Source organism: Miscanthus floridulus, chromosome 4 (genome assembly GCF_019320115.1).
Source record: "Miscanthus floridulus cultivar M001 chromosome 4, ASM1932011v1, whole genome shotgun sequence".
Classification (NCBI taxonomy): Eukaryota; Viridiplantae; Streptophyta; class Magnoliopsida; order Poales; family Poaceae; genus Miscanthus; species Miscanthus floridulus.
This window is the reverse complement of record NC_089583.1, coordinates 95,235,860-95,380,038: the sequence shown is the minus strand read 5'-3', so window position 1 is coordinate 95,380,038 and position 144,179 is coordinate 95,235,860. Positions and strand designations below refer to the sequence as shown.

At 46.5% G+C, this 144,179-nt stretch overlaps 4 protein-coding genes, 1 long non-coding RNA gene, 1 other non-coding gene and 3 pseudogenes across 8 annotated transcripts; 7 read left to right on the top strand and 2 right to left on the bottom strand.

Moving 5' to 3' along the window:
- The first annotated feature begins 38,814 nt into the window (after positions 1 to 38,814).
- LOC136553095 (small nucleolar RNA Z247) lies at positions 38,815 to 38,953 on the top strand. Its single transcript, XR_010783003.1, has one exon. It is a non-coding gene; the product is annotated as a small nucleolar RNA Z247 (small nucleolar RNA).
- An 8,799-nt stretch (positions 38,954 to 47,752) lies between these two features.
- On the top strand, positions 47,753 to 56,629 carry LOC136550066 (lon protease homolog 2, peroxisomal-like). The gene is made up of 17 exons (XM_066541518.1): positions 47,753 to 48,024; positions 48,632 to 48,741; positions 48,842 to 48,950; positions 49,587 to 49,756; positions 50,021 to 50,112; positions 51,125 to 51,304; positions 51,413 to 51,496; positions 51,676 to 51,803; positions 51,885 to 52,086; positions 52,185 to 52,391; positions 52,658 to 52,788; positions 53,106 to 53,319; positions 54,166 to 54,459; positions 54,557 to 54,751; positions 55,399 to 55,644; positions 55,769 to 55,870; positions 56,094 to 56,629. The coding sequence occupies exons 1-17, from the start codon at positions 47,915 to 47,917 to the stop codon at positions 56,175 to 56,177; spliced, it is 2,658 nt and encodes an 885-aa protein (XP_066397615.1). The 5' UTR covers positions 47,753 to 47,914; the 3' UTR covers positions 56,178 to 56,629.
- Positions 56,630 to 59,973: 3,344 nt separating this feature from the next.
- Positions 59,974 to 60,689, top strand: LOC136550065 (histone H2A-like). Its single transcript, XM_066541517.1, has one exon. The coding sequence runs from the start codon at positions 60,059 to 60,061 to the stop codon at positions 60,530 to 60,532; it is 474 nt and encodes a 157-aa protein (XP_066397614.1). The 5' UTR covers positions 59,974 to 60,058; the 3' UTR covers positions 60,533 to 60,689.
- Positions 60,690 to 61,116: 427 nt separating this feature from the next.
- LOC136548850 (uncharacterized) lies at positions 61,117 to 62,816 on the top strand. The gene is made up of 2 exons (XM_066540229.1): positions 61,117 to 62,464; positions 62,704 to 62,816. Exons 1-2 carry the CDS (start codon positions 61,117 to 61,119, stop codon positions 62,736 to 62,738), a joined length of 1,383 nt encoding a protein of 460 aa, XP_066396326.1. The 3' UTR covers positions 62,739 to 62,816.
- A 535-nt stretch (positions 62,817 to 63,351) lies between these two features.
- Positions 63,352 to 68,379, top strand: LOC136548849 (uncharacterized; annotated as a pseudogene).
- A 496-nt stretch (positions 68,380 to 68,875) lies between these two features.
- On the bottom strand, positions 68,876 to 72,225 carry LOC136552187 (probable inactive purple acid phosphatase 29; annotated as a pseudogene).
- A 6,840-nt stretch (positions 72,226 to 79,065) lies between these two features.
- LOC136552186 (uncharacterized) lies at positions 79,066 to 81,202 on the top strand. Its single transcript, XR_010782769.1, has 3 exons — positions 79,066 to 79,145; positions 79,696 to 79,827; positions 81,000 to 81,202. It is a non-coding gene; the product is annotated as an uncharacterized lncRNA (long non-coding RNA).
- An 8,298-nt stretch (positions 81,203 to 89,500) lies between these two features.
- On the top strand, positions 89,501 to 91,420 carry LOC136550064 (glucan endo-1,3-beta-glucosidase-like; annotated as a pseudogene).
- A 127-nt stretch (positions 91,421 to 91,547) lies between these two features.
- LOC136550063 (pantothenate kinase 2-like) lies at positions 91,548 to 111,034 on the bottom strand. Of its 3 annotated transcripts, none has more exons than XM_066541513.1 (23): positions 110,494 to 111,033; positions 109,420 to 109,632; positions 109,193 to 109,248; positions 108,731 to 108,847; positions 108,437 to 108,556; positions 108,266 to 108,360; positions 108,093 to 108,186; positions 107,563 to 107,694; positions 102,366 to 102,478; positions 102,035 to 102,227; positions 101,459 to 101,670; positions 101,049 to 101,090; positions 100,928 to 100,976; positions 94,570 to 94,652; positions 94,385 to 94,501; positions 94,246 to 94,309; positions 93,768 to 93,914; positions 93,492 to 93,644; positions 93,028 to 93,111; positions 92,741 to 92,935; positions 92,568 to 92,639; positions 92,044 to 92,140; positions 91,548 to 91,970 (listed from the first exon to the last, which is right to left on the bottom strand). In XM_066541513.1, the coding sequence occupies exons 1-22, from the start codon at positions 110,759 to 110,761 to the stop codon at positions 92,051 to 92,053; spliced, it is 2,709 nt and encodes a 902-aa protein (XP_066397610.1). In that variant the 5' UTR covers positions 110,762 to 111,033; the 3' UTR covers positions 91,548 to 91,970; positions 92,044 to 92,050. The 3 variants fall into 3 exon arrangements, with proteins under 3 accessions (XP_066397610.1, XP_066397611.1, XP_066397613.1); XM_066541514.1 differs by having other exon boundaries at positions 91,548 to 91,954; XM_066541516.1 differs by lacking the exon at positions 107,563 to 107,694 and having other exon boundaries at positions 110,494 to 111,034.
- Between the last annotated feature and the right edge of the window lie 33,145 nt (positions 111,035 to 144,179).

The following is a 144,179-nucleotide window of genomic DNA, read 5'->3' as shown; positions in this document are numbered from 1 at the left end:
GTGAGTTGTACATCATGGAGCTGTTGTATGACTACAAAATGATTGATAGCTGTTCAGTAGTGGAACAAGCTCAAGAGAAACAGTCACCGGCTAAGGAACTCGAGCAGTTTCTATGTGTGTTGCCCGATAAGTTTATGGCCGGCGCTACTAACGCTAAGCTACCACCTTCTTAGAGGGATTTTGGTACCTCTCTAAAGCACAAGAGACAATAGTTTAGCGTCACTGAGATAATTGGGTCTCTTGATGTTGAGGAGAGGGCAAGAGCAAAACACAACCGTGGAAAAGGAGTTGAGACTTCTACGGCCAATATGGTACAAAGGAAAACAACAATGCATCTCGTAATAAGAAGAAGAAGAACAAGCAAGAGAACAACTCAAAGCCAAATCAAATTGAAAGTATCTAGGCCCCTAGTTTGGTTTCGGTGATTAATGACGATACAAGATTACTGTAACTAATGTGTGTTTTACAGAGGCAACTTAAGTTAGGTCATGGTAATGGTGATTGATTGGGCAATTATGGTTTTCATGCCCCTGTTAATGGAAATCGTTTTGGTTTTCAAAGGATGGACGACAAGGTTAAGAACAGACTAGTTCTAAGTGTTGTTTGACGTTGGAGAGACACTTAGAGTAGTTTAGGACTTTGTTTTTCCTTTGGCCATACTATTAAGGGGGTATGAACTAGTAGCTTGACCTAGGTGAATCTAATGGTTTAGGTATGGTGCACACTTGTCAAACTTAGCACTAGGTAGCTCAAGGACAACCCATAGATCAGTTGAAGTCGATGCCATTCACAAAGTTGATAGAATTTGAGGTGAATGAAGACTTGGATGACGACTAGACGCTAGACCGAATGCACAAGTGCCACGTCTGGTCAGTGTTAGCTCGCGCAACTAGGGCTTGCTCATCGATCGGATGCTGGCTCCTAGTCAGGATTTGATGCACAGGTGTGCACAACTATAGAGCAAGCAGCACTCATGAAGGACCAGACACTATGACCTGACACACTAGAGGCCATGTCTGGTCAACAACAGTAAACACCCAGAGAAGGAAATTGCTGACCGAACGCGTTAGATGAGTAGTGATCGAACGCTGGTCAGAGTCTGGTCTCTGATGACTATGCTAGCATCATGTAGCCATTGGCTACTGACCAGACATGTCTGGTCACTTTGACCTGAGCATCCGGTCACCTCGAAATGTGCTGAGTTGGACCCCAACGGGTATGTTTTGAAGTGGGGAGTATAAATACTTCCCCACTCGTCCAACTTAGCTCTCTTGTCTATTTGTTCAGCTGAGAAACACCTTTAGAGTGCAAGGGAGAGCAAGAGCCTAGTGGGGTGATTGAGATTTGATAATCTAAGATTAAGGACCTTATTAGTGCATAGGGAGTAGCAAGTGTGCATCCACCTTTCTCATTAGGCTTATCTTGGTCAAGTGAGAGTTTGTGCTTGTTACTCTTGGTGATCGCCATCACCTAGACGGCTCGGTGATGATTAGAAGCTTGGTGATCATCTAGCGGAGCTTATGGATGACCCCAAGTCATGTTGTGAGCGGTTGTGGGTGATTCACCACGATGGAGTGTTGAAGAATCAACCCATAGAGAGCATTTGATCCTTGTGCGGATCAAGGAGGAGCTACACCCTTGTGCAGGTGCTCCAACGAGGACTAGTGGGAAGTGATGACTCTCCGATACCTCGAAAAAACATCACCGCGTTCCTCTCCTTCTCTTTACTTTAAGCATTTACATTTGAGCAATTCAATCCATGTCTTTACATTCTTAAAATTGCCAAGCTAGAGTAGAATTGGAACCTAGTGTGCAAAACTTTTGTGCGATAGAATAATAGAAATACTTCTAGATATAAGAGGGTGAAATGGGCTAAGTGTAGGGTTTAATTATTACAAAAAATTAGAATAAGCCCAATTCACCTCTCCCTCTCTTGGGCATATTGATCCTTTCAATTGGTATTAGAGCCTCGTGCTCCTTGAATTAGGCTTAACCGCCTAGAGCAAGATGTCCCATGGGGATGGACCCCTCCCGTCTTTGAGGGAGATGACTTTCCTTATTAGAAAATTCGTATGGAGGTGTACCTAGAGGCTCTAGATGTTTGAGTGCTTAAAGCCACCTCACAAGGTTTCCTAACACCTAGGGATCCTGCTAACCTTCAAGGTGATGAGATTCACTACGAGAAGTGGAATGTAAAAGCTAGAAACACTCTTTTTAGAGCCATTTGCAAGGATGTATTTAACCATGTGTAGAACCATAAAGACGCCCATCAACTATGGTTGGACATTTGTGCGCTCCATAAGGGAACCAAGAGTGAGCGTGAGGAATGCTATCACCTCGTGATGAAGAAGCTTAATTCATTTGAAATGCTTCCTAGTGAAAGTGCTAATGAAATGTATTCACGCTTGAATGTTCTTGTAGAGGAGGTCAATGGGCTTGGACTCACTCAAATGCAACCATCTGATGTTGTGAGAAAGATCTTGAGTGCCCTCCCCATTAACAAGTATGTGCATATTGTGACGGTGCTTCATCAAGGTGATCTTTTCACCGCTACGCCAACTCCAATATTGGGGAAGATCAATGCACATGAGATGTACATACACATCACTCCACAAGATGGCTCTTCTTCCACCAAGAAGAAAGATTTGGCATTCAAGGCTTGTTAAGAGAAGAGGAGCAAAGCAAAAGTTGATCATGATACCTCAAGTGATGATGAGATTGATGATGCAAGCCTTGCTCTCATGGTGAGAAGAACTGCCAAATGCTCAAGAATCTAAAAAAGAATGGTGTCAAGTTTGATGGCAAGAAAAAGAAATTCTTCACTAGTAGTAGAAGGAAGCCCATCTCCAAAAGATCTTGGTCATCTAGCTCATCAATGCCCCAAACCCAAGAAATACAAGTATAAGAAAAAGTACAAGAGCAAGAAAGATAACTCAAGTGATGATGATGTTGAGAAGAAGAAGAACAAGCCATACAAGAAGGATGGCAAGAAGAAGAGGAATGGCAAGGCCTATATTGTTGGTGATTGGCTCACGGACATTGAATCATCAAGTGGCTCATCCGATGATGAAAGTGAAAATGAGAAGGAGAAGGAGAAGGTGGCCGCTCTTGTGATTGGGTCTTCACTACCTTCACCAACACCGTCGTCATCATCTTCTACACACCTATGCCTCATGGCCAAGGGGGAACAAAAGGTACAAAATGATGATGGTAGTGGTGGTGATGACAATGCTAGTGATGATGAGAATGGCAGTGATAGTGATGAAGAATTTGAATCACCTTCTTATGATGATCTTGTGAAATTGTTAAACCAATATACTAAAATCATTATAAAGACAAGAGCTAAAAATGAGAAGCTAGAACTTGTGAATGACTCACTCTTAGCAAAGTATGACATAGCCAAAAAGCTAATGATGAGCTTAGAGAAGAGAACAAAATTGTGTCATCCAAACTCAAAGAACTCAAAACCTCTAAAAGGGAGCTTAGAGAAAAACATGATAAACTTGAGGAGAAACACAATGAGCTCATCACTAGTTACAACTTGCTAAAAGAAGAGTACACTAATCTCAAGGTTAATCATGATAATCTTGTTCTTTCTCATGAGTTATTGCCAAATGAGCCACATGATGCTACTAACATTGTTGTTAAGATTGATATAGCCACATCATGTGATGACTTGATTGTTGAGAGCATTGAGCAAGGTTCTAGTAGCAAAGGCAAGAAAGTGGTTGAATTCAACAACTATGATGATTATGTTAAGCTCAAGAATGAAAATGAAAAGGTCAATAAGGATCTTGAAAAGCTATCAATCACCAACACAATTGTAATAGAGAATCTTGACAATAATCATGATATGGCACTTGAGAATGAGATGCTTAGAGAAGAGAACAAGAAACTCAAGATGGAGAAGAACCATGATGAACTTAGAGAAGAAAACAAGAAACTTAAGTTGGAGAAAGGGCATCTCAAGACCGGTTTGAGCAAGTTCACAAGAGGCCAATTTCTCCAAAGTGAGCTACCTATGAACACCACGATGAAGATGGATAGAAGTGGCATTGGTTTCTTAGCAAATCAAGAGAAGAAAGCTCAAGTTCAACATCAACAATAATACAAGTCAAAGCCTAAGCCAAAGAGATACTTTGAGTGTGGAAAAGAAGGTCACTTTGCTCATGAGTGTGAACCTCCACCACCACAACACTTGCCCAAGCATGCTAGACCCTTTGCCTTCAATGCTCACTACATGCTTAGAAAATATTCTAGTGGAAAGATGAAAGTCAAGTACTTGGGTCCACCCAACAAGAATAGGCCTAAGCAAATCTAGGTTGCTAAGTCACTAGTTGAGAAAGTCAAGGGCCCTCATCAAGATTGGGTCCCTAAACATCAAGTTTGATCTCTTGTGTGTGTATGTGAACTACAAGACTGGTGAAAGTCATTGGGCTATTGATAGTGGTTGTACTCAACATATGACCGGTGATCGTTGTATGTTCACCTCACTAGATGAAGAAGTAGATGGTCAAGAAAGGATTACATTTGGTAACAATTCAAAGGGCAAAGTACAAGGGTTGGGCAAAGTTGCAATATCAAATGATCACTCAATATCAAATGTGCTATATGTTGCTTCATTGAGCTTCAACTTGCTATCTATTGGTTAATTGTGTGATCTTGGTTTTCAACATTTGTTCACCGAGAAGGAAGTGGTTGTGTCAAAGAAAGTTGATGATCAAGTTATATTCAAGGGCTTTAGATACAACAACCTATATCTAGTGGATTTCACCTCCAAATATGCAAACTTGAAGATATGCTTATTCACTAAAACATCACTTGGGTGGCTTTGGCATAGAAGACTTGCATATGTTGGGATGAGCTCACTCAAGAAGTTAATGAAAAATGAGTTGGTGAGAGGTTTTAAGGATGTGAAATTTGAAAAGGACAAGCTTTGTAGTGCATGTCATGCCGGCAAGTAAGTTGCAAACACTCATCCAACCAAAGCTTACATGTCAACAAGAGTGCTAGAGCTTCTCCACATGGATCTATTTGGACCAACAACTTATAAGAGTTTGGAAGGCAATCTCTGTTGTCTTATGATAGTTGATGACTACTCTAGATACACTTGGGTGTTCTTCCTTCATGACAAGACTAAAGTGGTCGCATGTTTCAAGAAGTTTGTCAAGAGAGCACAAAATGAATTTAAAGTGAAGCTTAAGAAGATAAGAAGTGACAATAGAAAAGAGTTTGACAATACAAACATTGAAGCATATTGTGATGAAGTTGGGATTAAGCATAAGGTCTCTGCAACCTACACTCCTCAACAAAATGGTGTAGTAGAGAGAAAGAACCAGACACTAATCACCCTTGCAAGAATAATGCTTGATGAGTACAATATGCCACAAGATCTATGGGCAGAAGCTATCAACACCGCATGCTATGCATCTAATTGCCTATTTCTCCAAAAGTTTCTTAGCAAGACCCCTTATGAGTTGCTCAATGAGAAGAAGCCAGACATCTTATTCTTTTGGGTGTTTGGTTGCAAATGCTACATCTACAAGAAACGGTAACACCTAGGAAAGTTCTAAAGACATTGTGATATTGGTTTTCTTGTTGATTACTCATCAAAGTCCAAAGCATATCGAGTATTTAATCATGCTATTGGCTTGGTTGAAGAAACATATGATATGGAATTTGATGAATCTAATGGCTCCCAAGGAGCACATGAGAATCTTGATGATGTAGGTGATGAACCATTGAGAGAGGCCATGAAGAACATTTTGGTTAGAGACATCAAGCCCAAAGATGATGAAGATGATGTACAACTGATTGATACACCCTCTTCATCAAATGTGCCACAAGATGATGATAAAGATAAGAGAGTAGAAAATGAAGATACTCATGTCTCCCATGATCAAATGGTGGCACAAGCTTAAGATGTTGATGCTCCATAACCTCTTCCTCAAGTGGTTGATAGAAGAAATTCACCCCTACTACAAGCACATCCATAAGATCTTATCATAGGGAATCCTTCAAAGGGTGTAATGACCCGCTCTCAAAAACTTGCTTCATTTATGGAATATCACTCGTTTGTTTCTTGTATTAAGCCTAAGAATATAGAAGAAGCTCTTCAAGATCTAGATTGGATAAATGCTATGCATGAAGAATTGAACAACTTCACCCGCAATGAAGTTTGGACACTTGAAGAGTAACCACGAGATGCAAGAGTCATTGGAACAAAGTGGGTGCTCCGCAACAAGCAAAATGATCAAGGCATCGTTGTGAGTAACAAGGCAAGGCTAGTTGCAAAGGGGTTCTTTCAAGTTGAAGGGTTGGATTTTGGAGAGACTTTTGCACCGGTTACAAGACTTGAAGCCATTCGTATCCTTCTTGCATATGCATCTCATCATGAAATGAAATTATATCAAATGGATGTTAAAAGTGCTTTTTTAAATGGCTTCATAAATGAACTAGTCTATGTTGATCAACCTTCCATGTTCAAAGACTCTAGATATCCTAATTATGTTTATAGGTTGTCCAAGGCACTATATGGGCCAAAGCAAGCCCCAAGAGCTTGATATGAGCGTCTTCAGAATTTTCTAATTGAGAAGGGCTTCACCATTGGGAAGCCCCCTTTTTGGTAATTGATGACAACCCTTACACAAAGATATGAATTGAAATTCAATTGAATCCATGTTGCTTGCCCAAGCATATTTACCATGTGTAAAAGGATATGGACAAGTTTCATGAACCCTAAATGGTAGCAATTGCTCCCCTATATATGTGCTAAGAGTTTCGATTGTAGCTTGCACAAATGCTTAGATATAAAATATAGGAGACATGTCTACCAAATGATGCTAAGGTATAAGAGATGGACCTTTGAAGCGTGATACCAATCAGAGTGCACCAATATACCATCCTTAGCACCATGGTTAGTTCGATACCACTTGGAAATGAAAACACTAGATAACATATGCATGCTAGTTTTTCATTTCATCATTCAAACCTACAACTAGCATACACCACACAAGCATGGATATTGAAATTTAAAACTTGTGCCATGCAAGCAAACATATGAAATGAACATTCAAATGCACCATACAAGTTCATGAGCTTGCTCCCCCTACTTGTGTGCTCAAAATTTTAATTGATCCCTTTCCTTTATCATATCTCTCTCCCTATGTCAAATTCTCCCCCTTTATTGTCTTTTCACTATCTTAGTACACTAATATCTTTGTTTTTCTCCCCATCGTACTAATACCACTAATATCTTTGTTTTTCTCCCCCTTTATCATCAATGACCACAAAGGTTCAAAATATGGATAGGTTGAGATTTATCAATGTCAATCAATGGGGTGAGGATCAATTTCCTAAATTTGGTCCAATCTAGATCATTTTCCAAAGATATTTAACTCGGTTTGATCTAAGGACAAGCTTCTTCACACCTCCAAATAAGGGTTATCTTGTACCATGTTGAGTTAAACACTTAGAGCTTATTTTCTAGATTAAACACTAGGTTTACAAGCCCACAAACATGTCATATGCTACCACTAGATCAAAATAAGCATAGAAGCAATAGTGGTACCACACAATCATCAAAATCATTTGTGTCGGTGCAGAAAGTGATCAACTAGTGAATATTTGTAGTTTTGACGTACGTTGTGATCGGAGGTGGCCTAGCACTCAATGACACAGGATTTATAATGGTTCAGGCAATGTGCCCTATGTCTAGTTTGGGTCGGTCAGTGACTTTATTCCTGAGCCCAGGTGCTCAAAGTTTGTAGTGGGGTTACAAACGAGAAGGAGAAAGAAGGGGTGTACAGGAGGTCCGGTCGGCTCCGGTCAAAAGGGCCAAGAGTGACAGGAGCTACGCTATGAGCTAAGTGTTCAAGCGTGTGCTTGGAGTCCGAACCCAACGGTTCTGTGGTCGTGAGCTAGTGAACTTGATCGGTACTTGTTATCTTCAAGAAGGGCTCTCCTTTTTGTTGGCGGGGGCGTGTCCCCTTTTATAGATAAAGGGGGTGGCTTTACAAGTAAGAGGGTGGGGGTACATATGCTACCAAGCCTTATTGCCCACGCCTACCGAGCCTTGTTGCCCACACCGGCGGGTATAAGATAATGGTAGACGCCTACGACACTGTTGATGTCACTGTAGAATGTCAGATGCATATGAGAGGTCGTGCTGCCTTTTTCAGGGATGATGGATGTCGGTACCTGCAAATACTGTTTGATGCCTAGAGGCATATGAGGAGTCTCGCTATGTTCACCCGGTACGGTAAATCCTGGTGCTCATACCGCTATCGATGCCCTAAGGCACGTGGGGGGCCTTACCGTATGGGAGTTTTAGCGGCCCCTACAATACTATAGAGGGAGATGTCAGCGCCTACAATATTGTTTATGTTAGGGTGGCTATAGAGTACTATTCCATGTAGGATATGGTCCCTGGTACAGTGGTTTTGACTTGAGCCTTGCCTTGCTTTTCTCCGCACGTCTTCTAGTTCCTACCAAGCGGGCGTCCCCGATCGGATGGCTCCAGTCGGCTCTGAGTGCGCCGATCGGAGAAGAGCGGTGAGCAGGGTTCCTATGATCCCTGGTCGGAGATGTAGGGTTGAAGTCGGAAGTAGTGTTTTGGGCTAGGCCGTCCGGTGGTGGCTGGAGTCGAAGCGAACGCTCCAGTCGGAGAGGTGGGCCGAAGCAGCCGACGAGAGGGCATTGTTCCTCTTCAGCCAGACCTTCTGGTTGGTGACTGGGCCACCCTTCCAGCCTATTGTTTTAGACTCTTGGGCTGGTCCATGAGTTATGTGCTGTCTGCTCGGGCCAAGCCTTGGCGTGGAAGTCGGTCCCCGAGAGACCCCGAGTTTATGAACCCGATAGGAGCCCCCGAGCCCCCGAGTGATTCGGGTAGAATCGTCCAGGGGATTTTTGTCTTGTTGGCGGGTGCGTGCGAGCGCACCCATGGGTGTAGTTCTCGAGCCCTTAGGTGGTTCGGGCAGAACCGTCTAGGGGGTTTCCTGTGTTATCCATGGGGGAGTTTTTATTTTGAGATGGAGTTTTGTTGCCCAAGGCGTCGTTGTGTAGCCGAGGTGGGTTTTTAGTTTGTTTTGAGAGATTAGGTGAGTGGGAGCTTGTGGATCCTAGCATCGGTGCGCGACGTGGGATCGAGCGAGTGAGTTAGTCAAGGGTTTTGGATGAGACGGGGCTCACTGATCCTGGCATCGATGCACACCATGGGATCGGGTGAGGTAGTTAGTTTTGGTTGAGACAGAGCTCATTGATCCTAGCGTCGATGAGTGCTATGGGATCAGGTGAGGCAGTTAGTTTTGGACGAGACAGAGCTCACTGATCTTGGCGTTGATGCACGCCATGGGATCGAGCGAGTCGGAGTCATGTTTTGGACAAGATAGAGCTCACTGATCCTAGCGTTGATGCACGTCATGGGATCGAGCGAGGGAGTTAGTCTTGGATGAGATAGAGCTCACTGATGCTGGTGTCGATGTGCGATGTGGGATCAAGCGAGTCGGAGTCATGTTTTGGATGAGATAGAGCTCACTAATCCTGGCGTTGATGCGTGCCATGGGATCGAGCAAGGGAGTCAGTCTTGGACGAGATACAGCTCACTGATGCTAGCATCGATGCGCACCGTGGGATCGAGCGAGGGAGTTAGTCTTGGATGAGACAGAGCTCACTGATCCTAGCGTCGATGCATGCCATGGGATCGAGCAAATTGGAGTCATGTTTTGGATGAGACAGAGCTCATTGATCCTAGCGTCGATGCATGCCATGGGATCGAGCAAGTTAGAGTTGTGGGGCGAGATCGGGGTCGCAGACCTGGATGTTTGGAGCACAGTCGGAAGCATAGCTAGATGGGGCGAGATCGGGGTCGCAAACCTAGGTGTCAACAGAATATCATCAGTAGCCCACCGAGGGGTATTCCGTGATGGTAGATTTTTCTGTGGGGGTGCGTGTAATTAGGAACCGAATGGTGACACAAGGCGTAGAGACAGCGATTTAGACAGGTTTGGGCCATTTGATTGACATAATACCCTACGTCCCATGTCTTTGGTGTATTGTATTGAGATGTAATAGATAGATCCATCCACTAGGGGACCCCTGTCTCTCCTTATATAGTCTGGAGGGGTAGGGTTACAAGGTAAGTATCCTATTTGGTACTATACAATGTCTTGCGGTGCACGCCGAGCAGCGTTGTGCATGCCTTGATCTTGTGGGTTGGGCCACCTCTGATGGTGTGGCCCATGTCTTGTCTTATAGATATCGAGGTCCATACCCCCATAGCTAGTCTCCGAGCCTGACAGTAGGTCACGTAGTCGTGTGGTGCCAGGGTCAGAAAGTAGAAGACCAGCTGAGCAAGCAGCCAATCCCCGGGCATAGCATCGAGATGAAAATAAGCACATTCACCGCAAGGTGAAGTGTGCCCATTTAGTCCCTGAGCCTACTGGAAGATGAAGAATGAATCTTATAGCAGGGTTAAAGAAAAAGAAGTCTAAAAGGTTGTTGACGTCATCTGATATGCGCGTATCAAGACCCTAGACATGCTGCCCAAGATCAGCACCCTGATCCAAATAGCATGGAGCAGCTTGATAGCACATCGACGAGATGTAGCAAGATCCAACCACCAAGGGAGCACTGAGGAGTCCCCGGTGTCACTGGTGATGACCGAGCACTGAGGAGCGGGGAGTCCCCAACATCGCTGGCGATGTTCGAGCACCAAGGAGCAAGGAGTCCCCGGCGTCGCTGGTGATGTCCAAGCACCGAGGAGCGAGGAGTCCTCGATGTTGCTGGCGATGTCCGAGCACTAAGGAGCAAGGAGTCCCCGGCGTCACTGGCGATGACTGAGCACCGAGGAGCGAGGAGCCCCTGGCGTCACTGGCGATGACTGAGCACCAAGGAGCGGGGAGTCCTCAGCGTCGCTGGCGATGTCCGAGCATCGAGGAGCGAGGAGTCCCCAGCGTCACTGGCGATGATCGAGCACCGAGGAGCAGGGAGTCCCCGGTAGCGCTGGCGATGACCAAGCACCAAGGAGTGAGGAGTCCCTAGCGTCGCTAGTGATGTCCGAGTACCGAGGAGCGAGGAGTCCCCGGTGTTGCTAGCGATGGCATCACTGGCGATGACCGAGCACCGAGGAGTGAGGAGTCTTCAGCGTCGCTGGCGATGACCGAGCACCGAGGAGTCCCCGATGTCGCTGGTGATGTCCGAGCACCGAGGAGCGAGGAGTCCCCGGCGTCACTAGCGATGTTCGAGCACCGAGGAGTCCCTGGCATAGGCGGTGATGTCTAAGCACTGAGGAACGAGGAGTCCCCGGCGTCGCTGGCGATGACCGAGCACCGTGGAGCAAGGAGTCCCGGTATCGTTGACGATGACCGAACACCAAGGAGCGAGGAGTCCCCAGCGTCGCTGACGATGACTGAGCACCGAGGAGCGAGGAGTCCCCGGCGTCACTAGCGATGACTGAGCACCGAGGAGCGAGGAGTCCCCGGCGTCACTGGCGATGTCCGAGCACCGAGGAACAAGGAGTCCCCAGTGTTGCTAGCGATGACCAAGCATTGAGGAGCGAGGAGTCCCCGGCATCGCTGGCGATGACCGAGCACTGAGGAGCGAGGAGTCCCCAGCATCGCTGGCGATGACCGAGCACCAAGGAGTCCTCGGTGAAGCTGGCGAGGTTCGAGCATCGAGGAGTCCCCGGTGTAGCTAGCGATGTCCAAGCACTGAGGAGTCCCTGGCATAGCTGGTGATGTCTGTGCGGTGAAGTGTGCCCACTTAGTCCTCGAGCATGAAGAATCCGAGCACCGAGGAGTAACCGGTGTAGCCAGCAATGAAGCACGAGCAACGAACAGTCTGGTCAACTGGTCGGCGGCGAAGTGAGCATTGAGTAGAAGCGACCGGCAAACAGTCTGATCAACTGGTCGGTGACGGAGTCCATGAACCAAGCAGTCCTACCAGTTGATCAGTGGAGAAGTCTGAGCACCAGGTGGTCCGATCACCTAGACGATGACCCTACAATACAAACATATAGAAAGGGTAGTACATGATGTAAAAATATATGAACTCCAGAGAAAAATCAGCAATGGCGATGAAATAGCGTAAATAGCTCGGCGATTAGTTGGTGTGAAGATTTATTTATGTTTAATATAAACCGCCCGAACAGTTAGTGTGTAGCTGAGTCTCTAGCCCTAGCTAGCCTATTAACCATAACGTCGAGCACAGAGCCTGTGCATGTGTAGGAGGAATAGGCGTGACCAAGGAACCATAGCTGACCACCCATAATGCAGAGCGTGGAGCCCGTAGCACATGTAGGGAGGAGCTAGAGATAGGGCCATCTTTGGAGGCATCCGAGCATCAACATAACTGTTCGGGAGTTCGGAAAATCATTTGGAGAGCAAATATGGAGAAAACAGTTCGGAGAAACATTATGGCGATTAATGAAGATTGGAGAATATTTAAAAGAATATTAAAGCGTGACTTAGCTTTAGACAGAATGTCTGGTCGGCGTTGACGGCGAGCACCTAGCGAGCGGTGAGTTGTTGATGAAGACGACCTCAGAGGTGGTTCTGAGATTGGATCTGCTATCGCAGGGGCTGGTGTAGCCAGCGATGAATCATCATCGTGGACCGGCATGGATCTCCATGAGATTGATGACGAGAACGCACTGTTGATTTGAGGTCCATCTGGCTCACCATGGATCAAGCGCACGCCCCTACCCGGCGTGCCAACTGTCAACCGAATATCATTGGTAGTCCACTGAGGGGTATCCCACGATGGTAGATTTGTCGATGGAGGTGCGCATAATCAGGAACTGGATGGTGACATAAGGCATAGAGACAGCGATTTAGATAGGTTCGGGCTGTCTGATTGACGTAATACCCTACATCCTATGTCTTTGGTGTATTGTATTGAGATGTAGTAGATAGATCCATCCACTAGGGGACCCCTACCTCTCCTTATATAGTCTGGAGGGGTAGGGTTACAAGGTAAGTATCCTATTTGGTACTATATAATGTCTTACGATGTACGCCGAGCAGTGCTGTGCACGCCTTGATCTTGTGGGCTAAGCCACCTCTGATGGTGTGGCCCATGTCTTGTCTTGTAGATACTGGGGGCCATACCCCCACACCAAGTTTTTTTAGAGCACAATCAGAAGCGTAGCCGGATGGGGCGAGATTGGGGTCGCAAACCCAGGTTTTTTGGAGCACAGTCGGAAGGGGCGAGTTCGGGGTCACTGTCCTAGGCTTTTTGTCTTGAGCCCCCGAGCCTTGTTGGGCCTTAGTAGGGTTCAGTGTGAGTTGTGTGCGTTACCCCATCCTCGGTTCCTCACAGCCAGAGGGGCTATGTTTTGTCGCTTGTCCTGATCGCTCGGGCTCGAGTGACGTGCTCAGTGAGTTTGCTAATGGGTGTGATCGAGTGGAATCTGGGTCCATCATTCATGATGAAGTCAGCATAGCCCTCTTGTGACATTCCACTACTCCTTTACCTAGAACCCGACAGATGCCTGGGTCATTCCGGAGACCGACCTGGGTGGCCTAACGGCCTCCCCTTGATGGAGATTCTATGGGTTTAGCAAGAGGTTCAGGATCAAACGAGAAGACTGAGATGACCCGGTCTACCTGACTGGGCAAGGGCTGCATAGGGCTCATCTACGTTTTTCCCCTGGCTCTATTGGTTGCTCATGTCAAATGAGGCAACTGCCGCTTCGTGATGCAACACGGAACGTTATGATGCATTTTGCTGCACGTGCGATGCTTAGTTCCTAAGCCCCTGGGCGGTTCAGGGCCTGAATCATCTAGGAGGTTCAGGCGTATGGAATGAATGCACATATGGATGTATGAAATGATTGTAAGGAAATAGAGGGGGTTGGTAGTGCTCACCTTGATGGCTTTGAGTGACGGGGTTCGGAGAGCTTTAGTCAGAAATGTCTAACCAGGACCTGTGCTCGTCAATTGTGGGTGAGCCCTTGTGTGAACAGTTTTTGTATTAATGAACACATGCTCACCTTGATGGCCTGAGTGATAGGGTTTGGAGAGCTTCAGTCAGAAATGGCCAATCAGAACCCGCGCTCGTCGTTCATGGGTGAACCCCTATGTGAACAGTTTTTGTATTCATGAACACATGCTCACCTTGAGGGCCTGAGTGACAGGGTTTGGAGAGCTTTAGTCAGAAATGGCCGATCGGGACCCGCGCTCATCGTTCATGGGTGAGCCCTTGTGTGAACAGTTTTTGTATTAATGAACACATTAGTCCTATTCTCTGTGACAGGATCGCTTTCTATTCCTTGTTTTATCCTAGCGTAACTATTATTTTTTTCCTTTCTTTTTCGCACCTGCCCGTTAGTTCCGTAGGTTGTAGCTTTTTTTTAGAGCCTAGGCATGGCCCATGGGGCTCGACTGCTCGTAGCCATAGGTCGTGGCAGGGTGCGTTCGGTTAGGAGTGAGAACAAAGTTACGTAGGACATTTAAAGGAAAGGAAAAGTGCTTCCATTTGGGGGAAATTTTGTTTACCACGTGATAATAAAAACAGAGGTAATATTCGGTATTATGCCCTTATGTAGCCCCCAAGTGACCTGGGCTTAAACTATTTGGGCCAGGGCGCTTTTCAGGAGTAAGTGTTGACTAAAAAAGCGGTAATACCAAATTTTAGGGGGAAATGACGTAGCTGTTCAATGTTCCAAGTGTTGGTGATAGCGTTGCTGTTGTCGTCCTCCAGTCGGTAGGTGCTCGGTCGGATTACTTCAGTCACCGTATAGGGACCTTCCCATGATGGAGAGAGTTTGTGTTTTTCCTTTTTTGATTGGGTCCTCTAGAGTACGAGGTCACCGACTTCGAGGATTCTCCCCCTGATCTTTCTTTTGTGGTACCTACGGAGAGTTTGCTGATAGCGAGCGGAGCGGATGATAGTTGTCTCGTGGGCTTCCTCGAGCAGGTCGACTGCGTCTTGCTGAGCCTCCATGGCTAGGTCGCGATCAAAAGCCTTCACTCTTGGGGCGTCGTGGTCAAGGTCAGAGGGTAGCACTGCCTCAGCTCCGTAAGCCAGGAAGAAAGGCGTGAACCCTATGGATCGGTTTGGGGTTGTTCTTAGGCTCCAGAGGATTGCTGGGACCTCTGCCACCCATCATCCAGTGTATTTGTTGAGTCTATCGAAGATGTGTGACTTGAGTCCTTGGAGGACATGCCATTGGCGCGCTCGACCTGACCGTTGGTTCGTGGATGTCCGATCGAGGCCCAGTTGATCCTGATGCCATATCTATTACTGAAGTCTAGGAACTTATTTTCGATAAAGTTGGTTCCGTGGTCAGTGATGATACAGTTAGGAACGCCGAACTAGTAGATAATGTCGAGGAAGAATTTGACCGCCTCTTCCGAGTGGAGGTTTGTGATGGGCTTGGCCTCTATCCACTTGGTGAATTTGTTGACTGCTATGAGTAGGTGAGTGAAACTACCTGGGCCACCATGTCGAGGCCCTAGACCACGAATGGCTAGGTGATGGGGATAGTTTGGAGTTCCTATGTGTAACAGAACCGACCAATTATATGAAATTAAGTAAGAAAATCATCTGCTAGAGCAGACGATTTAGCAAACTTAAGCCCGTATAACCCGGTAGTCCGTAAAATCACGAAGGATTTCAAACCAACTCACATACCAGCCAAGATCATAATAAGTTTAGTGGTCACCATCACATATTACATAAGAGTTCGCATCACCGGTACATCAGAGTTTAAACATAGTTATTACAAAACGAGTTCGAATAAAAGTAGCGGAAGCCATTTGTTCAAAACCACACACTCACACGGAGTTCAAATACAGTGCCAGCTAATGATCATCTCTAATAAAAGTATTAGGCGAGACATAAGGAATGACCATGCCCATGGTCCTAAGCATCACCCATCGTAGGATAAAGGCAGTTGATATAGTAACCGTAATACATCTGCCCATCTGCAACAAGTGGGAATAAAACCCTGAGTACGAGAAGGTACTCAGCTAGACTTACCCGACATAACCAAAAATAAAGTGACACCAAGGATTATGAAGGGCTTTATAGTAGGGTAGTTGACTCATTTGTAAAAAGAGGCATTTTTAGTATTTCAAGAACCTTTCCAAAAGCATTATTGTCAAGTTAATTATTATTAACCTGTCGACTACATTTGCACCTATACTAGAGCAAGCATGTGATTAAGCAAATAATGATAACCAATGATCATTAACAACTTCCATAATGTCATATTCATTATAACTATCCAAGTGTTCCATCAACATTACTATGATGAAGTTACTCAAGTCAAGTGCTCACTATCCAGGAGCGATGGCGATTCGAATCGATTCCTAACCAGCTGGTGATTTATTCCTTACACAAACCTCACTCACCTGCTAAAGTGAGGTATCGGTCACCGAGTCAACTATCCAGGAAAAATCTCGAGTTTGCCAGGAACCACATGTACCTGGGGGCCGACCGACTGCCTTTCAGTCTTACCATCGTGCCCCCGTGTCCTACCACACCTGCTCCGGTACAGTGCGCTGCGGGCAATCTACTCGGCCCAAATAATCTCCTAGCTTCGTGGTCGAAAGGTACTTTATTCGGCCAGCTAAATGTAAGGCATGCGTTCAACATGACTCGAGGCCCAACAATGGTCGGTCCTTAATCGACACAGACAGAAAGCACTACAGTCCAAAACCTTGTAAGTCTCCATCCGGTCTCAACTTCAAGTTAATACTTAGTTATACCATGACTACATAGTTATCCAAGTAGATCCAGGTAACCACCTATAGCTCGCAGGTGATCGGAAATCGCCCGACTTCTACCGGTCTAAGCCAGCTAAGCATTGACTTGACTGCGGATACCAGGGTAACAAGGATATAGTATAACAAAGGTAGACAAGGTATAATACAGCAACGGTTGCAAACAACTCCTGAACGTAATGCATCAATTAAAGTAAAGCATTTAATTAATAATTGCAAACTAGGGAGAAAAATGCTTCGGGGCTTGCCTCTCTCGAAGGAGCTCAGGCGATGATCGGGTCACTCCGGAAGTTCCTCAACGTCCTCCTCGTCTGCTTCGATCACTTCCTGTGGCTGCACCTCGAGCTGCTCCTCGGGCTCCTTGGGTATGACGACCGAACTCTCGGTTTGTGATCCTGTATGATGCAGGTGCGTAAGTGCTTATGCAAAAGGTGCATCGGATGAAATGAACACAATGAATATGCTTGAATGCAAGGTAGTCAACATCATCCAAGAACATGTACTACAAGCACATGTCATCTACTGCATTCTCTTCTACTACTAATACGCTAAGTCAACACATTTCATTAATTGCTTCAAAGATACACCAAAGCTTCACTAATTTCTTAATCATACACAAAGCAACATTTGATTAAACCCTAATTAATAATAGGTTTGAATAGCAACATCTATTTTTATAGCATAGAAAAATCTTTAAAAATTATCATAGCATAGTACTATCCTAAGTAGTCTACCATTAAATTTTTATGATATTTGAATAAGTGGAGTAGCCTACACAAAAATGACATGCTATGGCATAATTATGAACATGAAAATACTTTGTATTATGAAAAGTGTCAAACAACAGATGTAATATTTTTCCTATGTTTTACACAGTAAATAATCACTGCACAAAAATTATCACATGCATGTTTTATACAAATTTTGCTCTCTAGCAAAAAATAACAAAAATCAGCCATTAAAGGCACTTGAACTATACCTCACAATTTTTCTATAGGACATGCATGGAATATATTTTTCCTAGAAAGTACATTACACAAGAAGAGTAACAAACTTGGAATCATATTTTTCTGATACATATAGAATTTACTAAATATTTTACAAGATATCAGCAATATCAACAATTAAATAAAGCTCTACATTAAAGTATCTCAAAAATGACTTGCAATATTTTTATCATGTAGATCTGGTGACAAGGAACACAACAAAATTTGTTTTAATAAATTTGGAGCCATTTTGAGCAAGTTATAAATTCCCAAAGCATTTAAATAGAAATCTAAAAATCATTTCTTAAATACTTTCAAAAATCAGCCGATGAAAATGCTGGGTGCACCCGGTGCTGTGCACCCAGACCCAAGTTAGGGCACTGACGAGCAGGCCCCCATGGTCAATGGCCCCCACCTGTCGGTCAGACCGAGACAGGGGCGGAGCTGACCGGCTAGCTCTCGCCGACGGTGAGCTAGCCGGCGGCGCGGTCACCACCAGCATCTCACCCACGACGAGGCGGACACGGTGCACCAAGAGAAGGCACAGGAGGAGCTTAGAATGGAACTCGATGGCACGCATGGTGGAGCAGAGGCACAGCTCATCGGCGATACGCCAACTCTGGCCACGATAGGGCGAGGGGAGGCACGCAAGAGTTTTGCGACAACAAGGCGGTGCTCATGCGCTCGAAAGGAAGGAGAAAGGTGGAGTGGAGAGGGGGTGCCCACGGGAACGGAGCTCTCTGGTGAGCTCGGCCGTGCTCCGGCGAGCAATAGCGGCCAGCTTGAGCCTTACCACATCGAATGGAGACGAGCATAGGCTGCGTGATGTGGAGGCGGAGCTGTGGGCGAGATGGAGGGGTCAACGGTGAGCTGAGATGGCTAGGCGAACAAGTTCTGGCTAGGCACGGCGTGCGGTGGCGAAGGCGGGCGTGCGCTGCTGCTGTTGCTACTGCTAAGCGAGCGAGAGAGAAAATGAGATGGAGGAGGGGAGGCAGACGCTGCTTGGCAGATGTAGGCACGCGCGTGGAGGGCGAGGCAGGCCGGCTACGACACGCGGCGAGCTTCGCTGGCGCATGGCGGCCACGCGGCAAGCTTCGCCGGCGCATGGCGGCCACGCGACATGCATGCTCTGTCACCGGTCGGGCGTGGCGCGGGCGAGCCAGCGAGCGAGCGAGTGGGCCAGCGCAGAGGCAGGCTGGGCCGGCATCGCGAACTGGGCCGAAAGCGAGGCGGCGGCCCATAAAGTGAAAATGTGATTTTTTTTCAAATAAATTTCTATTCCTATTTCATTCAATGCAAATTTTGAGCAATTTCAAGGCAGTTTCAAACTTTGGCCCAAAAATAAAAGTTGCTCAAAAATTTATTCTCTACAACTTTGCTTTTATGACCAAAGTCAAATTCCATATAGATTTTAAACTATAGATTTAAAGTAAATTGAATCCCAAAACCCTAATTTTTAAGAATTATTTTAAAGCATAATTTTGGCAAAAGTTTGAATATAAACTTTGCTCCAAATTGCATCCTAAATATTTCCACGTTAATTTAGTGATCAAAACAAGTAATCATGGCATCCAAACATGAGCATGGCATTTCATAGTGTTTTAAACATAATGAATTCCAATCAACTTAAGCACCACATGAAATGATACTTCATTTCTTTCGAAATGAAATGCATGAATGATGCTTATGCAATGAGGTGATGATGATTATGCTCATGGGATGAAATGGTAATGCATGCTTAACACCGAGGTGTTACACTATGCCGACAGATGTGTTTGCCAAGCGTAGAACTGGCAACCTTCACACTTGCGAACAACCTCCTCTCCATCTCGTAGCGCTGTGGGCCACTAAAAACCTTAGCGAAAGGCTTTTTTGACCAGCGACCATGAGGCCACATGATGTCCACAAATTCCAGCATGGACCTCGAGGAGGAGCTGCCTCCACTGGTTGGTGGGGATACACTTCATGAGTACCCCTAACGGACTCTGTTTGTAGAGCTCATCACCGAGCGTGACGAAGGTCTTGGCGCATTGAGCGATCCATTGGGCTTTGGTTCTTTTGGGTGGGAGAACCTCCTTAAGGAGGTAGGCGAGTAGCGGTACTCACCAGTCGGTTTGATCGAGTGCCAATACGGCGATGTTCGTGGGTGACGTCGTCATAGAGGTATTGAGATCAGAGCCCCCGAGCGTCAGAAGGGCATCGGGGTGTTTCTAGATCAAACTTTCTAGGATGTAGGTGGATGACTTGTGGATGTCATTGATGAAGACCCTGCTCGGGGATGGATCCCGTCTGGTGGCCAATTTTGCAAGGAAATCAGCAGCAGCGTTGTCCCTTTGAGGGACATGATGCAGTTCGATCCCCTAGAATTTGTCATCAAGCTTGCGGGCCTTTTGGTAGTATGCTGTCATGAGGGGGCTTTTGTAGGAGGACTCCTTCATGACCTAATCCATGACCAGTTCTGAGTCATCACGAACATAGAGTCACGTAGCACCAAGCTCGATGGCGATGCACAGTCCATTGATATGGGCCTCGTATTCTGCAGCATTGTTTGAGGCTTAAAAATGGAGGCGGATGGCGTAGTGGAGCCTACTCCTGTTCGAGGAGATCAGAACCACTCCAGCCCCCGAGCTAGGCACCATTACAGACCTATCAAAGTACATTGTCTAGTACTCATGGGTGATGTTTGGGGTCGGTAGCTGGACCTTCACCTATTCGGCGATAAAATCCATGAGGGCCTAAGACTTAATAGCGGTGCGAGGGGTATATCTGATGTCATAGCCCATGAGTTTGAGCGCCCACTTGGAGATTTGTCCTGCGGTGTCATGGTTGCGGATGATGTCTCTAAGTGGGTATGAAGTGATGACCGCAACTTCGTGGTCGGTGAAGTAGTGTAGGAGCTTCCTGGTCGCCATTAGCACGGCGTACAGGAGTTTCTGCACCTAGGGGTAACGGACCTTTGGGTCGGTGAGTACCTCCCCAATGAAGTATACGGGTCGCTAAACTTTGAGCTGGTGTCCTAGTTCCTCTCTTTCGACGACCAGGGTGGCACTCATGACATGGTTGCTTGCCGCGATGTACAGGAGTAGGGGTTCTCCCCGTTTGGGAGCGACAAGGATTGGGGCCAATGTTAGGAACACTTTGAGGCTTTCTAGAGCCTACTAGGCTTCCTCAGTCCAGATAAAGGTGTTCGTCTTTTTGAGGAGCTTGTAGAGCGGCATCCCTCGTTCACCGAGCCAAGAGATGAAGTGGCTCAAGGCAGCCAGACAGCCGGTGAGCCTTTGTACACCCTTGACGTTGCGTATGGGGCCCATGTTGGAAATGGCCATGATCTTTTTGGGGTTGGCCTCGATGCCGTGTTTGGACACGATGTATTCGAGTAGCTTCCCCTTCGGAACCCCAAAAACACATTTCTCGAGGTTCAGCTTGATGTTGAACCTTCAGAGGTTCGCGAACGTCATGGCTAGGTCTACGATCAGGTCACAAGCTTCAGCTGTTTTGACCACTATGTCATCAACATAGATGACAATTGTTGGTTTCGATCACTCGACTTGATCAGGCTGATCGAGTGGGTCGATTTGGTCGGTGAAGCATTGTTGCATACACCTTTGGTAGGTGGCGCTAGTGTTCTTTAGGCCGAAAGGCATGGTTACATAATAGTACAAACCATATGGGGTGATGAACAAGGTTGTGAGCTGATTGGATTCTTTCATCGTGATCTGGTGATAGCCTGAGTAGGCATCCAGAAAGGAGAGGATCCCATAACCCAAGGTGGAGTCAACTATCTGGTCTATGTGCGGCAAAGGAAAGTGATCCTTTGGGCATGCCTTGTTGAGCCTAGTATAATCAACACACATCCTCACTTCCTGGTCTTCTTTTTGATAAGAACAGGATTAGCGAGCCAGTCAAAGTGGAATACCTCTCTAATGAATCCTGCTGCTAGGAATACCTGCTCTCGGGATTACCCCATGAAAGGGGGAGCCCACTAGGCGGAGCTCCGATCGGGGGATGCGCATGGCATCAAGGGTATCGACATATAGGATGTTGAGGCCGCTGCCTCTGTCCATCAGCACCTTGGTAAGGCACTTCTTATGGATGATGGGGTCGATGACGAGCAGGTAGCGTCCCAGTCTCACGACATGGGGGGATGGTCCCTCTGATCGAAGGTGATCGGAGATTCCAACCAGCTGAGGAAGGAGGGGATGGCCGTCTCGGTGGTGCATGCCTCTCTATAGCAAACCTTGTGCTGTCGCTTGGACCAGACGACGTTGGACCCACTAAAGATCATGATGCATTCGTTTGGGTTGAGGAAAATGTCCCCATCCTTGCCTGACGTGCCTCCTTTCTTAGCTGCCGCCTCCTTGCCATCTCCCTCCTTTGGCCCATCGGTCTGTTGGAGGAAACGTTTGAGGAGCTCATAGTCCTTGTAGAGGTGTTTGATAGGGTAGGCATGGTTGGTGTACGGGCTATCCATGAGTTTGTTGAAGTGGTCAGGCAGCCCTTGTTGGGGCTGCTTGCCCGTGCGATCAGCCGTGGCTACCATCATGGTGTTGTCCAATCGGCGTCGATCCTTTTTGTTCTTCTTGCCCCTCTGTGTGAAGGGGCCCTCGTCTAGGTCCATGCGCTTGGCCTTGCCTTTGTCCTAGCCTCCACCGAAGACTACTCCGACCACCTCCTCGCCAAAGGCGTGGTTAGTGGCAATGTCGAGTAGGTCGTGGGTGGTAGGGGCTTCAGGCAGCCAAGCTTGTGGATCAAGGACTCGCAGTTCATCCCAGAGAGGAATGCGCTGATGACATCTGCGTCGATGACATTAGGGAGGGAGTTGCATCATTGGGAGAACCTGTGGATGTAATAGTCATCATCCACTCCTCCGGCCTAACAGGTGAGTCAGAAGTCTTCGAGCCAAATGCCTAGGTTTGTCTCTCGGTGTATTTGGCTATGTTGGTGGGTGGCTGAAATCGCTGTGGGAATGGTGCTCTTTGGATACACCGGCTGAAGGCCCGTGGTCTCAAGCCCTCAGGGTTGGGGCTCTGATCATCTAGCCGACAACCATGCCTAGGGCGCATTTCACCGCTCCCCTCAAGGGTTTGGTCGAGATCTATGCCGCCTGCCGCCATACGATGGACGTCATGATTGTGTCGGGCCCGATGTTGGTTGCTGACAATGCTACGAGTGTCCTGGTGCAGATCGGGCCACTTGGGTACTGGCGGTCAGTGTGGGGTAGGCGCCAGGCTAGACCGTGGTAGGGCTATCACCCCTCGAGCCACGCCTGATGGCTGTAGCGACGAGCGAATAGAGCGATCTGTCTAACACATCCCTGTTCCCCCGGTGGGGAGAGAGGGTGGGGAGAGAGGGTGTGGGCCTATTGGATGGCGGCGACTTCTACTAGAACCTAGAGGTTTTGGTGGACTACGCGCTCCCAGGGGTCGACGGGCTCAGGAATGCTGCGCATAAGCATTGCCGCAGCAGCGATGTTCTAGCCCGCTCGAGCGAATTGGGGGAGATCGTTCCCCTCGTTCATGATGTCGTGTTGGACCTGACGGGCGTGACCACAAATGCCACCCGCCAGGCCACGCGCATGGGGTGCAACATGCTATACCGACTGCGTCGACGCAGGCGGTGGCTGGCTCTACCGTCATTGTCGTAATTCCTTGGCATGCGCTTGCGTAGACGCAAGGGCCCCCGCATGTGGGTCCAGAGGGGTGTGAGTCTACGTGGACTCCACAACCATCGGTGGCTGTCCCAGAGCGTCCGCCATAGCGCACTCCTAGGATGGATGGTGGCGGGGTGCCACGTCGCCGATGCTGGAACCATCGCTCTCGCCCTCGCCATCCGGGAGTTTGGCAGGAGCGTAGCCTACCATTCCCATGAATTCAGATGCGAGGGGGGATGATGCCAGCATCCCTCAGAGCCCTCGAGTGTACGCATCCATGGAGGATGCAAGGCCATAGGGGAATTGATCGTACAATGTTTTGTGGTGTGGGTGATATAGTCTCTCTAGGTGATCAGTGGGAGACAATAAGCAAAGAGTAAATAACAGTATGCATATTGCTTATAGCAGGGTTTGAGGAGAGAGTTTGCTCGAAAAGAAGTGCAGATGCTGCGTCGTCGAAGTCGTGTGTCCCGAAGTCAATGGAGGGCAACCCTCCGACAGGTTTCGGGACGTGAGGCTCCTCGTGGAGGTGTAGCACGCCAAGCCAGTCGGCGATGAAGTCTAGGCTTCTAAAGAGGAAGGCCTGGGATGGCTCGAAGACGGGTGGAACCCGCATCTCAGTGGGTGGGAGTGTGGGAAACTCTAGCAAGCCAAAGTGAATCGTATCGCCCAAGCCCACCATGGTGAGGGTGGCGGAAAAGTGGGCCATCCGATGACCAAAAAAGTGTTGAACGCACAGCGTCTTCCCCACGGACAACGCCAACTATCGATGTAGAAAGTGACCAACTAGTGAATATTTGTAGTTTTGCCATACGTTGTGATCAGAGGTGGCCTAGCACTCAATGACATAGGATTTATACTGGTTTAGGCAATGTATCGTACGTCCAGTTTGGGTCAGTCAGTGACTTTATTCCTAAGCCTAGGTGCTCGAAGTTTGTAGTGGGGTTACAAATAAGAAGGAGGAAGAAGGGGTGTATAGGAGGTCCGGTCGGCTCTAGTCGGAAGGGCCAAGAGCGACGGGAGCTATGCTATGAGCTAAATGTTCAAGCATGTGCTTGGAGTCCGAACCCGATGGTTCTGTGGTCGTGAGCTAGTGAACTTGATCAGTGCTTGTTATCTTCAAGAAGGGCTCTCCTTTTTGTTGGAGGGGGCGCGTCCCCTTTTATAGATAAAGGGGATAGCTTTACAAGTGAGAGGGTGATGGTACGTATGCTACCGAGCCTTATTGCCCACGCCTACCAAGCCTTGTTGCCCACACCAGCGGGTACAAGATTATGGTAGGCGCCTACAACACTATTGATATCATTGTAGAATATTAGATGCATACGGGAGGTCGTGCTGCCTTTTTCAGGGATGATGGATGTCAGTACCTGCAAATACTGTTTGATGCCTAGAGCCATGTTAGGAGTCTCGCTATGTTCACCTGGTATGGTAAATCCTAGCGCCCATACCGCTATCGATGCCCAGAGGCACATGGGGGCCTTACCGTATGGGAGTTTTAGCGGCCCTTACAATACTGCAGAGGGAGATGTCGGCGCCTACAATACTATTTGTATTAGGGTGGCTATAGAGTACTGTTCCATGTAGGGTATGGTCCCTAGTATAGTGGTTTTGACTTGAGCCTTGCCTTGCTTTTCTCTGCACGTCTTCTGGTTCCTACCGAGCGGGTGTCCCCGGTCAGATGGCTCCAGTCGGCTCTGAGTGCGCCGGTCAGAGAAGAGTGGTGAGCAGGGTTCCTATGATCCCAAGTTAGAGATGCGGGGTCAGAGTCGAAAGTAGTGTTTTGGGCCAGGCCTTCTGATCGGAGAGGCCATCCGGTGGTGGCTGGAGTCAAAGCGAACGCTCCAGTCAGAGAGGTGGGACGAATCAGTAGATGAGAGGGCACTGTTCCTCTTCGGCCAGACCTTCCAGTCGGTGACTGGGCCGCCCTTCCAGCATATCATTTTAGACTCTTGGGCCAGCCCATGAGTTACATGTTGTCTGCTTAGGCTGAGCCTTGGCATGGAAGTCGGTCCCCGATTGACCTCGGGTTTATGAACCCGACAATTTGATTTTTCATGAATGAGCCTATTTAATGTGAGAGATGACTAGATGCACTAAACATGTCCATAGCAAGGATGTATGCCATGTCAATCAACTTTTACCTTGGATTGCTCGAAGGAGGGGCATGTCATATAAGTGAGGGGTGCATCAACATATATTTGAGAAATCTAATATGTTCAACTCATTCCTTAGCTTGCAAAACCTTTTCTCATCCAATGTCTTGGTGAATATATCGACAAGTTGATCTTCGGTCCCTACACTTTTAATGCAAATGTCTCCTTTTTGTTGGTGGTCTCTTATGAAATGGTAGCGGACATCAATGTGCTTTATTCTTGCATGTTGAACCAGATTGTTGGTCAACTTGATTGCACTCTCATTGTCATATAGCAATGGCACTTTCTTGAACTTGATTCCAAAGTCACTCAACATGGCCTTCATCCAAAGTATTTGTGCACAACAACTACTAGCGGATATATATTCAGCTTCGGTGGTTGATAATGCAACACTATTTTACTTCTTTGATGACCATGAAACAAGTGATCTTCCCAACAATTGATATGTGCTCGAGGTGCTCTTCCTTTCAACCTTACATCCCACATAATTCAAGTCGAAGTAACCAACTAGCTCAAACTTTGCTCCTTTGGGATACCACAAACCAACATTTTGCGTATGCTTCAAGTACCTTAATATTCTCTTTGTAGCCTTCAAATGACTTTCTCTTAGTGAGGATTAAAATCTTGCACACATGCATACACTAAACATGACATCCGGCCTTGATGCGGTCACATTGAGTAGGTTTCCAATCATAGATCAATATAACTTTTGATCCACCATATTTCCACTTGCATCACTATCCAAGTTGCCATTTATTCCCATTGGTGTACTAATAGCTTTGCTATCACTCATGCCAAACTTCTTGATCATGTCCTTGATATACTTGCCTTAACTCACAAAAGTATCATTCTTCAATTGCTTGATTTGAAGACCAAGGAAGTAACTCAACTCTCCAATCATGGACATCTCAAACTCATTAACCATCATCTTTCCAAACTCATCACAAAAGTCTTGATTGGTTGATCCAAATATGATGTCATCAACATAGATTTGTAACACAAATAAATCTTTTCCAATCTTTTTGATGAAAAGAGTGGTGTCAACCTTACCCATTATGAACCCTTTAGAGAGTAGGAAGTACCTCAATCTCTCATACCATGCTCTAGGTGCTTGCTTCAAGCCATACAATGCCTTCTTCAACTTGTACACATGGTCGGGCTTCTTGTCATCTTCAAAACTGGGAGGTTGCTCAACATATACTTTTTCATTGATGTAACCATTAAGAAATGCACTCTTAACATTTATTTGATAGAGCTTGATGTTGTGGGCACAAGCATAGGCTAGCAAGATTCTAATTGCTTCCAATCTAGCAATCGGGGCATATGTTTCTCCAAAGTCAAGACCTTCAACTTGTGTATAGCCTTGTGCTACCAATCTTGCTTTGTTCCTTACTACTATCCCATCTTGATCTTGCTTGTTTCTAAAGACTCATTTGGTTCCAATTATATTGTGTCCCTTTGGTCTCTCTACTAATTCCTACACTTGATTTCTTGTGAAGTTATTCAATTCCTCATGCATAGCATTCACCCAATCAACATCCTTTAATGCTTCATATATCTTCTTTGGTTCAATGGATGACACAAATGAGAAGTGCTCACAAAATGAAGTCAATCTTGATCTAGTTTACACGCCACTTGAAATATCACTAATGATAGTGTCCAATGGATGATCTCTTGCAATATTGGTTGGTTGGAGGATTTGAAATTGATTGCTTGCACTTGCTTGATCATTGGGTTGAGATAATGTACTAGCCACTTGATCTTGTTCATTATCATGAGAGCCACTTGTACTAGCTTAATTTGTATCATCTTGCACATTTGAGTTAGAGAGCACTCGCACTTGATCATCTTCATCATCATTCACTTGCCTAGGTCTCAATTCACAAACATCCATATTCTTCATGGCATTTGAAAGTTGAATGCCTCTAACATCTTCAAAGTTCTCATTTTCTTCTTATGAACCCTTAGTTTCATCAAATTCAACATCATAAACTTCCTTAAGAGTACCACTATCCAAATTCCAAACTCTATATGCTTTGCTTATAGTGGAATAACCAAGTAGGAATCTTTCATCACATTTATTATCAAACTTATCCAATCTAGTGCCTTTCTTCAAGATATAGCATTTGCAATCAAAGACCCAAAAATATGCAATGTTGGGCTTTCTACCATTCAAGAGCTTATATGGTGTTTTTTCTTTCAATGGGTGATAATAGAGGCGATTGCTACAATAGCAAGCCGTATTGATAGCTTCAGCCCAAAAAGATTGACTCACATTGTACTCACTAAGCATAGACCTTGTCATATCAATGAATGTTCTATTCTTTCTCTCAACAAGTCCATTTGATTCTGGAGTGTACTTGGCCGAGAATTGATGTCTAATTCTAAATTCATCACACAACTCATCAATTCTAGTGTTCTTGAACTCACTATCATTGTCACTTCTAACTCTCTTGATGGTTGTTTCAAACTCATTATGAATGCCCTTAACAAATGATTTGAATGTTGCAAACATATCACTTTTGTCCACTAGAAAGAATACCTAAGTGTATCTAGTATAATCATCCACTATCACAAAGCCATATTTGTTTCCACCGATGCTAGTGTATTGTGTTGGCCTAAACAAATTCATGTGCAATAACTCAAATACTTTACTAGTGCTCATTATGCTTTTCTTAGGATGGGTGCTTCCAACTTATTTACCGGCTTGGCAAGAGCTACAAAGCTTATCCTTCTCAAACACAACATCTTTCAAGCCTCTAACCAAGTCATGCTTAACCAATCTATTTAATTGTTTTATTCCAACATGACCAAGCCTTCTATGCCATAACCAACCCATGCTAGTCTTAGTGAACAAACATATAGATAATTTAGCTTCACTAGCATTAAAATCAACTAAGTATAGATTCTCATATCTAAAGCCCTTGAAGATCAAGTTAGAGCCATCTACACTTATAATCTCTACATCATCTACCCCAAATATGCATTTAAATCAAAGATCATAGAATTGAGCCACAGATAGCAAATTGAAGTTCAAGCTCTCTACTAGCAACACATTGAAAATGCTCATGTCATTAGATATTACAATCTTACCAAGCCCTTTGACCTTGCCTTTGCCATTGTCACCAAATGTGATACTATCATAACCATCATTGCCATTGGTGTTGATTGAGTTGAATATTCTTGCATCACCGGTCATGTGTTGAGTGCACCCACTATCAAGAACGCAATGCCTTCCTCTGGCTTTGTAATTGACCTACAAAAGAAAAAAAGTGGTTGCTTTGTTTGTAGGAGCGATGAGCACTGGGCAAGTGCATGCCTAGACCTCAAATTCAAGCAAAAAGAGAAAGCTGCAAACATGGTTGTTATCAAGGCTAAAGGAGGAACATCTAGGTATGAAAATTGTTTACCCACTGTTCTTTTAGTCTGTCATTCGCCTGAGTGGTGGATGGATACTGGGGCTAACATAAATGTATGTGTTGATGCTTCTTTGTTTTCTTCTTATCAGACCGGCAGGACTGGAGCCTTGCTGATGGGAAACAGGTCCCATGCGCGTGTTCTTGGTGTTGGTACAGTCATTCAGAAGTTCACTTCGGGATAGATGGTGTTATTGAAGAACGTGCAGCATGTCCCCTCCATCAAAAAGAATCTAATTAGCGGCTCTCAATTGTGTCAAGATGGTTATAAAATTGTCTTTGAGTCAAATAAATGTGTGCTGTCAAAGTATGAGACATTTGTTGGTAAAGGTTATGATTGTGGATGCTTGTTCCGCTTATCTTTGTATGATGATGTGTGTAATAAGGTTGTGAATAATGCTATTATCCCTGATGAGTCAAATATTTAGCATTCATGGCTTTATCATGTTAATTTTGGTTGTCTATCGTGGCTAGCAAATTTGAATTTAATCTCAAATTTTAATTTACTCAAAGGTTCTAACTGCCATGTATGTGTGCAATCTAAGCAACCTCGCAAGCCTCACAAGGCCGTGTAGGCGAGGAACTTGGTGCCATTATAACTAGTTCATTCCGATCTATGCGAGATGAATGGTGAATTGACTAAAGGTGACAAAAGATACTTCATGACATTTATAGATGATTATACTAGGTTTTGCTATGTGTACTTGCTAAAATCAAAAGATGAAGCCTTGTATTATTTTAAGACCTATAAAGATGAAGTAGAAAATCAACTTGAGAGGAAAATTAAACGGTTAAGGTCTGATCGTGGTGGAGAATACTTTTCGAGTGAGTTTTCTAAATTCTGCGTAGAACATGAAATTATTCATGAGAGGACACCGCCATATTCACCGCAATGCAATGGGATTGCTAAAAGAAAGAACCGCACTCTAACTAAGTTGGTTAACACCATGTTAGAGACAACGGGACTATCTAAAGAATGGTGGGGGTGAGGCTATTTTGATAGCGTGTTATGTCCTGAATAGAGTTTATACAAAGAATAAAAAAATCATATCATTCGAGGAATGTGAAAAGAAAAGATTGAATCTCTCTTATTTGCGCACTTGGGGTTGTTTGGCCAAGGTGAATGTGCCAATTAACAAGAAGCACAAACTTGGACCTAAAACTGTTAACTATGCATTCCTTGGTTATGCTATTCACATCATTGGATATAAGTTCTTAATTATAAATTCTAGAGTACCTGACATGCTTGTTGGTACTATAATGGAGTCCAGAGATGCTACATTTTTAAAAGTGAATTTTCTATGAAAAATGCACATAGCACATCTAGTCATGAACCTATAATTCCCCATGAGCAATTTATTTTGATAGAACATTTTGAGGAACCCTCTATGCAAAATCCTAAGGAGGATGACATTGTAGTCACTCGAAAGAGTAAGAGGAAAAGGACTGCAAAGTCTTTTGGTGATGACTACATTATATACCTTGTGGATGACACACCAAGAACCATTAAAGAGGCATATTCCTCTCCTAATGCTGACCTATGGAAGAAAGCAGTACGGAGTGAGATAGATTCAATTATGTGTAATGGAACTTGAAAAGTTGTTGAATGTCCTTATGGGTGTAAACCTATAGGATACAAACGGGTGTTCAAGAAAAAGCTTAGGTCTGATGGTACAATTGAGAGGTACAAGGTAAGGCTTGTGGCCAAGGGTTATACCCAGAAAGGAGAAGATTTCTTCGATGCTTATTCACTTGTTGCTCGATTGACTACAATTCAAGTGTTACTTTCCCTAGTAGCCTCACATGGTCTTCTCGTTCATTAGATGGCCGTTAAGATAGCTTTCCTAAATGGAGAGTTAGAGGAGGAGATCTATATGGGTTAGCCAGATAGATTTATAGCAAATGGTCAAGAAGGCATGGTGTGTAAATTATTTAAGTCCTTATATGGCCTGAAACAAGCTCCTAAGCAATGGCATGAGAAGTTCGACAGAACGTTGACATCTACCGGTTTTGTTGTGAATGAAGCTGATAAATGTGTGTACTATCGGTATGGTGGGGGTGAAGGTGTGATCTTGTATTTGTACGTTGACGACATACTGATCTTTGGAACCAGTCTTGATGTGATCAAGGGGGTTAAAGAATTTTTGTGCAATAATTTTGAGATGAAAGATTTGGAAGAGGCTGATGTTATTCTTAATATCAAGCTATTAAGAGAATGTAATGGTGGGGTTACACTTCTATAATCTCACTATGTGGAAAAAGTTTTAAGTCACTTTGGGTTTAGTGACTGTCAACCTGCTCCTACGCCTTATGACCCTAGTGTGTTATTGAGGAAAAATCAGAGAATGGCAAGGGATTAATTGAGATACTCCCAAATCATTGGTTCACTTATGTATCTCGCTAGCGCTACAAGGCCTGATATCTCGTTTGCTGTGAGCAAACTAAGCTGGTTTGTGTCAAATCCGAGAAATAATCATTGGCGTGCTCTTGAGAGAGTTATGCGCTACCTGAAAGGTACTGTGAGCTATGACATTCACTATACTAGGTACCCAAAGGTACTAGAGGGTTATTGTGATGCGAACTGGATATCTGATGCTGATGAGGTTCACGCCACAAGTAGGAGCTTATTTCTTAGAAGTGATGCTTGCAAGACTTCTAAGAAACAGCGTCACCTCCAAGCAGACCATCTTAACGAGATCAACCATGGAAGAAGAACTCGCAGCATTAGACACCGCTGGCGTTGAGACCGAGTGGCTTCGTGAACTCCTTATGGATTTACCAGTAGTAGAAAAACCTATACCGGCTATTTCTATGAACTGTGATAACCAAACTGTGATAATCAAGGTAAACAGTTCTAAGGATAACTAAAGTCCACAAGGTATGTTAAGCGGCGGCTAAAATCTGTCAGAAAATTAAGAATCTCCAGAGTGATAGCGTTGGACTATGTCCATACGTCTAAAAATCTGGCAGATCAATTCACTAAGGGACTATCACGTAATATGATAGATAGTGCATCGAGTGAGATGGGCCTGAGACCCACATGAAGTCTACCATGGTGGTAACCTGTTCTATGTGATCGGAGATCCTGTGAAGTAGGATGATGAAACAAGCTAGGGATAGACTATGAGGAAAGACCCTTAATTAAGCTCCTGTCAGATGCATGTCTTTCCTTTGCTATAAGGCAGGTTGGTTTTTACCTTAATGTATTTTAAGTGGCTTGCTTAAGCAAAGATGTTGTCCTATAGAGCATCTTTTGAGGAATACACCTATATGAGTTCGACTGCTAGTCACAGTCTATGAGATTTGGGTGACCTCTAGATACCCATGAAAGGTCCAGGAGTATGACTTATATGCTTCAACCAAAGGGGATGCTTTAGGCAACCTAGTATCAGTAAAGGACTTAGGTGAAACTTATTTCGTACAAAACTATCAATTTAAGGCATAGTCTATTGTTCAGTTGTGAAGAAGTGTAACCTCTGCGTCTAAATAGATGTTCAACTTAACAGTCTCCATCGAAATACTGGTATATTAAACATCAGAGAATTGAGAGCATTTCATATGCGCCATAGAATTTGGTGAGGATTGTTAGATTTAATGTGTGTATGACCCATATTTTATTTAATAATTAAATCAAATAAATTCTAAGGCCATATTAAATGCTAGGTGCAATAAAATGGTAGACTGAATGTAGTTGATGCGGTCATAGTTATGGCTGCGGTTACCAATAACTCCCATGGTTCTGGTTGTAATTACTAGTAAATCTCATGTTTATGGCAGATGTTACTAGTAATTGATGGACGCTTCATGACGCTTCATGTCGTCCAGGTTTATCCTCTACACTTCATTTTCTACCTTTCGTGCTTATAAACAAGAGCGCTTGCCTTCAGCAGCGCAGACGAGACACAACACATCCAACACCATTTTTTCTGTTGAGTTGCTCCTGAGTTTCCCCGTCCCAATTCTCTGCGCGCATAGAGAGTTGGGAGAGTAGGCCTCCGAAATCGCCGTTAGCATCTGCGACACCTGCTCGGGTGTGCGGGCGATCAGGTTTTTGGGGAGAGTCTCCGCGACTGCTCGCTAACTTCCTCAGGTCATCTTCGTCTTCTTCCTCCACCTCGGGTCGTCTTCTTCCTGGTGGTCGTTCGAGGGACGTCATTGCGAACCTCATCCTGCATTGACTAGTGCTCGTGGAGCTGTCGATGCCTTGAACATGGGTCCCTCCGCTGGGTATACTTCTAATCTTACTGTCTCTATGTTCGGTAGGGTTTTTGTGCTCTTAAACATGATCGGTATGTTCGTCATAGTTGCCACTAGTAGTTCACACATGCATATATTTATTGTCATAAATTTACCGCTATTTTTCTAAATTAAATTAAACATAAAAGTGCCTAAATTCCTAACAAAAATCACCCTAAAAGAAATTATAAAAATGGACCAAACAACGACCTCCTTTATCATCTTTTGTTTCTCTGAAGGGGATCGCTTTCTACCGTACAAACTCGGAATCTATCCACCGAAAAGGCCTAGCAACCTCACATGCCCTAAGGCCTAAGTTTTGTCTCGTTCTTCCTTTTTCAAGGTTTGGTTTGGCTATTTCTCACGTTCTGAATTGATCCCTCGAAGGTTTGTGTGCTTTCAGCTCTTGCAAGCTCCAGCGTTTCAGGACTCCACGTGCCGTGAGCCCGTGAAGCCTTGAAGGTGAGGAGAGGCTCCGGCACCAGGACAGGACAGATAACGACCCATCACCAATGGAGAATGAACGAATGGGCGGGACCGTACCTAGAGGCAGAGAAATGAATCGGATGCATTCAACCATGCTTTAAACATGATGATGCGTTTTGCTGCCGGTTTTATCCCATAATAATCGTGGCTGTCGCATCACTTTATTAATTACGCCGTCGATGAACTTAGCTTTCTGGCCAATCAAGTGGCATGAACGACAGCACCCGGTTGCGGAACTCTCTCCGTTCATACAAACATACAATTCTAGTAAGATATCATGTTTTAGTATCTTCAATTTGATTAATTATAGATAAAAAATATCTATATTTATAATATTAAATAAATATCTTTAGATTAATTATAAAATATATTTTTATAATAAATTGATTTGAAGCCATAAATATAAATATTATTCACTATAAACCTAACGTGAACTGCTTTTTTTTTTTGGCACGCAACCCATTATTTACGTGTTTTCGTTGATAGAGGGAGTACTGTCGTCTCCACGTCAGATCCGATCCATCATCCATCGCATGTGCCAAACCAATGTGTGTTGTTCTTGTTGTGTGGCCATACACTCGATCAAATCCAATCATTGCTACGTGTTCTACTTCTGAATTCCCTATGGAATTTCCCTGTGCGGAGGCGACGACGGTGGCCGTCTGGTCTGAACTCTGAAGTCTTTGATTCTGCCACCTAGAGTATCATTTTGGATCTGAGTTGTCGTATCCTGAGTCCTGACCATACCCGGGCCCATGGATAATCAGGATTGAACAATGATTGTGCCACAGTGGATACACTCTCCGTCAGGCGTGGACTTGCTCGGGTCGTCGTGCGCTCATGAAGCTCGTGCTGTAATATTTTAGAGCGGCCGGTCAGGTAAAGTCTGCGTCGCGTCGACATGCACATGCACTTACTCTCTCCACGAAAACATGCAGAGTTACGTGCCCAAAAAAAAGTAGCTTATATTTAGCCAACTAGTAAATAGTGTTCGTATTTATGGCTCTAAATTAATTTATTATGAAAGTATATTTCATAATTAATCTAATGATATTTATTTAATATCATAAATATTGATATTTTTTTATCCACTTAATATACTAAAATGTGACACTGTGTTACAATTGTTAGAATCGCATGTTTTCGTGGGTGCGTAGCTATCGACGATAGACACATCGGCCCTGTTCGACTTATCTCATATTTAGCTTGTTCGACTTCTTTTTTTCAGCCGAAACAGTGTTTTTGTCTCACAATAATTCAGCCATAACAGTATTTTTTAGCCGGTTTCACCCAAATTTCAAACCAGCATACTGGGCCATCATATCCTACGAGTAGTATCTTATTGCTGCCCATGTCTGAACAATGCCAAAACTTTCTTGCCAGTTCGCTGCTTGTGATTACTTGATTGGGCGTGTGATCTGGTGCAGGCTGACGTGTCCCAGTTGCGAGCCTTTGTCCGATCCTGTGCCGAATACAGATCCACTTCTTCTGCGTACGGTTATGCCCTTGCGCGTGCGTGTGAATACTGGATGCGTAGGGACTAAGGGTCCAACGACTCTGGTTGGGTTTAGATTCAGTCTGCGAAGTGCTGCTCTACACGGCACGTTGAGGGGTTTTAATTTGCTTTTGGTCAGATGGTTGCGATGAGCTAGAGAGATACTATTATACATGTTTTAATTTGCTTTTGGTCAGATGGTTGCGATGAGCTAGAGAGATACTATTATACATCGACTCTTTATTACTAAAAACATTTCCTCTCAAAGGCCTTGTTTATTTGGCGATTTTTTTTAGAAAATGGTACTGTAGTACTTTCGTTGTTATTTGGCAATTAATGTCCAATCATAGTCTAATTAGGCTTAAAAGATTCGTCTCGTGAATTTCGTCTAAACTGTGTAATTAGTTTTATTTTTTATTTATATTTAATGCTTCATGCATGCGTCCAAAGATTCGATGTGACGGGAAATCTTGAAAAAATTTGCAAAATTTTGGAAACTAAATAGGCACAAAGATAGGAATCCCCACTCCAGCAATTAATCATTCTTGGTTTGCTGGGAGCTTTTTTTTAGATAATGGTTTGCTGGGAGATATCGGTGCAGAATAATGTAAGAGTTTTCTAGTGAAACAAATGAGCGCCATGTCCCAAGCCAAAAAAAGTAAACACAAAACATGATATATCGGTGGAGAATAATGTTCTATCGCCGAAGCTAATATTCCCACAAAAATTTATAGGGGAAGCACGAGGGTCACGCAACGCCAGACCAAATTTTCCGGGGACATACTCTATGGAGTAGTTTGGAAACTCCCATCTTCTTGGGACCTTGGATTTTTCATGAGATAGTCAATCAATGGACATGCCATTTTAATTAGCTACTGAATTAGTTTTCTACAGGGACTTTTCATCTCTGAGTTTGCCTCCTCCTTCGTTCCAAGTTAGATTTTTTTTTGATGAAACAGGGTAGGAGCCCCTACTGGAATTTTATTAAAAATGAAAAAGACGGGTCCCCAAACAAGTGTTCAAGAAACAAAAAAGTAATGAAAAAATAAACAAGATTACACAAAGGCTTCTAGCCATAAATCTATAGAAGGGTGAAACTTACTTTTTGCTCTTAGAATAACTAGAGCAAACTCTTTGAAGACTTGCTTGCAACGATGCACCAAGGGAGAATGTTGAAAATTGCATCATTACACATCGTCCAAATTGCCCAACACATTGTGACAATTATCTCCATGAAGAAGGGAAGCTGAAGCTGAGATCTGAAGCTCAAGAGGATGGATTCCACTTCTTTGGTGTTAGGGACCATCAAGTTCAGCGTGTACCAACAACTAGTGGCGAACGAGCAATGGAAGAAAAGATGAAAGAGGTCTTCCTCCATGCCCAGGCTGCAAAAAACACAATTGTAGTCTTCGAGAAACATATTATTTCTCTTGAGGAGGGCCCTGGTACTTAACCTATCTTTAAGTAAGAGCCAGAAGAAAATTTTCCTCTTGTTTTGGCAACTAGATTTCCATAACCAGCCATAGCCCTGATGAACTTGTTGTTGTCCCATGAGTTGCTTGTAAGCTCTGTTGGCGATGAATATAGAAGAGTCCCAGATATAGGTCCAAGAATCATTGGTGAGCTATAACTGAAGGTTTTGAATGACCAAAGAAAACTGCAGGTATTGAGCAAAAGCTTCTGGTGACAGGGGAAGGTGAAACAAAATCGTGGAATTGAGGAGCATGTGCAGCCGACTGAATGGTAATGGTTGTATTCTTGCAGAAAGAAAAAAACTCAGGGTATGTCTCATTCCAAAGATCAAGCCAAAGAAAGCAAGTTGCACCATTGGCCAAAGTTACATAAGACATACCCTTAAACTGTTGCTGAAGCTTTAAGACATCTCGCCACCAGAAAGAACCATGTTGGTGACAATGTAAGGTTGGTAAACGATTACCTGAATAATGTTTGCACCAAACAAGTCTGACCCAAATTAGATATATTAGGCCAATTAACCCGATGGTGCTAGACATATCATTGGTAGACTAGATCGAGCCTTAGTTGATGTTGAATGGATCCAAAACTTCATGCTACGTCTCAGGTTATAGACTTATAGTGATCATGTATACGTCCAACCTGTCCCACGCAACCTGACTCTCGAATACAAGCCAGACGACTCATACATGCACCAATCACCTCCTAGGTGTATAATTAAGTTATACGAATTCATGCAACAATTCAATGAAACTATTGCTTTTGGTTCTGTTTCTGAATGGTTCATAATTCATAAAGGAGAAGATTGTTAATTTGTTATGCACACAATAAAAATACATCTGATGATCTAATATCCAAAATTCTAAAATAAATGATGTCACCAGCAGGAAAATTAGAGAGAAACAACGTGTGGTGCACTATTGAACACAAAACCGACGGCTCTAATAGTCTGATGTAGCATACAGCCTATACCGTTAGCCCACCATTATGGTAGCCTGAGCTAAACGAGAATGAACATGTACCATACACTGCGCTGACAGGCTCCTCCTACTAAACCATTTGGCTCCAGAGGAACCAAAGCGGCAGCCAAAGAGGAGCCCTACCCGGATGGCTCCTAAAGTAGTTTGAATAATTAAAGGAGAAATTAATTGTCATGCTTCTTGGTAGCTTCAGGGCACTCCAAACTCGAGCTACAGGAGAAACAAATTGAGCAGAGAACGCCATAGAATACGACTACTCGTTGTCAGAGTTAACATCGAACTCGACAAAAAAGTCAAACCGCAATCATCCATACCTAATAATCCATGATTAATAGCAACATGCCACTTTGGTCTGCTAATTGTAATATGTACACTATCAATAGTGCCTTGAAGATAGACCATTGCTATTTTCACTATTCCACTCCATTCTATCACCTTCATTCCTGACTCCACTCCTTGATGTTAAACGGTGATGTTTATCCTTCTATAAGTCTGTTAGTGTCTAGGTACATTGAGCATCTAGATACATTGGCGCATAGAGTAGATGTTGTTACCCTAAGTTTGTTGTATCTCCGATCTTGTTGTACATGCCACCATGGGGGTTGTTCCCATGCTATTTAACATGGAGCCGAGACCCCTAACAGGGCAACTCATTCACCTAATTTTACATGGTATCCAGAGCCCTACTCCTAACAGAGACTTTCCATGGTGTTCCCTCATCTTGCATCTTCCTCCGCTGTTTCTGCTGCTCCATCCTTCGGCTACTCCATGACCGAGAAGCTAGCCCACAACAACCACCCTCTATGAAAGATGCAAGTCCTCTCAGCCCTCAAGGGCACGCAAGTCACATCCTACATCAGCCCTACCGCGCAGCTGCCGGCTCCATTCTTGGAACCGGTGAAAGGAGAAGACAAGAAGGAGGAACCCAAGCCAAACCCTGACTATGAGTCATGGGTTGCGAAGGACCAGTCGGTCCTTAGCTTCCTCCTCTCCTCGCTGTCCAGGGAGATCCTTGGGCAGATCCCTACCACGGTGGTGTCCGTGAAGGAGGCGTGGGCTGCTATCGAAGCAATGTTCGTGTCCCTATCCTGTACTCGCATTATCAGCACGAGGATGGCACTGGCAATGGCGTCTAAGGGGACGTCCACGATCAATGAGTACTTCATGAAGATGAAAGGCTTGGCTGATGAGATGGCTTCAGCCGGGCGCAAGCTGGAGGATGAGGAGCTAGTCTCCTACATCCTCACCAGGTTGGATGTTGACTTTGATCCAGTCATGTCGGCGGTGGCTACACACGTCAAACCGATCTTAGTTGGGGAGCTTTACACCCAACTGGTGAGCTTTGAGCAGAGGATGGAGATGTGTGGCGACGACAGCCATCAGTCGTCAGCAAACGTGGCGGCGAAAGGAGGCCGCAACAACAATTCTCACGGTGGTGGTTGCGGTGGCTTTGGCCATGGCTCCAGTGGCGGTCGCTCCCAAGGAGGGTTCCTCTCTGGCGTCACTAGCTAACTGTGTGGAAAGAAAGGCCATATGGTCGTCCGATGCTTCAAAAGGTTCGATACTTCGTTCACAGGTCCACCACAGAAATTTGCCTCCTCTACGACTACTTCATATGGAGTTGATACAAACTGGTACATGGACACTAGTGCAACCGACCACATCACAAGTGAGCTGGAGAAGCTGACTGCTCGGGACAAGTATCATGGTGGCGATCAAGTCCACGCCACAAATGGATCTGGTATGGAGATCACTCATATTGGTCATAGTACTTTATGATCCCCATCTAGCAACATTCATCTTAAAAATATTTTTTGTGTTCCTAGAGCTAGTAAGAGTCTAGTTTCTGTTCATCATCTTACACATGATAAAAATGCCTTTGTTGAGTTTCATCCGAATCATTTTCTTATAAAGGAACGGGTGACGAAGAAAACCGTCCTTCAAGGCAGATGTGAAGGAGGACTTGACCCCTTAGTATCATCTTCTAGTAGGTCATCATCATCGAATAAAGAAGTCCACGATGCCTTCAAGCCATCAGCGTCCTTGTGGCACCATAGGCTAGGGTGTGCCTCTACACCCGTAGTTCAGCAGGTGCTTAGCTGCCACAAGCTTTCCTTTGTCAAAGAGTCGAACAATAATGTGTGTAATGCATGTCGGCAAGGCAAAAGTCATCAATTGCCTTACCTGCGTTCTACCAGTGTTTCGACCAGTCCTATGGACTTAATATTTTTAGATGTTTGGGATCCAGTGCCAAATTCTATTGGCCGTCATAATTATTATGTGAGTTTTATTGATGACCATAGCAATTTCACGTGGATTTATCTCTTGTGCCACAAATTTGAAGTGTTCCAATGTTTTTGTGATTTCCAACAACTTGCTGAACGACAATTTAATCATAAAATACTAGCCATCCAAACCAATTGGGGAGGAGAGTATCAAGCCCTTAATTCCTTTTTCAAACATGTTGGCATTTCTCATTATGTTTCTTGCCCACATGCGCATCAACAGAATGGGTCTGTCGAGCACAAACACTGACACATTGTAGAGGTTGGGCTTTCACTTCTTGCACAAGCTTCTATGCCTCTCAAGTTTTGGGAAGAGGCCTTTCTCATGGTTGTTTTATTGATCAATTATGGTAGAACCACTCGAAATAGCACACTTCTAGAGGCGCTCGTCTTCCACTAGACACTAAGCACCCCGAAAGTAAGCTACATCGGACGGTTCCATCGAGCACACCCCAAGGAAGAACTCGAATAATCCATGTTTTTCCTCTAGGATCCAATAATGAGAATGCGTTTACAATACTTAGTCCATTTCATACAACAGGAGTTCTTAGAAATATATTATTACAATACCAAGTTCAGAGTGTGGAATTTAAACAGCGGAATTACAATAAACATTTAACAATAAGATATAAGGACCCATCTGTACCCACCAGAAGAATCCTCTACACAACAGCTACTCGTCAAGCTACACCTGCAATAGGGGTAAACAAACCCTGAGTACATAATGTACTCGTAAGACTTACTCGACTAGTGGGAATAATTTTCTGACTCCAAAGGATATGATAGACTTTATGGTTTGCTGGTTTTCTTTTTACGAAAAGCAATACTAGTAGTGAATCCTTATGTATGTTTCTTATTAGCAGTCATGATTAGTTTATTATCTAACCATTCTATGTAAGCACATGTTCTACTTTCAAGCAAGAGTTGAGCAATCAGATATATTTCACCATCTTTCATCTTCTAGTTCTTGCTACGGTGCTAGATCGTAGACAAGTCATTTCGTATTACCCAGCGATTCATGAACCAATATAGCCCAACTGGGTACCCTGAAACACATGCCCTGCTTGTACTCCAAGCACAAGCAGGACCAACCCACCACTCTCCTGTTAAGGGGTCCAGGTCCCTGTCCAAACTTGGACTCCAACCCTCCACACCTGAGTCCCAGACTCAGTGTGGTGCTTAGACTTCCACCATCTCCGTCTCCAATCAGTCGGTTTAGACAGAGCCAAAACCCATGATAAGAGAGCAACGAGCATTCCCTGCTCCTATAAACAAGTATGTGCTCAGGATAATAAATCTGTGACCTGACTAGAATCCAACGCAACGGCTGGTCCTTAACCGACATAGACAGGGAAAATAGTGCAACCAAGCTATGCCCTGTTGGCCGTAGGACAAAACCTCTTACACCCACCAATACCCGTACCATATCCTTACCCGGTCTTCATTTCCTTTCACCATTTTATTAAGGGAGTGATAATAATAATCACCTATTGCGAGTAACGGCAGGTTACTCACGCTACCGATAGCCTAAGCATAGCAGCTACTCGACTTATGCTAGTAGAACTCATAGGCAGGTTTATCTATGTATGTAGTTTCAATATAAATCCTGTAACATAAATGCACATCACATATATATATCATGTGATTATTCAAAATAAGGGTTATGCACCGAGGCTTGCCTTGGGAAGGCGTGGTGTCAGCTCAGTCAATCAGTGGTGGCTCTGGGACCTCCTCCTACACGAGGATCTCCTTCTCGTACTCCTCGATCACCTCCTCGAACTTGTGATCTCCGATTGTCATGATCTTTGCCAATTCGTTCTCTACATGCATGCAATGATGATGCAACACTTAGCATTTTGGCAACAACAACTCTTAAAATAAAAATACACATGCTAAGCTACTAAGCTAGCTCAAATGACTAAGATACTAAGCTAACTATCATTTCCACAAAAACAGGTATGAATTCATCTAACGGATATTAACTTAGCAACTAAAATGTAATCTTACTCTTATTAGTGATTTAACTTATATTACAACAAGGAGCACCTGACTACGCTAGTACTTAGCCTATTCTAAGGCTACAAAAATTACAGTGAGCACATAATAATACCATGAAGCTACTGCAAAATTTTCAAAGCTAAAGCTATGACCATTTTGCCATAAAAATTCCTACAATGTTTAACCTAATAATATTAAACACTCTCAAATAATTTAATAGCTCCTAGTATCAACAAGCACATATATGAAATAAATACACTAACAGATAGAAAACAATTTTAGGAACTTAACAAAATTTGTTTCATAATTTTTGGATACCTACATGATTTTATATGATTTACCAAAGATCAGCTCAGAAATACAAATGCAAAGTTATTTCTATTCTCCACGAAAAAGGTAAACCACTTTTGGCCCAACATGGCCCACGCGGGGCAACACGCGCACACGCGTGAGCGCACGGTGGCCCATGTGAGGCTGGCTTGCAACGCAAGGCGGCCCGCGACGGGGAATCCCACGCGTGTTGGCACATTAGCAAAAATGTCCCTGGACTTTGAGCAAAACAACCTGCAGTCCACGTTATTATTTCTATAGACATTGACTTTGTAATGAAACCCTCAGACCTTTCTCCTCTTTATAATGGCAAGGCCCCCAGCCCTCCCCGCGCGCTCTGGCTCAGCAAGCGGTGGCACTAGCGCTTGCACCGACCACACGGGACCCACGCTGACCTATCTATGAGGCCGACGCTCACCTAGGGTTCAATGCGAGATGATGGGCGGCGGTTGCATGAGCCAGAACGTCATAGAAGGATCTCTCCACGATGGCGGGCACCCTACGGCAATGGCGACGGCATTCAGGTGAGCCGTAGCAACAACAAGGCGGTAGGGGTAACAGGTGAGCAATGATAACTCACTAGTGACCATACCGAGAAGTCGGCTTAGCCAGAGACGACCCAAGCGAGGCTGGCCACGTGCGCGCTACGAGGTGGACAGCGGACCGCAAAGGCACGGCCATGGCAGCGGCGAGGAGGGGGCGCTAGAGCTGTGACTAGTGTGCACACAATGAAGAGGGAGCCAAGGTGAGCTAGTGGTGCAGTGGAATTGGCGTAGGGTAAAGTGGTGGAGGTTGACCATGGCGTGGGCGGTGACGGGCCTTAACGTCACGGTGGCGGGCAAAGCTCCAAAATTGGAGCTCAGCGTGACACGAGTCAAGGCAGGGTGGGGTCGGCTAGAGAGGGGACATGAAGGCAGAGACGCGAGCATGAGGAATTGATGAGAGGCGCTCGCTCTCTAGCTTCATCATGACACGACGTGCCGGTGGCGGAAAACAAAGGGAGAAAGAGGGAAAGAGAGAGAGAGACGGCGCGGCACATGAGCGGCGAGCTCGAGAGGCCCACATGCCAGCGCTATAGACAACGTGTGCCCACGTCCAACCAGTGTGGCCCACGCGTCGTAGTGCCATAAATGGCATGTCGACCAACTAGTCCGAAATCGATAACGCGCACGAATTTTAAAGCACTCAACATGACCAAACAGTTGCTCCTAAACCTAAACTGTCTTCACCATGTCAAGATGGCACATGAGACTACCAAATCAAGCAATAACACTACACCACTCCTTAACCCAATCTCTCACCATAAATTGCTAAACATAGCAGTGTCTCACAGTCGGCAGACTTGAAAATTTCTAAGTTTTAGAGCTGAATTTGATTTCCATTTGCGAATTCTAAGCTAGTGGAAATATTAGCTAGTAATATCATTTTTCGACCACAAGTATTTCACTATCATCTACAAAGTTTGTACTTCCAATTTTATTAATGTGACACATATATGTTCTATAGCATTTTTGCTTAATAAAAATTAGTTTTAAACCCTAAGTGATATAACATGACTATAGAATCAACTTTTGTTTCGCATTTTAGTTGATCATTTTGAGTTACGGAAATTGATCTACACACTTTATTAGATGCATTAACACATAAACATGATGCTTATGACATGTTTTAGCAAGTGATTTATGGTGTAACACCGAGGGTGTTACATCAATCGCCTTCCCTCTAAGGTAATAGATCATGACAGTCCTTTTAGTCGCCTCCTTGGTCAGCAACCTGACTATACTTTCCTCTGTGTGTTTGGTTGTGCCTGCTGGCCCAACTTACGTCCATATAATTCCAAGAAGTTAGAGTTTAGATCTAAACAATGTGTCTTTCTCGGTTATAGCAATCTACACAAGGGGTACAAATGTCTAGATCCAACTCAAGGGCGCATTTACATTTCATGTGATGTGGTGTTTGATGAAACAATATTCCCTTTTGCTTCCATGCATCCAAATGCTGGCGCTCGGTTAAGGGTAGAACTTAGTGTTTTGCCTGATATTCTCCTTAATCCATCTGCTAATTTTGGGGACGTAAATGTGCATGATCAATCCTTGAGTTCTCCTGTTACAACTAATGCTACACAAAGTTCTGGTGGTAGTTCTGTGCTTGTAGAAAAAAAATTCGGAGGCAACAACTGCAAAATCTGGTGGAAATCTCGTCTCCAACGCACCATATTTCATGTGTGCCCCCATCGGGAATAGCGCTGGATCCAAGGCTGATTCCCCTATGTCTGCCGCCATATCCTCCCCGGGATTCGTCCCTCCTCACCAACAAACTCCACGTAACCGCAAAGAGCGGTCCTCGGGCGTGGGATCTTCTACGGCTTCCTTCGGCTCTCCTCCCTCTAGATCGGTGCATGTGTCTACACACAAAGATCCGAGCGATGGGGGCAGGGGCAACCAGCTTCACCGACTCCACCATTCGAGGTGGATCTACCTGCTGGATCTGGTGTGCTAGCCTTCGGATCCAGTGTGCCTAAACCTGGTATAGCTACTCCTGTTGCTGAATCTTCGACGCCTTGGCATCATCATGCCACTCGCCTCCAACAGGGAATTAGCAAACCAAAAGTCTTTACTGACGGTACTGTCAGATGGTGTATGCACTCTACCACCGAACCTGAGGAGCCTATGACTATTGAGGAAGCACTTGGAGACAAGAATTGGGTTTCAGCGATGGATACTGAACATCAAGCTTTACTCTGAAACAACACTTGGCATCTGGTGCCGCCTCCCAAAGGCAAAAATGCCATCGGTTGCAAGTGGGTATACAAGGTAAAAAGGAGAGCTGACGGCTCCATTGATAGGTACAAGGTGCGGTTGGTGGCCTAAGGTTCCAAACATCGTTATGGTATTGACTACGAGGACACCTTTAGTCCTATAGTCAAGGCAGCAACCATACGACTTGTTCTTTCAATTGCTATCTCAAGGGGCTAGTCGCTTCGTCTGCTAGATGTTCAAAATGCCTTTCTCCATGGTGTGTTGGAAGAAGAGGTTTACATGCATCAACCTCTGGGATATGTAAATAGATCATGTCCAAATTATGTGTGCAAGTTGGATAAAGCAATTTATGGATTGAAATAGGCTCCACATGCATGGTATGCAAGGCTATGTGGGAAGCTTCAGCCTCTGGGATTTATCCCATCTAAAGCTGATACGTCCCTCTTTTACTATAACAAAGGGGGACACAGTCTGTTTGTATTGATTTATGTGGATGATATCATTGTGGCAAGTTCATCTCAGGAAGCTACAGATGCATTACTTCGTGACTTGAAGCATGATTTTGCACTGAAGGACTTAGGAGATCTCCACTATTTTCTGGGAATTGAAGTGAAACAAAGACAGGGTGGATTAGTTCTTTCTCAAGAACGGTATGCAGTAGACATTCTTAAGCGTTTAGGAATGGACAAGTGTAAACCAGTTGATACACCCTTGTCTAGTACAGAGAAGCTCAGTATAGAAGGAGGTGATAAGCTTGGGCCAATGGATTCTACTCGGTATAGGAGTTTAGTTGGTGCATTGCAGTACCTAACATTGACACAGCTAGATATATCTTTCGCTGTCAATAAGGTATGACAATTTCTGCGTGCCCCAGCCTCTATTCACTGGAGCGCTGTTAAACAGATCATACGGTACGTACATGGAACCATTGGTCTTGGACTAGAGATTGGACCATCAAAGACTATGCTAGTTAGTGCATTCTCAGATGCAGATTGGGTGGACTGTGTCGATGATCGACGGTCTTCAGGTGGCTTTGCAGTTTTCCTTGGCGATAACTTGATCTCGTGGAGTGCCAGGAAGCAAGCAACCGTGTCAAGGTCAAGCACAAAGGCTGGGTAGCTAATGCAATAGCTGGGATGACGTGGGTTCAATTTTTTTAGCAGAGTTGCATGTTCATCCTCCTCCTATGGCCCGATTATGGTGTGACAATCTTGGTGCAAAGTATCTCTCTGTAAACCTGTATTTCATGCAAGAACTAAACACATCGAGATCGATTTTCATTTTGTCAGGGAGAGGGTTGCACAAAAATTGTTAGACATTCGGTTCATCAACTCAGGTGATCAAGTTGCAGATGGGTTCACCAAAGCTCTCCCGGTTTTCAAGCTTCAGCAGTTTAGGTGCAATCTCAACCTTATTAGTGGCTGAGATTGAGGGGGAGTGTTAAACGGTGATGTTTATCCTTTTGTAAGTCTGTTAGTGTCTAGATACATTGAGCGTCTAGATACATTGGCGCATAGAGTAGATGTTGTTATCCTGAGTTTGTTGTATCTCCGATCTTGTTGTACAAGTCACCATGGGGGCTATTCTCATGCTTTAACATGAAGCCGAGACCCCTAATAGGGCAACTCGTTCACCTAATTTTACACTTGAGTCTTAGAACTAACGGTCCAAGACTTTGGTCTAACCATCAAGAAAAACAATACTCCTCCGCCTCCATATTCTATATGTGATTTGGACTCGCCACATTCTCACATAGGTTAGAACAACTTAGTCTAACAATCATATAAATTTCAATTTCAGGATCGTATTGGTCTTGTTGCGGAGTACGTTTGCTAGTCTATTCCAATTAAAAACTCTTTTGACCATGCAAAGGTCATATTCGTTTGTCTTATGAGTCGTACTATTTTAGCGAACGAACAATGTTTTTCTCTCACAACAAATCAACGAACCGTATTTTCAGCCATGACTTTTCAGCAAAGCGAACAGGGCCGAAGCATCGACGTGGTGCCCTGTGAAGCTTTCATTTCTTTCGAGCAATCACCGATTCCATGAACCGAACTCTGTTTCATCGAACTGTGTCAGTGACCGGAGCTGCCCTAAAAGAAAGAGGGTCGGAGCTGCCCGAAAAGAAAGAGGGAAGAATCCATCTAGTGATCTACTACTATGACACGATGCAACTACCCCCTCAAAGACTTCCTGATGAGCTTGTCGGTGAGGCTCAAATTAGCAGCCGATCCATCCATATGGCCCAAATGGCACCAAGAAATCTCCACGTGCACGCTTCGCAGATCTGCGTCGTCCGTCAGTTCGAACCCCACAAAACCGATGGCCCCGATCTACTATACGGACCGTGCCGTTCCCCACCGTTACGACGATCTGAATGAACCAATGCCACACGCCGCGGCGAGACGACGACGTGGCCTGTTCCGGCTTTAATACCAGTCGAACACATCATATCTCCGTAGAGCTCCACGTCGACACCATTCACCGACACCTGAGCCCCGCTACAACCCGGTCTGGTCTAAACTACGGGAGTGTTCGGCTAGACTAATTTTTTTACTGTTTATACTGAAAACACTGTTTATACTGAAAACACTGTTTATACTGTAATATTGGAAGAAAAAAAAACCCTACTCCAGCTAAAAAAATTAGCCGAACACGTCAGAATTTAGTGCAGCCAATCACTCCACTCACCCGGAGAGTTCCGTACCCGCCGGCCGGCCCCACTACCCGCACTCGCAAAGCAAACCCTCGACTCCGCCTGTTGAGCTCGACACGGCTCTCATAAATATCGTCACCGTCTTCCACCTCTCGCCTTCTTTACTCTCCAAATTTTCTTCCCTTTTTTTTCCCTTTTTTTTATTCTGCTTTGCCGTACGCTGGTGCGCCTCCCCTCCCCCTCCCCACCTCGGCATCGACGCGATTTGCGTGCCCGACATGGCGGACTCGCCGGTGGAGCTGCCGAGCCGGCTCGCCATACTGCCCTTCCGCAACAAGGTGCTGCTCCCTGGCGCCATCGTGCGGATCCGCTGCACAAACCCCAGTAGGTGAGCGCCCCGCACCTGCACCTGCACCTGCACCTGCACCAACCGTCGAGAGCTTGTAGCGCCCCCTGATCATCGGCGTGGGTTTCGATTTTGGTTTTGGGGATTAATTTGGTGCGCTGTCGCCGTATCGGCCTCAGGGTTTTCAGTTCTGGGAGTTTATTTTCTTTATATAGGTTTTCTCCCCATCGGAAATGGTTAGTAGACACGTGGTTTGTGTTTTCTAATTACCCCTACTTGCTACGAAATTGCGACTCCTTGCGCTTCAATTTTGGAGCAGTTTGCGAATTAAGTAAATTTAGCTATCTCGCTTCAGACAGGAATTTTTGAAATTTCTTCTCAATTTGATGCGTTCGTTGAATTTGGTGTTTTCAATGGGCTGTTGCTTTAGAGGGCCGACAGATTCCGCGTCCGTTTCCCACCTTTCCGTTAGTGTCCGACTTTTCTACGCGCAGTTTGGTCCCTTGTGTGGTTGAGCTCCCTTCGGAGGCGGCTTATTGTGATGTATATGTATATGTATATTGACTATGTCGGAGGAAAACAAATTTGCAGATTGTTTTGATATTTACTTGGTTTGTGACTTGGTCGGTGTGATTGGTTGCCTCTTCAGTGTGAAGCTGGTGGAGCAAGAGCTCTGGCAGAAGGAAGAGAGAGGCCTGATCGGGGTACTTCCTGTGCGGGACTCAGAGGCAACAGCTGTTGGCTCTTTGCTGTCTCCTGGTGAGATAAAGACTGTGGATTCGAATTTTTGCTGTATGAGCAAAATTGCTGGCCATTGTGGACATGCATTTACTTCCTGCAGTTGTTATCGCTCTTGTAGGTGTGGGCAGTGATTCAGGTGAAGGAGGCAGTAAGGCTGGCGGTTCTGCAGGAGAGTCATCAAGGCAGGACACAAAAAATGGGAAGGAGCCCATTCACTGGCACAGCAAGTGTGTGACATCACTATCTTTGCTCATCTAATGCTTGTATTTTATTCATGAACAAGGTTATAGAGATAAACACATTCAGGTGTGGGAGTTGACTGTTGGTGGTTATAGCAATGGGGTTTATACTGCATTCTATTCTACAAACATGAATAATAGATGGAGGCAAATGTGTGCCTTTTTATTTATTTTACCCTGTGTACGCCATGTGAGCACACAAGTGCAACGTTCATTAGCCTACAGTTGTCTGAGATAAAACATGGCTGATATAGATAGACAATGAGCTGATATTTTTTCACACAGTAATCTGCCCAAGGGACTTTTCACACAGTTTCGATTAATAAGCTTAGCTAGAGGAGGGTGCATTGTAAGCATGCACAGTTTTTCATATTTTAACATCATGTGTGCTTAACCTACTTCTTCCTACGAAAGATTTGCTGAGCTATGAATATTTGTATTTATTATTTCCAGCTATAACTTAATCTATATTGAACCTATGGGCACATACACTGACGAAATATGGTGGGATTATAGATAATTTACGTTACACATTTTTTTATGCAATTATGATATTGCAGGCAATCTTTCACTACCTTATGCATTTTTTTTAACTTTTCCTTAACTTTGTTTTTCCATGTGCAGGGGAGTTGCTGCCAGAGCTTTACACCTTTCCAGAGGGGTGGAGAAGCCAAGTGGAAGGGTTACATACATTGTTGTTCTTGAAGGTCTATGTAGGTTCAACGTTCAGGAACTAAGTGCAAGAGGACCATACCATGTTGCCCGTGTTTCACGCCTTGACATGACAAAGACTGGTAAAGTTTTGAATAAAAGAAACTTGTTTTGTTCTGTCTGTTTACCTGATCATTGTAGTCCTAAGTTTATGGCTTTTATAGCATAGTACATAAGTACAGTTTCTTCTCATGCAATACCTTATACCTTAAAGGTTAATGTATCTTAAAGACATCCTTTCCTAAAGGATGATGCAATTATCCATCTGTTATTTCTTCTTCTTTGAAGTCACTTGTTCTAAAACAGACTTTTACATCATTATTACTAATATGTCTCTAAATTTTTAGAATTGGAGCAGGCAGAGCAAGACCCAGATCTTATCGCTCTTTCTAGGCAGTTTAAAGCTACTGCCATGGAACTAATTTCTGTTCTAGAACAGGTAAATATTCCATGCAGAACTTTATCTCTTTTGTTTACTAGTATAAGGTTTCAAGTTTGGCCCCCTGATTTTACTGAACAGTTCACAAATTACATTCACTCCTGCTTTAATAGAGATCACGACCTGGAGCAACCTATTCACTAGGGGCAAAGGCTGATAAGAAGGGCAGCCCTTTAGCACTGACCACTGGCCATAGCCAAGTATGGCCTCCCCCTCGGCAAGCAATAAGGCACCAGCTATGCTTACCAGAGAGTTATCAAAACACAATGGTTTCTATTCTTCCAAAGAGTTCATGCCCTTAGAATGATTAGGGAATTGGTCCCTTGCTGCAACTGTCCATCGACCCCATCATTGGTCTTGTTCCACCAGTCCTCAAAGGATAAATCATCCAGCGAGGATGACAAGGATTGTAAGCCAAACCATCGTAGAAGTGTGACCAGAATTGCCTTGCAAACACACAGTTAGTAAGCAAATGATCAATAGTTTCTTCAGCCTCCTCACAGTGAGGACATCTGTCAGGATGTGGCAGTCCCCATTTTCAAAGTTGATCTGCTGGCCAACAACATTTATGAGCCACAATCCACATAAAGAAATGACACCGGCTGGGAGCCCTAGTGTCCCAAATACGGTCACATGGCCGGAACTGAATAGATCCTTGAAAGAATCCCTCATATGCTGACTTGGCTTAGTAAACTCCAGAACATGAAACACACCAACGGTGCACACCTCCACATCAGGTTGTAGTACAATCTTGAAGAGGAGGCCCCAGAGATTCAGAAATTCAACTAGGACTCCCACTGAGAATGCTCCTTGTATGTCACTGATCCAAGAGTGATTTGTGAGGGCCTGAAGCACAGTGAGCTTGTGAGCTCTTTTTGCTGGCACAGTAGCAAATTGAAGGGGTGCAATACCCTCAATTTGTTGATTTATGGTGCCTGACTTCTATGCAAGTGAAATACTTGAAATTATCAATGAGCCTAACTTACAATGACGCTATTTTTTCTAACTGCAGAAGCAGAAGACGGTTGGTAGGACAAAGGTGCTTCTTGATACAGTTCCTGTTTACAGGCTAGCTGATATTTTTGTTGCTAGCTTTGAGACGAGTTTTGAGGAGCAGCTTTCGATGCTGGATTCAGTTGACTTGAAAGTTAGACTTTCAAAGGCAACTGAACTTGTAGACAGACACCTGCAGGTGAAGATACTTTATAGTTTGTTATTTAATAATTAATGTGGTAATTTTACCTTTTGTCTTATTAAGGTCAGTATCAATTTAATTTGTTTTTTTTTCTTGTGATGGCAGTCCATTCTTGTAGCTGAGAAAATAACGCAAAAGGTTGAGGGGCAGCTATCAAAGTCGCAAAAAGAATTTCTACTGCGCCAGCAGGTTTGTTTGCTAATCTCCATGTTTGGGGTCTAGAACTTTTGCACTGTTTGTGTTTCAGCAACCTCTGTCTTCTGTGAAACAAATAGTGCTTTTCTTGTAAGGGGGTGTTGAGTAACTTTAGTTGGCCTTCTGTTTTCAAAATAGACATTTTTATCTGATATGGCCATGCTAATATGCAGATGAGGGCCATAAAAGAGGAACTTGGTGATAATGATGATGATGAAGATGATGTGGCTGCACTGGAAAGAAAGATGCAGAATGCAGGAATGCCTGCTAATATTTGGAAGCATGCTCAAAGGGAAATGAGGTAAGCTATCATGCCATATCCTTTATCTTTGTGCACATGTGGTACTGGAGTTTTTTGTATGTAGTTAGCTTTCTTCTACAGGCGCCTACGAAAGATGCAACCTCAGCAACCTGGTTATAGTAGCTCTCGAGCCTACTTGGAACTTCTTGCTGACCTTCCTTGGCAAAAGGTCAGTGAAGAAAGGGAGCTTGACCTTAGAGCTGCAAAAGAGAGCCTTGATCAGGATCATTATGGACTAACAAAAGTTAAGCAAAGGATTATTGAGTATTTGGCTGTTCGTAAGGTTTGTAGTTTGATCTTGCATCCTTTTCTTATGTGCAGACGTTCCTATCCTGGTTAATGTAGTTTATATCTTATGGAGTTCTATTAATTTGCTCGCAGCTTAAACCTGATGCCAGGGGTCCAGTGCTGTGTTTTGTTGGACCACCTGGTGTTGGGAAGACATCTTTGGCCTCCTCCATAGCAAAGGCCCTGAACAGAAAATTCATAAGAATCTCTCTTGGTGGTGTAAAGGATGAAGCTGATATTAGGGGCCACCGAAGGACATATATTGGAAGCATGCCAGGGAGACTTATTGATGGACTAAAGGTTCAAACCTGTTCTTCTTCCCATTCTGAAGTAGCTATTTTATCTGTTCTTCTAAGTTCTAACCTACTCTTTTCAAGAGATGTTCTTCTAACCTACTTGTATTAATAATTCAACAGCGATTGCAAAAAGGTCTGTTAGTTCCCCCTTCTAAATGATGTTTGTTTAGTAAAGTATGAACTAAAAGCTCTAAATATTACCCTAAATGTCTCAAGGAACTATTTGAATAGAACATTTTCTAAATATGAGTTCTTACTAAAAAAATGCAGAGGGTATCTGTGAGCAATCCAGTGATTCTTCTAGATGAAATTGACAAGACTGGTTCTGATGTACGTGGTGATCCAGCATCAGCACTACTAGAAGTTCTTGACCCTGAGCAGAACAAAGCATTCAACGATCAGTATCCTTTCATTTATCGTTAAAGTGGAGCTATGATTTATTTGTTGTTTTTTAAATGAAGGACAGTTTTACCTCTCTTGGCAATGTTTCTTATATAATTATTAAGCATGTGTGAGTTGTACGACACCATCATTACTCTGTCGTGTAGTGTGTGGGTTGCTGATTTAGTTGAATAATTGCATAATTGCAGTTGGCAGAGACAAAGGCCAAGCTCTTAGTTTATTTATGAATTCGATACTCACCATCAAATTCTTTGGGCTTGTGCTGCTTGATCTGTGGTTTATATATATAATAAGAATTCCTTAATATGATCACCAGCTATTTGAATGTGCCGTTCGACCTGTCGAAAGTCATATTTGTTGCAACTGCCAATAGGATGCAACCTATACCCCCTCCTCTGTTAGATAGGATGGAAGTCATTGAGCTGCCAGGCTACACACCCGAAGAGAAGTTAAAAATAGCCATGAAACATCTCATACCAAGGGTATTGGAGCAGCATGGCTTGAGTATGAAAAATCTTCAGATTCCTGAGGTATGCCACAGCTGGAGTTTCTGCTGCACCTTTCCTAGTCTTCACTTTCTATACCGTGTTGATTTCATTAATGCATGTCCACGAAAATAATGAATGCCAAAATGCTTTCATTGCCAACATAATTTATCAGTTTTGCTCCTTTTTAACTATAAGTTATAGCACGTTGATGGCAAAAGGCATTTATGGTCACTTTAAAATGGCAACTGCAAATGCTATACTTCTTACTATGTAGGAAGTGTGATATTCTATTTGTGAATATAAATATACCAACAGTATTACAATGTTTGTTTGGACTGCTGCTATTCAGTTGTTGGATTTTTTTTGTGTGTCTTGAGATGCTTTTTTTCACTAATTTAGCAAGAAACAACTTTTAGCTCATTTGTTCACAAGTTGGAAATTTTGCTTTTGCTATATTCTGCATTTTCACCATGCTTGCGACAAATGAGTTTTCTGCTAGACAATAGAACTCCTTTTTTCTGGAACACCTAGACAATAGAACTGAGTCCATGGTAATTCTTGTGGCATGGTGGTTATGGGAACATCACCATAATTGTGTTTTTTATGGCGCTTCCCGGATGCCCGACATTGAGGAGGCAAAGCTCTGGTGCTTAACTTGTGAAAGGATTGAATACCTTATGGCCTTGATCCTACACCTAGTCGTCCAGCTGTTTGTTAATGGCGAGCCTTTTATCGTTTTTTTCCTTCCTCTTTTCCTTTTATTTTCTGTTGGTGTTTGTGTCTGTCTTAGTCTAGCTAGTTGCTAGTCTTCGCGGAGTTGTCTTACAGCTTCATTCTATTTTTTTCTTCCTGTGTTCAATGATGTATACTTGCTGGTCATTTGTGCAGGCTGTGGTCAAACTGATCATCGAGAGGTACACGAGAGAAGCTGGTGTGCGCAATCTTGAGCGGAACCTAGCTGCGTTGGCCCGTGCAGCTGCTGTTAAGGTTGCAGAGCAAGTTAAAACTCTTAGACTCGGCAAGGAAATACAACCAATTACTACAGCTCTTCTTGATTCGAGGCTTGCTGATGGTGGTGAAGTTGAAATGGAAGTTATTCCTATGGAGCATGATATATCAAACACTTACGAAAATCCATCTCCTATGATTGTTGATGAGGCTATGCTAGAAAAAGTACTTGGGGTATGATATCATGTTTAAACACAATTTCATGGACAAATACAGAGTTCTATCATTCTTTTCGTTGTATCTAAACAGGAACTTGATGTTTGTGGTACAGCCTCCTAGATTTGATGATAGAGAAGCTGAAGATCGTGTAGCAAGCCCAGGAGTTTCAGTTGGTCTTGTCTGGACTTCGGTTGGTGGGGAAGTTCAGTTTGTGGAGGCTACAGCCATGGTGGGCAAGGGTGACTTGCATTTGACTGGGCAGCTTGGTGATGTTATTAAGGAGTCAGCGCAGCTAGCTCTGACATGGGTATGGATCTTCTTGTCCTGTCATTTATCCACATTTGAAAGTAAACATGATTGCTTGGAATTGTAGATTGATTGATCAAGGTACAGGGTTACATGTATATATAGTCCGGAGGAGATCTTGGGTTTATAGAAACATAACCAAACAATATCTCCTCCCTATCCCTATCCATAAACTCCTATACCTGTCCATAATAAATACAGGAGAGAGCCAGCTGGCTATAGGAAGTACACGGCCCAGGCCCAGTCCAGCTATATACATGCATACACAAATAGTACATATTACATGTAACAGCATTGAAATCGTTTGACAAACCTTATTTGCGTTGACGAATTCATGCTTCTATGTTTATTTAAACTCTGGTGGATAGAGGTTGCAAGTTCCATTGTTTTGGATTATTTTGGGGTCGACCCAAAACTTGCTAAAATAAATTAGAATGGCATTGCCACCTGTTAGCACCTCTGTGTTCTTATCATTGCGTACCCACTTGCATCCCTATGTTGGAGCTTTGGAATTTTAACTGTATTTTCTTTGCAAAATTCTATTTATATTAAATATCACAAGCTTAATTGATTAGTTTTGCATGTTGGGACATCTCAAATCGAATAATCCATTGTTTTGTAACTACAATACGACCTTGATCTTTACAGGTGAGAGCAAGAGCTGCCGACCTCAATTTGTCACCTACTTCTGATATCAATTTATTGGAGAGCCGTGATATTCACATACATTTTCCTGCTGGTGCTGTGCCAAAGGATGGCCCTTCTGCAGGTGTGACATTGGTAACGGCACTGGTGTCACTTTTTAGTAACAGAAAAGTCAGAGCAGATACTGCTATGACTGGAGAGATGACTCTAAGGGGCCTTGTATTGCCAGTTGGTGGTGTTAAGGACAAGGTGCATGACCATTGCCTAATCGCTTCCCTTTTTTATCTTTTCACTTGGAAAATGTGGAACATTTAATCATTTTTGTGTTGGTACCCTTCTGCTTTATTTAACTCCATAATTCTGTGGAATTTAGGTACTTGCGGCACATCGTTATGGAATCAAGAGAGTAATTTTACCTGAAAGGAACTTGAAGGACTTATCAGAGGTTCCATCACCAATTCTCTCTGGCATGGAGGTATGTTGTCTGTTTGCATGTTGCTTGGGCAGCTGTTTGGTACTTCGGTGTAATCTTTGATGATATTCTGAGCCTTGGAGCTACGAAAACTAAAGCTAGATTCGTGCACTTTAGGGGTATTCGCAAACTAGATTCAAACATAAAACCTCTTGATATGTAGTTATGGAAGAGGGTATGGGTGAAATCGGCCTTTTGGTGCTTATTAAATTTTTGCTGCTGTCAGATTCTGCTTGTGAAGCGCATCGAGGAAGTACTCGACCATGCTTTCGAAGGAGGATGCCCACTTAGATCACGCTCCAAGTTATAGCATCCAACTCGCCTTTGATATGGATATTTGCTTCGGAGGATCATCGTCACAGTCACAGTACCACGAATGATCAACAGTCTGAGAGTAAGAGCCTGGCTTTCTTGCCAGCACAGGTCTTGGCACGCCCTCATTGGTTAGGCTTCGCATCCGGAATGTGTATACTGGTCAGAATTCGGAGAGCAGTGAGAAGATCTGCTCGTTCGTTCCTCTGCTGGGACTCCCTGCATTTTTTTGCGACACCAGCTGTTGATCCTTATGCACAGATGCAACACGAATCTGGGAGGAACACTGGTTGGTTTCTCTGTCGATAATATGGGTGTATATGTAATCTATTCAAGGGAAAAATAAGTAAAACGAGGTTGTCAAAACTAAAGAGATTGAGAATGATCATACGTCCTTTGGGGTTGGGTGACTTTAATAATATATAATATACATATACATATAGGTCGAAACCACTTGTTACAAAATATGTGTACAACATATTTACATTTCTTTAATTTAATATCCACCCGGAGTGACTCGATAAACAACCGTATATGCAATCCTTTGGTCATTAGTTATATCCGCAAATTGGTGAGACAAAGGAACACGTAACAACCACAGCTGACTATTTTTTTTAAACAATACAACCACACTTGGACAACTTTCTTGCGGAAGGACGAAATGGATGTTGATCTCGATGGGCTTCGTAGGATGAAAATGTACGGGATCCGCTATCATGTAGATGACGTTAACATTGCCACAATGAACAACAGTCACGCTAGCAATAACACATTGTTCGAAGAAAGTTGCATTCTCGTTTGAAGAACATTTCAGAATCTAGAGTTCGATAATTCTGCGAAGCGCTGTTTCGTTTATTGACTAGGTTTGCAATTTGAACCCATAAAATTTACTTACAGTAGAAATTGTTTGGCATATCGAGATGAAGAAACAAATTGCTCGGCCATATTGAGTTAGTACAAAACAAAGCCTTTATTCCCTCTGTTTCAAAATAGTTGGTATTTTAGCTATGAAATTCACAGACACAGCTAAAGTGTAACTACTTTGGAATGGAGTGAGTATGTTTTGGAATCTGAAAATGGATGTCTGACCTGCAATTCTTCCTAGAGCAGCATAGGAGATCTCAGGAACATAATCTCTTCTTTTCTTTCTTAACTATCGTTCCCACATATTGATGAGTGAAACATACTCAACTTTGATCAAATATATATAAAAGATACAAAAGATTACTAATCATTGAATTAATCATTGAACATATTTTTATAATGCACTAAATATTACTAATATTTTCTATAATTCTTGTCAAATTTAAGAAACTTTGACTCGCACAGAAATCTAGTCAACACTTAAAAAGGGATGGAGGAATCGAGGAAGTAGTGAGTATGTAAAACCGCTGTTTCATTTTTATTGTCTCGGTACACATATGCTATCAAATATGATTTCCTCTAGAGAAAAAAGGCGGTAAAGGGCAACCGTGTGCACAAAGATGAAATCATCAATGATGTACATGTTACGATTCAACAAAACTTCCGATGAGAATCTACTTTAAGGGTGCCAACAATGGGCGTGTTTGGGAGAGCGTTTGCTCAGCTTCTGAGCAAGATAAGCCAAAAAGCCCGCACAAACACCTTGCGTTACGAGCCTGCCAGCGAACGCGCTTCCGCGACTGACCGTCGCCCGCAACGCTTCCCAAATCGCGAGCTCGACCCCGCTTTTCCAAATCGCGCAGGATTTTCCTCTCCCTGCCCCTCAGACCCGAGGCCCTCCCTCCTCTCCCCAGCACGCGCCCCCCGGCGGGACCGAGGCGGGCACGCGGCACCCCGGCGACCGCGACCGAGGCGGGTCTCCTGGCGGGCGCACGGGGCCCGTCCCCCTCCTCCGGCAGTGGCGCGCGGGGCCCGTCCCCCTCCTCCGGCAGTGGCGCGCGGGGCCCGTCCCCCTCCTCCGGCAGCGCACGGGGCCCGTCCCCCTCCTCCGGCAGTGGCGCGCGGGGCCCGTCCCCCTCCTCCGGCAGCGCACGGGGCCCGTCCCCCTCCTCCGGCAGTGGCGCGCGGGGCCCGTCCCCCTCCTCCGGCAGATCCAACTCCGGCGCGGCAGATCCGGCACGGGAGCGGCGGATTCGACTCCGGCGACGGTCCTCACCTCCTCTTCTCTGGCTCGCCTCCCCTCCCCTCCCCTCCGCCGGATCTGAAGGAAGGGCGCCGGCGGCCCTCTCCTCCCCCTCGGCCGGCACCACCCCTTGAAGCACCGCCGGTTCCGTGCCGGGGGGAAGATGATGGTGGAGCCCGGAGGGGTGTCGCCTACCCACGCCGTGCTGGAAGGCGAGGAGGAGGAGGAAGAGGAAGAGGACGAGGGAGCCTGCAAGGTCTCTGGGGGGGGGGGGGGCACTGTTGGAGGCAAATAATCAGGAAAGCCAAACGGCCAGTTTATTCAGACAGCAGATTCTCCAGATCGTGACTTATCAGATAAGCCTGCTCAGCTTATAAGCGAGACTCAGAAAAGCTCTCCCAAACACGCCCAATATGAGGTAATAGAACTGGTGCGGAATTGCTCTACATAGGCAATGAGGTTTTGAGACTACGACCCTGCGTTCACGTCCATAGCGCGCTCAAGTATGGCACATCGCATCGGCCAAACACTCACGCCACAATTCACTGAAGGCGGCTTCACGGCCACTGCAGCGGCTAGTTCATTTTTGGCGCCGCAACTTGCCGAATGTTCGTCCACCACACTTGCGGTGCGGCCACAACTATGACGTTGTGCGGCGGCAGAAGCCAAATAGGCCTTGCTAGCCATACAATCGAAGACAATCATCGTTTCCCTTTGGTCTGCATCTCTCTTGTTTTCTCACTATAATGGCCATGTTCACTTGTCTTATGAGCCGTACTATTTCAACGAATAAATAGTGTTTTTCTCTCACAGCAAATCAACGAACAATATTTTCAGTCGTGGCTTTTCAGCGAAGCGAACGAGGCCAACGTAGAATATATGAAACCAATTTTATAGCTAATAATGTGAGAATAATTTTCACTGGATTGGGCCTTATATTTCAATGTCTTGTAAAAGTATAAAACAAATATTCTAGAAATAACACTAGCAACTTATATTTTGGTAAAAAAAATTAAATGGGTTGCTTTTTTGTTACATGGTAAATATCCAATAGACACTCTGTCCTGGTGGTGTATCACTTTATCCAATGGCTTCACCGAAAGGAAACTAGAAAAGAATATTGACTTCAGTATATTCTATTATTCAAACTTGTAGCTATTGATTACCTTTAGAAAATATTTAATTATGTATAGTACTAAGGGTGTGGCTCCATCAATAATATTACTCCCTCTGTTGGCAAATTTTAAGAAATAAGAACATGTGGAATCAAAATGTATAAACTTTGATCGTGAATTTACGCTGGCATAATAAAAGTTCCAACATAAAAATAACAGCATTAGAATTTTACATGAGAAATATTTGATCAGAGTATAATGGTCAACATCGGAGTTAAAAATGGAGGCCTCAATAACATCGTTTTTTTTTGTGTGTATTATAGTAGTATGTACGGAGTATTATACTGCTCTCACATTTGTTGGTAAATAAAAAATAGCTTGCTGAAAGGCGCGGTTCCGTTCTGCTTTGTTTCTTGCACCTGATTGGCTGAACCATCCCTCCCGCGGATCGCCTTGCTGTAACCCCATCCAGCCGTCCAAATCCTCCGGGATCTTATCGCTTTTCCTCGCACGCGGATCGACGGGCCCACCACATCTCCCCCGTACGCGCCATTTAAATGCACCCCGTTTCGCAGTTGAGCGGCATCGCAATTCCCACCACTCAAGTTGAGCCCCCAAAATTTTCTCCCTCAATCGCAGCAGGAGCAGCGAGCAGCCATGGACGCCAGCGGAGCCGGTGGCAAGGCGAAGAAGGGTGCGGCCGGGCGCAAGGCTGGCGGCCCCAGGAAGAAGTCGGTGTCGCGGTCTGTCAAGGCCGGGCTGCAGTTCCCCGTCGGCCGGATCGGGCGCTACCTCAAGAAGGGCCGGTACGCGCAGCGTGTGGGCACGGGCGCCCCCGTCTACCTCGCCGCCGTCCTGGAGTACCTCGCCGCCGAGGTGCTGGAGCTGGCCGGGAACGCGGCCAGGGACAACAAGAAGACGCGCATCATCCCGCGCCACGTGCTCCTGGCAATCCGCAACGACGAGGAGCTCGGGAAGCTGCTGGCCGGCGTCACCATCGCGCACGGCGGCGTTCTCCCCAACATCAACCCGGTGCTCCTGCCCAAGAAGGTGGCCGAGAAGGCGGCCAGCGGCGGCAGCAAGGAGGCCAAGTCCCCGAAGAAGGCAGCCAAGTCCCCCAAGAAGGCTTAGAAAGTAGGGGCTCCATTAGCACTGTGTTGTAACTTGTTCGTGTTTAGATCTGTGGACGGGATGTGTTCTGGTCTAGTTTCGTCCTTGTGGCTTATGGTATGTTCATTTTCATCGAGAAGATCTTCAGAAATCAGAGCTCGTTGCATACTTATGTTCACCAAGTTCTGTTTCTCGTTCTGATTTTGCAATTCGTCAGTTTGTTGAAGTTGATGATTATGTGGAATCAGTAAATAGACATGGTAATTCATATCTGGAATGAGGCAAAACGTAGCAGAATGATTGTTCTGAAGTCAAATGTTTCTAACCCAGACCCTGATATATGGTAGTACTTGTTAGACAGTAGATATACGGCCCATGGGCCTGCCCCTAGTGGCTCCCCTTGTGGTCTATATATGTACACTGATTATGTCTATTGATGGTCAATCCAAGTATTATACAACCCTAATACTCTCTCATGGTATCACGGATCGGTTCTCGATCTCGCTTCCGCTAGGAGCCGCCGCCGCAGCGACTCTCGCCGGTGCACATCGCGCCGCCGCTGCGAGTCCCTCGCCGGCTCCCCCTCTCCCTACCCTACCTCTCCCATGGCCGACGACGACGCGCTGACGGAGGAGGAGCGCGTGGCGCGCGCCGCCGCCGCCGCCAAGGCTGCGGCCGATCGCGAGGCGGCCCTCGACGCGCTCGAGGCCAAGCACGCCGCGGTCCACGCCCAAGCCCTCGCCGTCGTCAACATCAAGGTGCTGATCCCCATCACCCTCGATCGCGTCACCAACAACTACGATCGGTGGCGCAAAGTCTTCCTCGTCGTCCTCGGCAAGTACGCGCTGACGGATCACGTCCTCTCCGATGAGGCCTACCCCACGCGATCCGCATGGGCGCAGATGGACTGCACCGTGCTGTCGTGGATCTACGTCACCATCAACGCCGATCTACAGCAGCAGGTCATGCTCAAGGAGCCCTCCGCTCGCGTCGCCTGGAAAGCCCTCGACGACGAATTCCTAGGGCAGCGTGAATCACGCGCCCTCCTCCTCTCCGCCGAGTTCCGCAACTTCAAGCAGGGCGCCCTCAACATCACCGACTACTGCCGTCGGTTGGAGACGATGGCGAGCGCCCTCGCTGAGTTCGGCGATCCCGTCGGCGACCGGACGCTGGTGATGACGCTGATCCGCGGCCTGAATGGCACCTTCCGTCATATGATGTCGCATCTGAAACTCCAGCGCCCCTTCCCCACCTTCAACGAGGCGCGGAACCTTCTCCTTCTCGAGGAGGTTGATCTCAAGGACGCGGCTACCGACGATCCGCCTCCTCCTGCCGCTCTCTACACCTCCGGCGGCGGCGCCCCGCAGCAGCCCTCCGGCGGGCAATCGGGCGGCGGCCAGGGGCGCGCCCCTTCCGGCGGCGGCAACGACGGGCAACGCAACAACAACCGCCGTCGTGGCAAGAACAAGAACGGCAACGGCGGCGGCGGCAACGGCGGGCATGGCAGCCCTAGCGCCGGTGCGGGCGGCGCTGGTGCGGGCGGCTCCGCCAGCGGCCCTCGGCCTGGCCCTCCACCACCGCTGAACCCCATCCCCAACCCGTGGGGTGGCACGGTTCAGTTCTGGCCGTACCCCTACGGCCCCGGCGGTGCCATCTATCGTCCGCAACAGCAGCCGCCCGCCTTCCACGCGCAGCAGCAGCCCGTCTACGCGCCGCAGCAGATGCTGCAGCAGGGCGCGCCGAGCGTCCCACCCGGCTTCGGCTATGGAAGCGTGCCTTCTTCGCCCATGGCGCAGCAGCAGCAGCAGGCGCCGTGGACCCCCATGGCTGGCGGATCGTGGAATCAAGGCTCCCTCATCGACAACTTCAGCACCATGTCGCTGAACGTGCCCTCTCCTTCAAACGAGTGGTACATCGACTCGGGCGCCGGTTCACACATGGCAAACAACGCTGGTATACTCACCTCCTCCTATCCCTCATCCTCTTATCCTTCATCGATTATTGTCGGTAACGGTGCGTCCCTCCCCGTTACTTCCGTCGGGTCCTCCTCTTTTGTCACACCGCGTCGGTCACTAGTTCTTTCTAATGTTCTTGTTGCTCCTGGCATTATTAAGAATCTAATTTCCGTTCGTCGTTTTACCATTGATAACAATTGTTCCATTGAGTTTGATCCGTTCGGACTTTCTGTGAAGGATCTTCAAACACGGAGCGTGATCGCCAGATGTAACAGTTCGGGTGACCTCTACCCATTCTTTGTTGCACCTGCCACCAGCACCACTGCCCTCGCCGCCTCTACATCCACGTCTACCCTATGGCATCGCCTTCGGCACAAGTTCAAGGCAGATGGCACACTCGATCGCTATAAGGCTCGATGGGTTTTGCGCGGTTTTACTCAGCGTCCTGGCGTTGATTATGATGAGACATTCAGCCCTGTTGTCAAGCCTGCTACAGTCCGTGTGGTTCTCAGCCTGGCTCTCTCCCGCTCATGGCCTATGCACCAGCTCGATGTGAAGAATGCCTTCCTTCATGGTCACCTTACAGAGACAGTGTACTGCTCTCAGCCTTCAGGGTTTGTTGATTCATCACAGCCGCACCATGTCTGTCGTCTCAACCGGTCACTCTATGGGCTGAAGCAAGCTCCTCGTGCTTGGCGCACTCGGTTTGCCACTTTTCTCACTTCGATTGGATTTGTTGAGTCGAAGTCGGATGCCTCTTTATTCACATACTATCGAGGCAGTGCAGTGGCTTATCTCCTGCTTTATGTTGATGACATTGTGCTCACAGCTTCGTCGTCAGGTTTTCTTCAGCGGATTATTTCAGCTCTTCGCCAGGAATTCTCCATGACTGATATGGGTCCACTGCATCACTTCTTGGGCATCTCAGTGGAGCGCAGAGGTGATTGCCTGTTCCTCTCCCAGCGTCAGTATCTTTTGGATATTCTGGACAGGGCGGGCATGCGTGACTGCAAGCCTTGCACCACTCCTGTGGAGACTCACCATAAATTGTCGGCTGATGGAACACCTGTGACAGATGCTACAGACTACCGCAGTATTGCCGGAGCCTTGCAGTACCTCACCTTTACTCGTCCAGATATTGCCTTTGCAGTGCAGCAGGTGTGCTTGTTCATGCATGATCCCAGAGAACCACATCTTGCTGCTATGAAGCGCATTCTCAGATACTTGCAGGGAAGTCAGGATCTTGGCCTTCACATCTCTCGCAGTGCACCAGACACTCTTACAGTATACTCTGATGCTGACTGGGCAGGATGTCCAGACACTCGCCGCTCGACTTCTGGCTTTGCTGTATTCCTTGGCGACAATCTTATTTCATGGTCTGCCAAGCGTCAGGCAACAGTGTCTCGTTCGAGTGCAGAGGCTGAGTACCGTGGTGTGGCAAATGGTGTCGCCGAGGCTTGTTGGCTGCGTCAGTTACTTGGTGAGCTTCGCTGTCCTCTCCGCAGAGCCACCATCGTCTATTGTGACAACGTCAGTGCTGTTTATCTCTCCACCAATCCAGTTCAGCACCAGCGTACCAAACATGTTGAGATTGATCTTCACTTTGTTCGTGAGCGAGTTGCCCTTGGAGAAGTTCGTGTGCTGCATGTCCCTACCTCTTCGCAGTATGCCGACATCTTCACCAAGGGACTTCCGACATCAGTGTTTACAGAGTTTAGGTCCAGTCTTAACGTTCGCGGTGCTCCCAGTTCCGACTGTGGGGGTGTGTTAGACAGTAGATATACGGCCCATGGGCCTGCCCCTAGTGGCTCCCCTTGTGGTCTATATATGTACACTGATTATGTCTATTGATGGTCAATCCAAGTATTATACAACCCTAATACTCTCTCAGTACTGTATTTATGTTTGGTAAATGGTGATACGGTAGTTCATTGCTGAATGTGAGATCTATTCAGAATAACTGACCAGACAAACCATCAAGAGTTTATGGATTGACTGACATTTTGCCAAAGAGAGTATTATCATCATGCTATCCATCAGTCCATGACAAACGTTCTTATAAAAAAAAGAACATAATGCACGTATGACAGAACACACATCCGTCAAAATAGTGTTGGATCACAACAATGGGCTACACCATTTGCCCCTCTGACCAATGTGGCTGAGACAAATTAACTAACAAGCCCTGCTGGCTCCTGTATCTCGTGCCAAATCGATGCAAGTGTTGAACGCTCTCCTGGAAACTATGCCAGCTAGGAGATCTGTAGTCCGAGTGGATGGTGAATGAGATGCTTCATCAGGACGATGGCAGTGCTTTCGGTGGGAAATCTGACAGTGCTGCTGGTGCTGCTGCCGAGAACGGTTTCCAGGAGAAAGTGAGAGAAACCATGGAGAAAGCGTTCTGGGATTTGGTCACGGACTCCATGAGAGGAGACAAACCTGATTACAGCCAGCTGGTCAGCCTGATCAAGGAAGTGAGGGACTCATTGCAAGGTGGCAGACTGCTGCATGTGGCGCAGAAACGTGTTTTTTGCCGCGCTAGACGCGTTGACGTGGACAAAGGATTAGAAATAAAAAATAAAAAGTGGGCGAAATTATTTTTAAATTAAGATTTGAAGAAAAGATTATAAAAATAACAAAAATTCCAGAGAGGGCAAAAGTCCGTAGTGGGCTGGCGGTCGCCCTCTCCCGGTTCGTCCTCCGTCTCGGAGTCTGGGCATCCAAACCGATTGCCAATTTGTCATCGACAGTCGGCCCTCTATTTTAATCTGCACCCAGCGGCAATCGGGGCCAACGGGAGAGGAAAAGAGAAGCCTCCGGTCGCTTGCGCAATTCGCGTTGATCGGTCAGGACTCAGGCGAGGGGACGGCTTCGATGACGGGAGCTCTGGAGTTTGTGGCAATGGAGGTACAGCCGGCGGAGGAACGTGCGGTGGCGGCGACAAAGTTGCTGCAAAGTTTAGACACCGGAAAGGCAACGACGTGAGTACTTGACGGAGCACCAAAGCCCTCGTGCTGATTACACCAAGCATGCAGATCTGCTTTCTATGAAGCTAGCAAGGTATAGTACTCGTCTCCCACAATACATATATTGACAATTGCTTACGACTTTAGAGCGAATACTAATTCGGATTTTCCGTTCCCTGTGAACTTCAGATGCTGGAAAAAAAATTCACTCTGTCCAAGAAGACGACACTGGCGCTGGTTTAGGCTTTCGGTTCCTCGGGAATCAACGGCAAGTCTGTCAAGAACATGTCGTTCGAAAACCTGGCCATGTCGATGGAGTCCCCTCCCGTTCTCCAGGCCACGAGGGCACTGCTCGATCGACTGGAGAGGCGTTTCGTGATCTCTAGCACTGCGCCGGTGGAAAACGTCGATCATCTGCTGAAACACCTCGCCGCTCCCCCAAGGAGGAAGCCCGCCGCACCTCGACGTACTCGAAGCAGCAGCGTGGGAACGACAGCGCCGGCGGCAGTGGCAAAGAGACCGGTCACGGTTACCCAAAGTTCCCAAGAGAACCGACTGCTAGGTACTCACTGAGGGTCGTGCTCTCTGCCTACATGATCCTGGCTCATCCAAGCGCGGTCTTGAGCGGGCAACGCGACGGGGAGACGCAGCTCATGGAGTCGGCGGCCAGCTTCGTCGAGGAGTTGGAGCTGCTGACGAAGACAGTACTCGATGGACCTTCTTCGGCTGTTCAGAGGAAGTTCAGGGACCAGTTGGCTGCTTTCGACAAGGCGTGGTGCGCGTACCTCTACCGCTTCGTGGCGTGGAAGGTGAAAGACGCGACGTTGCTGGAGGGAGACCTTGTCAGGGCCGCCTGCAAGCTCGAGCTGTCGATGATGCAGACGTGCAAGCTGACCGCGGACGGGCGGTCGCCGAGCAGGCTCACCCATGATATGAAGGCAATCCAGCGGCAGGTCGCCGATGACCAGAAGCTCCTGCGTGGCAAGGTTCAGCTACTGAGCGGCGATCCTGGTGTCGCGCGGATGGACTCTGCTCTTTCAGACACGAGGTCGAAGTTCTTCGAAGCGAAGAAGGATGCAAGTCCAGTACAGAAACCTGCCGCAGACGGCGTATCTACCCCTGCCTTGAGCATCAATTCATCGTCAGGTAGTTCGTCACCATCACCAGTGAAGCAGCCGACAGAGAACGAGAGAATGGTGAATGAAATGCTTCATCAGGACGACGGCAGTGCTTTCGCTGGAAAATCTGACAGCGCTGCTGGTCCTGCTGCCGAGAACGCCTTCCAGGAGAAAGTGAGGGAAGCCATGGAGAAAGCGTTCTGGGATTTGGTCACGGACTCCATGAGAGGAGACAAACCTGATTACAGCCAGCTGGTCAGCCTAGTCAAGGAAGCCAGGGACTCATTGCACGAGCTGTCTCCCAAGGGGTGGAAGGAGGAAATCCTTGAGAAAATCGACGTTGAAATTCTGTCTCAGGTACTCGGGTCAGGTTCCCAGGACGCACAATACTTGGGGCAGGTCTTGCAGTATTCGCTGGGCATGGTCCGCAGGCTCTCCGCTGTGGCGAAGGAGGATCAGATGAAGAAAAGCCACGACAAGCTGCTGACCGAGTTGGCAGCTGCGAGCTCTGAAGCTGATGCCGACGGCACCAGCTCGTTCGTCGTCGGTGCCGTCAAGGGCCTGCGTTTCGCCCTGGAGGAAATAAAGGAGCTGCAAGCAGAAGTGAGCAAGGCGCGTATCCAGATGGCGATGCAACGGATCATACAAGGTTCTACTGGCGTGGACTACCTGCAGAACGCTTTCGGCGATCGCTACGGACCTCCTGCCAGTGCAGGAGCTTCCCTCCCTCTGACCGTGCGATGGATTTCGACGTCGAAGAACGTCGCCCGACAAGAGTGGAGGGAACATTTAGGCTCTCTTTCAGTTTCAGTTGTGCCATCAGCAGCTGCGGTGCGCCAACCGTTGTCTTCTTCGCCTGCAGCTGCAGGAGGCGTTTCTGGGCAGCCAGAGTGCAAGGGTGACGAGCTTGATAAGCTGATAAGGATTGGCCTAGCCTGTTCCAGCTTGTTAGCAGCGTAGAGGGCTTGCAAATGCAGTCGACTCCTGAGAGCTTCCAGATTAATTTGATGAGGTTGAGGGCCGTGCAGAGCCAGTTCCAACAAGTCATCGTGATAGCTACAAGGTAACTAGCTATATTTTCTATCCTTCATCTTAACTACAATCTAATCTGTCATAAAGATTAATTCTAAATTTCTGATGACATTGGTCCCAACTTCTGTTGTTTTTCCAGCATGCTCATCCTGCGTCAGGTTCTGATGGGCGAGAGCTCAAAGGCCACGGCTCAGGAACTGGATAACGCCACCGCAGAGCTCTTCAAGGCTCTCGTGAAGATGCTGGACGCCTCCCCTGACGCGGGCGCCGAAGAGATAGTGGAGGCGATGATGAGCGCGTCGGCGGCGGTTGGCTCACCGTCGGAAGAGAAGATCCAGGGCAGGAGGCAGACGACCGCCCGGGTGCTCCTCAAGAGCCTCCAGCCCGGCGACGTGGTCTTCAAGATGGTCTCCAGGGCCGTCTTCTGCGCCTTCCTCGGCGTCGTCCTCGGCGGCAGCGGCCACAAGGGCCAGAAGCTGGCTGACGCGGCGCTGCGCCGAGTCGGCGCGGCCAGGCTCGTCGATAGGGTGGTGAAGGCGTCCGAGGTGCTGATCAAGGTGGCCACGGTATCAGGGATGGTCCATGGCCCGTGGTACAAAGCTCTTCTGTGAATAGAATCTGATTCTTTTATCAACTGTATATAGACGACGTGTAAATCTATCGTTCCACTGGGTGAGGTAGGTGTTGTCAGTATCAGTAGTAGGTTTAGTATGTGGAGAATTCTGGGTGCAAGGCGAATTTGGATGCCTCTTTCAGTACTAGAAGCATATCGAGTGTTGCCGCAAGATTTTCTTAAAAATAAATCTGTTTTATATGTAACATTACTATATGGTATTCTGTGTGTATATATATATATATATGAATTTGACTTGCATGTTATTTTATTGTATCAGATCTAGTAAAATATCGTTAAGCTAATAGATATTTGATCACATTATAGAAGAATAGGTGATGACAACAATAGTATATGTAGATGACTTTATGTTAATAGATTAAAGATTAAAAATATTACACATAATAGAGATAGTGTGGATATTTTTTTTGTAATTAATAAGAAATGACATGGATAGCTTGCATGAAAGGATTGCAAATTATTGAGACACTGAGGAGAATAATGTGGACACCTTGCATGAAAATATAAAACATCTAGTGAGGTTTAGTTTTATAAGAGTATATAGATACTGATGGCAATTTCTTACCCATCAGCTTCTTAATTGATTGCATAAGAACATTCACTAGTTATATGAAAAATGGATATTGTGGTAACTCTGAGGTTTCAATTGCAGTTGAAACTTGAGAGATGGGACTACAATGACATTGCATTCTCGTTTTCCTTTGACAGAGATGGGACTACAGTAACATTGCATTCTCGTTTTCCTTTGACCATTGCACTATATATGAGACCACTTGCAATAATTGACAGCTGCACCGAATTGCAATTACTTATTTTGTAAACATGGAAAAATACAACAGCAGAAACCTGCGTGTATGTGTCCGTATACGATCTTCTCCCTCATGTACACACTTCTGCATTTTCCACTTCTATAGTAAATTGGCCATCCAGCATTCACCGAAGGCACCCATAGTCTCATACTCTACAGTTGCTGTATGAGATCCCTTACGGAGCACCATTCCTGTCTGCATCAAAAGTTAACTACCATCAGGATTCTTCCTGCGCCTCCATGTCAGGCAATTCATAGGTTAGTTGTTGCATAGAAAAACAGGAAATAAACCCTACATGAAACATCATATCACTTGTCCTAGATAGTTTTTCCCCCTTTTACGAGAACCATTCACCGAAGGCACCCATAGTCTCATACTCTACAGTTACTAAGGCAGGATTGAGTTAAGCATCATATCCAGGCATAAGAGAGTGTCTTACCATTAGAGCCTCTGTTCCAGAGGACCTCAGAGTCAATTGTGCTAAGATGTTTATCATCAAGCCTCTTCCATGTCTTGATGGACTTGACTCCTCGCCATTCACCGTTGTCTGTCTTCTCAAGTTGCACAGACACCACCCTTGCTCTCCTTGACCACCCAGCCTTCCCATAGGCATGGTAACCAAATCCACCAGCATAGCAGAGCTGAATACCACTGAGCTTCCCGCAGAAGTCATTAATGTGATCATGTCCCACAAAGGCAGCCCTCACATCTCCAGCCTCCACCATGGAGGCAAAGAACCCAGAGTTAATTGATGCTGAGCTGATACCCTCCTGCTTTACTCCTGTGAAATTGGCTACTGTAAAACTGCTGAACTCTGGTAGTGGAATGTGGAAGAACACAAGGCCAGGTGCTGGTTCCTTCTGTTTCGGGTTCTCATTCATATACTTTGCCTGCATTTTTTCAAGAACAACTGTGATCGATAACATAGAAAAATGATGATCTTCTGTACAGAAACGAGTGTAAATACATTCTTTGTAGTTTAATCTGCTCGTACGGTCGTACCAATCTGGTCCATCTGGCATTTTAGATATGTTCAGTTTTGTGAACTATAGCATTACCAAAATTAGATACATTTGTTTCAACAAGCCATGCCTTGACTTAAAGACATCAGAAGGATTAAATATAGCGTTTTTGCAGCGTTAAGCTTGGTACAGCAGATAACTCCATCAAGGCATCAACTCATAGTTTTAGGAACCTTCTAAGAATGCTCGCTCAAATCAATGCACCATTTCATTTAATTTAGCACTATGATATAGTTTCTATAATGATAACAGATATCTCACAAGTGAAGAAAATAATCTCCAAACAACAATCCTGATTTGTTTGAGCTTGTTGTACCAGGCAAAAAGGAAAAACATAGAGCAATGGGCTAAGATGAACATTTTCCCCAAAACAATGTCAGTAAGTTGTTAACCTGTAGACTTGAAGATGTTTGTTGGAACCAGACTTGCTGCGAAGCCTCGATCCAACCATAACCATTGATTGATAGTACAGTAGAATAGTCACCACTGTCTAGGAAATACAGGTTGAGCACTGATTTTTCATCCATGGGTGTTCCTTCAACCCCAGAAACTTCCAAATTGTAATTTCCGTAACCATCAATTTCAATTCCTTCCGGATTGAAGCTTGAAAGGCTGTTTTTCATGCCCACAAGGTGACGCATTACACCCTCACGCGACAGCGTACCCTCTTGGTCATGGTTCCCAATCACAGCAGCCCAAGGTAGTTTCATGTCAATGGCTGGGGCAATTGCTGCATCCATAGACTTGGCCGCATCAGTTGAATCCGCACCATAGATGTTATCACCTGCCCAACAAAACTGTCATAAATTAATACCCTAAACATGGTCTGCACATGACCGTCACTGTTGTGCATGGTTTAGGAATAATTTTACTACAATATAAAAGCAACGGCTTCGCTAAGTTTCTGTTCCTCCCACACCCAGGTTTCAGCTTTGGAAAGATCAACCATAATTGACCGTGAAACAACACAACGAAACATGACAGTAGCCTAGACATAGTCAAAGGCAGCTACATTTGTACTGTTCTCTGACGCATAACCCACATTCAGTGCCCATTGCCTTCATGGACTCATCCATCATCGTGCCAGTTGTCCAACGTTGTCATCCAAGGCCAATCAACAACTGGGACCTCACTGAGTCGTCATGGCATGCTACCCGTCGCCGGGTCCCCTTGATTTGGAATTCCTGAATCCAGTCTGGAACACACAAGCTCCTCTAGTCCAGTAGGCCACGTGCTGTCACTTGTGCAACCCGTGACATCCTTCTTGAACTAATCAAAGCAGCTGAAGCTACACTTCTCTACAGAATTTTTTTCAGAACGGGATCTCGACCACGATCCGTAACAACTTCAATGAACTAAACATCTCTCTCATCACCATCGCGCACACGCTGACTGACTAATCTTTTCACATGTTCTATCCAACTGAACGACAACGGCAACCAAACTACCAGCACTAGCGATATGGATTCGGATGAAAAGTGAGATGGTCAAGTCAAATCGATTGATTACTTAATTGGCTAAGTATCTGTGGACAGGGTCGGATAAGCACGACCGACCTGTAAAGACGACGAGGTCGGGGTCCTCGGCGCGGAAGACGCGGTAGAGGAAGGCGGTGGTGTTGAGGTCGGTGCAGCCGGCCACCTGGGACCGGAGCACGTCCTCGCAGGCCGTGCTCCGGCCGTCCGCGTAGTGCATGTCCGCCACCTGCACCACCTTGAACGTCCCGCTCTCCCGCCGGAACCGCAGCTTACCGAACGCCCCCTTCTCCTTCTCCTTCCCCGCGGCGGCACCGGCCACGGCGAGCAGGAAGAAGCGGTGGCAGCAGCAGCAGCGGCAGGTAGGCGCCCCGCCGCCCGCGTCCGAGGCCGCCGCCGCCGCCCATGCTGATGCTGGCGCGGTGCGGTGCGGCGTGCAGTGAGATCGCGAGAAGGAATCTGGGGACTGCCTACCGGGTCACTTGGGGCCTGACCGCCTGAGGAAGGTTGGTCGTTGGTTAGTTTATGGGAGGCGGGTTTCGACGGTTCCGAGTTTCTTATTGGGAGGAGACGAGGAGTGTCAGCGACGCCGCGTCGGTTTGTTCTTGGCGGGCGCAGCTGCGGCTGGGAGAGTGGAGATCACTGAATCCACGGACACGGAGACGGAGCGGCGGCGTCACGGCCCGGTGGCTTTCCGATGGAATGGAAACGCGACCCAAACCCAACGGTGAGGTATTTCCGACCCGGTTGACACGGCAAGGTCTATATATCTCTATCACTGTCACTATCAGGCAGCTCGTTGCCGCCGCCGATACGGACCCTATGGGTGAGACGTGAGAGTGAGACACTGAGGGCTAATTTGGAAATTAAAGTCTGCCGAGGAAACATGCAATGCCGCCGAGGTCTTAGCGAGACGTTGGACGTGACGGTGACCTGGCGTCAACGTGGACAAGGCCTCGGCGCCGTAGATTTTGGTGTCGGGCTGTTACCCTATAGATCTTGACAGTTTGAAATGAAACAAGGTATAATTATTTCGAGGAACATACAACAACGTCATTACGGTTCAGCTGGTTAGGAACGTGTGCGACTTAACTCAAAGGCCTAGGTTTGAACCCAGCGTTGAATCTTTTTTTTTTTGCTATATTTTTATAAAAAATAGAAAAAAAAATTATTTCGAGAAACATGCTGTATCTCAGTTGTAGCCAAAAAAAAATGCTTATAAAAAATTATTTCGAGAACGCCGACGCGGAGACGGGGTCCTCGTTTGCGACGGGCATGCGATGCGTTCCCGGCGCGGCGTCTGAGATCTGACTGCTAGCTCCTAGCCTCGAGACAGAGGACTTGTCTTGTATCCGGCGCCGCAGCGGCAGCTGCAGAGAGGAGTATGTAGTGTTACGAACTTGGTATTATCGCGCGATTCAACGAAGACAGCCGGATCCAGGTACACGATCCGTGGCTGCCAGCAACCGTGGCAGCTTCGGGCAAAAGCAGCAGAGTCCGGCGCGGCGGCTAATACGGACTACGGAGACGCGTACAGCCAGCCGGCCAGCCAGCCCGGCCGGAAAACGGGGGCAGAGGTAAGTAAAGGCAAAGCTAGCTTTGTCCCAAAGCTGCTAAGGCAGATGGCGAACGCCTGAAATGCCGAGAGCGGCTGGCGATAATCCATGGTGAAGATATCATTATCAACCTTACCGAACTGCAGGAGAACAGTTTCCTCATCACCGACGCTATCAGGATGGCTTGGGTCGGCTGTAGCCACCAGCTGGAAATTCTTGACAGATGTAACTGTCACCCGTCCATGGAAATTCAAGCACCAGCATTGCAAGTGCTCATGCCATCGTGGGGCTTTGTTTTTAAGGACAGTGCTACCCGTTTGCTTCAAAGACTTCACCTTGGGGGAGTTCTCCCAGGTCTATTGAACAGAGGGGCACTCCATGGTGCAATGCATCCTCCTAGGCCCTCTGGATTTGAGCAGGTTGTATTTGTACGAAATCTGTCCAACATCAAAGTTGCCGAAAAATGCTTATAAAAATGTAGCAAAAAAAGATTCAGCGCTGGGTTTCGAACCCAGGCCTTTGAGCTAGACGTTATTGCATGTTCTTTGGAACAATTATACTTGTTTCATTTCAAACGCCAAGATCTATACGGTAACAACCCGACGCCTAAGATCTACGGCGCCAAGATCTATGGCGCCGAGGCCTTGTCCACATCGACGTCAGATCACCATGTCACGTCCGACGCCTCGCTAAGACCTCGACGACATTGGTCATGGCGCCGAGACATGTTTCCTCGGCGCCAAAAGCCATGGCGCCGAAGGTCAGGGTACATAAACGAAAATCAAACCAGAGGTCTATTTGTGAATATTTAAAAAAAGACTGAAAATAAAAAAATTCGGACCATACGATGACTCAATCTGCCACACGTATCAACATGTGAATTGGCTCTATTCTAGAAATTTTCTAGGATAAATTTCGTCCAGTAGTATCTTTGCATATGTCAAATATGTGCGTGTTTAGTTGAGAGAAACTTTGGATTTTGGGCTACTGTAGCACTTTCGTTTTTATTTGTCAAATAGTGTTCAAACATGGATTAATTAGGCTCAAAACGTTCGTCTCGCAATTTTCCACCAAACTGTGCAATTAGTTTTTTTTTCGTCTACATTTAATGTTCCATGCACGGGCCGCAAACATTCGATGTGATGGGTACTGTAGCACTTTTTAGGATTTTGGGTTGCAACTAAACATGGGCTATATAATACATACCACAAGTTTTCATTAAAGTTAGCTTAACCTTCTAACACAAGTCTTGTACTCGTTAGTTCATGCAAAGTTCACACATGGGAACGAAAATCAGTTTGTGGGCCATGCCACTACCACAAGCTGAACATCCCAATATGCATAAAGAGGGTTGAGACTATCTCCAACAGATAACCTATATAGGCACCCAAACCTAAAATGGGTGCTGGATGGTACTGTATCAGCCTCCAACGGAGTACCTATATACGAGACCTATTTTGGGTTGCAGCAAAGGCATAACCTAAATATAAGTATCCTCTCTTCTGAAAACTCATTTGTTGGAAGGGTTCTTTTTTAGGTCATGTTGTTGGAGAAGACAAAAAAAAAAAGGTATTGAACCATTTGCCTGTAGCGCTACCCAAACATAAAATGAGTCTTATATTTTGGGTGATGTTGTTGGAGATAGTTAGGGATGTAAAAAGTACCCATAGACCAGCGCCTGCTCACCAGCGATCAAAACCTAGAACTTATTTATTACAGCTGGATTATTATAATTTAGATATTTTAGTTATTATGTCTCATTGTATGACAGGTGGATAAAAATCATGGTTAATCCATATTTATACTAGAAATTACGATGGCTTTCATATTGTATTTATATTTATATTTGTCTTGTTGTACTTTTAGGCGGATAGCAATCCTGGTCAATCTGTTATCGTACCAGAAGTTGGAATGGCTTTCAACTCGGAGGATGATGCATATAATATGTATAATTCATATACCAGGAGTATTGGTTTGAGTATTCGAAAGAGCACCACAAGACTGAGAGCCGATAAGACTTTATATCAGAAGCATATAGTTTGCATATAATATGTATAATTTAATATGCTGTCATTAGAATTGTGAGAAGAAACAAATAGATGATAATGAAACTTCAAGAGCACAAGTGGCACGGATCTCTCGAAAGGTGACATCTATTGCATTGAATTGCTCAGTTTCAAAAGTTTTCTTGATGATTTGGAGAGGGCTATTGATAAACTGAACTTGGAAGCTGATAATTCATTAAGCCAAAGACCTACCCAACCTTGTGGGGTTTCTCAAAGTTGTATTGAATATGCTGGACACATGTTAAAAGGTAAAATATCAATCAGAGCTTCTCAGGTGCTAACAGGTCCAAAGAATAAAAGATAAAAAAAAGTACTTGAAAAAAAGAAAGAGAAGAAAAAGGCCACCAGTAAGGAAAAAGGTACTTGCATTAGTTCAAGCATGCATTTTTCCCACCTCAGTTTTATAAGTAGTAATATTTATCTCCTACTTTTAATCTTAGAAAACAAGCAAAGAGTGCAAAAGACAATACAGAACTTAGGCAAGATCCAGAAGAATTGATTGTGAGTGCAAAAGACAATAAATAATCTAGACAAGATTCAGAAGAATTTATTGTAAGAAAAATGACCCATTTTTTAAAGACTCCTTTACAAGACTATGTTCTTTTTTTTTCCCGCACACAGGGTCCTTCTAGTGCAAGCACTGGGGTGAATATTGCACCACACAAGTCTATTTAACCAACGCACATGGTGGTTTTCCGACCATGGTTGCTCATCCAACCCAAGGAGGATATACAAGTCTTATGCTTGGTCTTCGTCAAGATGCTTCTGCTGCTAGAAGATTACAGTTTGATGAAATATCAAATCCAGCAACATTTGATTAGTCATGCTTGTTAGATGATAGATTTTGTTAGCATATCCTGTACGGCTCCTTAGAGTTCGTTCGGCAGAGCTCTAGGTTTGTTCCTAGTTTGTAGCTCAAGTTGGTGCATAGATAGATATCTTGATGTGTATCTCTTGTAACTGATTCTTGTTGTATATGCCACACCTATCCAAACCAAAAATTTATACAGATGGTACTGTGAGATGGGGGTATGTTGGCCAGTTCATCTAAGGGGAGCCTACTACATCTGAGGAAGCATTTGGAAATAAAAAATGGGTCTCCGCAATGGATACTGAACACCAAGCGTTGATCCGCAACAATACTTGGCGTCTTGTTCCACGGACCAAAGGCAGAAACATTATTGGCTGCAAATGGGTGTATAAGGTCAAACGGAACGCTGATGGTTACAAGGCACGTTTAGTTGCCAAGGGATACAAGCAGCGGTATGGTATAGGTTATGAGGACACCTTTAGTCCCGTGGTTAAGGCAGCAACAATTCAGCTTGTTCTGTCCATTACAATGTCCAGGGGCTGGTCTCTTCGACAGTTGGATGTGCAAAATGCTTTTCTCCATGGCGTGTTGGAAGAAGAGGTCTATATGCATCAGCCCTCATGCTATGAGGACATGTCACATCCGGATTATGTGTGTAAGCTGGACAAGGCAATTTATGGCCTAAAGCAGGCTCCACGTGCTTGGTATGCTAGACTATGTGGTAAGCTGCAAGCACTTGGCTTTATTCATTCCAAGGCGGACACTTCTCTCTTCTACTACAATAAAGGGAAGCACAGTCTATTTGTTCTTGTCTATGTTGATGATATTATTGTGGCTAGTTCATCTCAGGCAGCTACAGATGCTTTACTTGCTGATCTGCAACGTGAGTTTGCTTTGAAGGACTTGGGTGACCTTCATTACTTCTTGGGCATTGAAGTGAAAAGAAGTCATGGCAGCCTGGTTCTTTCTCAAGGACGGTATGCTACTGATATACAGCCTGATCGGCTGGGCTTATTGCCTCGTAAACGATCGTAAATTTTCAGCTGGAACAGTATTTTTCTCTCACACCAAACCAGCCAGCGGTACTTCTTCACGATCCAGCAATGAACAAGCCCAGCCAAACGAACAGGCTGATACTTACTCGAACTGGTATGAACAAATGCAAGCCAATTGATACACCATTGTCGACCTCTGAGAAGCTTAGTGTTGAGGGGGGAGATAAGCTTGGGCCAGATGATGCAACACGATACAGAAGTGTGGTTGGGGCACTGCACTACTTGACATTGACACGTCCTGATCTTTCCTTCTAGGTGAACAAGGTGTGCCAATTCTTGCATGCTCCTACCACAGTTCATTGGAGCGCTGTGAAGCGAATCCTAAGGTATGTCCGTGGGACTATTGATCTTGGTCTACGGATTGGAGGTTCGAAGTCAATGTTAGTTAGTGCTTTCTCAGATGCGGATTGGGCGGGTTGTGTTGACGATCGTCGCTCTACTGGTGGTTTTGTTGTTTTCCTTGGTGATAATCTGATCTCATGGACAGCCCAGAAGCAAGCCACAGTGTCACGATCAAGCACAGAGGCTGAGTATAAGGCGTTAGCAAATGCAACTGCAAAAATGTTATGGGTACAAAAATTGTTGACTGAATTGAGAATTGATCATCCTCCTAAAGCACGGCTTTGGTGTGATAATTTAGGCGCTACTTATCTTTCTGCAAACCCAATGTTTCATGCTAGAACGAAGCATATTGAGATAGATTTCTATTTTGTCTGAGAGGGAGTAGCACAAAAATTACTAGAGATTCGGTTCATTCACTCTGGGGATCAAGTTGCTGACGGATTCACTAAAGCCCTTCCTGTCATTAAACTTCGGCAATTTAGAGACAATCTCAACCTTGTTAGTGGCTGAGATTGAGGGAGGGTGTTAGATGATAGAGTTTGTTAGCATATCCTGTATGGCTCCTTAGAGTTGGTTCGGTAGGGCTCTAGGTTAGTTCCTAGTTTGTAGCACAAGTTGGTGCATAGATAGATATCTTGATGTATATCTCTTGTAACTGATTCTTGTTGTATATGCCACACCGGGGCTGTTCCCGGTCCTATATAACACGGAGCCGAGTACCTAGGAAGGGTAACTCGCTAACCTACTTTCACAATGCTTTTACCAGATGATTCTGTATTGATCAATAAGATAGTACTGTTCCAATGATTCTGAATAATATGAAATGGTAAACTATTTTGGCCTTCAACTCATACAACAAGTGATCTTTCATTTGTGATCCATGCTCTCTAATGACATCAACACATATTTATTTATGATACCAACAATATAGTGGGATAGGAACGCCCACTACCGGAAACCTTAAATTTGCCGAGTGTTTTTATGTTTGCCGAGTGCATTTCCTCGGGCACTCGGCAAACAAATTCTTTACCGAGTGCTATCCTAAAAACACTTGGCAAAAAAAAAACACTCGGCAAAGAGGGAAGTCTGCCGAGTGTCAAACAAAAAAACACTTGGCAAATAGGAGGTTTACCGAGTGTCACAAAAAAACACTCAGCAAAAAGGGAGGTTTACTGAGTGTCCAAAAACAACACTCGGCAAAGAAAAAAATGTAGAAAAAAAAACCACGCGCGCCCCTAAAATCCAGCCCCTCCCCTCCCCAGCCCCACTCCTCCCGCACCCGCCCCTCCCCTCCCCAGCCCCCCGCACCCGCCCCCCTCCTCCCGTACCCTCCCCTCCCCTCCTCCCACACCCGCCCCCTCCCTCCCCTTCTTCTTCCCCGCCGGCGGCCGGCCCCTCCCCTCCCTCCCCTTCTTCTTCCCCGCCGGATCCGGCCCCCGGCCCCTCCCCTCCCTCCCCATCTTCTTCCCCGCCGGCGGCCAGCCCCTCCCCTCCCTCCCCTTCTTCTTCCCCGCCGGATCCGGCCCCTCCCTTCTTCCCCGTCGGATCCCGCCCCTCCCTTCTTCCTCGGCACCCCCCTCCCCTACCTTCTTCCCCGGCGAGATCTCCCTCCCTCCCCCAACGGCGAGATCCAGGGAGGGGGCCCGGTGGCGGCGCACCCTAGGCGGCGGAGGGGACGGCGGCGCGGGCCAGGGGCGAGCTGTAGCCCCCTGGCCGAGAGCGGCGGAGGCGGATGCGGCGTGGTGCATCGTTGCCTGATCGAAGTGAAATTGCCATGCCGCATGAGGCTGGAGGTGAGAGCCATTAAATTTTACTAGGGTGCACTTGCAGTCAAGTGATGATAACATTTTAAAAATACACAAGATTTTAGATTGTATCTTGTTTAGACATGGATTGAACGTCAAATGCAGCCTGCAGCCAATTTGTTGTTAAGCCACACCACAAGTTTGTTTCTAATTTGTTGTGAGATGAAGCTAATCTGCACACTGGATAGTACTAGCCCTTCTTTGTTGCTAATTTGTTTTAGGTGTGGTTCCATTTTCGAATTGAACTAGGTTGCTGAAAACTGAGCACTGAATTCTTTATCTCTGTTCTAATTATTAAGCTGGCAGCAGGATAAAAAAGTTTAGTTTATATTTGATGGTCATGTGCCTAGTGCAGCTGAACGGATAAAATTGCTGGTGGTCTGAAATTAACACCCCTTTAGTCCTGTGTTTTGACTAAGGCAATGGTCTTGATCAGTCCTTAGGACTGATAGCTACGGCCAATGGATATGACTGCTATTTTTTTTGCTCTATAAGCATGGAGTATTAGCTTTGTGATTGAGTTTGCCATGTGATTCAGCCTATCAGGCCTCTTGTCTCTGACAACGCACCAAGAGATTGGAGCTAGTGGTGACTCTGAGGCTCTCCATGGCCAGCTGATGCCGCTGTTGGTCTAGGAGAAGTGGATGGATATTTTGGCCATGAAGCTTCTGTGAGTTATGTTTGTTTGCTCATTTACCTACTACTGAGAGGCATGATAATGTTGAAACTAATATGTATATCAGTATATGCTTTATTATCCCTACTGGTAAAGAATGCATGATTAACAATTTAATTTAATATACTTTCGAAGCATTGTTATTGATGAATTGTATGACCCTTTTGCATTCCTCGCTACCTTTATTAGACTAGCTTCCATGGTTCCTTTCTTTAAACCACTGAGAACTGAGATTAAATTGTGGATTACTCTTTCTTCTTTCTTCTGTCCTGATCCCTAAACATTATACTAAAAAACCCCATAGGGTGCAAAATGATCGTTGCTGTATGAAACTTAGGGCTGTACACTTGCACTGACAATGAGTCGTGGTAATGTTGTTTGGGCCCTTGTTGGAACCAGTATGGTCCCTCATGTGTAGTTAGTATTCCATGCTTTCATTCTTTGTTTATTCTATATAAGCGTTATTCTGCATGCTGCATGCGGATAAGCATGATTTAATCTCTCTAGAGTCATTCGAGTTTCTTCATGGTTCCTGTCTATATCAACCATTCTATTTTTGCACAGTATATTTTGGCAATTAGTTTCTCAGAAGTTGAAGAACTTGTCAAATCCTAATTTGCTGAAGCAGAAATATAGCGTGTTCCTATATATCATAGTTTACTGTGTCATTGATAAAATTATGTAGATTGAAGTTAGTTTCAAAACAGATACTAGCTCCAAATTTTACATGCTCTGATTCTAGCTAGACTGAAGACGCCTAATGAGCTCCTTTTTTACATATATACTAGCAAAAATAGGATTTAGATAGTCGGTGGCTCTAATAAGAACTTAGGTGGTGGCTCTAATAAGAAATTAGATGTTGTTTGGTTCCACACAGGGACAAAGGTAACACTCCTTAGAGCTCTTCTGATCTGTGAATGCAACTGTGCTTATCTGAATGCAACTTGGTTTTGGCGCCTATCGATTCTTACTAGTATATGCAGCTTCTTGTTCAGACTCAAATTTTCTGGAAGGACAAAAAGCATAGCAGTCGCAGTCTAAACTGTGTAGTCATCTTTATTTGTATTGATTTGCTTTTACATTAACTCTGTTAATTTTTTTTACATTAACTCTGTTAATTAAGCAGACTATGGGAGTGCCCTGGCAAACAACTAAGCACACATCAGCTTACATTTTGCAGAAGATGTAATGCGCAAACAGGAAATTCTTGCAGCAGTGAAGAAGCTAGTTTCATAAAGAATGGAGTAGCAGACATGTCTATGTGGTCCCAATGGTTTTACCTTCACTATTTTGGTAGCATATTTTTTGAATTTTTTCTGGATGTTGATTCTTCTGAACTTATACCTGTCATTAGTCTCTTAAATTTGTCATCTTCATTTCTATGTCCATGTGGTTATTATGAGAATTATGTTGCTAAGAGCATGATATGCATGCAGATATGGTGTACGAGTGTTTTGTATGGCAGCTATTAAACTGAAATATGCTGAGAAAAAAAATTATTTTTTTCTTTGAAAAATAGGTTTGGCGAGTGTAATTTCTAAAAACACTCGGCAAACAATAATGGTATGCTGAGAAAAAAATAATTTTTTCTTTGAAAAATAGGTTTGCCGAGTGTAATTCACAAAAACACTCGACAAACAATGATCCTTTGCCGAGTGTATTTTTGAAAAACACTCGGCAAACCACTTTTTTTTGTCGAGTGTTAAATTTGACACTCGGCAAACCATTTGCCGAATGCGCGATAAAAAACACTCGGCAAATAGCTGTTTGCCGACACTGTAGATGACGTGTGTTGTTTGCCGAGTACACTCGGCAAAGCCTTTGCCGAGTGTTTTTTTTGTCTTTGCCGTCACTGTTTCCTATAGTGGCCGGCTCAGAGAAGGAAGGAATTCCATACATAAATAAGAAAATACAAAATCCCTGTACAATACAACATCCTATTTCTAGCCACCAATGAGAATTTCTTCTATTTTTATCATGTAGATGTGCCTTCAAGAAACAACACCACGAAGAGAGCAGAAGTGTCCGTTTATATCTCTCAGCCAAACACCCTGACATCGATACACATTTGCATCTCTCAGTATCGGTATTATTTGCCTGCCAATAACAGAAGGTTCCAATGCTGAAGGTCCCTTGAGTCTGTTGTTATTGCTGTTCAGTGAAGCAGGGAAACAAACAACGCTACTTAAATCAGTCATTCTGTCAAAATCTGACACATAAAACTAACAATTTCAAGAATCTGTCAATTGGTGTGTAGGGTGCTTTTGTTTCCAGCTTACTTCTAGCAGCATCTGACACATGAAACGTCGATAAGGTAACAAGGATTTAGAGCATACCACTGTACTCATTGACATAGCTCATTCAATTGGCCACGCGTGCCTGTGGCCGGCTCGCCGCCGCCGCGACAACCAGCGGAAGACGACGGCTTGTGTGGGGATGCTCGTGGTTTCTATAGAAGCTTGTGGGGCGTCGATGTGCAACGGCGTTGGTGGCGCTCTTTACTTGGTGCAGAAACAAGATGTGGCTTCTCACGGTGGCTGTTACAATGTAGGAGGGAGGCGGCCCTAGTGGGCTGGCGTGGCGGCGGCATGTCAAGCATGCCTTTCACCTTGCCGGGGCCACAATGATCTTCTGCCGGTGGCGGTTGGCTGTGGTTGTCCACGATATGACTAGTTTGGGCTTGGGTGTTGAGCGTTTCGAGCGAAGGCCCTGCGAGGCCCTTGGCTTTGGCCGACAATGGTAATGCCTTTGGTAGCACATTCTCGTTGGAGGCATTGTCGTGAGCCCCCCCTACCCTATAGTAGTTTGGTTGAAAAACCTAGGTTCTCCTTTCAGCGTTGTCGACATCCACGAACGCCGTTCTCTTCTTTGGAGGCATCGCTATGGAAAACCTAATTCCCCTACTAGTTTACGTCGCTTGTGTTGGTGGCGTTCAGAGTGACGTTTGACAGTTGTTGCTTCCGAGGATCGTGGTTTTTGTGTTTCTTGCAGCGATGGTTGTGTTGTTGCCTCCTTCGTGAGGTTATAATTTTTATTTTATTTTTTGTTTTGTAATTGCTTCTTCTCTATTAATATATGCCCGCATACTCCTATCGATGGCTCTTAAAAAAGACATAGCTCATTCAGTTTTTTTGTCTGTAATTTGACAAACACGATGTTCACCGGTCGACGAACGCATAACTCGACGACCAGCCACTGCCTCAAGCCTCTCGACTCTCGTCCCCCGTTCGGTTTACCCAGAAGCCGGCTTGTTCGGCTTCTTTTTTCAGCCGGAACAGTATTGTTCTCTCACAATAATTTAGCCAGAACAGTGTTTTCAGCCAATTTCAGCCAAGTTTCAACAAGCCGAACGGGGCCAAGGCCTGCGGCTAAGGTCGATTCCACAATACACATGCCACGACTCCTCACCATTGGACCTCACCCCAGTAGATGGAGACATTGATGAACTAGTGGACTGAAGGATTTCCATGGTGAGGGGAGCAGCTTTTACGTGATTTTGGATCGAGTTGCCTTGACGACGGCCTCGGCTCAACTCACGTAGATGGCAGGCCGTCTCGCCTGGTGGGCCAGCGGGACACGCGTCGCTCTTCTACGCGCTGTTGCAGCGGGAGCGGCGTGCGACGCAGCTGCATAGATTTTTTTGGGAAATTGGCTGGCGGACACCCACAGTGGTGGTCGTTTGCTGGCGGACACCTAAAGTGGAGTTGTATGCTAGAAGACACTCTGGTTTGTTGTAATTATGCCAGAGGACACCGCGGGCCGGTTTCCACCGGTTGAGGAGAGAGAAAAATTCAGTTTGGACATCCGGCGCCCCTGAGCCATGTTTGGGTCTAGTTGGACCAGCTAATAACCGACCCGAGCCTGGTCTGGTTAACCGGCCCGTCCCACCTGTTAGGGTTTTAGCGGCCGTCACTTTCCCCAATCCCACTCCCGCCGCCACCCACTCCACTCCGGTGCCCGCCGCGACGCCGCCCACTCCGGTGCCCGCCGCTGACACCTCCAGCCTCGACCGTCATCCACCATGGGGGGCTGAGGATCTGCAAGCACCCCCGCGACCCGAAGATGAAGTCCCCCAATAGGAAGAACGCACAGTGCACTGGTTGTCCGCCTAGGGTGCCTAATTTGAAATGGATTCCAAAATGGTGAGATTTCTTGAACCCATACTCTTTCGATTTGTATGACTGCGGATGCGTTAGAAAGGTTGCGGTTTGAAATTGTTTAATTTGGATGTGGTCTTTTTTTTTTAATTAGGATGGATCCGACGTCCGCCTGTAGATTGGCAATTAGAGTACCTGCCTATGTAGAGCAAAGACCAGATGGGCTCGATGATTATCATGTAATTGCTAACTTCATGCGTGTGGTGGATAAGGATATCTTCAGTTGGATGGGTTTTATGATTGTCTTGCTGAGGACATAGTTCATGGTAAAGATCAAGCACTGGAGGTTACTTTCTTTGACAAAACCAAGGATGAGACAGTGCGCATAGATTCTGATTCTGCTCTGCTACATGCATTTGATGTGTATTGGGACAGTAGAAGGGTGCCACTGACTGTAGAGGTTGTTGACACTGGTCCTCATTTATTATAGTCTCAAGTTTGTAATGTCAATGCATCTGGTGATACTCAGTTTGTTGTTAGCACAGAACAGAGTCGGGTCATTTGTTTGCCATTAGCTATGATTCTGCCTGATGAAAATCCAGTAGCTGTTCATACTGCTGAAGCTGTTCATAATCCAGAAGCTAGTTGATAATCCAGAAGGTGATGATAATCCTAAGGTTCATGATAATCCTGAGGTTGATGCCAATCCTGAGGTTGATGCCAATCCTGAGGTTGATGCTAATGCTGAGGTTGGTGATAATCCTTAGGTTCATGCTAATCCTGAGGTTGATGATAATCCTGAAGGTGATGATAATGTTGAGGTTGATGATGACTGGGGAGAGTCTGATGAAGTTGAGTATGTAGGAGTAGATGATGAGAAAGAGAAGTACAAGGATGTGCTCATTGATGATGCTAAGGACAGTGATTATTATCCTGACACTGACCCAAAAGATGATGACCCACTAGGTGTGGATGATGAGAGGGGCTGTGAGGGTGTGGTGCATGTGACTGACATAGAGAACCCTAAGATAGCTCTTGGTGTTACTTTTGAAGATGGTTTATGTTATAAGAGGTGTATTAGGCAATATGTTGTGCTTAATGAAGTTGAACTTGCAGTTCCTTATAGTGAGTCATGGTGGTATAGAGCACATTGTAAGGCCAAGAGGTGTAGGTGGAGGATTCATGCATCTCAGTGTGAAGATAGGATGACATGGCAAGTATTGATTCAGTTATTGATTGAGTTATTGATTTAGTTATTGATTCAGTGTTACTAACTCTTCACTTTGTTTCCTTGTTTTATTGATGGGTGGAGATTAAGAAGTTACCACACAAGCATAACTGTGCCAGCACAGGCAAAGTGCAAAGGAATTGCATGGCTACCAATCACTGGGTCAAGGACAGAATCATAAATTGGCTTAGGGAAGATCCAACTCTTGGTCCTAAAGTTTTGAAGGGCAAGTTAGAGGACAAGTACTGCATCTAGGTGAGCTACTACGTTGTTTGGGACGGCCGGCAAATGGCCCTAGATGAGATATTAGGTGGCTAGGAGGATAGCTTTGTACATGTCTTTTCTTAGAAAAGAGAAATTGAGAAGAGAAGTCCTGGCAGCTATTGTAGAGGTTGAGTGGGATGTTGAGAATAACAAAAGAAGATTCAGTAGGATGTTTGTAGCACTTGAAGCCATGCATTGATGACTTCCTTGAAGGTTGCAGACCTTATTTAGGTATTGACTCCACAGTTTTGATAGCAAAGTGGAAGGGACAGTTAGCAGCTACAGTAGGGAATTGATGGCCATAACTAGATGTTCCTAGTGGCCTATGGAGTATTTGGCAGTGAAACCAAGGACAACTGGGAATGGTTCATGAAGATGCTACATAAGGCTATTGGTTCCCCACCTGGCCTTATTATTTCAACTGATGCAGGCAAAAGAATAGATAAGGCAGTTACCAAAGTCTTCACAAATGGTGTAGAGCACAGAGAATACATGAGGCATCTTGTGAAGAATTTCCAGAAGCGATTTAGTGGTGAAGTGTTTGAAAAGAACTTGTGGCCTGCATCAAGGTGTTATAGGCAAACAACCCATGATAGACACTAGAATGAGATGCTTAAGGCATGCCCAAAGGCAACAACCTGGCTGATGGACAATCACAAACAGCTATGAGCAAGGTCAAAGTTCAGCACAACAAGCAAATGTGACTGTCACCAACAACATAGATGAGACCTTCAACAGTTGGATCAGGGAAGAGAAGTCCTTACCTGTTCTAGATCTCATGGACAAGATAAGGCAATTGATCATGGAGAGGCTTTGCACAAGGAGGCAGCTGGCCTCAAAGTTGTCTGGGTTTAAGGTTTTGCCTCATGTCATGAAGGAACTGCACAACAAAAGCAGAAATCTGAAGTACACCATTCACAGGAGTGGCCCAATGGTTGGAGAAGTAGGAGTGAATAAGGACCTAGTCCCATGGAGGTTCATTGTTGATCTGGAAAAGAAAGAATGCACTTGTAGAGGTTGGCAGTTAACTGGTTTACCTTGTGTGCATGCCATAGCTTACATTGGCACAAGAAGAGTAGAATTGGAGGACTTTGTGGACCCTTACTACTCTATAGAAATGTTCAAAGCAGCTTATGCAACTGTTGTGGCTCCTATGCCAGGCAAAGAAGAATGGGAAAATGTGGACATTGGCTTCACTCTCCTTCCTCCTAAATGCAATAGAGCAACAGGAAGGCCAAGGAAAAGAAGGCTGGTTGGTGCTGAGGAAGATGGGTCAAGCAGCAGGGGAAAGAGAAGGTGTAAAAGGTGTGGTGGATTTGGCCACCTCTAGAAAACCTGCAATAAAACTGTCCTAGAACTTGATGCACCACCACCTGCACCACCAAAGAAGAGGAATACTTATAAGCCAAAAGTGGTTGAGATTATAGAGACCACAGATAACCCATCTAAGAAGAAGAGAAAGAGGAAGGCCTCCAAGGGGAAACAACCCAAGAAGAAGAAGGCAACTCTTGCTGAGCCTACACCTCCTGAACAAGCTACACAGTACGTGATCCATCTCTTGCCTTTATTTCAGTTAGTTTACTACATCTTAACCACATGTTTCATCTTGCAGGGTTCCAAACTCCCCAGTCACTAGGACCCAGGCCAAACACCAAGTGGCACATAGCCCAAGGCCCCTGACTAGGAGTCAGGCTTCCTCACAGCTACCTAGGCAGTCCAAGCGCTTGCACTAGGAGCAAGAGGGCCCTGAAGGACTTGTAGGCACTGTAAGCAACACAGAAAGAGAAGAAAGATTATGTGCTTTTTCTGTGCTTTTGTGGCTTCTGTGGCATATGAACACTGCCAGAACAAACTGCAACAGCTAGAGGGTATTGTAGTTGGTATTGTATTGAACTGCGTATTGTAGTGAACTGGGTATTGTAGTGAACTTGGTATTGTATTGCACCGAACTTGGTATTGTATTCTAGTCAACTTAGTATGGTTGTTGTGCCACCTACCTTTTAATGATAATGTTGCTTGTTGTATTCAAGTTGGTAATGATTAAAATGTATTAAACTTGGCAACAAAGCTCAGAACTCCTACAAAGCACATGGCAACATTCACAAACATTACAAAGCAAAGTAAAGTTCATGCATTGTTCATCCACATGGCAACAAAGCACATGGCAACAAAGCTCAGAACTCCTACAAATACACTGGCCACATTCATCCACCTATTCACTCTCTGCTCTCTAGCTATTCTACTCATAGCAGCCCTCTGACCAGAAACAACATTGGTCAGGTTCAATAGAGACTTCTCCAAAGCCTTCAAGCCTGACATCACTGCTGCAGCATCCACGCCATCTCCTACGCTCGGTGGCTTCCACATGAAGAAACCGCACTGGCTGTTGCCTTGTTCACGCCGAAGAACACAAGATTGGGATGAACCCTAGATCAGGAATTTCAAAAGGCCAAAATGGACCACAAAGAAATGAAATGAAAATAACTCACCCAGTCCCGATTCCTTGCAAATATAGAACTACTTGTCTGGGTTGTTTTGGGTTCTCGACGTCCGCTCCATAACAGTCGCCATCCTGCAGAAAGGGCACAGTGGCTGTGCCTCTCTCACTCCACGCGAACCTGTCGAGGATGAAGCGCCTAAGCCTGTCGCCATCTTGCACCGGCCTCTACTTGCCCTTTCCTGTCGACGACGCTCGCCCGCCAACGCCGCGCCCGCCCACAGCCGCCCGCCAACGCCGCGCCCGCCCGCAGCCGCCGCCGCCGCCGCGCGCTTCCTTTGTCGTGGAGACGGGGGAGACTGAGACAGATGGAGACGAGCCGGTTAACCAGACCAGGCTCGGGTCGGTTATTAGCTGGTCCAACCAGACCCAAACGTGGGCACCGGATGTCCAAACTGAATTTTTCTCTCTCCTCAACCGGTGGAAACCGGCCCGTGGTGTCCTCTGGCATAATTACAACAAACCAGAGTATCTTCTAGCATATAGCTCCACTTTGGATGTCCGCAAGCAAACGACCACCACTGTGGATGTCCGCCAGCTAATTTCCCTATTTTTTTTCTTCCGCGCAGGAATGCTGCCACGCCAAAGAGAGCCGTCCATGGTGCGGGCATTCTGATCTATTGCATAATTGCATCCTGAAGCGCACGGAGAGTTTCCAGTCACACCGACGGCTTGATCAATGCGGACGTTCTTTCTGGCCATTTCAAAATTCAGCCCGCGTGCCAGTGGACGTGTATGTCGGATACTCAGGCTCGAAAGGGAAGGTAAAAGCCTCCAGTACCGTTCGGCCGTTCCTTGCTTCTGCTCCAGAAAAAATGTACTGGAGACTGGACAGAGGCTAGTCGCTATCGCTAGAACAAAAAGCATAATTTGAAAAGCCAACGGTATACAGCCTGTTCGGCTGGGGTCGAAAACGATCGTATACGATCGTGAATTATTACTGCTGGTTGGATTGGTGTGAGAGAAAAATACTGTTCTGACTAGAAATTTACGATCGTTTACGACCAAGCGAACAGGTTGTGTCAACGGCCACTACCAAGCTGAGCCAAACAGCCAATCGAACAGCCATAAGACTGTCTCCAACAGTCTATGCATAAGGCCACCTTACCCCGAAATATGTGGTGCACAGTAAAAAAATCCCACTCCAACAGACTACGCAATCTGACTACCCATTTTGCGTGGGAGGAGAGAGGGGAGGCAAATAAGCGTCCTCCCAACGCACGACCCAATCTCTGGCGCGGAGGGCACGGTCGCGGGGCGCAGAGGCGAGGAGACGACGGGCGGGCCGGGTGGCGTGCAGAGGTGCACCGGCGGCGGCCCCTGCTCGAGCCTCCCCCGGCGGCGCGGGTGCCTGCGCGCCTGCTTCGACCTCCTCCATGGATCCGGCGCAGGTAGCTTCACGAGTGCCTCCATGACTGGCGCAACCGCAGGCTCCACTGTTCCCTCCGCCGCATGAGGTCCCAGGTCTGACCGCTACTCCTCTTCTTCCAGCCACTGCTCCCCAATCCCCTTCCAGTCGCTGCTCCCCCATCTCCGGTGGCATGTCGGCGCTTCTCCGCTTGTGCATGCTACGTGTGGCGGCGCATCCTGCTGGAGGCCGGCCTCCCCCACTCAGGTGAGCCCCCATCTGACTCCGGCGAGCCCCCCTCCCCTCTCCCTCCCACATCCGACGAGATCTGCGCACCACTTCGGCAAGCACTGGAGCGGCAGCAGCAGACGTGCTCGACTCCAATGAACAGGTGCCAGTCGTGCTCCACTCCGGCAAACCGCGCGGCCCTGGTGGCGTGCGGTCCCTAGCCGACGGGAATCCGACCCCGACCCCTGAGGTGCACGTGCGGCGGCGCGGGCAGGGAGAGGGAAGCAGGAAGAGTGGAGGAGGAGGAGGAAAGGGAAAGAAGGAGAGGGAGGGCAGCGGCGGCGGCTTCGAGGTCCGGCGGTCGCGCGGGGCAGAGGAGGCTTCGGCAGCGGCGGCGCTAGGGACCTCGGCGGGCAAAACCGAGTGCGGCTCCAGTTTCGTGAGTTTTGGGTTCGCTATTAGAGAAGATAAGATTTGGATGCATGACCTTTTCGTTGTATGTAACCCCAAAACCTAGAATGGGTGTTGTGTTTGAGTATGGACCATTGGAGATAGTCTAAAGCATAGCTGCATCAGAACCGAGCAGTGACCCCACGCTATTTATTCCTCACGACTCAACCTTAACGTCCTCGATCCGCCACAACTACAAACAACCAGAACCCTACTATTCTTGGCAAAGCCAAATTCTATTTAACGGCGACAAGACAACCAAAGCGTGGCATCCCCTTCCTAGTCCCTTTCCCTTCCTTCCTTCCCTCGCCAATGGCCACGCGAACAGCGCTGTGTCTTCTTGGCCACGTCCTCCTCGCCGTCGCGTCGGTAGCGGCGGCGGCGGCCGGTGACGCGGGCAAGATCGGCATCTGCCACGGCCGCGTCGGCAGCAACCTCCCACCGCCGTCGGCCGCGGCGTCGCTGCTCAAGCAGAACGGGATCACCAAGGCGCGGCTCTTCCTTCCCGACCCGGCCGTGCTCCCGGCCTTCGCCGCGGCGGGCATCGACCTCATGGTGGGCGTGCCCAACGAGAACCTCACCTTCCTCGCCGCGTCGGGGCCCGAGGGCTCGGCGTGGTGGCTGCGGTCCGCGGTCCTGGCCCACGCCCCCGCCGAGCGCGCCCGGTACCTCGCCTTCGGCAACGAGGTGCTGTACAACAACCAGTTCTACGCGCCGCACCTCGTGCCGGCCATGCGGAACCTGCACTCCGCGCTCGCCGCGCTGGGGCTCGGCGGCAGGGTGAAGGTCTCCTCCGCGCACGCCTCCTCGGTGCTCGCCGCCTCGTACCCGACCTCCGCCGGCGCGTTCGACGCGGCCTCCCTCCCCGTCCTCCGCCCCATGCTGCAGTTCCTGGCCGACACCGGCCGCCCTTCATGGTGAACACCTATCCTTTCATCAGCTACGTCAACGACCCGGCCAACGTGCAGCTCGCGTGCGCGCTCTTCGGCGCGGGCGCGGCCCCCGTGCAGGACGGCGCGCGGGTGTACACCAACCTGTTCGACGCCACGGTAGACGGCGGTGGCCGCGCTGGAGAAGGAGGGGTTCGGCGGCGTGCCGGTCGCGGTGACCGAGACCGGGTGGCCGACCGCGGGGCACCCAGCCGCGACCCCGCAGAACGCCGCGGCGTACATCGCCAAGATCGTGGAGAGGGCGGTGCGCGGCGTGGGCACACCCAAGCGGCCCGGCGTGCCCGTGGAGGTGTTCCTGTTCGACCTGTACGACGAGGACGGCAAGCCCGGCCCCGAGTTCGAGCGCCACTTTGGCATCTTCAGAGAGGACGGTGGCAAGGCGTACGACATCAACTTTACCTAGAGCTGATAGTTTCTTGAGGGATGAACGGCTTGTTGATTAGTGAATCAACTGGTGTATGCTGAAGAAATCTCTCGTCTCATGTTTTACCTGTCTTGTTGCTCTTGTGCACCGTCTCGTCTAGTGATTTGAGTTATCTGTTCTACTGTACAATTTAACTACCGAGTAAAATACATGGTGACAGTCTTTCTCAGAATTGAAAACATCCATGCAAGAACTAATAACTGATTTTGGTGACAGTCTTTCTCAGAATTGAAAACATCCATGCAAGAACTAAGAACTGAATTTTAGCATTTGAGTGACGGTATTGTCCCGGCAGGTGAACAAATCTTGGATTGATTCGAGCACGGCATAAGAATAAGATCTTTCCAGGGCATGTTACTTCGGCCCTGCTAGGCTGCTAACAAGTTCTCGCTTTTCGGGTACACAGACACACACACACCAGTTGGCTGGCTCAAACCTCTCCATTCAATATTTCTGGAAATGGCCTTTAAAGCCTTTATTATATCGTTTGAGACAACACTATTATCCCAGACACTAGCTGCATATTGTAAGGGCGTTTCTTGTACCCCGTGCATTGGAAGGACCATAATGCCGTATGCAGTATGATTGTTTCTTTGTCTCGCCGGCTGCACCAATCAAGTTGCTTCTGCTAGTTGCTGCAAGAAGATAAAACTGAAGAAAAGATACCCACTTTGTCAAAACTACCAGATTTAAGCAATGCCGTGGCAAAATTTGTGAGCATTACCATATTGTTAAGAAACTGGTTCAAATTTACAGATGCAGTCGTATATATTTCCATTGAAGAGCTTTTCTGCCAATCGCTGATTCTTGACCATAGCAAGCTGCGCACAAAAGCTCGACTTGTAAACTTTTAAAAATGGCATACATGATTAGGTGGGACATCTTATCAAAGATTCTGCTCTTTGACTCCAACAAATTGACAGAAAGGTAAGGAAGTTCCAGATTCAGCTGAAGCTACATTGGCAATTAAAATCATTGGAATTCGGAGTTGACTGTGCAGAGTGTCTAGACAAAAAAATACTGCTGTTTGTGCTGTGTGACTTATGAGTCATGACTACAATTATATTTGATGTTCAATGCCTGACTGAAAATATTATTGTAGTCATGATCTGAAACTGATCTAACCATCAAATTTCTTATATATAAAATCTATGGTTCCTTTTTTTAAGATGAGGAAATTTCTTGCACTCAGAACTATCAAGGTTGCCAGTGTAGCAACCAATGAGTAAGGTTTGCAGAAACAAGTACCTTTAGAGCATCACACTTAAAACGGGCATTCAGGTTTGTATGCAGTGACCGCCCCATGCCCTCTAAAATTAACTGCATCATATTGGAAAGCAAACCAATATTATAAATATAACAGAACATTGCAAATGATTCTTGCATGAGAAAATGCACAGCTAAAAATGCTGCAGCCTTACCAAATCTGCATCCTTTGCAGCAGCAGCAAGCTCTGAGCTAACCTGCCGGAAATCAATACATGGACTGCCACATCCATTCTCAACAACCATTAGTGGCACTGACACTGGCTCATCCTTGAGATCATCTTGGATGCCAGCCATTGCATCAACTATCAACCCACCAGCTTCTGCAGCTTTCCGAAGGATACCACAGTGCTGTGATACATTATCATTTGAGTTATATGAACTTAGAGCTAACGACAACAGATAATACAGCTAAGTGGCAAGGGATTGTATTTACTTTGTACCTTTGAGGCTTCAGCTATAATTTCTGGAAGTTCATTAGCAGTAACATCATTCAAAGCTGGCAACGAATTTGCAACAAGAACTACCTGATCACATTAAACATCTATCTATCAATAGAAAATTTATGACAATTGGATATACCATAAGTAATCACCAAATGGGATAATCTTGAAGGTTTGCTTCAGTTCTACAGTTATTTCACAAGGTCAGCCAGACAGCTAAAATCATCTCCATTTTTTTTTATCAGTTCTGGGTTGTCACAAATAAGATCTTTTAGAAATTATCACAACGTTCACCAAGGATGTTAAATAAATGTGATCTATACATTAGCATGCAATATATCGTGTGTTCCCTTGATTGAGTCTCTGCAGCCAGCATTCTGTCTGCTCTTTCTAATTAAATTCAGTGTGGAGCAAACCTAACAAAAAAGGCAAACTCTTTAGCTTTTCAGCATTTCAATTTATACCTCTGTTCCATGGCGTAAAAGCTCCCGAGCTAAAGGAAGCATTCCAAGGACCACATCAGCACCTGAGTTATCAACAAAAAGCAGTGCTCTTTTGTATGGTTGGTCCTTTCTATCAGTAAGCATTATCTTTTTGAACATATCAAAGTCATCAATCTGCAAGAAAAAGTACATAAAGTTAATGATATAGTTTGTGACAGCACAACTCTTTTTTTTTATAACTCTCAGAGGTCGCAATGCAACTGTAACATTTAAAAAGTTCAGACTTGGAATACTTGCCCGCCAAGGACGTTGCATCTTCTTGCGACTCATGCGATAGATTTCTATTATAGTTCCCTTGTGATAAAGGTCTACACAAGCTCGAGATCCCCAATCAAATATATTTGCAGCAAGGACACCTTCAATTAGAGCAAGCAGCCTAGCTTCCTGGATATCCATGAAATGTACACTCAGATGAATATCTAGAGTTGAAGCTTCGCTACAGAGGGAAAAGAAAAATAACAACAATGACAAAATACCCCTAACAGTGACATTGGAATGTTTTGCTTTTGCCAGAAACACATTTAGTGGTATTTTGTTAAACGTGGACTTATGATCGTGGCATGAACCAAAATTTCTCATGTTTCCTCATCCACATGTTGCTAATAGAAAACTGGCATAATCACAAGTAGATAACTTGGGCTATCACAGAAGCAAATGTTAAGATGACTTCAGTTAAGTGCTGAATTAAGCAGAAAGAAGCCCCTCTGTCATATACCTCATTCATACTATCAAGTTCCATCAGAAGATCTTGTAAAACAGCCAGTGAAGCTTCATTTTCCCTTCAAGCAGAAGATACCAGAAAGTTACACAAATGAGAGCATGTGTGCATGCATGCGCACATATAGGAATCCAACCTTTGCTTGATGCTAATATATGCATCAACAAACTGAAATTCTCTCAGACATTCTTCCCTCAACTCCAACAGGTTGACCAAACCAAACTTTCCATAAGCAGCTGGCTCCTCCATCAATCTAACCTGACACAAGTTAGGTAGCAAAGAGAAAGAGAGCAATATTGGCATGAAATAGCAATTTTTTACCTTGCCAGATGAGCAGAAAAGGCATGCGCAAATGCATCTCCCCGCCTTTTGGCATCATCAGTCCCACCTTCACTAGCAACTGCCTACAAATGATAGAATGCACAAGTTAGCCAAGAATATACTGTTTCAGGATTCCATTTACTCCCAAACAGAAAAGAAATGGATATTCAGGTAAATATCCTCAATTCACAAATTGTTACTACAAAATGAAAAACCATATGTGTACTATCTCAGCCCAAAATATGCAATCTCGATGTAAACTTGATTGTGGTGATGGTGAAGTGGAAATATCGCCTTCATTACAGTCAAGGAGCTAAGCTCACTGAGGTATGGAAACAGCAACTAGTCCCTTAACAAGGGAGTCTCTGTTCCTTTTGGCAAACATTTGTGGCAGGTGCATACCTGCTTATGTGGAAACCGATAAAGGTGGTGTGTGTCAAATGTTGTGAACTACTAGTAGGAAGTTCACAGCCTGATATACTTACTTGTAAGGACCCAACAATAAAGAAGCAAGTTTTTTAAGAAAATGTATTTGGATAACATAAGATCAAGGGTGAAACAATTTCTGCTCCATATGAGGTGAGGTGTGGTTCTAGCCTTCTGGGGTTACAGACCACCTCATGCCGACTGTACCAGAGATGCCATTCAATAGACGGATTCGGAAACTGAGGGAGATACATCTGATTAAGTTGGCGAGTGTTAGAATTAATTACTCCTTTATGTAATCCCCTAGCTTCCTGTGCCGCCTGCTTGGCTGGACAGGCCCCTTCACACTCGGCTGGCCCCTTGGGCCACCCTCCTGTAATCCCTATATATGTAAACACTCTGCAATCTATCTATCAATTATCCAAAGCCTGTTGGCTTAACTCTCTATCATGGTATCAGACGACTAATCTGGTCCTGTGCCCGTTCCCCTGCTTCCGCTTTTTTTTCCTGGCACCCGCGCTCGGCGCTTCGACCGCCGCGCCCGCGTCGCCTCTTCGTGCGCGCGCGCCTCTCGACGACCCCCGCACACCCTTGACGGCAGCTGCGCCCGCCCCTTCGACGGCCTCCGCGCGCGCCCTTGACGGCAGCAGCGCGCGCCCCGTCTGCTGCCGCCCATGGCCGCCGGCGATTCCTCCAGCTCTGGCGCCTCGGCTGCCGCCGCAGCGGCCAAACTTCGCGATGAAGCCATCGCCGCCGCCAAGAAACTGGAAGACGAGGCCGCTGCTCTGCAGTCCTCCAACGCCGAGCGCAGTTAGCTCCTTCAAGAGGAGGCGGACCTTCTCAAGTCTGCCGCCGCCGCCCAGGAACGCGTCCGCGCCGCCACCGCCGCTGCTCTCGACACGGAGCGCGCGCAGGCTGACGCCCTGGAGCGACAGGCCTCTGCCCTCCGCGACCGGCTTCGCGCTGAGTCCCTCCGCGACGACACCTTCGAAGATGACGACACGCGCTCCGTCACCTCTGAGGCCGCGGCCATCGCTCACCTTCATAGCCAGGCCGCCGCCGTGCAGAACATCAAGAATTTGATCCCCATCGTCCTTGATCCGCAGTCCTCCAACTACTCCAAATGGCGTGGCTACGTCCTTCTCGTCCTCGGCCGCTACGCCCTGAAGGACCATGTCCTCAGCGACGTTCCTCGCCCCTGTGATGCGGCGTGGTCTCGCATGGACTGCGTCGTCGTCTCATGGATCTTCAACACCATCTCCCCCGACCTCCTCGATGTCGTTCACGAGCGCGACGGCCTCACTGCTCGGGCAGCATGGCTCGGCCTCGAACAGCAGTTCTTCAACAACCGCGAATCACGCGCCATGCTCCTCGATGCCGAGTTCCGCACCCTCTGCCAGGGCGCCCTCTCCATCGACGAATACTGCCGCAAGATGAAGAGTATGGCAGATGCGCTTGCCGACCTTGGCGAGCCCGTTCTCGACCGCACGCTGGTGCTGAACGTCCTGCGCGGACTCAATGAACGATTCCAGTTCATGTCGCAGCTCATCACTCGACAGCGGCCATTCCCCTCCTTCACTGACGTCCGTGCTGATCTCCGCCTTGCTGAACTCAACATGGCGCCACCTTCAGCACCGCCATCAGCCCTCGTCGCCTCATCGTCCGGCAAGCAGCCCGCTACTCCCCCGCCCTCTGCTCCTCCGCGTCCTCATCAGACTACCGGGGGGCAGCTGTCTGGCCACGGGAACGGTCGCGGTCGACGTCGCCGCGGCGGACGCGGCCAAGGCGGTGCACAGGGCGGCTCACCAAGCAGCCAGCAACACCCAGGCGGCCAGCAGCACCCAGGCGGTCAGCAGTGGCCTTCCATGTTCAACCCATGGACCGGGTCCATCCATATGTGGCCTGGGTCCACTCCTGGAGGTCCTCGCGGTCCACCGCCTTGCACCGTCCCGCCTCCATCACCGCAGCAAGCCCTAGTGGCTGGTGTGCCCCCAGGTTACTTCACTCCACCGCCAAACCCCGGGGCATACTACCAGGTACCCCAGCAGGCGCCCTCTCCTACTTGGTCGCCATGGACTACTGAGTCCCTCGCCAACGCCTTCAGCACCGTCTCCCTGACTCCGCCATCGGGCTCCTCGGACTGGGTTATTGACTCCGGTGCTTCCTCTCACATTGCCTCCAACTCTAGTATGGTCACAGCTTCGCCATCTTCTTTCTTTCCATCCTCCATTGTTGTTGGCAACGGCGCCACTCTCCCAGTCGTTGGCACTGGTTTCTCCATCCTTCCTGGCCCGTTTCGCCTCAATAATGTCCTTATAGCTCCTGATATTATTAAAAATCTGCTTTCCGTTCGCAAGTTCACGACTGACAATTCTGTTTCAGTTGAATTTGACCCTCTTGGTGTTTCTGTGAAGGATCTGCATTCCAAGAACACCCTCCTTCGATGTAACAGCCAGGGACCTCTCTACACCTTGCAGCTGCCTGCGTCCTCCTCCGGTCCCTGCGCACTGGTGACTACTCCCTCCCAGACTACCTGGCATCGCCGTCTCGGTCACCCTGGCAAGGCTGCTCTTCAGAGTCTTGCTCAGTCCTCTTCCATCATCTACAGCAAGCCTGACGACGACTCCCTCTGCCATGCGTGTCAACTTGGACGCCATGCTCGTTTACCTTTTACTAGTTCCTCTTCTAGAGCAGCTCAGAATTTTGATTTGGTGCATTGTGATTTGTGGACATCACCTATTACCAGTGTATCCGGTTTCAAATATTACCTTGTTATCCTCGATGACTGCTCTCATTTCCTTTGGACCTTTCCACTTCGGTTCAAGTCTGACACTTTTCCTACTATTTCCAATTTTTTTGCTCATGTAAGGACTCAGTTCGGCTGCACCATCAAAACAGTACAGTGTGACAATGGCCGTGAGTTTGACAACTCCGCCTCCCGTGCTTTCTTTCTTGCCAACGGCGTTTCTCTTCGTATGTCCTGTCCCTATACATCTCAACAAAATGGGAAAGCCGAGCGCATGATTCGCACCACTAACAATGTCACCCGAACCCTCCTCTTTCAGGCTTCCATGCCACCTTCCTACTGGGTTGATGCCCTTGCCACTGCTACTCTCCTCCTGAATCGACTCCCTACCAAGACGCTGCACATGAGCACTCCCTTCTTTGCGCTCTATGGCACCCACCCCTCGTACCATAACCTACGAGCTTTCGGGTGCACCTGTTATCCCAATCTCACCGCCACAACTCCCCACAAACTTGCTCCACGCTCCGCTCTATGTGTGTTCATCGGCTACTCGCCTGATCACAAGGGCTACAGGTGCCTCGATCTCGCCACCAACCGGGTCATCGTTTCCCGGCATGTTGTTTTCGATGAAACAACTTTTCCGTTCTCCCTTCGCCGATCCTCACCTCCTCCACAGGAGCTTGATTTTCTAACTAACGATGACCCCCTACCAGTTTTTCCTTTACCTACAGGTACCCCTGGTCTTGCTGGCACTGTGCCAGCATCCACTTCACGTGCCTGCTCCCAGACATCGCCATCGGCCACCCCGCTGGCTGGACTGGGCGCCCCGGCATCCAGATCGCCTCCACCAGGCTTCCCTGTCCTCTCGCCGCTGCTCGCCCCGGTGACTGGATCACGCACGCCAGTCCCCCGGGCGCCTTCAGTACCCCAAGGCGCCCCCGCGGCAACCCAGGTGCCCCCGGCTCCTCCTATCCAGGCGCCCCCGGTGCCTGCAGCGCCTCAGGCACCATGTCTGGTGCCCGAACCCGTGGCACCCCTGGCGCCTCTGGCTCCCTACTTCAGCAAGCCTCCCGTCACTCACGTGTACTCCAGGCGCCTCCCCGCTTCTGGCTCATCCGCTGCACCCGCTGCGGAGGCCCCTCCTCGACGCTCCAGCATTGTTCCCTCCCCGCCGCGCTATGTCAAGCACGGCCCTCCGGTTCCTACAACGGCTGTCCCCATCCCTCCGGTCGCCAACTCTCATGGCATGGCGACCCGCGGGAAGTCCGGGTATCGGCAGCCTCGTCTCGCCTTACATACTGAGGCCCTGTCACCAGTACCGCGGTCCTGTCGCGACGCTCTTGCCAATCCGCACTGGCGTCGTGCCATGGAAGAAGAACATGCTGCTCTCCTGGACAACCACACGTGGGACCTTGTTCCTCGTCCGGCCAAGGCAAATGTGGTCACTGGAAAATGGATTTTCAAACACAAGTTTCATGTTGATGGCTCCTTGGACAGATACAAGGCTCGTTGGGTCCTTCGCGGATTTACACAGCGCCCCGGTGTTGATTACGACGAGACTTTCAGCCCTGTCGTCAAACCAGCCACAGTTCGTACCGTTCTCACCTTGGCACACTCTCGGGATTGGCCCATTCATCAACTCGACGTGAAGAATGCTTTCCTCCATGGGACTTTGTCAGAAACCGTCTACTACTCTCAGCCCACCGGGTTCGCTGACCCTGCTTTCCCAGAACATGTCTGTAAGCTCAACAAGTCCCTCTACGGGCTGAAGCAGGCGCCCCGTGCGTGGTACAGCAGATTTGCTACTTATCTGCTCAGTTTGGGTTTCACTGAAGCAAAGTCAGACACCTCCCTATTCATACACCGACGCGGCACCGAGACAGTATACCTGCTCCTGTATGTGGATAACATCGTCCTCACTGCCTCCTCTCAGCAGCTCCTCCTCCGTGTGATTGCTGCCCTGAAGAAGGCGTTTGCCATGAAAGACCTTGGTCCCTTGCATCACTTCCTCGGCGTGGCAGTTCAGCGACACAGGGACACTCTCATCCTCTCACAGCGGCAATACACCCTGGACATTCTGGAACGCCATGGTATGAGTGGCTGCAATCCCTGCTCTACCCCCGTTGACACTTGTGCCAAGGTCTCCGCAGATGCTGGCCCTCCTGTGGATGATCCCACTGCCTACCGCAGTCTTACAGGTGCCCTCCAGTACTTGACGTTCACTCGCCCTGACATTGCATATGCCGTCTAGCAAATCTGCCTTCACATGCATGATCCTCGCGAGACTCACCTGGCTGCTGCCAAGCGGATCCTTCGCTACCTTCAGGGCACCATCAGCTATGGCCTGATCATCCCCCGGTCTGCTCGAACTCAGCTTGTCGTCTACACTGATGCTGACTGGGCCGGCTGCCCGGACACTCGCCGCTCCACCTCTGGTTACGCTGTCTTCCTCGGTGGCAGCCTCATCTCCTGGTCGTCCAAAAGGCAACCCACTGTCTCTCGGTCGAGTGCCGAAGCAGAGTATCGTGCTATTGCCAACGGTGTCGCCGAAGTCTCATGGCTGCAGCAACTTCTCCAGGAGCTGCACCACCCCCTGAAGACTGCCTCCCTCGTCTACTGCGACAATGTCAACGCCGTCTACCTCTCCACCAACCCCGTTCAGCATCAACGCACCAAGCACGTGGAAATCGACCTTCACTTTGTCCGTGAACGGGTCGCCCTTGGAGCTGTCCGCGTCCTCCACGTTCCTACAACGTCGCAGTACGCAGATGTCTTCACCAAGGGGCTCCCCTCCTCTGTCTTCACAGAATTTCGCTCCAGTCTGAATGTTCGTTCCATCGACGTTCCGACTGTGGGGGGGGGGTGTTAGAATTAATTACTCCTTTATGTAATCCCCTAGCTTCCTGTGCCGCCTGCTTGGCTGGACAGGCCCCTTCACACTCGGCTGGCCCCTTGGGCCACCCTCCTGTAATCCCTATATATGTAAACACTCTGCAATCTATCTATCAATTATCCAAAGCCTGTTGGCTTAACTCTCTATCAGCGAGTACTGGAAACACAGTCTCGGATGGCTTGATGATTGTAGTTTGTGAGTGAGAACGACATTTGGAAACCTTTTTTTAACATCATGTCATGAGTAAAGAAAAGAGGAACTATGCAGATGTCTTTGCAAGAGCAACATCATACCTTGTCCACGAGGTCCGGCAAATGATCTGACAAAATCTTGAACCAGTACCTAGCACGATGATCTCAGATATCATCAAAGGACTCTATTATATATCTATAGGTAAGAGAAATAGAAGAATACTTGAACTCATCCTGGTCAAGATCAATTGTGTTTGGTTCATACCTACAAAACAGATCAGTTATCACGATTTAGAAGGTTGCATATATGCTGAAACTCTGCATTCGAGAAAAAAGATTCAGAAACTTGTTTATTACTTTTGGTATCATAGCTACAAGGAAAAGCTTAACAAACTGGTAATTTGATGTGAAAAAACTGTTTACCACTAATTTCTAGAGCCTTTTAGGAAATGGAAGTTGAGCTCCATTTTCTGTACTGATTTTACTGCAACAGTTAGTATTTAGTTGGTCCTTTTCTGGGTTGACAAATAGAACTAAATTATCTAGGAAGAGTTCATTTTCAATAATATGAAATTTCACCAACTTCCACACACATACTAGAGAGTAGACACATGAGTTAAACATTTGTCTTACGTCTTTGGATCCTCTAACAATGGAAACACATCCAATGTGGGTACAAGATGGAGAACACCGACATTTAGTGCTGCACTTGCATCTGACCGCAAAATGTCGCCCTTAGAAGTCGGCCTTTCAAAGCCTCCCATACCTGTTGTAGCTGGAACTCCCATAGGTACAGGGGCAGTAATCTGAGTACCCTTCTGCACAAACTTCTCCATCCATGATATCTGTACAGTTCAAAATGGAAACATTTTTAAATAATATTGGCGATCAAAAGTGAACTAGATTTAATAAACGATGTTGAATAAGAAGGAAATGTTATCTCATTCCAGCATAAAATAGTAGCAAAAAGATATCGACTAATTCCAGGGGCCTTTTCATTTTTTCAATAGACATAGAAATTTTGGTCGCCCCTTTTGGTTCTTGTGCATGCCTGTCATGTAGTTTGACTGAGTGACATCCATTTCGAGTTTTCAAAGGTGTAACTTTATCGAGCATCAGATTTGTGTTAAGAGAGGATGCCATACTCAGAAAAATAACCAAACCATCATAGCCATAAAGTTAACCATAATCAGGAGAAGATGCCCTTGCCTTCTCATTGAGATCTCCAAGAGGTGGCCCGTGAATCTTTCCACCAACATATGGAGCACCCATTGGGAAGCGTTCAACCAAATGATGTACCCTTAAGTCATCGAGACCATGCTTCTCATAACTCATAAATGCACCAAGAGCTCCTAGAAAGCCCTCATGGCGCAGAAACATAGCTTGTGCCTCTCCTTTTGACCTTTACCAACACACAACAACAGCAACAACAACAACAAAGCCTTTTAGTCCCAAGCAAGAAAATGGGAGAACGTTTTTTTTTCAAAAATTAATATAAATAACGTAACAAACCATAAAGAGGGGAGGGGGGGGGGCATACCAGAAATGCACTGCAAAAGAAATTGTATCCATGGTGTAGGCATGGCCACGGATGAAGAATCCACCAAAAAATATCCTCTTGAGTCCATACCGAAGTGCATTTAGATAGGAAATCTACAAAAAAAAAACCCGAAGAAACAGGACCCACAGCTTCAATTGAGTTGAAAAATAGACCACAATAAATTAGATAACTTTTTCTTCTTAGTGCAAAGAAACACAGCTCTCCTGTGTATTTTCTAGAAAAAAAATAGAGAGCTTAGGTATATTTCAGAAAAGGTGAAACGTGCCTGTATCAGTGTGAATTGATACAGATGACTGAGTGTTCAGTGATAAAACAACAACAATGGCACTTTGGAAGTTTAAAATCAAATGTACTTCTTCCGATAAGGAATTATGCGCCAATCATAAAGCGAAGACGCGCCAAGTTCTGATGAAAAAACTTGGCTTCATGGAGGAGGACCGTTCGCTGGACGACGCGCTGCTGGGCTACTTCAAGCTGTTCGGCGGTCCACTTTCAGGGACGGTGATCCAGGCATTGACTGTCCTTTGTGGCCTCGGCGACGACTCTGGGGCAGGCTGCTCCCAGGCTTAGGCTTCATAGTTCGGTGCAAGGGCTACATTATGTAACTCATGTCAAGCTCCAACCATTTGTATCTTCAGTTCAGTAGGTGTGTCGTCGTCTCCAGTTATGTATCGGCTGTGAAGGATGCAGTGGTGACGGCCAGGGGCCAAAAATCACCAAAGCGCTCTCCACTCCTTCAGGGTCACCATGTCATCTTCAGTTGTTATTCTACTATGTCTGCAACAAAGTTACTGCCATCAGCGCTGCTAGCTACCTGTTGTAAGCTTCGGTTTGGAAATACTACTGTGATCGGCTGCAGCCAGTTTACTCGCTTCAATGTGTCTGTTCTTCCCTTGCAGTTTCTGCACAGGCTGTTATTTGGGGTAAATCTTGTTTTCAATGACACAACGTAATTGCAACATCCTGTGCTGGAACGTGAGAGGCCTCAATGATGTGGTGAGGCAAGATACAGTGAGCTTGCTAGTTAGAGACAGCCTCCACCATCGTGTGTTTGCAGGAGACGAAGATGCAAAATTTGGATCAAGGTGTTGTCAGACGTACTGTTGGGGCTAAGTTCGCCAACACTTTTGTGGTACTACCAGCCACTCAGACATGAGGCGGCATTCTTATTGCGGTCAATGAGGATTACTTCCAGCTCTCCGACCAACATTTATCTACACATGCAGTGAATGCAACAGTCACCATGAGGGCAGATGGAGACACCGAGAAATTACAATTTCTACAGGAGCTTGCAGCTATTCCTTGCCCGGCCCATGGGAGATGGCTCATCCTAGGAGATTTTAATCTCATCTACCAGGCAGAAGACAAAAACAACTCCAATCTAAACCGTCGCCTCATGGCCTCCTTCAAAGCGGTCATCGACGACCTGAACCTAAAAGAGACAGGCCTCAACGGACGTCATTTCACTTGGACCAACGAGCAAGACAATCCGACATTAACAAGAATCGACATATTATTTTGCACCCCTGATTGGGAATTAACCTTCCCGACATGCTTTCTCCACTCTTTGCCTTCTCTCATGTCCGATCACACCCCGCTACTCCTGCAGAGAGAACTTGAGCACTGCCACAACCGGACCTTCCGCTTCGAAAATTTTTGGGTCAAGATGGATGGTTTTAGGGACTTGGTGGAACAAGTCTGGAGTAAACCTGTGCACTCTTCTTTACCCATCAAACGGTTGCACACAAAATTAGCACGAGTGGCCAAAGGCCTTAAGCGGTGGCACAGGGAGAAGGTTGGGGACACACGGTTGCAGCTGGCCATCGTCAAAGAGGTGCTGCTACAGCTTGAGGCAGCGCAGGAATTTAGGACACTCACACAGCAGGAACTCGACCTGCGCCGGTGTCTAAAAATCAGAAGCACCGGCTTAGCTGCCATTGAAAAGTCAAGGATTAAACAGCGGGCTAGGCTCACATACATCCACAGCGGAGATGTAAATACAAAATTCTTCCACATTCGGGCCAGCACAAGATTGAGGAAGAATTATATCCATTGTCTGCACACAGATGGGAGGGTGGCGACTACACACAATGACAAAGAAAAAATCATCGCGGATTACTTTTCAGCACACCTAGGCTCACATACACCGAGGTCAGTGACGTTCAGCTGGTCGGCACTCGGTTATGTCCCAAGGGATTTATCGGCTCTCGAGGCCCCGTTCACGCAAGAAGAGATCAAAGCGACAATAAAGTCGATGCCACCCGACAAGGCGCCGGGCCCAGATGGTCTCACGGGTGCCTTCTTCAAAGCCTGCTGGGACATCATCAAAGACGATGTTACTGTTGTGGTGAACAGCCTGTACATGCTAAACTCCCAAGGCTTTGAGCTCCTAAATACGGCAAACATCATCCTACTCCCAAAGAAAAGGGACGCCTTGCGAGTTACAGATTTTCACCCAATGAGTCTCATTCATAGCATAGCGAAGATTTTTGCCAAGTTACTTGCAAACAGGTTGGCGCTGCTGCTGGACTCCTTAGTTTTGAAATGCCAAAGCGCATTCATCAAAAGGAGGAGCATCCACGACAACTTCCTAGATGTTCAAAACACAGTACGGGCAATGCAAAAGATGAAGCTGCCCACGCTGTTCCTGAAACTTGACATACACAAGGCCTTCGATACGGTCAGCTAGAGCTACCTTCTGGAGGTATTGCAGGCCTTAGGGTTCGGACCACGCTGGCCGGAGTGGGTATTGATCCTTTTCCGCACGATGTCGTCGAGAGTGCTGCTAAATGGACAGCAAGGCCCAGCTTTCAATCACAACAGAGGGGTTCGACAGGGCGACCTTCTATCGCCCATGTTGTTCATTCTCGCTATGGACCCGCTTCAACGCCTGCTAGACATGGCAACACAGCAAGGCGTCCTCTCTGCTCTTCCTCTATCTACGGCCAGGTGGAGGACCTCCATGCATGCTGACGATGCGGCTATCTTCATTAACCCGATCAAGGACGACATGGACTCCATCACGACGATCCTCCAAGAATTTGGTAGGGTCTCAGGCTTACATATAAATCTGCAAGAGAGTTCCGTCCACCCGATCAGATGCCAAGACATCGATCTAGACCATGTGTTAGCCTCCTTTGCAGGGGCAAGAGAATCATTCCCGTGCCGCTACTTGGGACTGCAGCTACATACGAGATCCCTGCAGAAGGTCCATGTGCAACCGCTCATTGAACACATAGGGCAGAGGCTACCTGGTTGGAAAGGTAGAATGCTCAACAGAGCGAGCAGACTTACTTTGGTCACCTCAGTGCTATCCTCGATGCCTACCTATCACCTCACCGTGTTCCCTCTGGCGGTATGGGCAAGAAAGCAAATTGACAAAATCAGAAGATCATTCTTGTGGAAAGGTGATGTGAACGCCAACGGAGGGCATTGCTTGGTAAATTGGCCGACAGTCTGCATGCCAAAAGATTTGGAAGGGTTGGGGGTGCCAAACTTGGAAAATTTTGGAAGAGCCTTGCGCCTACGTTGGTTGTGGCAGGAGTGGGTTCATGACTCAAAACCTTGGGTAGGGACGACACTACCGTGCAATGACCTAGACCGTTTGCTCTTCAACGCCTCAACAACGATAACAATTGGGAATGGTAACAAGGCATGTTTTTGGCATCACAATTGACTAGACGGTGAAGCTCCAAGATACCTAGCGCCCCATCTTTTCCAACTAGTGGGCCGAAAGAACAGGACGGTTTGCCAGGAACTACAAAATGGAAATTGGATCCGCTCCCTCAGGACGCGAATCACAACATCCGTTCAGATACAAGAATTCGTCGCCCTCTGGTTCAGGATTCAGGAAGTGCAGCTCACGCCCGATGTGCAGGACTCCGTAGTGTGGAGATGGACGGCTGATGGAAACTACTCCACACGTTCGGCATATAACATACAGTTCCAAGGTTCACACTGCAAGTTCCAAGCTGATCTCATTTGGAAAGAAAGGGCGGAAAATAAATGCAAGATACATGCCTGGTTACTAATGCACGACAAAATCCTCGCGGCGGATAACTTGCAAAAGAGAGGGTGGCCACATCATGAGCATTGCGTCTTGTGCAATGGACCTTTGGAAACAGGACTGCATCTATCTTTGCTATGCCCCTTCGCTAAAGCCGTCTGGAGCCAGGTGTTATCTTGGGAAAACTTTGATGTGCAACTGCCCCAACAAGATCCCCAGTGCCTGGCCACCTGGTGGGAGGAGGTGGTGAGCAAGGTGCCAAAGCAAGAACGCCGAACATTTAATGGAGTGCTCATTTATGTTGTGTGGAACCTGTGGAAGGAAAGGAATAGGAGAATTTTCGAAAACGAGCACAAAACATCGGAACAAGTCGCCTATCTGGCCAAGGAAGATATTGTTCAGAGACGTAGGGCCATGTGTAGTGCGGGCTAAATCAACAAGCGCATGAGCGGTGGCTTATGTGTGTCAGCTCTATGGCCGGTGTTTGAGTTGGTCCTATGACTAGGTTTCTTGGCACCATTGGTGCCTGTACATAAAACTCTATTTCCTTCTTAATTGAGCGGCAGAGCTCCTGCCTTTACTTTAAAAAAAAATCAAAATCCAGGGCATGGTAAATGAATGAAATGACCAAACACTACAATTTGTATTTTAGCAACTTAGCATGCAACATCAAGCATAAAAAATATGTGAGTTTACTTATTGCTATGAGCACCATTAAAAGTTATATTAGACCTTCACCCACCAAAGAACCAATTTCAATACACTGTTTAGCACTGTCGTCTAGTATCATCTTTGGAATTGCTCGCTCTTGGTTTCATTAATTTTCAACTCTATCACTTTCAGATTATGAGAAAAGTCAATATATAGCATAAAAAATGTTGAAATATCACTTATTTTATTGTCTTTTCTTCAGAAAAGAACACAACCACTCAAAGCTAGGCTAGATCCCTGGATAAATTAAGCACACAAAAAAGCTCCACGTTTAGATAAGCTTCATTCACTGTTTCATTTACTTGTTCACATTTTTCAAAAATCTTTTTAAAAAATTGTCAAGTGTGTGTATCTAGAGAAAAGGTGTGATGCGAGTACTAAACCATTTGTCTTGGACACTTATCTCACTAGTCATTCACCATTTATTTACCATATCATGTCCTCACAAGGTTGACATACCTGGCCAATGTTGTATGAAATCATCCGTAACAGAGAGAGCGATATATCCTCAGGTCTATAATCTGATAGCTCTTTGTTTTCTGAAATTATCTTTCCAAAACTAGAGGCAATTGTAGATGCTGAAAGGCCAATCTGCCATATAGCAGAAGCATGCATAATTAATACCCACATAAGACAAGAAGTTTAATAACACTTTTTTCTAACATACAGTGCACACTGCACACTGCACACTGAATGTTATCCTAATAACGGGTCAGAGTCAGACTAGCAGCTTTAAGTAAAAAAAAAGGGCGTACCCAGTGCAGAGAACTCCCGCTCTGTGCGGGGTCTGGGGAAGGGTGTCAGTGGCAAACCTTACCCTCATCTGTGTAATGCGAGGAGACCGCGACTCGAACCCAGGACCTTCCGGTCACAGGCGGTAAGACTCTACCGCTTGCATCAGACTAGCAGCTTTAAGTAGTGCATACAATAACTTATGGGGAATATCAACATGTTTTACAATTATTTACACATTTTATGCTAATAGTAACCTTGGAGTAGTCCAGACCACCATATATGTCTCCTACAAGCATGTCCATGGTGCTGTTGTCTCCACGCTGGCTCAACTCTAGCAACTCATCAAAACTGAAACAAAATTACTGAGTTTAGGAGAAATCAAATTGCATACAGAAATATCTGGTGTCCATGGGCAGAAAAATAGCACCTCTTGCACTTTGTCATTAGCCTCCCCAATCCCCAGTAAGTACCACCACCAACATTTGTCCCACTTACTCGCTGAAATTGCCCATGCCCGTCAACCTTTGAAAAAGAATGGTCAACAAGATCCGGTGACACTCAAAAGAACAACAAACTAGAAATCTAACCACAAAGTTACCTTGATTATACTAACACCAGATCCAACATTAACAAGAAGGAAGGGAAAAAGGTCATTCCGATCAATCTGAACATATTGCTTCTGGCCATCCATGTGTGTAAAAGCTTCATGACGTATAGCCTGACAAGTGCAGAAAAAGAGTGTTATTTACTTGCCGGTAGTTTGTAATTTAGATTCATGAATGTTAACACACTTATTACTAACATTACTAGTTTAATACATCTCCAACAATCCACTATAAACATCACATACAAGATAGATGCACAGTAGAATATGGACTGAATAAATTGGAACCTTAAGCAAAAAGTTTGCTCCAGCCACAAGACAGTCCATTTCATCTTCCTTTTCAAGGCTGACTCCCAATCTTTCCTTGAAGACATCTGCATACTTGTATGCGCCACCACCTGTTGCCTTTCCACAAAATATTACACTCAGAAACAAAATAATCCTAAGGCCATAAATCCAAATAAAGAGAACTAATCTGTGCTTACAAAAATAAAGTATGTAATGGAAGAATTATTAATGCAGCAATAAACAGATACTCATCACAAAAAATGACTTCTGTAAAGACTATTAATTCAGCATCTTTCTCTTTTCCTTTCAATGGATGAGAGGATCTCTAGGCCTTTCCCCTTTTTCTCTTTGTTGTTCTTTTTTCTTATTCAAGGACGATTGAGGTGCCCTGAATCCAAACATTTACTTATACTTATATAGAGTCTTCAGACATATCAATCATGTTGTCTCTTTAGTTTTTACCTTAATTACAATGTCATCAGGCTGAGCTCCTGAGCGCCACGAAGGTGAATCAATTCCTGCAGCATATAACTGCTATTCAATGCTAACAAAATACAGGTGAACCATGATTCAAAGGTAACAGAAGCAATCGAAGAACCACAGGAAACTATGTCAACAAGGTGATGGAAATAACTAGGAAGATGATACAACATTCCAATTGTTTATAACTAACACCAGTGTTTGCATACCACCACGATGTAGTTGTTTGGAAGAAATGAAATCCAAACATTCATTTAGCTTCTCAGTCTCGAACTTGACAAAGTGGAGCCTCCCTCCAAGAATCGGGTAGCTTCTCCTGCCACCATTAAACATCCCAAGTCTTCTCTTTGTGGATATCTTGCGCTTATCTTCAGTGGAGAGCTCAGCATGTCGCGAGAAGTATACCAGTTTTATAAGAGAACCTAGAGGGAAAACATACATTTCAAACTTCAGAGTACAAAATGTCCGACCCTTCTACAGTGAAGAAATTATTGTTGGCAATTGCAGGTTGACAATGAAAAATAAAACTCTGAACCAGTTATAGAAAACTGGCGCATTTTAATCCATCAAGCACATCCTAACAGTTCAGGAGGAACAACAAGAGTTGGAAGCGTATGCACAGTCCCACCTTGATGGCTTACTGTTGCAAGTAGCATGTTATCACCACTATGAATCCGCAGATACACTCTTAAATGGTTCACACAGTCGTCCTGAGATGCAGTAGCAATCTGGAAATGTTCGGGTGTTTGGTTTCAGGAACTAAACTTTAGTCCCTATCACATCGGATGTTTGGACACTAATTTGGAGTATTAAACATAGAGTAATTACAAAACTAATTGCACAGATTGAGACTAATTTGCGAGACGAATTTATTAAGTCTAATTAGTACATGATTTGACAATGTGGTGCTACAGTAAACATATGCTAATGATGGATTAATTAGGCTTGATAGATTCGTCTCGCAAATTAGCCTCTATCTGTGTAATTAGTTTAATAATTAGCTCATGTTTATTCCCCCTAATTAGCATCCGAACGTCCGATGTGACAGGACTGAACTTTAGTCCCTGGATCACTGTGGGACTAGCAGGCGGAAGTGCCAACTTCTGAAAATTCGACCACAGTTGGGTTTCCACAGTCACATGCTAAATTGCTAAGTATCCCGCATCTCATCTACTTTGATTAACCAACTCGACACAGAAGCTTACACAGCTACCAAGCGATAAACACTGTTGAGTCCAACAGTGAAGCGGAGGCGGGGAGACGCGCACGGGGCACGCACGTACCGCCGATGTCAAGGGCGAGGTGGGAGATGTCGTCGGATTGGTTGGGCAACAGGATGGTAGGGTTGCGGTCCTCCAGCGTCCCGTGGATCGCCGCGCCGCTGAGGTCCAGCTGCGGCCGCGAGCTCGACCGGGGCAGCATCGTCGTCGCGGTCGCCTGCGCCGCGGAAGAAGACGTCTCCTCCCCCACCTCCTCCCCCGCCTCGTGCTTCACGCCCGCCCCTCCTTCCCCCAGCTGATCCTGGATCGGGTCACTATTATTGGCCGCCATTTGGATTGGACCAGTGCAGTGGGACGGAGTGGAGCCGCCACCAACAATCCACCAACCAAAATCTTCCCGCGGCGCGTACAGCGCTGCCGGCTGCCGCCTTGGGGAGATCGAAAGCACCAAACACGCGAGACGGAAACGGAGACCGGGGAATCGACGATGGGCCCCAGTCGTCGCCCACTGGGGGTGGAGAGGAAAGCGGCTGAGCGGGCGCGGATTTGTTGCTTGCGGTTGCGGGCTTGTGGCTCTCGGTGAAACGCAAACGTTGCGGAAAAGTCAAAATCTGATTGATGTTTTGGACTTCGGAACCCTTTAGGCCCATATACTCCCTCCTCCATGGTCGCTATGAACTCATGCCTTTGCGGAAAAAAAAGAAAGTTTATCATGAAAACCTATTCAACAGTCTATCTAATAATATTAATTATATATCATAAATTTTAATATTTTTATACATATTATATTAAAATTAAGATGATTTTTTATGAATAAATAATAATATTTTTATAGGACGGAAGGAGTACCGTGGTATGTTATCAGGTTCCACTAGGAACATTCGAAAACGTACCCTGCCTCACATTGCCGTAGGAATTTTGGGATGGTATGTGGAGGAGGATTTTAAAAAAAATACAATAATGTGAATATAATAGAGACTAATATAATTTTAATTGTCTATATTTACACACACAAAATTGTACACACTTCATATCGATTTAGTTACGAAATCGAAAGTGTATGTTGGAAATTTAAGTAAGTTAGTATATAGGAGCACACATAGTTTACCTATTTAAATTAAGTCAACATATAGCTAATCTCTTGAGAGAGAGGTACACACGCTAAGTCACTAATAATTGGGACAAGACGTGAGGTGAGGATAGCTCACATGACACGCAATAGGAATAGATGCGTCCCATGTCGCTCCTTCCTCCATCCCTAATTCTTATCCCTAGTTTCGCTTGCCGTGTCCTCAAAATTGTTGCCTCCCATGCCCACCTCCTCCTACCCCTCCTTGAGTCTTCCATTGCAACGGCCTATCGCTGCAACTGCGGGAATAGATGGATCCAAGTGCGTCCTCCTAGCTTCCTCTTTGACTCAGACATGGATGCCACACAAGAACGAGGATGTTGGTTGGCCGGTTTAACATCCCCTCCGCTCATGCACAACAAAGCCACATGCAAAGATCAACTTCATCGATAAGCACGTGTTCTATCCTCACGCACATCAACGGTGATGGTGAGCATGAAGCCACGGCTCCCCATTCCTCATGAATGTTAGGTACTTCTAGTTTTTGCTCCATCCTGGTTTGGTTTGTGAAGACGTCGACGACGCATCTTGGCCAACCCAAAGGACTTCGTTGGCACGTGAGGGATCACAAAAGCGCGGAAAAAGAGTATTCGCACAAGAAGAGGCCGCCAAGCACGCGAAAGAGGATAGATAGCGAGTGAGGTTGTGGTTCCAACTTTAGTGATTGAGGTTTTCCTAGCCGGGAAGCCACTAAATCGAAAGAGACACATTCCGTTGAAGATATTTTTGGCCTAATAATAACTAGTCTTTACATAACGATTTAGCTCTAGTCTTAAAAAGTTGCTCTAAGTTGTCGCCAAAAGCCAAATTATTTTCGGTCGATTTCGTTATCTTGAGTTTGGAAACATTAATCCCCCCCAACCCCACCCCACCCCATCCACCTAGATGACCAGTGGTTTTTGCTTGTCGACGAGACGGTCAATGCTTTAGCCGGTGAGGAGTGGGCGAGTGGCCCACCTACTGACCCACGCCCGCACCAGGCTCAGATTCGGTGCCTTTCCTCTAGCAAGGCACGGCGTACCTTTCGGCCCTCTATCCACCGTTGAAAGAGAATCTGATGGCTATCACAAATTTTCAGCACATCTTTTAGCTTTTCCTAATGGAAATGGGCGGGAGCGGGAGCGGCGGCTCATCTACGCGCGTGTTGCGCCGGTCTCCCATGTGTCGCGCCGCCCGCCGATGGCTGGGCTGGTCTCCCATGCGCTGTGTCGCTCACTGCCTGGAGGAGTCGAGCCACCTGCAACCGTCAATCTAAAGAGCCAAGCCACGTCGAGGACGAGGAGCACTGAGCAGACTAGCATCCTACGTAGGGACGCCTTCCAGGAGCACTACAACTACAGGACATCATCGAGGAGGACCATCCTTGTGAGTTGCTTCACAGATTCAGAATAGAGCCCCTTCTTAAGTTTCCTATCAGATTGTAACAGACCTAATGCTGCTATGAGGCTACGATGCTATTGACATGATTTTGATTGGTTCGAAGGATGCAAGTCTAGCTTAATCTCTCTGCTATAACACCATTTATTGTCATAAACCTTCAGTACCAAAATCTGTAGTAGTCTAGTTACTCTGCATCTATGTGCTATTTATTATTTACAGTAAATGTTTAGCTTGATAAAAATTGCAAATCTGTAATCGTATGGTTGTAATTGTTTGCTGTAAATTTTGTTCTTTGCGACATAATTTGACAAGGAAATTTGGGTTAGATATTGAAACACAATGGCAGAACTTGATATGGGAACACCTCAAGTTGGTTTGAGGTTTTGAAATCCAGATGAGGCTTGGCAGTTTTGGGTGGCATATAGGGGTCGTATAGGCTTTGATGTGAGAAAAAGATATAGAAATTTAAGAAAATTTGATAGCAAGGTGACTTCATGCAGATTTGTTTATGCCAATGAAGGTCATCGAAGGGCGGGCCTGGTGCAAGCGGTAGAGTCTTACCGCCTGTGGTTGAAAAGTCCTGGATTCGAGTCACGGTCTCCTCGCATTGCACAGGCGAGGGTAAGGCTTGCCACTGACGCCCTTTTTTTAATGAAGGTCATCAAAGGAAAGTGGAAAGAGAGCATGTGACAAAGTGTTTTAGGCTATCTCCAATAACAACACCCAAAATATAAGACCCATCGTCCTTTAGGCAGCGCTATAGACAAAAGGTTCAATGCCTATTCGACATCTTCTCAAAAAACAAAACCCAAAAGAGAATCATTTCTATAAATGGATTTCTAGGAGAGATGATGCCCATATTTGGGTTGTGCCTCTTAGACAACCCAAAATAGATCTCCTATATAGGTACTCTGCTAGAGGTTGATTTTAGGTCTCTTACTATTTATTTTGGATTTGGGTGCCCATATGGGTTCCATGTTGGAGATAGTCTTAGAACTAAAACAAGAACCGATTGCAAAGCTCGAATGACAATTACATTGGACCGATGGGAAGGAAATTATGAAGTCACTGATGTCGTCCTTGAACACAATCACCTCCTTCACTTGCCTGAAACTCGACACTTGATGGCATCACAAAGGAAAATAATGGCAGCAACAGAGATGAAGTTCTGGAGTCTCAAGAGTACAATGTCCTTGGTAGTTTTACTCAGCTCATAACATCTCCAACTTGTGCCAAAGAAAACCTTCAGTTCTAGTGTGTATAGGCTAATTAGATAGTTGTCAGGGACCGAATACCGGGGTACCCAAAGAGGATGAGCTAATAACCATCAAACATTGATGCTTCCGAACAGACAAGAACGCAGCTGCACTTCTTGCCCAAACGGCCGAAGGTTGGCTCTACCTTGCCTGACCTCTAGGGCTTGGCTCTGCCTCGCCCGACCCCTAAGGGCCACCTCCGCCTCGCCCAACGTCTGGAGACAGACTCCGCCTCCCCCGACATCTAGGGGCAGACTCTGCCTCATCTGACGTCCGAAGGCAGACTGCGCCTCATCCGACGACTGAGGGCTAGCTCTGCCTCACTCGACGTCTAGGGGCAGGCTCTGCCTCGCTTGATGTCCGAGGGCTAGACTTTGCCTCGCCCCACGTCCAAGGGTAGACTCTGCCTCGCCCGATGTCTGGGGGCAGGCTTTATCTCGCCCGACGTCCAAGGGCTAGCTCCGCCTCACCCGACGTCTAGGGGTTGGCTCCGCCTCGCTCGATGTCCAGGGGTAGACTTCGTTTCGCTCGACGTCCGAGGTGTGCGCTACTCCTTCATAACTACAAGCGCAGATAAGGCGAGGCACTCAAGTCAACCGCAATACCGAGAACTATACCCTACACACCTATAGGAAGGTACCATCAGGATATGACCAGACGGGCGCTTTAAGCCCTTCCAGGCATGACAGAGCCCAAACAGTGTTGTGGGCGCCGACATTTGTCTTATAATATTGTGGGCGCCGGTATTTGCCCTCGGACATGAATTCTGACAGAAACATACGACAACCGCTATGGTCCAAGAGGAAACTCATGTCATCTACAGCAACGAACGTGGGGGCCTCTACGCCATTTGCTCCTCGTAGGGTCGTGGCTCGGCACCCTGGTGCATCGCGCCGCCCTCGGGGGCAGGATGGGACATAACCACTTGCTGAACAAAGCCAGAGCACGCCCCTATCAGGATGGGACATGACCACTTGCTAAACGTGTTATCCCTAGCACCTTCTGTCGTGTCAATAGGGCAGGCTCAAAGGAAAAAGGAAGACCCGGCACTTTTGAAAGACCTTATTGACCTCTAATTTTTCTTCTTTCTCCCATCTGTAATCCCTGCTCCCCCTTGATCTATAAAAGGGAGGGTAGGGCACCCTACTAAAGGGATGAATCGATTCAACACACCACACACCACATAACACACAGCTGAGCAGCAACCAAGCTCTCAGCGCCCTTTCCAACTTTCCATCAGAGACTTGGGACATGTCCCTCTCTCAACCATTTGTACCCACTACTATGAATCTTTCAGTGCTAATAATATGAGCAGCAGCAGTAAACTAGACATAGGGACATTCTGCCCGAACCAGTATAAACCTTATGTCTTTTAGCACACTATTTGGGTCCAACGTGCAACAAATATAAATTTATTAGTTGATGTTTATTCAAAACACCAACAGTTGGTGCGCTAAATAGGGGACCTTTATGTGTTTCAACGTTAACATCAGGCCACGGATGGTTACCCATGGTATCAGCTAGGTCCCAGGCGCACACGTGCACTTCATGGACCTAGACTTCATCATCACGGTGGGAGGAGAGTTGGCGTTGGCTTATGTTGCCATCCAACCTCTCCCCTCCATCGACCTCAACTATGGAAGGCTTGAGCACCAGCTCGGTGTCTCGCTTGGACCCTAGCCATCCGGGGGGGACCCACACCGCCTTACCCTCTCTCCAGAACACCCCGCACGAAGCACTCCGATAGTGCTTCTGTTTGGTCTCCACAACACCACGACGACCGTTAGCCACCTTGTGGCACAGCGTATGATCCCATCCCCCATGAACAACGAGTTCGTTGGGGTGATCGAACATGTCATGGAGTCTCTCCATGATGTCCTCAGAGAGGAGCCAGGGTCATCCTCTTGCTCTAACTCTAGCAGGGGGAGCCATCACCCCTCCTAGGAATGCTTCATGGCGGATACCCCTGAGGGACACGTCAAAAGCGTCTCTAAGGAAGAGGCTACCCCAATGAACAACCTCGGTGATGAGGCCAAGAGGGAGACAGCAGCCCCACCTCGCATGGGGGTGGAGCAGCTGAAAGCCCAACACTAGGAGATTGAGGAAGCGCGACTCTAGCTCACGTAGGAATGCGCGGAGCTCGATCGGGAGATCAAGCACCGCGGAGACGGTGGGCGCACACACGCCATGGCCCATGATGTAAATCGAAGGATCATTACTAACGATGAAGCCCTTCCTCGCTTTGCCCGGGCAAGCTAGAACATCACCGCTATAGCGACCCTGCTCCATGGCCTTCTAGAGGCCACAACACCCCAGGTCCATCGGGCCCACCATGAGATTCACATGCTACTCGAGCGTGCGGTGGTGCTACAGGTAGAAAGTTTGTTCTCTCGACGACGCGAGCTCGATGCTAGCCATCATACACCCTCAGAGCATCCCGATAGGGACACATCGGTCCACCAAGCACCATAGGGCAGCAGGCAGCGCGTTGTAGTCCTAGTACATTAGTGTCTCGGCCACAACCACGATGCACGCAGCACACTTGATGCCCGCAGATGTACCAACGGTGACCTAGGAGAAGGAGGTCACCACGGCTATCATCCTCGTCGCGGCGGACGCTACGACAGTGGCGAGGACTGAAGCCCAAGCCCTGACCTACTAGGCCGTCACATCCTCAACACTGCTTTCCCTCCAAGGTACTGACCACTGACCAATATCCCAAAGTACTCTGAGGAGACAAGCCCCAGATTATGTCTCGAAGACTATCGGCTTGCCTACCAAGCCGGTGGTGCGGATAATGATGACTTCATTATCTGCAACCTTCCACTGTTCTTAGCCGATTTAGCACGAGCGTGGTTGGAATACCTACCGTCCAACGCAATCCAGAGTTGGGCGGACCTGAAGGAGATCTTTGTGGAAAACTTCTAGGGCACATACAAGCACCCTAGGAACCCATATGACCTCAAAACTACCATTAGAAGGCCAGAGAGACCCTCTACGGGTACATCCGGCGCTTCTCTCAATAGTGCAATGAGCTACCTAACATCATCGACGCCGACATCATAAGAGCTTTCTTATCCAGGACTACCTGCGAGTCTCTAGTTCATAAGCTGGGACGTAAGGGCCCGTGAATCACTAAGGAACTCCTGGACATCACCACTAGTCATGCCTCTGGAGAAGAAATGGTCGAAGCGATCTTTAATTGTCTCAATGGCAAGGCAAGGCAGGACGAGGGCGCCTGCAAAGGCGCCTCTAATCATTCTGCCAAAAAGAAGAACAAGAAGCAACGACACGAGGACTCGCTCATAGCTGCTGCTGACCGCAAGGGTGGTCGGAAGCCCACGGAGGGCACTCCGAACCACTTCGAAAAACTACTCAAGGGGCCATGCCCAAACCATGCTTTCCTAGTGAAGCATTTGTAGAAGGACTACAGCCTCATGCGATGGTTCTTGTTCGGAGGTTCCAACAAAGGGGAGCACAAAAAGGACCCTACCCCCACCATTGAAAGGTCCTAATGGCTAAAGGGGGGGTGAATAGCCTAATAAAAATTTCTACAAAAACACTTAACAAAATGGTTTGACAATTATAAGGCAAAGTAAGTGTTACGCTAGCCTACTCAAAATGCAAGCCACCTACCACAATTCTAGTTTAGATAGTATTTATTCACACAATAGCTATGACACTATTCTATGTTAGTGTGCTCTCAAAGGCTAACTAAAGAGCCACACCAACCAAGTAAGCAAGCTCTCACAACTAGCTACACTAAAGAGCTTGACAACTAGTTTGCGGTAATATAAAGAGAGTGATCAAGAAGGTTATACCGCCGTGTAGATGAAGGAAACAATCAATCACAAGAATGAATAACAATAAAGACTAATCACCTCGGTATCAATGATGAACACAATGATTTTTATCGAGGTTCACTTGCTTGTCGGCAAGCTAGTCCTCATTGTGGTGATTCACTCACTTGGAGGTTCACGCGCTAATTGGCTTCACACGCCAAACCCTCAATAGGGTGCCGCACAACCAATACAAGATAAGGATCACATAAGCCATGAGCAATCCACTAGAGTACATTTTGGCTCTCTGCCGGGGAAAGGTCAAGAACCCCTCACAATCACTACGATCAGAGCCGGAGACAATCACCAACCTCCGCTCGACGATCCTCGCTGCTCCAAGTCATCTAGGTGGTGGCAACCACCAAGAGTAACAAGCAAAATCCACAACTGGGCACAACGCAGCAACCACCAATCTCACAAAGATGATGAATGAATCAATGATGATGAATCAAGTGCCACCAATCTCACAAAGATGATGAATCAATGATGGAGATGAGTGGCAGGGCTTTGGCTAAGCTCACAAGGTTGCTATGTCAATGAAAATGGCCAAAGGTATGAGCTTCAACTGGCCATGGGGCTTAAATAGAATCCCCCATGAAATAGAGCCGTTGTACCCCTTCATTGGGCACAACTGGGCATAATGCGGGCTGACCAGACGCTCTGGTCATGTTGACCGGATGCTGGACCTCAGCGTCCGGTCGCCCGACAACAGCCACATGTCCTGATCTCAACGGTCACTTGAGTTGACCGGACGCTACGCTATAACTGACTAGACGCTGAGCCACCAGCATCCGGTCATTTCCAGTAAGGTTCCAGAAACGCTTTTTGCCCATCAGACGCATCCGGTCATGCACGACCGGACCCTACCATCGTCTGGTCAGAGACCCTAGCCTCTGTGCACTGCCCGACAATAGGACCAAACACACCTCGCTAGTGTCTGGTTGCTAAGTGACCCAACGTCCAGTTGTTTGACTGACACCAGCATCTCTGCTGTTACAACTAATCGGACGCACCGGTTCCACTAGGACCAGTGTCCGGTCACCTTGTGACCAGCGAGACTAACTCCTTTTTACCTCTAACTTCTTCACCCTTGCTCAAATGTGCCAACAACCAAGTGTATCACCTTGTGCACATGTATTAGCATATTTTCACAAACATTTTCAAGGGTGTTAGCATTCCACTAGATCCTAAATGCATATGCAATGAGTTAGAACATCTAGTGGTACTTTGATAACCGCATTCCGATATGAGTTTCACCCCTCTTAATAGTACGGCTATCAAACATAAATATGATCACACTCTCTAAGTGTCTTGATCACCAAAACAAAATAGCTCCTATGGTTTATACATTTGCCTTGAGCTTTTTGTTTTTCTCTTTCTTCTTTCCAAGTCTAAGCACTTGATCATCACCATGGCATCGTCATCATCATGCTATGATCTTCATTTGCTTCACCACTTGGAGTGTGCTACCTATCTCATGATCACTTGATAAACTAGGTTAGCACTTAGGGTTTCATTAATTCACCAAAATCAAACTAGAGCTTTTAATCCCCCATTTTTTGGTAATTGATGACAACCCTTATACAAAGATATGAAATAAAATTCAATTGAATCCATGTTGCTTGCCCAAGCATATTTACTATGTGTAAAGGAATATGGACAAGTTTCATGAATCCTAAATGGTAGCAAATGCTCCCCCTACATATGTGCTAAGAGTTTGGATTGTAGCTTGCACATATGCTTAGATAGGAAATATAGGAGTCAATGTCTACCAAATGATGCTAAGGTATAAAAGATGGACCTTTGAAGCATGATACCAATCGGAGTGCACTATTATACCATCCTTAGCACCATGGTTAGCTTTATACTACTTTGAAAAGATACCACTTGTAAAAACTTACTTAGAAATGAAAGTTATCTAGTGATCTCATTTCATCATTCAATCTTACAACTAGCATACATCACACAAGCATGGATATTTTAAAATTAGAACTTATGCCATGCAAGCAAACATATTAAATGCACATTTAAATGCACCATACAAGTTCATGAGCTTGCTCCCCCTACTTGTGTGCTCAAAGTTTTGATTGATCCCTTTCTATTTATCATATCTCTCCTCTTATGTCAAATTCTTCCCCTATCACTTGTATCTTTATTTTTCTTCCCCTTTGTATTGTCTTTTCACTTATCTTTGTGCACTATCTTTCCCCCTTCGTCACTTATGTCTTTGTTTCACTTATATCTTTATTTCTCTCCCCCTTTGTCATCAATAACCATAAACACTTAAAATATAGATAGTACCACTTGTACGGTCGAGATTATCAATGTCGATCAATAGGGTGAGGATCATTTTTCAAAATTTGGTCTAATTTAGATCATTTACCAACGATATTTAACACAGTTCCATCCAAGGACAAGCTTCTTCACACCTCCAAATAAGGGTTATCTTGTACCATGTTGAGTTAAACACTTAGAGTTCATTTTCTAGATTAAACACTAAGTTTACAAGCCCATAAACATGTCATATGCTATCACTAGATCAAATCAATCATAGAAGCAATAGTGATACCATATAAACATCAAATCCATTTGATTTTCATGAATGTGCCTAATAAAATTGAACCACTAGAAGGTCCTAATAAGATTGAAAATGTGACTAGATGCACTAAACATGTCCTTAGCAAGGATATATGTTATGCCGATCAACTTTTACCTTGGATTGCTCAAAGGAGAGGCATGTCATATGAGTGGGGGTGCATCAACACATATTTGAGAAATCCAATATGTTCAACTTATTACTTAGCTTGCAAAATATTTTCTCGTCCAATGGCTTGGTGAATATATCGGTAAGTTGATCTTAGGTGCCTATACTCTCAATGCAAATGTCCCCTTTTTATTGGCAATCTCTTATAAAATGGTGGTAGACATCAATGTGCTTTGTTCTTGTATGTTGAACCGGATTGTTGGTCAACTTGATTTCACTCTCATTGTCACATAGTAATGGCACTTTTTTGAACTTGATTCCAAAGTCACTTAAAGTAGCCTTCATCCAAAGTACTTATACACAACAACTACCGGCGGATATGTATTCGGCTTCGGCGGTTGATAATGTAATACTGTTTTGCTTCTTTAATGACCATGAAACAAGTGATCTTCCCAACAATTGACATGTGCCCGAGGTGCTTTTCCTTTCAACCTTGCATCCGGCATAATCCGAGTCGGAGTAACCAACTAGCTCAAACTTTGCTCCTTTGGGATACCATAAACCAACATTTGGTGTATGCTTTAAGTACCTCAATATTCTCTTTGTAGTCTTCAAATGACTTTCTCTTGGAGAGGCTTGAAATCTTGCACACATGCATACACTAAATATGACATCCGGTCTTGATGCGGTCACATAGAGTAGGCTTCCAATCATAGACCAATAAAACTTTTGATCCACCATGTTTCCACTTGCATCACTATCCAAGTTGCCATTGGTTCCTATTGGTGTGCTAATGGCTTTACTATCAATCATTCCAAACTTTTTGATCATGTCCTTGATGTACTTGCCTTGACTTACAAAGGTATCATTCTTCAATTGTTTGATTTGAAGACCAAGGAAGTAACTCAACTCTTCAATCATGGACATCTCAAACTCACTAGCCATCATTTTTCTAAACTTATCACAAAACTCTTGATTGGTTGATCCAAATATGATATCATCAACATAGATTTGCAATACAAAGAGATCTTTTCCACTCTTCTTGATGAAAAGAGTGGTGTCAACCTTGCCCATTGTGAACCCTTTAGAGAGTAGGAAATCCCTCAATCTCTCATATCATGCTCTAGGTGCTTACTTCAAGCCATACAAAGCTTTCTTCAACTTATACACATGGTTGGGCTTCTTGTCATCTTCAAAACCGGGAGGTTGCTCAACATATACTTCTTCATTGATGTAGCCATTGAGAAATACACTCTTAACATCCATTTGATAGAGCTTAATGTTGTGGGCACAAGCATAGGCTAGCAAGATTCTAATTGCTTCCAATCTAGCAACCAGGGCATATATTTCTCCAAAGTCAAGACCTTCAACTTGTGTATAGCCTTGTGCTACCAATCTTGCTTTATTCCTTACTACTATCCCATCTTAATCTTGCTTGTTTCTAAAGACCTATTTGGTTTTAATCATATTGTGTCCCTTTGGTCTCTCTACCAACTCCCATACTTGATTTCTTATGAAATTATTCAATTCTTCATACATAGCATTCACCCAATCAACATCCTTCAATGCTTCATCTATCTTCTTTGGTTCAATAGATGACACAAATGAGAAATGCTCATAAAATAAAGCTAATCTTTATCTTGTTTGTATACCTCTTGAAATATCACCAATGATAGTGTCTAATGGATGATCCCTTGCAATATTTGTTGGTTAGAGTATTAGAACTTGATTGCTTGCACTTGCTTGATCATTGGATTGAGATGATGTAATAGCTGAGAGCCACTTGTACTAGCTTGATTTGTATCATCTTGCACATTTGAGTTAGAGAGCACTTGCATTTGATCATCTTCATCATTATTCACTTGCCTAGGCCTCAATTCACCAACATCCATGTTCTTCATGGCATTTGAAAGTTGAATGCCTCTAACATCTTCCAAGTTCTCATTCTCTACTTGTGAACCCTTGGTTTTATCAAATTCAACATCATGAACTTTCTCAAGAGTACCACTATCCAAATTCCAAACTCTATATGTTTTGCTTGTAGTGGAATAACCAAGTAGGAATCTTTCATCACATTTTTTGTCAAACTTGCCCAATCTAGTGCCTTTCTTCAAGATATAGCATTTGCAACCAAAAACCCGAAAATATGCAATGTTGGGCTTTCTACCATTCAAGAGCTCATATGGTGTCTTCTCTTTCAATCGGTGACAATATAGGCGGTTGCTACAATAGCAAGCCATGTTGATAGCTTCAGCCCAAAAATATTGACTTATATTGTACTCACTAAGTATAGATCTTGCCATATCAATGAGTGTTCTATTTTTCTTCTCAACAAGGCCATTTGATTGTAGAGTGTACTTGACCGAGAATTGATGTCTAATTCTAAATTCATCACACAACTCATCAATTCTAGTGTTCTTGAACTCACTACCATTGTCACTTCTAACTCTCTTGATGGTTGTTTCAAACTCATTATGAATGCCTTTGACAAATGATTTGAATGTTGCAAATACATCACTTTTGTCCACTAGAAAGAATACCCATATGTATCTAGTGTAGTCATCCACTATCACAAGTCATATTTATTTCCACCGATACTAGTGTATTGTGTTGGCCCAAATAAATTCATGTGCAACAACTCAAATGCTTTGCTAGTGCCCATCATGCTTTTCTTAGGATGGGTGTTTCCAACTTGTTTGCCGGCTTGACAAGAGCTACAAAGTTTATCTTTTTCAAACACAACATCTTTTAAGCCTCTAACCAAGTCATGCTTAACCAATCTATTTAGTTGTTTCATTCCAACATGACCAAGCCTTCTATGACATAACCAACCAATGCTAGACTTAGTGAACAAGCATGTAGATAATTTAGCTTCACTAGCATTGAAATCAACCAAGTATAGATTCTCATATCTAAATCCTTTAAAGATCAAATTAGAGCCATCTACACTTATGATCTCTACATCATCTACCCTAAATATGTATTTGAATCCAAGATCACATAATTGAGCCACAGATAGCAAATTGAAGTTCAAGCTCTCTACTAGCAACACATTAGATATGCTCATATCATTGGATATTGCAATCTTACCAAGCCCTTTGACCTTGCCTTTGCCATTGTCACCAAATGTGATACTATCATAACCATCATTGCCATTGGTGTTGATTGAGTCAAACATTCTTGCATCACTGGTCATGTGTTGAGTGCACCCATTATCAAGAACCCAATGCCTTCCTCCGGCTTTATAATTGACCAATAAAAGAAGATCAATTCTTTTTAGGTATCTAAACTTGCTTGGGTCCTTGAAGGTTAATCACTAAGCTCTTTGATACCCAAATAGCTTTCTTCTTTGAGCCCATCCATAGTTTACCAATGAACTTAGCCTTCACACCATTTGTACCCCTAGTAAGCATATAGCATGAATCAAGCTTTATGAAGGATACATTAGCTTGTGATTTCTTGTTCATGCATTTTTGCTCTACATGACCAACTGACTTGCAATTAGTGTAAAACCGACCATTGTTCTTTACAAAACTAGTCTTGTGAGGAGCAAAGGTTGCCTTGCTTTTCTTAGGGGTATAGCCTAATCCCTCTTTGTAGAGAGAAGCTCTTTGGCTACCCAAGCACATAAGCAAGCGGTCCTCACCACCATAAGCTTTAGCCAAGGTGTGAGTGAGCTTATTGACCTCCTTCTTGAGGTTCTCATTCTCAACCACTAGTGAGGCATCACAAGTGAGACCATCACTACTAGATGAGGTAGAAGTGGAGGTGCTATAAGAAGGGTTAGTAGGAGCAACAATGATAGGCATAGATAGTAATTCATCAATTATATCACAAGTTAAACCTACATTACAAGTTTCAACATGCTTCTTTTTATTTTGCTCATCAAGCAAAGAGGAATGAGCCTTTTCAAGCTTTTTGTGAGCTTTACCAAGCTTCTCATTGGCTTCTTCTAGCCTCTCATGAGATGCATTGAGCTCATCCAAGGCTTGCTTAAGGTCTTTTAGTTCCTTACGCAAGCTTTTGCATTCTCTTCTCTTGATGTCAAAGTGTTCTCTAGCATCCTCTAGCATGTCAAATAATTCATCTTTAGTAGGTTCATTATTATCACTATCACTATCATTTTCATTTTCATGTTCATTTTCATCATCATGTTCTTCATCACTTTCATCATCACAAGATTGTACCTTAGTGGCCTTAGCCATGAAGCATGATAAAGATTCAAAGAGAGAAGGCTTCTCATTGATAGCAATGCTTGCAAGAACCTTCTTCTTGGTGGTCTTGTTATCATCACTATCATCATCATCATCACTTGAGGAAGCATCACTATCCCAAGTGACCACATATGAACCACTCTTCTTCTTCTTTAATGCCATCTTATCCTTCTCTTTCTTTTCCTTCTTATCCTTCTTCTTGTTCTTCTTGTTGTCATCATTATTGTCATTATTGTATGGGCATTGAGCAACAAGATGATCTTTGCTTCCACACTTGAAGCACCTTCTTGACTCTTCTTTATTCTTGGATGAAGACTTTTTTCTTCTAGCCCGGTAGCCCTTCTTCATCATGAACTTGCCAAACTTCTTGACAAAGAGAGTCATCTTCTCATCATCTTCATTATCCCAAGATTCATCTTTTTCACTTGATGTTTCTTGCTTAGCTTTGCCCTTGGATGATGTGGCTTTGAATGCCATGCTCCTCTTCTTATCATCCTTCTTCTCATCTTTCTTCTCCTTCTTTTCTTCTTTCTCATCATCATCTCTATATGTGTCATCGGTCATTATATCCCCCAATACTTGGTTTGGTGTCATGGTGTCTAAACCGCTTCTCACTAGAATAGTGACCAATATGCCAAATCTTGAGGGTAAGCATCTCAAGAACTTATGGGAGAAGTCCTTGTCCTTCACTTCTTCTCCAAGTGCTTTGAGATCATTGATAAGCACTTGAAGCCTATGAAACATCTCTGGCACACTTTCATCCTCCTTCATCTTGAAGCTTGCAAACTTTTCCTTAAGAATGTAAGCCTTTGCACCCTTCATGGCTTGAGTGCCCTCAAATAATTCTTCCAACTTCTTCCAAGCTTTATGTGCCATCTCAATATTCTTGATTTGCTCAAATGTTCTCTCATCAATTGCATCATGAATAGCACTTAGAGCAATGTCATTGTTTTGGAGAAGCACTTCTTCGGTCGCGGTGGGATTCTCCAGATCACCAATCTTAATTTTGGTTTCTACCATCTTTCACACCTTTCTATTGATTGACTTGATGTGTGTGGTCATCTTTGACTTCTAATAAGGATAATTTGTGCCATCAAATTAGGGTGGCTTCTTGGTGTTGTTGATTTGAGCCATTTTTATACCAAAGGTTGTTAAATCTCAAATCACGGCGACCTCAGCTCTGATACCAATTGAAAGGTCCTAATGGCTAGAGGGGGGTGAATAGCCTAATAAAAATTTCTACAACAACACTTAACAAAATGGTTAGACAATTATGAGGCGAAGCAAGTGTTGTGCTAGCCTACTCAAAATGTAAGCCACCTACCACAATTCTAGTTTAGATAGTATTTATTCACACAATAGCTATGACACTATTCTATGTTAGTGTGCTCTCAAAGGCTAACTAAAGAGCCACACCAATCAAGCAAGCAAGCTCTCACAACTGGCTACACTAAAAAACTTGACAACTAGTTTGCGGTAATGTAAAGAGAGTGATCAAAAAGGTTATACCGCCGTGTAGATGAAGGAAACAATCAATCACAAGAATGAATAACAATGAAGACCAATCACCTCAGTATCAATGATGAACACAATGATTTTTACCGAGGTTCACTTGCTTGTCGACAAACTAGTCCTTGTTGTGGCGATTCACTCACTTGGAGGTTCATGCACTAATTGGCTTCACATGCCAAACCCTCAATAGGGTGTCACACAACCAACACAAGATAAGGATCACATAAGCCATGAGCAATCCACTAGAGTACCTTTTGGCTCTCCACCGAGGAAAGGTCAAGAACCCTGACAATCACCACGATCAGAGCTGGAGATAATCACCATCCTTCGCTCGACGATCCTTGCTGCTCCAAGTTGTCTAGGTGGCAGCAACCACCAAGAGTAACAAGCAAAATCCATAGCAAAACACGAACACCAAGTGCCTCTAGATGCAATCACTCAAGCAATGCACTTGGATTCACTCCCAATCTCACAAAGATGATGAATCAATGATGGAAATGAGTAAGAGGGCTTTGGCTAAGCTCACAAGGTTGCTATGTCAATGAAAATGGCCAAAGGTATGAGTTTCAACTAGCCATGGGGCTTAAATAGAAGCCCTCACAAAATAGAGCTATGTACCCCTTCACTAGGTACAACACGGGCTGACTGGACGCTCCGGTCATGTTGACCGGATGTTGCACCTCAGTGTTCGGTCGCCTAACAACAGCCATGTGTCCCAATTTCAACGGTCACTTTAGTTGACTGGACGCTGCACTATAACTGACCGGACGCTGAGCCACCAGCGTCCGATCATTTCTAGTAAGGTTCTAGAAACGCTTTTTTGCCCACTGGACATGTCCGGTCATGCACGATCGGACCCTGCCATCATTCAGTCAGAGACCCTAGCCTCTGTGTGCTGCCCAACAATAGGACCAGACACACCTTGCTAGCGTCCGATCGCTGAGTGACCCAGCGTCCGATCATTTGACCAACGCTAGCATCTCTGCTGTTACAACTGACCGAACGCGTCGGTTCCACTAGGACCAGTGTCCGGTCACCTTGTGACCAGCGAGACTAACTCCTTTTCATCTCTAACTTCTTCACCCTTGCTCAAATATGCCAACCACCAAGTGTATCACCTTGTGCACATGTGTTAGCATATTTTCATAAACATTTTCAAGGGTGTTAGCATTCCACTAGATCCTAAATGCATATGCAATGAGTTAGAGCATCTAGTGGCACTTTAATAACCGTATTCTGATATGAGTTTCACTTCTCTTAATAGTACGGCTATCAAACCTAAATATGATCACACTCTCTAAGTGTCTTGATCACCAAAACAAAATAGCTCCTATGGTTTATACCTTTGCCTTGAGCTTTTTATTTTTCTCTTTCTTCTTTCCAAGTCTAAGCACTTGATCATCACCATGGCATCATCATCATCATGCTATGATCTTCATTTGCTTTACCACTTGGAGTGTGCTACCTATCTCATGATCACCTGATAAACTAGGTTAGCACTTTGGGTTTCATCAATTCACCAAAACCAAACTAGAGCTTTCAACTATGGACGACACCATGGAGAAGGATGATGGCTTTCCGACACCTGATGGTTGCCTCATGATCTTCGGAGGATCGATGACCTATGACTCCAAATGCCATTAGAAGGTCACACGCTGTGAGGTCTATATGACCGAACTGGCCATGCCTGCCTTTCTCCAGTAGTCAGAGGCCGCCATAACCTTTGATCGGACCGACCACCCAGAGAGCGTCTCATATCCAAGGAGATATCCGCTCATGGTTGACCCGATCATTGGTCCAAACTAGCTCACCAAAGTACTGATGGATGGAGGCAGTGGCCTCAACATCATGTACGCTAAGATGCTCGGCGAAATGGGCATTGACCAGACACACCTCCGCCCAACCCGAGCACCTTTCCATAGCATCGTGCTCGGAAAGTAGACCAGATCGATCTGCTTGTTACCTTTGAGGATCAGTTCAATTATAGGATGAAAACCCTCACCTTTGAGGTGGTTGGGTTCCCTAGAACCTTCCACACCATCCTAGGACGTCCATGCTACATGAAGTTCATGGCTATCTCCAACTACACATACCTCAAGCTAATAATATTGGGCCCCAGTGGAGTCATCACCGTTGGCACCTCCTTCCAGCGTGCCTATGAGTGCGATGTCGAGTGCTGCGGTCATGCTACAGCAATCGTTGCCTCCAGAGAGCTTGCCGTCATCAAGAGGGAGGTCATCGAAGAAGCGCCCGACACCAAGAAGTTGGCCAGGTCCTTCGAGCTAGTAAAGGGCTCTAAGGAAGTCCTCATAGATCCTGACACCTCTGAGGGTAAAACAGTGTGCATTGGTACCATGCTTTCCTCTGAATAGAAAAGCGCGCTCGTTGACTTCCTCCGCGGTAACAAAGACATCTTTGCGTGGAAACCCTTGGATATGCTAGGCATTCCAAGGGAAGTTGCTAAGCATACCTTGAAGATCCGCTCAGGCTCTAAGCCGGTGAAGCAACGCCTACGTTGCTTCAATGAGGGGAAACTAAAAGCTCTAGTTTGGTTTTGGTGAATTGATGAAACCCTAAGTGCTAACCTAATTTATCAAGTGATCATGAGATAGGTAACGCATTCCAAGTGATGAAGCAAATGAAGATCATGACATGATGATGGTGATGCCATGGTGATGATCAAGTGCTTGGACTTGAAAAGAAGAAAGAGAAAAACAAAAGGCTCAAGGCAAAGGTATAAATGGTAGGAGCCATTTTATTTTGGTGATCAAGACACTTAGAGAGTGTGATCACATTTAGGTTCAATAGCCATACTATTAAGAGGGGTGAGACTCGTATCGGAATATGGTTATCAAAGTGCCACTAGATGCTCTAACTCATTGCATATGCATTTAGGATCTAGTGGAGTGCTAACACCCTTGAAAATGTTTGTGAAAATATGTTAACATATGTGCACACGGTGATACACTTGGTGGTTGGCACATTTGAGCAAGGGTTAAGATACTTCACTGATGGAGTGTCTGCCCGTAGAGTGCGGATAGTCCGACTGTACCACCGGCACCCTAGACAGAAAAGACGGAGATCACTGTAAGTGACCAGACGTTAGTATCGGTTGGACCAACGCGTTCGGTCAGTGGCAGCAGAGACGCTAGGTCACATACTGACCAGACGCTGGAAGGCTGCATTCGGTCCTGCTGATGTGGCAACACACAGTATTGAGGGTGACTGACCGAACGCTGGCTGTGTCTAGTCAAGCATGACGGGATGCATCCGGTCATGAAATGTCATCTCTGGATGCTTACTAGAAACGACCGGACGCTGGGGTTCAGCGTCTGATCACATTGAGTTGTTGTGTCCGGTCGTCACTTGACCGTTGAGATCGAGCGATCAACATTTGAAGAGAGGGGACATGTGGCACGCATTGCGTGACCAGACGCTGAGGTCTAGCATCTGGTCAATATGACCGAAGCGTCCGGTCACCCCGTGTTGTGCCCAGTGAAGGGGTACAACGGCTCTATTTCATAGGGGTTTCTATTTAAGCCCTATAGCTGGCTCAAGCTCACTCTCTTGGCCATTTACATTGACATAGCAACCTTGTGAGCTTAGCCAAAGCCCTCTCACTCATCTCCATCATTGATTCATCATCTTTGTGAGATTGGGAGAGAATTCAAGTGCATTGCTTGAGTGTTTGCATCTAGAGGCACTTGGTGTTCGTGTTTCACTATGGGATTCACTTGTTACTCTTGGTGGTTGCCGCCACCTAGACGGCTTGGAGCAGCGAGGATCATCGAGTAGAGGTTGGTGATTGTCTCCGGCTCTGATCATAGTGATTGTGAGGGGTTCTTGATCTGAGCTAAAAGGTACTCTAGTGGATTGCTCGTGGCTTGTGTGATCCTCATCTTGTGTTGGTTATGCGGCACCCTATCGAGGGTTTGGCGTGTGATGCCAATTAGCGCGTGAACCTCCAAGTGAGTGAATCGCCATAATGAGGAGTAGCTTGTCGGTAAGCAAGTGAACCTCGGTAAACAATCATTGTGTTCATCATTTGATTTTAAGGTGATTGGTCTTCATTGGTATTCATTCTTGTGATTGATTGGCTCCTTCCTCGACACGGCGGTATAAACAAATTGTTCACTCTCTTTACTTTACCGCAAACTAGTTGTCAAGCTCTTTAGTGTAGCTAGTTGTGAGAGCTTGTTAGTTTGGTTAGTGTGGCTCTTTAGTTAGCCTTTGAGAGCATATTAACTTAGTGTAGTGTTATAGCTTTTGTGTGGATAGAAACTATATAAACTAGAATTGTGGTAGGTGGCTTGCTATTTTAGTAAGCTAGCGCAATACTTGCTTCGCCTCATAATTATCTAACCGGTTTGTTAAGTATTATTGTAGAAATTTTTAATAGGCTATTCACCCCCCCTCTAGCCATTAGGACCTTTCAGAAACATAGGACCATCGGTGAAGAGATAGCAAAACTTTTAGCAGCCGAGTTCATCAAGGAAGTACACCACCCAGAATAGTTAGCCAATCCCATTCTTGTATGAAAGAAGAGTGGGAAATGAAGGATGTGTGTTGACTATATGGGTCTCAACAAGGTGTGCCCAAAGGATCCGTTTCCTTTGTCACGCATAGACCAAATAGTTGACTCTACCTCAGGGTGTGAAACCCTCTACTTCCTTGATGCGTACCCTAGGTACCATCAAATCATGATGAAAGAGTCTGACCAGCTCACGACATTATTTATCACCCCCTTTGGATCGTTCTGCTACTTCTCAATGCCGTTTGGTCTAAAGAATGCTGGGGCTACATACCAGCATTGTATGTTCAAGTGTTTTGGGGGCCTCATTGGGTGGACCATTGAGGCCTACATTGATGACATCGTGGTCAAGTCCAAGTGGGCCGACCACCTCATTGCTAATCTTGAGTAGACCTTTGCAAAACTCCATGCCAACGGCATCAAACTCAATCCCAAGAAGTGTGTTTTTGGGGTCCTAAGGGATATGCTGCTTAGCTTCATCGTCTCTGAGCGTGGCATCGAAGCTAACCCAGAGAAAATCTTAGCCATCACAAGGATGGGCCCGATTCAGAACATAAAGGGGGTTTAGGGAGTCATAGGGTGCCTCGCCGCACTCAGCCGCTTCATCTCATGCCTCAGTGAACGAGGTCTCCCCCTTTATCGACTTTTGAAGAAGGCCGATCACTTCAAATGAACGTCCAAGGCCTAGGAAGCACTTAACATAGTTAAGCAGCTCCTGACAAAGGCCCCAATCCTAGTTCCTCCCACCAAGGGGGAACACCTTCTGCTCTACATAGCGGCCACCACGCAAGTGGTCAACGCCGCCCTGGTAGTGGAGCGGGAAGAAGAGGGGCATGCCCTCAAGGTGCAGCGCCCAGTGTACTTCATCAGTGAGGTGCTATTTGATTCTAAGACCCATTACTCCCAAATCCAAAAGCTCATGTACACCGTTCTCATCACCAAAAGGAGGCTATGCCACTACTTTGAGTCACACCCAATGACGGTCGTGACCTCATTCCCCCTCAACGAGGTCATCCAAAGCTAGGACACCATGAGAAGAACCACAAAATGGGCACTTGAGTTGATGGATCAGGATATTACGTATGCCTCCTGAACAATGATCAAGTCCCAGGTGTTGGCAGACTTCATCGTGGAATGGACCGAGGTCCAAATGCCATCGGCGGTCGTCGATCAAGAGTACTGGGCGATGTACTTTGATGGATCGCTGATGAAGAAGGGCACCAGTGCAGTGCTAGTCTTCGTGTCACCCCTCAGGGTATGCATGAGGTACATGGTTCGTCTCCATTTCCCCTCCTTAAACAATGTGGCCAAATATGAGGTGCTCGTCAACGGCCTACGCATTGCCATTGAGTTGGGTGTCTGACTTCTCAATGTTCAGGAAGGCTCCTAGCTAATCGTTGATCAAGTCATGAAGGAGTCAAGCTACCATGACGTCAAGATGATTGCATACTACTAAGAAGTTCGATGGCTAGAGGACAAATTTGATGGCCTCGAACTCAATCACATCCTAAGGGGCCTCAACGAGGCGATCGACGCGCTTGTGAAGGCAGCATCCCATCGAGAGCCGGTGCCAATAGGTGTCTTCGCTAGCGACCAACATAAGCCCTCAGTGCGCTATGAAGGGTTAGTATAGGCCAACGATGGTTTGCCCGATCCAGCCTCGGGGGCTAACCAACTGATGGCTCCATCCAACCCTGTGGTCATGGAGCTTGAAGAAGGTCCAACGACAGAGCCCAACCCTCTAGTGGACTAGAGAACACTCTACCTCAACTACCTACTCCATGATGCCCTACCGACAGACAAGGCAGAGGCTTAATGGCTCGCACGCCGTGCCAAGTCCTTCGTTCTTGTAGAGGGTGAACTCTACAAACGAAACCACACCAAGATCCTGTAGCTTTGCATCCCTATCGGGCAGGGGAAGCGCTTGTTAAGCGATATCCACATTGGGGTATGCAGTCACCACGCGCGTGCCTAGAACCTTGGTTGGAAATGCCTTCCAATAGGGATTCTACTAGCCTACTGCAGTAACCGACACTGAGCAGATCATGTGCACCTACGAAGGGTGTCAGTACTACACTCGGCAAACTCACCTCCTGGCCTAGGCACTCTAGATGATCTCTATCACATGGCCCTTCATGGTCTAGGGGCTTGATCTGGTTGGACCTCTCAAAAAGGTCACTCGGAGGATACACCCACTTACTTGTCACCATAGACAAGTTCACAAAATAGATAGAAGCTCGGTCGATCTCCATGATCAAATCTGAGCAAGCTGTGCTGTTCTTCCTCGATATTGTCCATCGCTTTAGAGTTCAAAACTCCATCATGAACAATAGTATGCAATTCAGTGGGAAAAAGTTCCTTTGATTCTATGATGAACACCACATCTAGGTCAATTGGGCTGCCATCACGCACCCCCGAACAAACGGGCAGGTGGAGCGCACAAACGACATGGTTCTATAGGGCCTCAAGCCAAGGATCTTCAACCGGTTGAACACGTTCGACGCACGATGGGTCACCGAGCTCCCTATGGTGCTCTGGAGCCTAAGGGCAACCCCCAGTTGAGCCACTGGCTACAAGCCTTTCTTCATAATCTATGGTTCCAAGGCCATCCTTCCAACCGACCTCAACTATGGAGTGCTAAGGATCATAGCATACAACGAATAGGGAGCCAAGGCATCCCACAAAGATGCCATGGACTAGCTAGACAAAGCTCGTGATGTCACCCTCCTCCGCTCAACCAAGTACCCATAGGTGTTGCGATGGTACCACAGCCGACGAGTACGGGATCAAGCCTTCAATGTCGAGGACCTGGTTCTCCACCTCGTGCAGAGCAACAAGGACCGCCACAAGCTCTCCTCACCCTAGGAGGGGCCATACATCATCGTGGAAGTACTTTGGCCTGATGCCTATAAGCTAAAAACCATCGACGGTGAGGTCTTCACCAACACCTGGAACATTGAGCAGCTATATCGCTTTTACCCCTAAAAATGCATACTTTCTCCTATTAGTTTCATCATTGAAATCCCCAATCCTTTGTGATGTCCGACCCCTACAAGTGTGAGGGGCCGAGCCTCACTCGAGGGGCTGATATAAGTACATTTACCTTGCGAACATTCTCTGTGCATGCCCTCCTTTTTCACGTTAATTCCTAAGAGCTTAATTTTTAGAAACAATTCCTGAGTATAACTGGTAGGACTACGGGAAACCCATGCCTCAATGGCTATGGTCTCTTTGCTCACCAGCATGATCAGAATTGGCTCACTCATACTCCGAGCTTTTGTGACCTTAACCACGAAAAGGGTCAGGATGTGCTAAACCTTTTTTACACAAAAAAGGGGAGAACAAATAAGAAGTCGTTTGCTGTAATGAAATATTGAAAGCTTGTCCATTTGTTACAAGTTTCGATGCCTGGCTTCCCTACTTAACTAAATTCCTACGTGGGATGTCCGCATCCTTTATATCCATAGGAAATTCTTATTTCAGTAGGTAGCTCGAATCAACCGAACGGCACAAACACTATTGGGAAAAGGATGGGACGAGCTTCCCCTTATAAAGTGATTTCATCATGAAAAGGGACTAATGTATTCATGAATACAAAAAACTATTCACACAGGGGCTCCCCCACAACTTAAATGGTTACATTTGCTGACCACTTCTACTCTAAATACTACTGTGGCTGCCGCAACACGCTCTCTATCGACAACATCCTACCACTCCACGGGATCCCTAAGGGTGCCGTCATCTACAATGTTGAACAACAAGTCAGTTACCACGGTGTCTTCGCCAGGACGACTGGGGACTATGCCATCATGATCAGCCGCAACCTTGACAATGGCACCTCGAAACGAGGCAGCTCCTGGACGGGGATGCCGCCATGGTTGGTGGATGTCATTGACATCTCATCAAACTTTATGAACTGGTCATCCCAAGCGGCTGCAAGGGCAAAACCCCCTATCGGCACAGTCTTGGGTGGCTTCCCCACCAACAAGGATCACTTGGAGAAGCTTTGCCGAGAGAAGCCTATGTACGGCTCCATCCCAATGAAGGCATCACAGACAATGATAAAGCCAGCGACATGCAGCACCCTCCGGTGCGCCTCCTCCTTCAGCGGAAGCAACCCCTTCTTAGTGAAGGTGGCCAACACCATCTCATCTATGTTGGATGACCTCCAACTCAACATCACACTCTGGATCCACGAGCGGATCTGTGAGTTGTCCTACCCTCTCTCACTCAGGAGCCACCGCGACACACGAATGCACTCGGTGAGAAGGAAGAAGGAGGAGACGCAGCAGCTCAAGAATAGGCCAAGAATGGGACAAGAACCCTCTCCCTCCCCCTATTTAAGAAGGAGACGCAATAGTTGGAGAAAGGCGAAGGGTTGGGGCGAAAACCCCTCTCCCTTTCCCTATTAAACATGGACGGAAAATCGATGGGACATGCCCTGCTCGACGAGACGGCGCCTGGTCAAATAGGACGTGGGCTGGGCATGGCCCACCACTATCGCACACTGGGCGTGAGAAACAAGGCGTAGCCACATGCAGGCGGCTCTTCGCCTTCCCAAGAAGGACCTAGAAGGGCCCAACAACAGAACCTTCATCAAGGGGAGACCAACGGGCCTCTTGAATCGATCGGACGGCCCTAGGCAAACCCTGAGTGATGGGGTTGAGGACCAAATGGCCACCGAAAGATAAGCATCCTTATTTCCTTACTTTACGTACCAATTTCACTACCGAGCCTCCAACCCCAGCAACAGTAGGGGTGCGGACATCGCTCGGGGGCTGCCAAGAGTGTCTATTTATTTAGATATTCTCTTCACTCGACCCCTCCTTACATTTAAAAAACCAAAGGCACGATGTACGGGTGTAAACTTTGAGTAAAACTGGAAGAACCGCTAGACCCTACGCCTCAGTGGCTATGACATTTTTATTCACCAGCGTGATTGAATTCTTTGTCCCCATACCCCAAGATTTAGCATCTGCCTTCTCAAGAAGGGTTCGGAGGGTCTACCTATGGAATCTCCTTTAAGGAGAAGCTGTCAGGTTGCCCAAGTTGGTCGAACAGCTCAGATCGCTGTTGAGGGATAGAAATGAAAAATTATGATACTCATTCAGGTTACGCTGGCCCTATCGTAAATGTCAGACCTGAACCCTGCACGGACATGTCTGGTAAGAGCATCCCATCACTCATGTCACCAAGGTAACATCACCGACCCTTGCTTTCATTTCCATTATATCATACATTCATCCCATATATCCAAGCATTGCTTATGCAATTGCTCATCTCAACACTTCGCGTCGTGTCATGAAACGGTAGTCGCCTCATTCGATATGAGCGGCAACTGACTGAGGTTCGAAGGTCGACCCATGAAGGGCTCGAGGCCACCTCATGTCAAACAAAGCCAGGGGAGGAAAACTGAGATGAGCTCCAGTGGCCTTGCCCGACCCCGCTCAGAAGCGGATAGGGACATCTCGACCTTTCTTGTTCGATTCTAACCTCGAGCCAAACCCATAGAATCTCCATTGAGGAGAGGCCAATGGGCCACCTAATCCTATCAAACGGCTTGGACATCTACCGAGAGGTGGGTTAAGAAGTAGTGGAATGCCACATGAGGGCTCTACCGACCCTGTCAGTGGATGACGGATCGAGTTTCCACTCGAACATGCCTGTTAGTGAGCTCATTGAGCGCAACACTTGAGCCATCGAGGCAAGTGTCGTTAGCACAGCCCCTCTAGTTGCAAAAACCAAGGATATGGTGATGCATGAAACACAGCAGACCTCTATCAGACCCTAAGGGCTCGGGGGCTCGAGCCGCTCGATCCTAGATCGAGAGACCGAGGTTCGAAGGCTGACCCACAAAGGGCCTAAGGCCCCCTCACGTCAAATAAGAGCTAGGGGAGAAAAACGTAGATAAGCCTCAATGGCCTTCGCCCAACCCACATAGAGGCGGATAGGGTCATCTCAACCTTCTCGTTTGATCCAACCTTTAGCTGAGCCCATAGAATCCCCATTGAGGGAGAATATGTTGGAAGCTGGGTTAAGGAGCAATGGAATGCCACTTGAGGGCTTTGCTGACCCTATTGTAAGCAACGGGACCGGATTCCGTTCGAAACACCCCCGTTAGTGAGCTCATCAAGCGCATCACTCGAGCCATCGAGACAAGTGGTGTCACCTCAACCCCTCCAGTTGTGAAAACCACGTACGGAGCGATAGTCACAAAAGCGAGTTGACCCTTGATCAAATCCCCACCATGCGTGGGGGCTCAGGGAAGGTTGAGCTTGCAATGAGACCGAACACATGGTCACAGAATGATAGCTAAAATCCTAAGTAAGGGTATGTGCGAACACAAGAGTAGTTTTGTTATCCTCTCTTTGGTCTCTAGTGACATTCGACCCTAGCAACCACAAGGGGTCGGATCTCACTCATGGGCTGATAAAGGTATAAATACCCTCTTTTTTCGAAACAGTCACTACGTCGGACCTCTTCGTCACGTTAAGGTTAGTGGCAAGGTTTATGGGAACAAATAACCGAGCATGCTCGGTCAGACTGCAAAAAACCCACGCCTCGACGGCTACGGTAACTTTGCGCACCAGCATAATAGAATTTTCCCTCTTATACACCTTAGGCCCTACGGTCTTAATGAATAGAAGGATTGGATTGCATGAGCCCCTTTTTTCGAATGCAAAAAGGGAACAAAGCAAGTTCAACCAAACCAAACGAAACAAAATTTTAAATTTGCCTAACGAAACAAAATTGTGAATATGTTTTTAAGATACAAAAAGGTCGACACTTGTCCACAGATTATAGATAATGTCTATCGGACCCATTTGACTAACTATCCCCTCCGGGGGAGCACTATGTCTTTGATCCTGTTCACCAGGTTCCGTGCGATAGGAGTAACAACCATCTCAATCTCATCTAGCTCGGAGGCTTCGTAGCCAGGTGCGAAGCCGATGCTCATTGTCTCCTAGTCAATGCTCTCTACATAATGAGAGAGGGCAATGGCAAAGGCTTGGGTGGTCCCAGCATGAAAAGTGTCCTCCTCAAACTGGCACACCCGCGCCATGATGTCTACAGCAGTAGAGGTCGTAAGTGAGCTAGTTCCCTCTGGCTGTGCCACCCCTAGGTCATCGAAGACCACCTCGATAGCAGCACGCAGGAGATCATGCTAATCGTTCTCCGCCTGAAGGATCCCCATGTCTCAGTCAGCTCTGTGACTAGCCTTGCAGAAACACTCTCGGCCTCCAGCCGTCAGGCTACCATGGTTCCAAGATCGTCCTAGAGGGAGCTGACCTCCTAACATGCCTCATCGCGCTCTCGGACGGCCTAATCACGCTCCTCGTGAGCCGCGCCGCTCTCCGAGCGAAGTCTCTCCGTAGTCTAGCGTATCTCATCCCGCTCCTTGTGCAGCTGAGCTATCGCCTCAGCATCTAGGCTCACCCTCTACTATAAGGCCACAGACCCCTCCTCGGCTCCTAGCTTGAGTTCCCGCTTCCTCTCCACCTCGGCCAGGAGGTCGAGGGCCCGCTGGCAGGCCTCGGCGTCCCTCTAGAGCAACTCATCCTACTCCTTCTAGACTTTGGTAGCCTCCTCCTCATCCTATCGCACCCTCGCCGATAGATCCTAGAACATCCCCGCAGCATCCTCCGTGTCCCGACGCTCCTCTACCTCCCGTTGCTGGAGACTGGCCGCCTCCTCGACCAGGGGAGTCAGCTCGGCCACTCGCTGTTGGGTGGTAGCAAGCTGGGCGCTCACATCTCCATGTAACCGGGCCTCATCGGTGAGGAGGTCCCATTCCACCTTCTGGTCATGGAGGAACTGGGATTTCTACCAGCTACAAGCGATAGGGACTGAAAAGAAGATCAATGTCAAAAACATAAAAATACATGATGAAAGAAGAAAGCGAGAGGGGAGATTAAATAGATACCCAGCCAGTAGGAACGATGATGTCATGTAGGACGCCCCTGGCCTAGTTTAGAAATTCCACCATAGCCAAGATCCCTTCATTAAGACTCTCCCGCTCTATTGTCTTGGTAGCATCGTCGAGCGAGAAGAGAATCGACGTTGGGTCTTAAGGATCCATCCAATAGAGCAGTGACTCACCCCGTGCTGGCGAGCGGCTGCCCCCTGACCTCAGGGCTAAGGGTGACCCCCCTGCTAGTCCTCTCCACAACCGCCATGATGCCCGGGGACCCTTCGGCTGTGCCCCCTCCGTCCGGCCTGCTTCGGGCACCATCGCCTGGGCCATCAGAGGCATAGATCGTGCCGCTTCCTCGGGCACCACCGTGACTACGTTCGGCGATGCCTGGCTTGTCACATTTGCGGCCACCTCCGCTTGCGACACCGGGGCCTCGACTTGCGGCGCCGCGCCCACCATAGATGACGCCACAAGTGCGAGCGACAACTCCATCCGCTTCGACGTGGGCAGTGAAATCACCTCCGCCACCATTTGCTCGGCGACCTTCGAGGGCACTCCTTCAGCCCCGGCGTCCACTTGACCCACCGAGGGCATGGGTGCCACCGCAGGCGGCACCTGACCAGTCAATGAGGCCGCAACATCGGCTCTGCTCCTGCCTGAAATAGGAGCGATGTTGGGCGATGGCCCCCGTCTTGTCTGAATGGCGACACTCTTCTTGGGCGCCACCGTAAAAAAACCGCGCCGCCTCAAGATGCTTCAAGAGCACAAAAGGCATGAGTCACGACAAAAACATAGAAAAATAGATAAAAGCAGAGGAACTGGTGGCTTACATCGACTCTATTGGGCGGGGCCGTTTGGGGGACAAACCCCTAGGTCTTTGCTCCGCCTCATCGGGGTAAGACCATTTTGAGCCTACCTCCTGCTCCCAGGCAGAGGGGCTCGCCTCCTGTACCACCAGGGGCACTATGGTGGGGCCATCTCCTTCCACCGACACCTCGGGCATGGTGATAGATCCACCCGTGCCTGATAGCTCTTGAGGTGCGATGATGGGGCCACCCCCTACGCTAGTACCTCGAGTGCGGTGGTAGATTCGCACGCCCCTACTACCTCTTCAAATGCGGTGGTGGGGCCACTCCCCTCCGATGGTACCTTAGACACGGCGGTAGAGCCACCCGCTCCCATTGGACCTAAGGATGGGCCAATGGTTTGACCCTTCTCCGCTGGCCTCACGGACACGCTTTCCCTTGCATGGAATGGGAAAGGCCCCTGCATGGACGAGTGTATACCTATCAGCATATCCTCGCTTGCCGGGTCATCCCACTCAGTGTCGGCAACTACCTCGTCATCCTCATCATCATCATTGTCATCGTCATCGCTATCTATCTCCTCTCCTCACTTCCATGCCCACACCTTATGTTGCTTCATCCTCCTCTCATCCTCCTTGGCCTTCTTCTACCACTCAGCCACGGTGCGATTTGCTGCCACCATAAGCGGGTCCTTCAGCAGCGGGGCCAAGCGATCCATAAAGACAAGTCTCTTTGGCTAGTCCCGCTATCTCAATATCAGCATCAAGGGCGCAAGAGTTTAATTAAAAAGGAGGCATGGGGAAAGAGAACTTATGAAAGTCAATATACCCCGGTTCCGGCCGCATTGGGGGATGCCTCAGCATCGGATACACAAAATCAAGAGCGGCGCTGGTGTCATCCCATGAAGGCTTCATCGCCTTCTTGATGCGCTACGCCACTTCGGAGGAGGAGAGCGCTCCCTCGGCGAGCGTAGTCCCTTCAAGCACCACCCCGAGCGCCATCATGTGTAGGGGAAGTGTGTGCCTCATCAGCGAAGCCACTCTCCGCATATGGTAGGCGCCGATGATCCCTAACCCCTTCACATGCCCTCTCCTTTAGGATGTGGATGGTGGCGAGGTGGTCCTGGATTCTCTTCTTATCTTTCTCCGGCACCCCCACTTCCTCCATGATTTCGGGACCTCTTCGATGAGGCACCCGATGAATGCTGGCAAGGGGGTGGCTACGTCGTCCTTGACATAGAACCAATATGAATGCCACCCCTTATTGGAGGTCGACAGACACATCAGCGGGTATTCATTTATCTAGTTGTTGCGGAGCTAAATGCCAGCGCATCCCATCGGCATGCTCAGCTCTTGCCTCTTCTCCCGCTTCTTCAGGAGGGTGACAGTGAAGAAGTACTGCCATAGGTCGAAGTGGGGACTAATCCCCAGGAACCCCTCACACAGGGCGACAAATGCCACAATGTGTTGGATCTCATTGGGTGTAAGGTGTTGCAGCTCCACATTGTAGTAATGCAATAACCCTGAAGCAACTTGTGGGCTGGGGTGGCGAATCCCCGCTCGTGGAAGTGAGTGAAGGACATGACATAGCCTTCAGACGGCAATGACGCGTCCTCATTGCCGGCCAGCCGCCACTCCTCAGCGGCGGTCCACGCGCAAAGGAGGCCCCGGTGAATGAGACCCTCAAGGCGCTAGAGGGTGACATTGGATCTACACCACAGCTCCATTGAACGATTGGGGAGGGGGATGCAAACTTGACGGCGGCTGAGATGCGGATGCAGAAGTCTTAGGCGATTGGCAGCAGAGGTTGTGGATGCAAAGACAAGGAGGCAATGTACAAAACCCTAGGGCGAACCTTTTGGTATTATAGGGGCGACGGAGGCGAGAAAGGCAACCATCCACCTAGCTCTCCGTGCCTACCATGATTCACCACCACGTCACCACGCGGGATATGCACCCGCAATCCCTATCCTTTCCCACCAAAGTCACACTAGATGTTTCACCTTTCTGGGCAGACCATGACTCTTTTCCCACAGAAGGGATATAGGTCAAAAAGCGTTTCTCTGGCCCACCTGGGCCTAGGAGTTCAAGGGCTGGCCCAATGGTTTCGATGGCCGTCCCAACAAAGGATGGGCCCACGAGCGACCAAAACTCAGGCGCGTGAGCCTCAAGGGAGTCTCGATCTGTGATCGAGTCTCAATCGGGCTGACCTTGGATGAATCCCCACGAATGGGATACCAGGGTTCCCTTTAAGCTATTCGGCTAACAAAACCACCAAATCTCACAGCTATACCTGCGAAGGGTCCGAATTATCCCCTGGGCAATTCTATCTGAATCACTTAGGGGCTCAGGGGCAACACCCATCAAGTGCGCTTATGCGCACTCTCTAGCGAATCGAAATACCCTCTGGGTGATTCTATCTGAATCACCCGAGGGCTCGAGGGCTACACCCATCGGGTGCGCTCGCTCGCACCCTCTAGCGAATTGAAATACCCCCGGATGATTCTATCAGAATTACCTGGAGACTCGAGGGCTACACCCATCGGGTGCACTCGCACGCACCCTTTGATGAATCAAAATACCCTCAGATGATTCTATCCAAATCACCCGGGGGCTCAGGGGCTACTGTTGGGGACCGAATACCGGGGTACCCAAACAGGAGGAGCTAATAACCATCAAATGTTGATGCTTCCGAACAGACAAGAACACAACTACACTTCTTGTCCAAACGGTCGAAGGTTGGCTCCACCTCGTCTGACCCCTAGGGGTTGGCTCTACATCGCTCGACCCCCGAGGGCTGGACTTCGTCTCGCTCGATGTCTGGGGGTAGACTCTGCCTCGCCCGACTTTTAAGGGCAGACTCCGCCTCGCTCGACGACTGAGGGCTGGCTCCGCCACGCCCGACGTCTGGGGCACGCTCCGCCTCGCTCGACATCTAAGGGGGCTAGACTCAGCCTTGCCCGACGTTCGAGAGCAGACTCCGCCTCACCCGACGGCTGAGGGTTGGCTCCGCCTCGCCCGACGACTAGAGGCAGGCTCTGTCTCGCCTAACGTCCGAGGGCTGGCTCCGCCTCACCCGACGTCCGAGGGCTGGCTCCACCTCGCCCGATGTCCGCGGGTAGACTCTGCTTCGCCCAACGTCCGAGGTGTGCGCTGCTCCTTCATAACTACGTGCGCAGATAAGGTGGGGCACTCAAGTCAACCGCAATATCGAGGACCATACTGCACACCTGCAGGAAGGTACCATCAGGATATGACCAGACAGGCGCTTTAAGCCCTTCTAGGCATGATAGAGCCTAAACAGTGTTGTGGGCGCCGACATTTGTCCTACAGTTTGTGGGCGCCGACATTTACCCTCGGACACAAATTCTGACAGAAACATACGACAACCGCTACGGTCCAAAAGGAAACTCATGTCATCTACAGTAACGAACGTGGGGGCCTCTACGCCATCTGCTCCTCGTAGGGTCATGGCTTGGCACTCTGGTGCGTCGCGCCGCCCGCCGGAGCGAGATGAGACGTGACCACTTGCTGAACAAAGCCGGAGCACGGCCCTATCAGGATCACCGAATGTGCTATCCTTGGCACCGTCTACCGTGTCAGCAGGGTAGGCTCAAAGAAAAAGGAAGACCCAGCACCTTCTAAGGACCTTCTTGACATCTGGTTTTTTTTCTCCCGTTTGTAATCTTTGCTCCCCTTGATCTATAAAAGGGAGGGCATGGCACCCCACTAAAGGGACGGCTCGATTCAACATACCACGCACCACATAACACACAACTAAGCAGCAACCAAGCTCTCAACGTCCTTTCCAATTTTCCATTAGAGACTTGGGACATGTCTCTCTCGCGATCGTTTGTAACCCCAACTACGAACATTTCAGTGCTAATAACACAAGCAACAACAGCAAACTGGACGTAGGGACATTCTGCCCGAACCAATATAAACCTGGTGTCTTTTAACACACCATCCGGATCCAACGCGTAACAAATATTAATTTACTAGTTGGTGTTTATTCGAAATACCGACAATAGCATTTTAGACCAGGCTAACTATAGTCTTTTGAGGTCTAATTATAGTTTTTTGTGGCCTAACTGTATATCTGAAATGACCTATATATTTTTGGTAGAAGCACATGTGCTGGTTCAGAATAGCACAACTTGCCAGGGTACACGACCTGAAGGTGCTTTGAGTGATTTTGAACTTGTGAACTTGTGCTTTGGAAGTGGAGCACACAAATCTTCGGTGTGCTTGATCTATCTAATAATTATGTGCTTGTGAAAATAGCTTTGTTTGTGTGCAAGTCTGATATATTTTTGCCATCAATGAAAATTTAGGGTTAAACATGTACTCAGTGTATTTACTGAATAAGTGTCACGGTGTCTAACCACACGAACCAGACATCAGTAGAAATAAAATCTTACATTTTCGTTTCTAGATTTCAGTACTTCATGGATTTAGAATAAA

What these genes read in the sequence shown, in the direction of transcription:
- LOC136550066 (XM_066541518.1), top strand. Translation starts at nt 47,915, where the DNA reads ATGGCGGACTCGCCGGTGGAGCTGCCGAGCCGGCTCGCCATACTGCCC. An exon ending in TGGCTCTTTGCTGTCTCCTG is followed by an intron (nt 48,742 to 48,841) that starts GTGAGATAAAGA and finishes TCGCTCTTGTAG; the next exon opens with GTGTGGGCAGTGATTCAGGT. An exon ending in AAAATCTTCAGATTCCTGAG is followed by an intron (nt 53,320 to 54,165) that starts GTATGCCACAGC and finishes TCATTTGTGCAG; the next exon opens with GCTGTGGTCAAACTGATCAT.
- LOC136550065 (XM_066541517.1), top strand. Translation starts at nt 60,059, where the DNA reads ATGGACGCCAGCGGAGCCGGTGGCAAGGCGAAGAAGGGTGCGGCCGGG.
- LOC136548850 (XM_066540229.1), top strand. Translation starts at nt 61,117, where the DNA reads ATGGCCGACGACGACGCGCTGACGGAGGAGGAGCGCGTGGCGCGCGCC. An exon ending in ACACATGGCAAACAACGCTG is followed by an intron (nt 62,465 to 62,703) that starts GTATACTCACCT and finishes CTTTCTGTGAAG; the next exon opens with GATCTTCAAACACGGAGCGT.
- LOC136550063 (XM_066541513.1), bottom strand. Translation starts at nt 110,761, where the DNA reads ATGGCGGCCAATAATAGTGACCCGATCCAGGATCAGCTGGGGGAAGGA. An exon ending in CAAACAACTACATCGTGGTG is followed by an intron (nt 109,249 to 109,419) that starts GTATGCAAACAC and finishes TATATGCTGCAG; the next exon opens with GAATTGATTCACCTTCGTGG. An exon ending in AGATGCAACGTCCTTGGCGG is followed by an intron (nt 93,645 to 93,767) that starts GCAAGTATTCCA and finishes TTTTTCTTGCAG; the next exon opens with ATTGATGACTTTGATATGTT.